Source organism: Xenopus laevis, chromosome 6L (genome assembly GCF_017654675.1).
Source record: "Xenopus laevis strain J_2021 chromosome 6L, Xenopus_laevis_v10.1, whole genome shotgun sequence".
Lineage (NCBI taxonomy): Eukaryota > Metazoa > Chordata > Amphibia > Anura > Pipidae > Xenopus > Xenopus laevis.
In genome coordinates, this window is record NC_054381.1 from 111,477,697 (window position 1) to 111,613,129 (window position 135,433).

General features: G+C 39.1%; 1 protein-coding gene across 4 annotated transcripts; it reads right to left on the bottom strand.

The window, feature by feature from the left end:
* Positions 1 to 5,309: 5,309 nt before the first annotated feature.
* mtcl1.L (microtubule crosslinking factor 1 L homeolog) lies at positions 5,310 to 108,427 on the bottom strand. Of its 4 annotated transcripts, XM_018267898.2 has the most exons (17): positions 107,112 to 108,427; positions 73,626 to 73,850; positions 70,340 to 70,498; positions 42,611 to 42,670; positions 40,545 to 41,864; positions 39,341 to 39,487; positions 36,369 to 36,488; positions 34,953 to 35,189; positions 34,414 to 34,608; positions 31,761 to 31,928; positions 27,649 to 27,900; positions 22,100 to 22,396; positions 20,058 to 20,086; positions 16,944 to 18,450; positions 16,018 to 16,055; positions 14,065 to 14,353; positions 5,310 to 6,382 (listed from the first exon to the last, which is right to left on the bottom strand). In XM_018267898.2, exons 1-17 carry the CDS (start codon positions 107,847 to 107,849, stop codon positions 6,218 to 6,220), a joined length of 5,946 nt encoding a protein of 1,981 aa, XP_018123387.1. In that variant the 5' UTR covers positions 107,850 to 108,427; the 3' UTR covers positions 5,310 to 6,217. The 4 variants fall into 4 exon arrangements, with proteins under 4 accessions (XP_018123387.1, XP_018123388.1, XP_018123389.1 ...); XM_018267899.2 differs by lacking the exon at positions 39,341 to 39,487; XM_018267901.2 differs by lacking the exons at positions 14,065 to 14,353; positions 16,018 to 16,055 and adding an exon at positions 13,062 to 13,117 and having other exon boundaries at positions 6,294 to 6,382; positions 107,112 to 108,425.
* Positions 108,428 to 135,433: the final 27,006 nt, after the last annotated feature.

Here is a 135,433-nt window from a genome sequence, read left to right on the forward strand (position 1 = left end):
GACTACACTGCAGTTGTGGCTAAAGAAAAGCGCATGCCCATCACTCACATGTCGAACACTAGAAATGGTGCCAGATAGATTCTGAAAACATCCAGGGCAACTACATCGATTGTATGTGCAATTTAATTACTTTCAGCAAATTGGTTTGGCACAGCAAGTGCAATTGCATCAGATTCAATGCCCCATTGCGCCCAAAATGACGTGAAATAAACATGGCAGTTGCATTCCTCCCAACTGTCCCGTTTTGAGCTGGACAGTCCCGCTTTTGACAGCTCGACCGGATTTGTAAAATTCGTTAGTATACATTGAAAAAAAACCCACCAAGACAAATTAAACTTTAAAAAGTCTTTAAGAAATAGCTTACTGAAACTCTGATTGCGCTCCTCTTTAGAAAAGGTGATCTGGTGATCCATCGTGCGGCACTCGATTTCTCCTACCTGCTTTTCTTATAGGAGATAGCCAGGGAGGAGAAATCAAGCAATCCAGAAATCGAGTTAATTCTTAATAAAGGCTTTGAGATTTTAAAGTTTAATTTGTCTTGGTGTTTTTTTTCAATGTATACTAACGTCTGGCGAAGCAAACAGAACAGGCCAATCACAAGCCAGCCTGCATGTCCCTCCAGCCAATCGTGATAATTCCTGAGTAGAGTGACAAAGGGAAGTATGAGCAGCATTTTCTCCATGACATCAGCAGTAATCAAGACAGAGGAATGCAAACCAACCAAGCATACAGCATACAAACTGATGCAATATACACAGACACTATGCACCTGAATTCAATGACATTTTGCAGTGCACTATAAAATAGTATATAATATTGTATAATACACAAAAGTAATGAATATCATGTAAATTATATCCTTATAAACGGTGAGTTCTGATGTCATCAGTTATAAACGGTGAGTTCTGATGTCATTTCTGTCACATGACTCATTGAAATTTGTGTATTATAATAAATAAAGTACCCCCAGTTGTAAAATATGAGGATATTAGAAGTTACCTCGGAGTTCCATGACCTGTATAAAAACACTCGGCCTTCGGCCTCGTGTTTTTATATGGTCATGAAACTCCTCGGTAACTTATAATATCCCTATATTTTACAAAAGGGGGTACTTTATTCACTATATAATTTACTGTTCTAGGAGTTGGGGACTGGCACATTACATCACACTCTCATCAGTGTCATTACTATGATGGGGTTTATATGTGTCTAACAGACACAGTGCACTTTACATGCAGGAATTTGAAAGGCTTTAGCTGTAGGATTTGCATACATAAGTACAGCATAAAAACGGATTAGGTCAGATAAGACATGCTAAATAAGATCTCAAACTCCACAGACAATATAAGTGTTTTATGCAAATCAAGAGCAGTAAAAAGTCACTTGCATTCAAAAACACCCAGAAACCTTCATTCTTACATTTGCAGGAATGGGATCCATTATCCGGAAATCATTATCCAGAAAGTTCCAAATTAGGGGAAGGCCATCTCCCATAGGCTCAATTTTAATCAAATAACTCAATTGTTACAAAAAATATTTCCTTCTTCTCTATAATAATAAAACAGTAGCTTGTACTTGATCCCAAATAAGATATAATTAATCCTTATTTAAAGCAGAACAATACTATTGGGATTAATTCATGCTGAAATCTTTTTTAGTAGACATAAGGTCTGGAGATACAAATCATGGAAGGATCCATTATACAGAAAACCCCAAGTCCCAACCATTTTAGATAACAGGCCCCAAATACCTGTAATAAAGTACAGTACAAGTCATGGCAGGCTTTGATAGAAAGTTTAATTTCATTTCGTTTACGCTTACTTCTCAAAAAAAATTTTTTTAAATGTTTTTATTTATGAAAATTTTCAGAGAAAAAGTAGCATATACAGAACATGACATTTCGTAAGGAATTACATCAATGAAAGTAAAACCGAGTTACAAAAGTAGTAATCAGTTACACAATGAAACCCCTCTTGAACCAAATACTTCGTATGAGCAGTAGTTAACAGAAAGAACAAGGGGGCTGATCCCCGTAGAATGCAAACAGATTAAAACAGAGGGGCAGACGTGCATATTCGGGTGGCCATTGAAACTGAGCCGAAACATCAAAGATGTATTGAAGGTACAACAATAAGTAACCTGGAAATATAGAAAGGAAGGTTCAATAGAGAAGAGGGGAAAGAAAAGGAAAGGGAGAAAAAGAAAAAAAAAAGGATAAAGGGACAAAGAACAGCCTTGTAATTGCAGCATCAGATACGTTAATGGTGTAGAGAGTACTATAGATACAGTAGAACCAGTTACAGAAACAGGTTTCACAATGATGCAATACTAAGAGGTATGGAGTCACCAAACCTATATGAGATCCAAGGTTGCCAAATCTTCATAACTTTAGAAAGAGACTCAGTGGCCATGCCTGAAAGTCTCTCATTTATGAAGATCCAGTCCAGTTTGCTCTTAAACATTGCAAAATTGATGGTGGGGGATTTCCATGACTTAGCGATAGTTTGCCTTGCGGCAAGGAAGATGTGGTTCAAAAGTTTGAGCTTCAGAGAGCGGACACCACGAGGGGGGACACCCAGGAGGGCTTCAGATGGTGACTTTATCAGGTTAAGCTGTATAATAGAGAAAATCATATTGTATACCCGAGTCCAAAACCTAGTCACTCTTGGACACGACCACCAAATGTGTCATGGTACCGGAGGATGAGCAACCACGGAAGCAGTGATCTAGAGTAGAATGATGTATCCTAGCCAATCTCACAGGCGTCAAGTACCATCTGAAAAGGACTTTATATCCAGCTTCAGAAAGTGTGGTATTCCTAGAACTATGTTTGAGGTTGTCCCATGCCTTCACCCAATCGCTTTCTGCTAAGGTAATCTCCAATTCTTTATGCCATGCTTTGATATAATTCAGGTCTGTGAGATTAGCTGGAGAGATCATATTACGATACAGTAGAGAGACAGCCTTAGGGGTGGTAGAAGGACTAGTGCACCATCTCTCAAAGTAGGTTTGAGTGGGTGCTTTGGGATCCCTCAGAGACCAACATTGCTGTGCCCAGTGTAGAAGTTGGGTAGCCCTAAAGGTTTCAGAGTCTGGGATATCATAGTTCTCTCTCAAATAAGACATTGAAAAGGGGCCTCTGACTGTGAGAATGTTACAAACTCTAAGTAACCGATTCGCGGACCACCAGCCAAACGAGCGGGCCTGTAACCCAGGAAGGAAAGATGGGTTGCGAACGATTGGAGCGACCGGGTTATGGAGAGAGACCAGTTTGTATAATGTAGCATTCTGGTCCCATAACCCCAGGGTATGCTGTAGGCTAGGGCTTAGTACCTGCGGTCGCTTGGAGGGGGGCGTCCAGATCAGCGCTTCGGCTGAGTAAGGGAGTACTAGGGCGTTCTCTAATTCAACCCAAAGGGGAGGTAAGTGTTGTAGGTGTAGTACAGGGATTTGAGCGAGCTGGGAGGCTAAGTAATATTTCCTTAGATTAGGGAGGCCTAATCCACCATCCTGTGGCCTTCTTTCAAGTGTTTTCCTATTCACTCTCGGGGGCTTAGCGTTCCATATAAACGAGGTGATGTGTTTCTCAAATAAGTCAAGGTCTTTCCTAGAGACATCTACAGGGAGTACCCGGAATAAGTATAACAGTTTCGGGAGTAGAGACAATTTCACGGCAGTTATTCGGCCTATCCATGATATATGGTATTTGCCCCACTCTTCCAACATTTTGAGAAGTTTCTTATACATGTAAGGATAATTAGCCCTATACAGTTGATGATATGACACAGTAAACCTAACTCCCGGGATAGTAATATATGATTTACACCAGTGAATATCAAAGTTTATGGATAAAAGTTTGATCATCTCAGGGGGTAGGTTAATGCTGAGAGCTTCCGTTTTCTCAGGATTAGTTACCAGCCCAGAGATAGAGCCAAACATTTGTAGGGCACTTCTCAAAATTTTTATCACAATATTGACAGAATAACGTTTCCTAACATTCAGAAGTCACTCCGTTCAGAGCAGTTGCCAGTTTATGATTATTTATGACTTACTGATATGACCTACAGTGTATGCCCTGAGTGCCAACTCCAGACTCCACATACAAGGACTTATCTCTAGGAATGCACTGAATCCACTAATTTGGATTTGGCTGAACCCCCAAACCCTTCGCAAAAGATTCGGCCGAATACCAAACCGAACCCTAATTTTCATATGCAAATTAGGGGTGGGAAGGGGAAAACGTTTTTTACTTCCTTGTTTTGTGACAAAAAGTCACGCAATTTCCCTTCCTGTCAGTAATTTGCATATGCAAATTAGGATTTGGATTCGGTTCAGACAGGCAGAAGGATTCGGCCGAATCTGAATCCTGCTGGAAAAGGCCGAATACCAAACCGAATCCTGGATTCGGTGCATCCCTACTTATCTCAGTAGTGAACTGATTGTGGCATAAATCATCTTGTGTGTCTCATATGGGGGAGATCGTTATTGCCTCTTTTTATTTCTCATCTTTTCTTTTATTTCTCATCTATTCAGAATCCAGCAGATCAATTTCTGCCATATGAATAGAAGTCATATTCCAGTCTTTTATTCAAATGGCAAAATGGAACTCCGGGATTTATGGTACACCCAAACCTTAAACGATCTCAGTCCTAGCATTCAGGCTAGAATAATGCAGATGTAACATACTTACAACTGTTCACAATAGAATATGAGTGAAGACAATTCCATAGATGTCATAGCATTTGCTCTTCATGAGAAATGATTGGGCTACACAAACACACGTCCAGGTATGAGAGTAGCTCGATCGGCTGTGAAGTCACATGACAGAGAGGTCAATTAGTCAGTAATATTGTTTAGAACCTTCATTTCTACAAAACCTGCTCTCTGGCAGAACAAGGAGATATCTTCCACTATGCAGGACTTCCAAACCCTTCTGGTGTATCTAGCACAGTGATCCCCAACCCTCCCAGCCCCCAACATGTTGCTCATCAACCCCTTGGATGTTGCTCCCGGTGGCCTCAAAGCAAGTGCTTATTTTTTAATTCCTGGAGCTTAATGATGTCATTTCTGTCACATGACTCACTGAAATTTTTGTATTCTAATAAAAAAAAAGTACCCCATGTTGGAAAATATGAGGATATTATTTTTTAATTCCTGCTTTGGAAGCATCTATGGTTGCATTAAAACCAAGTGTATTGCCAAACAGAACCTCCTGTAGTTTGCCAGTCCACATCTTATATTAACATTAGACCTTCCCAAACCAGTTGATTATTAGATGACAGTTAGAATAAGTTCAAGCCAAGAAGTCATCAAATGCTAAGTATTTTTATTTTTCATTCCAAGCCTTGTACATACGGTATCAGACGGTATCCGTTACATTTCATTATGCCTTGGCACGTCCATGAAACTTCACAGATAATTGTACATACATAGCTGGTGGAGAGTAAGTTAAAAGTCATTTCCATTGTAGTCAGTGCAAGAAACCTAACGATAAAATTACAGTACATAAAAACACAACAATATTACAGTAAAACTCTGCTTCATTCTGATGAACAATGGTTCATTACATTATGTACATGCACTAAAGTGCTGAGATCAGCTATCAAGTGACATTTTTTTTATTTATTTTTTTTGCATACAGCCAACTTGATAAGATTTTTTTTTTTCTTAAGTACAATTCTATCCAGCTCTCAGGATGGTTTCTCCTATAATGAAAGCTTCAGACGATATAAAGGACCTAAAAAAAATGTCTCTGTATTTTTCTAACAAAAAAAAGTAAAAAAAAAAGAAGAGAAAAAATTGCCAAAAGACTTAAACAACAGACAATAATAATAATAATAATAATAATAATAAAAAAAGGACGAACACAAGGAAAACAGTGCAAAAATAATAAAAAGGCAGTCAGCACTGAGAATTAAGAGAGCATTCATTTCGTAGGTGTTACGTTTCATATTCACTGTACATTTTGTGAAATAAGCGGCGATGGGGACATAAACACAGTTATCTCATACAGGCACAACAGATGTTCCAATTGATGACCACGGTTTGGACATTCAGTGATTGCACATTGCATTTCCTCATGTTTAAAAATACAAACATGTCTCCGCTTGCAGAGATGGAGCACTGTGAGTCTGGCATGATGCGCACTGGGTTGCATGGTTGATTTCACATGCAATGTGGTGTCAGATGTGTCTGCTTCTCATCATCCTCTTGTGTCTTAGATTCCCTGTTCGTCGCATGATGTTAGATCACCGCTAGAGGGAGCTCTGGAGGCAGATGGTGAATACGAAGCCCATCGGGAAGGCGGGCGTCGATTCGCTGGTCTCTCTGGTCTGGAAAAACTGGGCTCTAATGTTGGAGCTAACGCAGGACTTGGCAGCTCCTTTTCAACGAAGAAGGGGGGGGAATGAACGTACAGTTATTATATGTAATAGAATCCTGGCATTTGTTTTCTTAAAGAAACAGTAACATCAAAAAATTAAAGTGTTGTAAAGTAATAAAAATATAATGCAGTGTTGCCCTACACTAGTAAAACTGTTTGCTTACTATAGTTTATATAAATAAGCTGCTGTGTAGCAATGGGGCAGCCATTCAAAGCTCGTAGAACAAAATGGTGTTATCTGTTATCCACTATTTAACCTGAGCCATATAGAATTTTTTTCAATTTCCGCCATTGCTACAGAGCAGCTTCTTATATGAACTATAGTAGTGATTCTGAAGCAAACTGTTTTACCAGTGTAGGGCAACAGTGCATAGTATTTTCATTACTTTGCAACACATTTTTTTGTGTTACTGTTGCTTTCAATGTGTGTGAATAATGTTAAAATAAACAGCATCATTCAATGTATCACATGATATAATGAAATGTTAATAATGTATACACATCAACAACAATACTAAAACCATGACACACATTCCTTATCTGCTACTATGAAACATACACCCCATCATAGTAGCCGAGAGCATGCGACAGGATGATGGAACTGAGTTAGAATATATCTGAGCACACTATGAACAAATCCAGTGAACAGACAGAAGAGATCAAGAAGATGGTGTTAATATGGAGGGGTTGACAGCTTGCAGCTCTCTCTCTCTCTCTCTCTGAAAATTCCATCCAAGGAGAAAGAACAACCTGCAAACTTAATGGGAAACACTGTGCTGACAATGCATTGATCATGTTACACATCTGATCGTCATGTCATGGTTTGGAATGTCCAGCACAAGCCACATACACTGCTACATACACTGCTACACACTGCTACTGAAACAACAGGATTTTGGTTCAACATTAGGTTAATAAGCCCAGTAAGTAAACACTGAAGTGATAAGACAGAAAAGAAAAAACAATAATCATGCATATATATCCACTGGGGTGAGACATGAAGTACAACAGTCTGACTATCACATTCAGTTTCAGGGAACACAACTTAGATGAAAAACACAACCATCTGGGTGAAACCTGTGGTTAATATTGTACGTCAATACAACACGGACATTGAAATTTTTGGGTTGATAATTGTTGGGAAATTTACAAAATGTCTAGCCCCATGTCAGATTTCAAAATCTGTTTGCTCTTTTGAGAAATGGATTTCAGTGCAGAATTCTGCTGGAGTAGCACTATTAACTGATGCATTTTGAAAAAAACATGTTTTCCGATGACAGGATCCCTTTAACTAAATGTGTTAAAAGCATCATGACAAGGGAAATCTATGCATCAGAAACTGTCTTCCATAGCGTCAGCTATTTTATATTTATTTTCTCTTGGGATAACCCTTCCAAAATGTTTCTGATATCTGTCATACCTTTGTGGTCACTGTTAGTTATGTGCAGGTCAAAAAAACCTCAACCCGCACCTGCCTTCCACCCTCCATTTATAGTCCCACGCCAACCCTGCAGAGGACATCACAAAAGGGATGGGGCAGGTGTGAGTCTATAAAACAAGAAGCCGTAGTCTAATGTTGTATGCAGGGAAAGCAGACAGAAGAGCTCAACCTGAACTTGCCTACGACCTGCAAGAGGAGCACAAACCTGCCCGACTCACGGGTAAACCCACAGGTATTGGGCCGGCCCGCAAGTCACTAGTCATTGTATTTGCTTTTATGGGTGCTTACTGCTTATGTCACCACAAGAGGGCAACAGAGAGATGTATATAAAAAGATCCGTATTTAAATGTATTTGGTGCAGATCACAGTTTTTGGCACTGCAACTGGTGCAGCAATTTCCTTTTATTTATTTTTTATAGTTGTACTTAAAAGTCCTTAGGGGGACCTCTACCCGAAAGCCACTTTTGTATAGTATTAGACAATGTAATTAATTGTAAGTAACTTTCCAATAGACATTCATTACACATTTTGTTAAAATGTAAAAGCAATTGCAGCAGAAAGCGTGTTTTTTGCCAATTCCTTTGTTTTTCTCTTGGACCGTAACAGGAGTCAGATCTCTTAATTGGTTTGTAACATTGTTCCAGGAGTCAGAGCCAGCAGTGCAGAGTAAAACATCAGGCAGATGCTGCGTTCAATAACAATTCTGTTTACATTAAAATGACTGAAAAGGTGTAAGTCATGTACATTAGGGAGTCGCTCAGCATTACATTTCCTTTCTCTTCTTTGGGTGGAGAATCCCTTTCATTGACCCTCAATGCTTTAAAATGTCCCCACAATGTAAAGATAGAGATGGAAGGAAGAACATACAATAAAAGAAAAGGGTTATATGAAGAGCTGCTCACATCCAGGTGTGTTTTGCATTCAAATTGACAAGTGACACATTCAAGCAGAGCTACTGGTTGGTTATGAAATGTATGCACACCCCAACTAACCCTGAACACTCTATTGTGGAGGCAAAAATCTCAATAACGGGGTTGTTCATCTTTCAATCAATTTTTCCTATGATGTAGCAGAAGAGAATATCAATAGGAGAGGCCTGAATAGAAAGATGAGTAATACAAAGTAGTAATAATCAATGTGTAGCCTTACAGAGCATTTGTTTTGAGATGGTTCAGTGACCCCCGTTTTAAAGATGGAAAGAATCAGAAGGCGGCAAATAATTCAAAAACTACGAAAAAGAAAAAATGAAGGCCTATTAAAAACTTGCTGAAAATTAATCATTTTATAACATACTAAAATTAATTTAAAGGTGAACCACCCCTTTAATTCAGTTAATGCATGCTCAGGGTTAGAACTTGTGAGTTCTGGGTTTAATTCTGATCAGGACACAAACTATATTGATTCTGCTTGTTCTTTCAACTTTGGGCGCGCCAGTTTTGACAAAACACACGAATACTTGTACATTAATGGATTTTGGTCAAACCTTACATTTGGTGCATGGGAAATTAGATTGTAAGCCCCAAATGTAAATGATTAAGCAATAATGTTAAACAGTGCATAATATGCTAGTGCAATAAATATAAAGCATATAATAACCAACCGGTACCCAAAGAGAATGGTGCCATGAATGTGGGTCAAGTCTTTTCGACTTAAATGTATTGATAAAAGGCATATTTGGGGCAATATGTAAAGTAAAAACACAAGAACAACACAAAACACATCGACACATCTTAGACACATTGCCTCGTGGCTCAGAATCACAGCAGTATTAACAGGCAAACATTATATATAATTATAATAAGAGAGTAGGGTTTACACCTCCCTCTGGCTCCCCAAATAAAGCAGGTAACAGGTAAAGCCAAATTGTACAAATTGTCTGCTTATTGGCCAGACACAGTATAATGACTTTTAGATGAAAAGGGAACACTGCCTCAAAACCTGTTTCTGTATAGTGAAAGAAAATTTAATTCTAAGCAACTTTCCAATATACATTTATTATCCATTTCGAATGGTTTTATAAAGTTATTTGTAAATGTCTTTGCAATTGAAAGCAGCAATTGTCTCTCCCTTTCTGTTCACTGCACTTATTCCTGCTTCTGAGCAGTTGTTAGTCCTCCTCCAGGCCTAATGGTCAGCTCGGCTACATTGCTTCAGGAGTCAGAACAAGCTATGCAGAGAATATAAAAAGCCACTTGCATACCATTTTCAATTGCAATTACATTTACAAACGAATTTAAAACCAATATTTCAGTATATGTATATATTTAAAAGTCGCTTTGAATCATATTTGTTTTCCATCATCTACTAATGAAACATGTATTAGTGGTTGCAATGGCTTGCTGCACTGTTGCAAAGTTGTATAAAAGCTCATGAATATCTGCCTCACATTTCAGGGAAGCATAACAGAGAAGCAGTGGTGCAATTAGATGTTACTGGGCCCCAAAGCAAATTTAATGTAGGGTATTGTCTATATTGGTATGTTGACGTTTTGTAGCATAATATATTGAAATTGATCATTAGTGATGGCCTCAGTGGGCCTTCTACACTCCTGCCTTCCCTGCAACCGCAGGGTCTGCTTCCTTTATAGTTACACCCCTGCAGAGAAGCACCACAAAAAGCTTCTTCCTCGAGCTGCTAGACAGCAATGAAACTGCTTTAAATTTGCATTTATGAGACTACAGTATGTTATCTGCAATGTAATCCAGTGACTGAGAGCAAGGAGGCAACTTTGCAAGGAAAGAGTTACTAGAGTTAAAATCCAGTGAATGAATGCACATTGTAGACACAAAGAACAGAAATGTGATTTGTTATTAGCAAGTCTAAACGAAGCATAAACAGTGCAGAATGTTGGAGTGATTTTAGAAGTTTTCTGAAGGCAGTGGAAACTTAACTATGGACATATCAGATGTGCTGAACATTAGTAGGGGTTAGTGTGTGAACAATGGGCACAGCAAATGAAAGCTGAACTGTCACTTATAAACAATATCTATATTACACGAGCACTATACTTAGGCCAATTGTTAAGGTGACCATACACTATAAGATCCACTTGTTTGGCGAGGTTGCCAAACGCTCATATCTTGCCCTGATGTGCCCACCAAAGGCAGGACCATATCGGCCTAATACGATCGTTTGTTCCTAGGGCCAAACAATTAACCTGCCTGATTACAATGATGGCAATGAGAGCCGACAGGCTGAGGATTGCGTTAACTAGCCGATGTGGTCATCGATTGCCAGTGAAAATAAAACCTGCCTGATCGATATCTGGCCAAAAATTGGGGAGGTCCATGGGAACACCCCAAATACATAGGCAGATAAGCTGCTAAATCTGTCTAAAGGACCAATATCAACAGTTTAGATCTGCCCGTGTATGGCCAACTTTACATCCTGCCTATAGTAGTAACCAGGGGAGTTTCTGCCTTGGAGGGGGGGGGGTCAGTTCCCCACTACTTACTAGGGGTGGCAAAAAAGCAGCTCCCTGTAACTTTAAGGGGGTTATTTACTAAACTCCTAATGCAAAAATCATGAAAAATTTGTGATTTTTTTTTAAAATAAAATCGGACTTTTAAAAAATCACACATTTTTCCAAATTTGGATGGAAAAGTCAGAATCTGAAACCTGTTGAGGTTGCATATAAGTCCTGACCTGTCGAGGTTGCATATAAGTCACAATGATTTTTTGATGTGCGCTGGGTTTACTGCAATGGCCCAAAGTTTCATGTGAAAATGTGAGTTTTCAGGTGAAAAATCGTGAAAATCGGATGAAAAATCGGAAAAAACGTGAAAACCGTATTTTTTCCCGCAAAGCAAATTTTCGGAAAATGTAATAATAAATAAGCGCAAAAAACCCAAGTGGATTTGATCTGAGTTTGTAGTAAAAAACACTGAGATAAATTCGGACTTTGATAAATAACCCCCTAAGAGTCAAGTTTCTGGTTATTAAACTGGAAATTCGCCTTTTCTAGTGCTGGGAGAACAATTTGCACTCTCTGAGCTAGATTTGCGCCCCCCTAAACCCGCTACGACTATTTAAAGGTAAGTGCAGGGGCATGATCATGAAAGCCGTCTCAAGTGACTTTAGGTCTAAAATCACCCCTGGTAGGAACACTGCTGAAATGTTATAGGAAGACAGGGCTCCCATTCTGGATTAATTTGGGATTCAGCAGGGATATTTGCAGCTACCTAGGGTGGTTGTGGTTATTATTATTGTTATATTGTGAGTCAATGGTCAACACCATGATAGACAAACGTGCATTGGGGGATAAACTGTGGATGCAAATGAGTAGAGAATACTGGGTACAAGTTGCACATGAAATGAGAAAAGAGAGAACCTGGAGAAGGAACAGAGGAAATGTAATACCTGGGAAGCAACCAGGATACCGACGGACATGGATAAAAGATAGAGGGACCTCACAAACCTATTTTAAGAACCCAAGGCTTAAAGCAAAATGAACACCCAAAAGGCAAAAAGACATATAGGTATGGGATCTGTTATCTAGAAACCCATTATCCAGAAAGCTCCGAATTATGGGAAGGCCATCTCCCATAGACTACGTTTTTAAGAAAATAATTCGAATTTTCTAATAATTCTATTTATAATTTCCATTTTCTCTGTAATAGTAAAACTTGATCCTAACTAAGATATAATTAATCAAAAACAATCCTATTGGGGTTTTTTAATGTTTATATGATTTTTTTTAGACTTAAAATATGGTGATCCGAATTCTGGAAAGATCCCTTATCCGGAAAACCCCAGGTCTTGAGCATTCTGGATAACAGATCCTATACCTGTATAGTTCAAACTGAGGATCAACAACATGTCACTCCCCAGATGCTATTAAACAGCAGACTCTCAACCAAAGCAGCAAAAAGCTGAGGCTGCTGGGTATGCAATTCACCAATGGCTGGAGTATCTATTAAAAGAGTTTCGTTTTAAATCTTGGTTGGCAGGTTCCATAATCTGATTGCCATTTTTAATGTCCAGATTAGCTTCTTGCTCGCATTTGCATTTCTTAGCTGTGCCTATGTTTAGTCTGTGGATAGTTTGTGCCTATATTTAAAGTTTAGTGACTTATAAAGGAATAGCTGGAGCAAATACTGTGAGACTGTGAAAGACTTGGAGGGGGAGATTTTGTGCGAGTGGGGCCATAGTTATGTCCGCATGTCAGTGTCCTTTGGCTCTGTTTCAGAACAAACCAGTAAATATAAGAAATGGAAACAATGTAGAGAAGAGACTTACAGCAGTGTAGCAGGCAGTTAGACTCCCCAGGGAGCAGTTAGTAAGACAGTTTGGTTCTAGTCAGGATAGACAGAAAGAAAGCAAATAGATTGGAAAGGAAAAGAAAAGTACAAATAATTATTAGAGGATTTTCCAGGGCTGCTCATTTCCTGACGCTACCAGAATGGCTGCCAGCAAAGAAACACTGAGCAAAACAGAACTGTAAATCCACTTACAATATATAATGTTAAATAATAATGTTAGCTGGAAATGCCTACCAGTGGTCTGGCCAGTTATAAAACCATGTATTATAAACAGTCATAATATATAAATGTTCAAATGTTCAGGTAACACATTTTAAGCATGTAATAAAAACCAGAAGCAATGTATTGAAAGTAAAGATGGTTCCTTGCACAGAATCAGCTTTGCCCTCACTTTTGTACTCTCTACTTAAAAATGAAGTAAGCTTTACCAAAAAGATCTATATAAATTCACCAGTATACCCTCAAAGTAATGCTGCTCTGAGTCCTCTGTCAAAAGAAACACTGCATTTCTTTCCTTCTATTGTGTATACTTCTGTATCAGACTTCCTGCCTTCAGCTTAAAGCTCCAGGTCATAGACTTGAGCATGCTCAGTTTGCTCCTCGCTCCCTCTCCCCCTATGAGCTATGAACGAGCAGGGAGAGACTCGGCAGGCAGTGATGTCACACCAAGCTAATATGGCAGCTGCTATCCTAAACAAACAGAGAGCTTCTAGAGTTGTTTACTCAGGTATGGTAAAGCATTCTACAGAATAAATATAATGGCTTAAGGTATGGAGATCCAAATTACAGAAATATCCCTTACCCAGAAAAGCCCAGGTCCCAAGCATATTGGATATTAGGTTGCAAACCTGTTCTATGTTGTATTTCTAATGTCATCTCTCCATTACCTACACTATTTCACCCTTATTTTTCCCCATAACTGTCCCCCCGCACTAATGTCACATATTGCTCATTGCTTTTAACTGCCCTTTTCATCGCACCTGCTGCATGTGCAGGGAGTTGTGTGGGGCTGCTGTGTAGGGGGCAGCAGACTGATCCTCACCACACCTGACTTTCGGGACTGACTTCGGGCTGCCAGACGTTGGCGTGTTGGTAAATGTGCTGCCATGTTGTGGGTGGGCAAGGTGCTCGGTTTCTTCCTTGAAGGCATGAGCGGGCGATATACAGTCGGCTGGATGGATCAGCGGTCTAGCTGAAAATATCTTATATGTTATGCATTCTGTGTTACCACGTCTGTAGGTGGGTGGGCTAGACAACCATATTAATATCCTTGTAACACAAAATGCATAATATACAAGATTATACAAATATTTTTAGATGCATGTACACACATTACGTTTGTTAGTAAAACAACATTTTCATGGGTTATATGAAAGGGTTGTTCACCTTTAAATTAACATTTAGGGGCAGATTTACATAGGGTCGAATATCAAGGGTTAATTAACCCTCGATATTCGAATGCCGAATTTAAATCCTTCGACTTCGAATATCGAAGTCGAAGGATTTACCGCAAATAGTTGGATCGAACAAAAAAATCCTTCGATTAATCCATCGATCTAACGATTTTTATTCGACCTAAAAATTGATAGAAAGCCTATGGGGACCTTCCCCATAGGCTAACATGGCACCTCGGTAGGTTTTAGGTGGCGAAGTAGGGGGTCAAAGTTTTTTTTAAAGAGACAGTAACTCGACTATCGAATGGTCGAATAGTGGAACAATATTTAGTTCGAATCGTTCGATTCAAAGTCAAAGTAGTAGTTGAAGGTCAAAGTAGCCAATTCCATGGTCGAAGTAGCCAAAAAAAACATTTGAAATTCGAAGTATTTTTTATTCTATTCCTTCACTCGAGCTAAGTAAATGGGCCCCCAAGTATGATGTAGAGAGTAAAATTCTGAGAAAATTTCCAATTTGTTGTCATTTTTTTTTATTATTATTTGTGGTTTTCGAGTTATTTCGCTTTTAATGCAGCAGCTCTCCAAGAAGAAAGCAAATAATTCAAAAACTATAAAAAGGAAAAAATGAAGGCCAATGAAAAAGTTGGTTAGAATTAGTAATTCTATAACAAACTAAAAGTTTACTTAAAGGCGAAACACCTCTTTAATAAAAAAAAAGAGAAAATGTACCCAGTAGAGAGGTTCCAGCAAGAAAACCCCAGGTATCAGTCTTAAAGCCCCTCTATCTGTTGGGAACGACACAATATCCTGGGAGTATCAATTTAGCAGCATTTAAGGTGGAACAAGCTGAAGGGTTGTAGTATAACCTTTACTATGTTGTAGAATTGCCAAGTCTAAGCAACTTTTCAATTGGTCTTCATTATTTATTTTTAATAGTTTTTTTTTTAAAATAATTTGACTACTTCTGAATCTTTCCAGCTTTCAAATGGGGTTCACTGACCCTTCTAAAAACAAATGCTCTGTAAGGCTACACATTTATTGTTATTGTTACTTTGTATTAATCATAATTATATTTAGGCCCCCTCCAATTCATATTCCACTCTCTTATTCAAATCAATGCATGGTTGCTAGGGTAATTTGGACCCTGACAACCAGATGCTGAAATTGCAAACTGGAGAGCTACTGAATAAAAAGCGAAATAACTCAAAAACCACAAATAATAACCAACTGCAAATTTTCCCAGAATATCGCTCTACATCATACTAAAAATTAACTCAAGGGTGAACAACCCCTTTAAACTGGCAAATCCCGCTAGGCTGATCTTGCTTTAGATTGGGAGATATATCTGCAATGTGAGTACCAGATCAAATATGCAATCTCAGTTTGAGTTAGTTCGGCCTGTGCCTATCATTAACTGTAATGGAAAAAAAGAAGATTAAGCGAAATCATCGTGGTTTTATTACAGGTAAGAAAACGTTGATTGAGTCCATTTTGATTGAATTCCACCTTAACACCACCACCACCGTGTCCTATACTCACGTGGAAACACATCTGTGAGGACATGTATAGTTTTGTACCTAATAATAAATGAATATTTTAATTGCATCACAAGGACTTTGGAAGAACAAGGACTTTGTGATTGCATCACAAGGACTTTGTTTGACAATATTCTTTAAAGGAACAGTACCCTTTTCTTGGCAATAGGTTACTTGCTTTGTTTAATTAAAATGCTGGCCTAAGTGATGAACAATATTTGGTTTTGCCTCACTTCTCTGCTTCCTGCAGGTTGGCTGGAACTTTGTGAGAGCAAAAACGGCAGATATTCCGCCCAGGAGATAATCTTCCCATAGAAAGAAAGCACTGAGACTTGGCCTTAAAGCCTTTGTAACCAAGTTGCAGTGTATGTCTTTACGTTTTACAGCATTGTTAAGTATCTATGCAAACATTTACTATTCTTTAACAATGCTCTTAAGAATAAGGTAATTTTTATATGAGGGTAAACTATTTATATTGCTTTATTACAATGTGTTATTTATTGCAATGTCAGATTTTGCAATTTCCCCCAGTCTTACTGTATGTCTGAGCATGTTGGTTTTGTTTAAATTTGCAGTGATCAGCATTTATTGTAACAGATTTACTGTATAATCTGTTTTAAAACAGAAGCAAAAACACGGGCACGTAACAAAACATGTGAATGGTTGGCTTTTTCTTACATGTATTGTCCTCTTGCCAGCCTAATAATTTGTTTAAATGCGAACGTTTACTAAAGAAAATCATCATATTATGAATGCCCTTTCCCATATTGTTTCATGGATGCTGGCGACAACAAAATATTATCTGGCTTAGATCACAGAGTGGCTGTGAAACTGGATTCCAGAAATGTGAAGCTCAAGGCAGCAGAGTCATGGCTCAGTTCCCAAATGCTAAACTAGTAACAAGTAAAGTGCACCCTAGAAATGTCTTACCTCTATAGACCTTTGATCCACTTTTAGGATTTCTGCAGCTGTGTTGTCTCTGAAACTTCTAGACGGACTGTTTGGACTGTTTGGTTCTTCTAACATTTTCTTGTTAAGTATTCTTGCAGCATTTTCTGTCAATGTGTAGCCTGCTGGGGCAGACAGGTCTTGTCTACCAGGGTTGATATCGGCATTTTGTTCCCTTTGAAAGTCAAAGGCAATGCGTATAGGGCTGGGCGATCTACCCCTTACATCTGTATACACTTCTGGAGTGGTCCCAAATTCTGATCTGGGTTCTGCTGACCGAGATCTGCTACTAGGCCTAGACAATTTCTGTGCATGGTCACAATTTGCAGGACTATGGTCAATGATATTGAACAAGCTGGAAAGTCCATCATTGATTGTAGTGTGAACAGGACTCTCCCTTGTTGTGGTTGATCTGGCCCAGGCTGATTCATTGAATCCCTTCTGAGGATTAACCCCAGTGACACGATTCATTTGCTGATCTGTCTTTGGAAGAATTTTCTTCTGCAGTTTTGGAGAACCATACTTGGGTGAACAACATGAACGTTCAAACTTTGCCTGTACCTTTTCAATTGCTGGAGCCACTTGTCTGCTCCGCAAACTGCGTGAGGGTGATGAAATAGGAGTGGAACCTCCCTTTGGCGTCAGACACTTGTGTGGACTGCTGGTGATGCTACGCAAAGTTTCAGTCTGCAAGCTTACACTGATTGTTTGTGTGGTTTGTGTACCAGTACTCTTTAAACCATTGGTTTGACAGGCAATATCTCTGACCTGAGATTCAACTGAGGTGGTTAGGATTGCATGCCTAACAGAATTGGCAACTTCTTTCATGTCATCACTCATATTCCTTGACAGCTCTAAATTGTGCAAAGAAGAAGCATAGCCCACAGTAGAACAAACAGGTCGGTCGATGGGATGAAAACCACTATGTTGCTTGTTTAGATCACTAGACCACCTTCCAAACACCTCCGTTGCCCCATTTTTGGCTTCAGGGACAATTGCTTTGGGTGCAGAAAACATCAAATCTCGGTCAACCTGTTTCTTCTCTTCGTTGCTGCTTATGGAAACTTTATCAAACCTACGAACCGCAGGTGGACTTTGGAAGACTCGAACTCCCATTTTATCTGCTACTGTGTGGCTCCTAGGTGGCTGTTTCAGGCAGTGTTCAGGGTTGGTGAGTGTATTTGTTGTCATAGTAACGCTAGTCGTAAGGAACCATGATGATGACTGGAATGTTTCTGAAGATGGATCTCTTTGAATTCTGCCATTTTCCTTGTTTTCCCCACAAATACCCACTTTATCACTCTCCTGATGGCTCACATTGCTGTAATCCCAATTCTTGTTAAATTCTTCAATATACTTTAGATCATCGGGTGACAAAGGAGGGGTCAGTTCATCCTTGTCACCAGCAAAATCTGAATTCTTATCAGGAAGAAATGGAGAACTCTCCATCAGCTGGTGAAATTCAGACATGGAGGAAACAGACATTACCCTACAAAACAAGGAAGACTATTCATTGGAGATTGAAATGTAAGGAACAAAGGCATAATATCCAAAAGACATAATTCAGGATTATTAGTAGTTATGACAACAAAATACAGCATCTTGAAATGAAAATAATTTTACATTTAAAAGCAACTAAACTAATAGCCCTATAATAGTCTCTTGTTTGCAACATGATCACAACGTAGCCTTGGTACATTGCCTTTATGCACTATTTTGTCACCATGACTATACTAAACAGCATTGATACATGATACAGTGCCACACTGGTTAAATTAAGGAATATTGGCCTGGAACATAGGTTTTTGACCATGACAGAGAACTGGCTAAAAGATAGATTACAATGGGTGGTGGTAAATGGAACATTTTCTAATTGGACCAGTGTTGTTAGTGGAGTACCGCAGGGCTCTGTACTTGGTCCTTTGCTTTTTAACTTGTTTATTAATGACCTGGAGGTGGGCATTGAAAGTACTGTTTCTATTTTTGCAGGTGATACAAAATCGTGCAGAACTATAGGTTCCATGCAGGATGCTGCCACTTTGCAGAGTGATTTGACTAAACTGGAAAACTGGGCAGCAAACTGGAAAATGAGGTTCAATGTTGATAAATGCAGGTTATGCACTTTGGCAAAAATAATATAAATGCAAGTTATACACTGAATGGCAGTGTGTTGGGAGTGTCCTTAAATGAGAAAGATCTTGGGTTTTTTGTAGATAACAAGTTGTCTAATTCTGGGCAGTGTCATTCTGTGGCTACTAAAGCAAATAAAGTACTGTCTTGCATAAAAAAGGGCATTAACGCAAGGGATGAAAACATAATTATGCCTCTTTATAGGTCCCTGGTAAGGCCTCATCTGGAGTATGCAGTGCAGTTTTGGACTCCAGTCCTTAAGAGGGATATAAATGAGCTGGAGAGAGTGCAGAGACGTGCAACTAAATTGGTTAGAGGGACGGAAGACTTAAATTATGAGGGTAGACTGTCAAGGTTGGGGTTGTTTTCTCTGGAAAAAAAGGCGCTTGCGAGGGGACATGATTACACTTTACAAGTACATTAGAGGACATTATAGACAAATAGCAGGGGACCTTTTTACCTATAAAGTGGATCACCGTATCAGAGGCCACCCCTTTAGACTAGAAGAAAAGAATTTTCATTTGAAGCGATGTAGGTGGTTCTTTACAGTCAGGACAGTGAGGTTGTGGAATGCACTGCCGGGTGATGTTGTGATGGCTGATTCAGTTAATGCCTTTAAGAATGGCTTGGATGATTTCTTGGACAGACATAATATCAAAGGCTATTGTGATACTAAAATCTATAGTTAGTATAGATATGGGTATATAGAATTTATGTGAGGGTATGGATGGATGTGTGTATGGATGCTGGGTTTTCATTTGGAGGGGTTGAACTTGATGGACTTTGTCGTTTTTCCACCTATGTAACTATGTATTGTGTACCAGAACTAAAGACAGGCAGGCATGCATAGTCCCTGTCTGATAGTACTTACAATATAATAATGAAGGCAAGCATACATTTCATTCCTGCTCTATCACTAAACATTCACACAAGGAAAAATAATCCAATACAGTAAAATGAAATTACCTCTGCAGACTTCCCTTTTGCAAGTCCTCCTGCAATAACAAATAACATGGTTATATAGAAGAATAACCTTTCACAGAAGATATATAACAATTATAAAAAAAACTGCTGATTATTAATAATATAGCAAAATAAAAGGGAACACAGTTTACATACACTGCAAGCCAAATGAACTGTAAAATACATTATATCAGGCATGAATAACCTTGGTTCTCCAAGCTCAGTAAGTGACAGCAGCACAGAGCATGGGCAGTGAATCAGCAGAAGATAAGATGGGGAGCTACTGGGGCATCTTTGGAGACAGATCTTTACTGCTAAAGCGCTGTGGTTGCCTTGGGCTGATATAGGAGCCCAAAACATAATGTATAATATTTCTAGCTACTTCTTTAGTTAGGATTTAGTTCTCCTTTAAGGGGTTAAATACCCTATCCCATGCTTCTCGAATGTGACTGTCACCGGCTAGCGAACATAGCGAGATTAGCAGTACAGCTGACACCTTTCTTCTGTGCAGTCAGGAATGAAGAAAAGTGTTGACAGTCATTTCTACAAGATCTAAGATTTAGATTAATTAACCAGTTGAAAGTGGTACCCTCACTCTTTCAGCAGTCTCACTACCTGGAGTTTCATTTGGAGGCATTAAACTGAAAGCAGTATACAGTTTTATTGGCTAGTATGTCTATGTTAGTTCTGCTGTGTGATTGCTTTATTTAATGCTCATATTTATACAGGTATGGAATCCTTATCCCGTAATCCAGAAATTTCAGAATTACGGAATGGCCATAGAATCTATTTTATCCAAATTATCCAAATTTTTAAAAACGATTTCCTTTATCTCTGTGATAATAAAACAGTACCTTGTACTTGATCCAACCTAAGATATAATTAATCCTTATTGGAAGCAGAACCAGCCTATTGGGGTTATTTAATATTTAATATAATGTTTTTCTTTTAGATTTAAGGTATAAAGATTCAAATTACAGAAAGATCCATTATACGGAGAGCCTCAGGATAATAGGTCCCATATCTGTACTATCCTAGCATTTCAGCACATAAGTGGGATTTGTTTGTCCACTTCTGAAAGTCAAATTAAAATTAGCTTTTTTTCTGCACTTTGCAAATTTAAAAATGCTTTTCCTGCTGTTTACTAAAGCATGTTTCAAACTATTTATTCAGACTGTCAGGGAACTGTATATTTAGTGGCACACAGTTCAGGCTAATACAGTAGCATTATGAAAATGGTACCTTACATGCAATTTATCCCTACTGAGGATTTGTAACTCTTTAAAGGGTTGGTTCAGCTTTAAGTTAATTTTTAGCACAAATGGCCAATTCTAAAAAACTTTTCTTCATTATTTATTCTTTGTATTTTTCTTTGTTTGCCTTCTTCTTCTTCTGACTCTTTCCAGCTTTCAAATGGGGGTCACTGACCTCATCTAAAGAAAAAAATGCTCTGTAAGGCTACACATTTATAGTTATTGCTACTTTTTATTACTCTTCTTTCTATTCAGGCCTCTCCTATTCATATTCCAGTTTCTTATTCAAATCAATGTATGGTTTCTAGGGTAATTTGGACCCTAGCAACCAGATTACTGAAATTGCTGGAGACCTGCTGGACAGGGACGCCCGCAGAAATGACGCCCATAGACTTGTATGGCGAGGGACATCAAAAAAAAAAAAATCGATGTACGTCAAAAAATTTGTGACGCCCAGAGACTTTATTGGGTGTCTGCAAAATTTCACCAGCGTCTAATTTTAAGCGAACCAAAACAGGTCAAGTTTGTCCAAGCCTAGTGCTGGATAAAAAGCTAAATAACTCAAAAAACACAAATAATGAAAAATGACAACAAATTACAAATTGTCTCAGAATATCACTCTCTACATCATACTAAAAGTTAGTTCAAAGGAGAACAACCCCTTTAAGATCAATAGGAGTATCTCCCCCCTCAAATCTTGAAAGTACATTTTTAGTTTCATGTTCTGGATTCTGGATGTTCCATCAAGTATAGTGTAACTCCAGCTGTTTTTGCAAACAAAGAGTGAGTTACCTCAGCAGCAAATTTATCCCGTTCCAGTTGGTGGGGCTGAGGTATGTCAACGTCATCTGCAGAATCCAGTGACAGGGCATCGAGAAAGAGATTTTCCGATCCAGAGCAACGGTCACTGCCCTTCAGCTTGGGAACTAACTGGTCTTCAAGCTGCATGTCATCAGAATCGGAGAAGGACCTTGCCCCAAGTCGGTGTGATGCACGCAAAACTGCCTTAGGAGAAAACTGACCAGTACTGCAATCCATTTGGTCACTTAGAAAGCTTTCCATCCTCCTAGGGCTCATTTCCTTTTGAAGCTGCAATGAAAGTAAATTAAACAGTTCTGACACATAAAGCTGGAATGTTAAAATAGCCTGCAGAATGATACTCAGTGGGATAGATCTTGTCTTCTTAATGATATGAATTAATTAGACCTAAATGAACGTGACTCATTTATTTTCATCCTCTGGCAAAATAGAACTACTGTTACTGGTGTGTAGGCATCATGTCTTATTAATAAATAAGGTTAATTTCCCGTGAATGATTGTGCAGGTGTTTTGCTTCACTAAAATCTCAAACCAGTAACAAACATCCAGAATGCAGCAGTGCCATATCCAGTAGCGCCAACTGTTATTATTAAACCGATTTGTTTTTTTCTCTGTAATAATAGACAGTGGATTGAACATTATGTAATATTACCAGATCATCTGAATAATTAGGAGAAAGTGCATTACTGCACTAGTTACAATCTAGCTGCCCAGACCAACCCTTCTTCCTCTTGAGGTATCTCAGCTTTTTAATGTGATCTTGTGATATTAATGTGATTCTGTCATGATTTTCATGGTATCGTTTTTATTACTAAAGTACACTTTGTACATTGTAATTCACTCTAACAATTAAAATTGTATTTTCGAATCAATAAGAGTATTTTTTTTAGCTGTAATATTGGTGTGTAGGCAGCCACCTCAGGACATTGTGTCTGTTCCTGTGCTTTCAGAAAGAGCCAGCACTTCACAATGGAACTGCTTTCAGACAGGCTGTTGTTTCTCCTGTTCAGTGTAACTGGAGGAGTCACAGTGGTACTTGGATTTTTGTGACTGAATGCTATTCTCACATCTACCAGGGATCTTTTATCTTGTTACCTTCCCATTGGTTTTTTTGATTGTTTTTAGGCTGCTGGGGGGGGGGGAGCAAGGGAGGGGTAATATAACTTCAACGTGCACTGTAGCAGTAAAGAGTGACTGAAGTTTATCAGCGCACAAGTCACATGACTGGGGGCAGCTGGGAAACATGTCAAACCTCATGTCAAATTTAAAATTTAAATATGAAAAAATCTGTTCTGAAAAACAAAATTCAGTGCAGAATGCTTCTGGAGCAGTCCTATTAAAGGAACAGTAACATCAAAAAATGTGTTTAAAAAATTTGTTAGTATACATCAGAAAATAAACACCAAGACAAATAAAACTTTAAAATTGCAAAGCCATTATTAAGAAATAAATTACCGAAACTCCACTTCCGCTCCTGTTCAGAAAAGGTGATAGGGCGACCATCCATTGTGCGGCGCTGGATTTCTCCTCCTTGGCTATCTCTCATGTTGTACTGACAGCATGTGAAGCGGCTGCACCTCGATGTGGAACAGTTGTAGGTGCTGCATCGGAAGGGTGATCAGCTTGGACAGCACATCCTTATTCCTTAGGAAGGGGCCGACCTGCAGCAGCCAAGGAGCCAGAGGAGCCCAGCCCAGAGCAGACGGGGGAGCGGATAATCGGAGGCTTTTCACAAGTGGAGCTCCCAGCCTGCCCAATACACCACCTACTCCCCACTAACAATGGTCTCAGCTTGTTCTCAGCTTGTTTTCTTGCGCCTTTACTTTCTGCTCAATTTCCCCCAAAATATCCCTGTTGGCTTCTTCTTCCCAAATCAGCGGCTGTTACTGCTTTAAACACAGCGACAGGGATTATGCTAATTACAGACGCAGACAGAGGCCTAGTGTATGGAGGAAGCTGCGATTTCTATCGCTACTGCTCAATTAGGTGCCAATCTCTGCTAATAGCTCGTGTGAACTCACCTATGGGGGGGGTCTGTTTAATCCAACTCTGTGCACTGGCAACTCCTTAACCCTTTGGCTGCCAGGGGAAGCAAGAGCAGCATGCAAAGGTGAGAGGGCTAGAAGCTGCAGGGTGAAGGGTGGACAGGCCGCGCTAGGAACACCGAAATCCGCACAGGCAAGTCTGCAGCTTCTAGCCCTCGGGGATATTTTGGGAGAAAATTAATAGAAAGTGAAGGCGCAAGGCTGGGGAATGCGCTGCTGCTGCTGTTTGCGCTGAGAACAAGCTGAGGCCATTGTTAGCGGGGAGTAGGCAGTGTATTGGACAGGCTGGGAGCTCCGCTTGTGCAGTGAAAGCCTCAGATTATCCCCTCCCCCTTCTGCTCTGCACTGGGCTCCTCTGGCTCCTTGGCTACCGCAGGTGGGCCCTTTCCTAAGGAATAAGGATGTGATGTCCAAGCTGATCACCCTTCCGATGCAGCACCTACAACTGTTCCACATCGAGGTGCAGCCGCTTCACATGCTGTCAGTACAACATGAGAGATAGCCAAGGAGGAAAAATCCAGCCCCACACAATCGATGGTCGCCATGTCGCCTTTTCTGAACAGGAGCGGAAGTGGAGTTTCGGTAAGTTATTTCTTAATAAAGGCTTTTAAATTTTAACGTTTTATTTGTCTTGGTGTTTATTTTCTGATGTATACTAACGAATTTTTTTAAAATTTTTTTTTGATGTTACGGTTTCTTTAATTGATGTGTTTTGAAAAAAACATGTTTTCCCGTGACAGAATCAATTTAAACTAGTATAAATGCTGACCAACCCTAAAGCAATTCAGCTGGTTTTCTTTAATGTTTAAGTCAGGTGTGTTTAGTAGTGTTAAAAACGGCTATAGGAGATAGCCAGGGAGGAGAAAACAAGCACCACACGATGTATCGTCGCCCTGTTGCCGTTTGTGAAGCGGAGAATCGGTAAGTTATTTCTTAATAAAGACTTTGCGAATTTAAAGTTAAACGTGTCTTGGTGGGTTTTTTTTGTTAAGTACAAACAAATTTTTTATGTTACTGGCCCTTTAAGGCTTGATGCTCCACATTATAGAAAACCCCAGGTCCAAAACTTTCCTCAGATCCCATAAGAGTAGTTGTACATATGGAATAAGACCATGCCATTTATATAAATCATTATCATACCTTTTATTATTGAAATGAATCCTGTGCCATGGAACACTGTTTGACCCGTATTGAATCAGTAGGCTCCATATATATATATATATTCCTGGGAAAGGAATACCTTTTAAATTACTGGGAAAGGATCCTTTTTGTTTTTGGCAGAATAAAAGCTTAGTCACTATGGTATTTCTTTTAAAAGGGATGCCTGCGCTTTGAATCAGCTGTTTAGTTCGGAAGTAAGCCTGGCACAGAGTGCATGTCTGACGTGTTTTGGCACAAAACTACAGATTACTATCCATGAGTGATGTGCACTTTTATCTATTAAACCCCTTCCAGCCAAGCTGAATTGTGTCGGTATCAGTTAACAATGGACATGATTACATAAAATGCCACTGGGAAGGAAGTACTTTTTATGTGTTACATCGGATAAGGTTTTCCATCAGTTTCAGAACAGCATGGATTAAGTTTTACATGAGATCAGGATTGTACAGGTATCAGATCAATTATCCAGAATGCTCGAGACATGATGTTTTCCAGATAAGGGGTCCATAATTTGGATCTTCATTAAGTCTGCTAAAAAATTATTTAAACATGAATTGAATTCAATAAGATTGTTTTGCCTATAAGGATTAATTACAATATATCTTAGTTTGGATCAAGTACAAGGTACTGTTTTATTACAGAGAAAAACAAAATATATTTCTAAATTTTGAATTATTTGATAATAATGAAGTCTATGGGAGATGACCTTCCTGTAATTCAGAGCTTTCTTAAATACGGGTTTCCCCCAATCCATGTAGGAGATTTAAATGTAATGGACAATAGCAAACCTCCTACTAAAGCAAGACTGAAGTTTGTTTCAATTATCATTTGTTCATAATACAGGTATGGGATCTGTTATCTGGAAACCGATTACCCAGAAAGCTCTGAATTATGGAAAAGCCATCTCCCATAGACTTCATTATAAGTAATTAAAATGTAAAAAAATATTTCCTTTTTCTCTGTAATAATAAAACAGTACCTTGTACTTGATCCAAACTAAGATATAATTAATCCTTATTGGAAGCAAAACCCGCCTATTGCGTTTATTTAATGTTTTTAATGATTTTCTAGTAGATTTGCGGTATGGATATACAAATTGCGGAAAGATTCCTTATCTGGAAAACCCCAGATCTAGAGCGTTCTGGATAACAATACCTGTTCTAAGAAGAAAGGCCAGTGTTGGGATGTCTTGACCCCACCCAAGTCAAATACCTCCCATAAATGGAGACATGCAAAAAATGACTCTCTAACACATACCATACATATTCCCACAAACATTTTCAGACAATCTAAAAAAAAAACCCCACAGTGGCTTCTGTCCATAACTATTATTCTCCCCTATACCCTGCTTGTTCTGCTGCTCTCCTCAATGCCCCCTCCGTTATACCCCCATACCTATTTGGCTAAAATACCAGGGCAAGGTAGTGATGCCCAGTGGGGCCAACAAACATATCTACAGAGAATCTTATATAGGGGTATGTTTGTGGTACATGTATGGGATTCATTATCCGGAAACCTGTTATCCAGAAACCTCCTATAGGCTTTATTTTATACAATGATTAAAAATGATTTCCCTTTTCTCTGTAATAAAACAGTACCCAGTACTTGATCCAAGATATAAAGAATCCTTATTGGAAGCGCAATCAGCCTATTGGGTTTATTTAATGTTTATATGATTTTCTAGTAGACTTAAGGTATGAAGATCCAAATTATGGAAAGATCCTTTATCCAGAAACCCCCAGGTCCCAAGCATTCTGGTTAACAGGTCCCATGCTTGTATTGTAGACAGCAGAAAACTCTCCATGAGATTCTATCATTAACTCTATACCCCTAGTGGGCAACTCTGTATGCCAAATTTCTCAACTGAGTATCTGAGTATCAATTTCAGCAAACATAGGTTTGGATGGAGCACATAAGACGCAGTCTCTGCCGCAAACAATTATTTATTAAATCACATGTTTTGAATCACAAGGATCCAATGGATCCTTGTAATCCAAAACATGTTGTGATTTAATAAATAATTATTTGCGGCAGAGACTGCGTGTTATCCTAGGATCCTTGTGATCCGAAATATGTTGTGATTTAATAAATAATTATTTGCGGCAGAGACTGCGTCTAATGTGTGACATCCAAACCTATGTTTGCTGAAATTGTCTGTGGGTCTTCTGGTGTGGCCTGACTGGAGAGTGAGCACGATACACAGGTGAAGTTGACTGAACGAATTTTCTGAATATCTGAGTAACAACAGCACTTTGTAAAGCCAAACCAGACTGCTGCACAAACATATTCATTTATGGTCAAAAGAACTCCACTTACTTGTTCTAGCTTTCTCTGGAACTCCTTCCTTTGCCTCTCCCAATCCCTTCGGTCCTTGTCATATCGGTCAATTAATTCCATCCTTTCTCGACTCCATTTCTTCTCACTTTGCTTAAGCTGCCTGCTCAGATCCATGGCCATGCTGTGACTCTCAGCAAGCAGTTTCCTGTGCTCCTCTCGCTCCAGTTTAACCAAAGGCTTCAGTTCAATGGAACAGGTTTCTCCTGTTATCCACTGTTTCTTGTCATCATACTGCATAAAAAAAACAAGCTGAATTAAATATATTTATTGCATAGTAGTGAAAAAAATATATATGGATATGTTCTGCTCGACAATGAGAAGAACACTCAAATATGGAATCATGGAAGGAAGCAAATTACTCCTACTCTGTGGCCAACTATGCTTCCAGTACCACTTTTTTAGCTTAAATATTAAGTCATCAATACAAACTTTGTGGCAGCCTGTTTCGATCTTGTTGCATCTAATCAATGCAAGTTATTGTAACACAATTAGGGGTAATACTTCAAAGAGAAACCAAAGAGGTTAGGGTGAGGAGGGCTGCAATGAGACAAAAAGTCCTTCCAATTTTAGCCGACCATAAAAAGATTGAAACAGACTGACTGCAATTTTGGATATATGGTTCTGAAACAAGAGGCAATATTGTAGCTTATAGCTGCAACTAGTGAGTATCCAAATGTAAATACAGTTTGTATCTGTTATCAAAGAATCTACATATAAACAATTTCTTATAAAAAAAAAAAGTCCTGTAGTGAGCCATGACAGGCTTTTGACCCCATTTATCTTCCTGTGTAAAGAACTAAACCCATTGTTTTCTACACAGAAATCTACAACCCAAATATTGCCCTTTTACACCTTGATAATGGTCTGTGTGCTCCGTCAGAGATCACCTGAAAGGAAATAATACAGCTCTAACCGTGACTGTATGAGCCAGGAGGTGGACCTTAGTACTTAAAATGTTTATTTAGACTATTGCAATACTATTACAAAATATATTTTTATGAACCTGGTTTATTTAGATGAAGCAATGTTTTAAATACAGACTATGAAATCTTTTTATTGCCATGTTCAGGGGTATAGTTTCCCTTTGCAGCACATAGCACATAGCTTTTCTATCCAGAACTTTAAATGGCAAAGAAGAGCATCAAAGTTCCTTAAAGGAAAACCATTCCCCCAAAATGAACACTTAAGCAACAGATAGTTTACATCATATTAAGTGGCTTATTACAGAATCTTACCAAACTGGTCTATATATTTAAGTAAATCTTGCCCTTTTACATCTCTTGCCTTGAGCCACCATTTCAAGATGGTCTGTGTGTTGCCTCAGAGATCACCTGACCAGAAATACTGCAGCTCTAACTGTAACAGGAAGAAGTGTTGAAGCAAAAGTCAGAACTCTGTCTGTTAATTGGCTCATGTGACCTAACAAGTATGGTTTGTTGGTATGTTCGTGTGCACAGTGAATCGTACGATCCCAGGGGGCGGCCCTTATTTTTTAAAATAGCAATTTTCTATTTATGATTACCCAATGGCACATACTACTAAAAAAGTGTATTATTATGAAAATGGTTTATTTACATGAAGCAGGGTTTTACATATGAGCTGTTTTATGCAATATCTTTTTATAGAGACCTACAGTGTTTGGGGGGTATAGTTTTCCTTTAAGTGTGTGTATTTGTGAGGACATGTGTGTCGGTCATTTCAGGTCAACCTGATTAAAGCTATTTCACTAATATTATCCGCACACCAAACCTCTTCATTCCAATATGAGAAGTTAATTGAATATAAAGCTGTAAAGGACTAAATCCTGGAAATATGAGATCACAGTAAAAACAGAATTACACTAAGTCTTCAGGAGGAGTGAAAGATATTTAACAAGGATTAAATATCAACTCCCAGCATATAGTGTCTGCGGAAAAATGGGTCTTTGCCAGACACTGCTGTCATCAGGCTAATTTATTCTCCAGATACATTTATTAGAATTGGTAGCAAATGCTAAAAGATCTTAGGGCAGAGAGTAAAGTTTTTTTTAACTGTATTTTATAAAAGATGAAACAGTCCTAACTTGCCCTGAGGTGCAATAATGCCATACAGTGTAATAATAAGGTTATTTTAACAACATTTAGCAGTGTTGTTTTTTTATTGACTTGATATTGCCTGGAGCACCTACAAGTGTGGTTGCATGGACAGCCCATCATGTCAGCAATTGTCAATTGCTAACAAAAATCATTACTACAACAAGATTTAAATACAGACAAGAGCTGAGTGATTGTCTAACTGAAAGGTGCAGTCTTACTTTAGCCTACTATTAGGTCCTGGCAGGGATACTTAAAGGAACAGTAACATCAAAAAATGAAAGTGTTTTTATGTACTAAATAAATGTAGTATTGCCTTGCACTGGCAAAACTGGGAAGTTTGCTCCAGAAAAACTATTATAGTTTATATAAACAAGCTGCTGTGTAGCTACGGGGGCAGCCATTCAAGCACAAGACAAATAGTAGATAGATAAACTATGTAGAATTGCACTGCATGCTGCAGGGCTTATCTGTTATCAGCTGTGTAACCTGAGCCTTTTGCTCTTTGAATGGCTGCCCCAACAGCATTTTTTATATAAACTATGGTAGAGTTTCTGAAGCAAACACACCAGTTGTACCAGAGCAGCTCAACAGTACATTATATTTTCATTACTTTAAAAACTTTTGATTTTTTGGTGTTACTGTTCCTTTAATAATTTCTGTATAGGTTATGATACCATACTCTTTTCCTGCTTAAATTAATAGTTTTTTATTTTATTCTAGAAGAGGTACCTGCCTTGGGTGTAAATTTTTTGTGTCCCAGTCCTGGAGAAAGACTTGGGTGCACATTTACTTTGATCGAGTGAAGGAATAGAATAAAAAAAACTTTGAATTTTGAATGTTTTTTTTTGGCTACTTCGACCATCGAATTGGCTACTTCGACCTTCGACTACGACTTCGAACTAAAAATCGTTAGAATATTCGACCATTCGATAGTCGAAGTACTGTCTCTTTAAAAAAAAACATCGACCCCCAACTTCGCCACCTAAAACCTACCGAGGTGCAATGTTGGGGAAGGTCCCCATAGGCTTTCTAACAATTTTTGGGTCGAAGAAAAATCGTTCGATCGATGGATTAAAATCCTTCGAATCAAACTATTCGAAGGATTTAATCGTTCGATCGAACGATTTTTCATTCAATTGTTTAATCGAACTATTTGCAGTAAATCCTTCGACTTCGATATACAAAGTCGAAGGATTTACATTCGGCAGTCGAATATCGAGGGTTAATTAACCCTCGATATTCGACCATATGTAAATCTGCCCCTTGATGTAACCTTAATACATGCCAAATTTATTACTGATTCACCATATTTGTCTTCTTATTTCTGCCAACTGACTCACTGAAACTTGTTTATTATAATAAATAATGTACCCCAGGCTGTAAATTATAAGGATATTAGTAGTAAAATTGACCTTTGGCCTTATGCATTTATTTGCAGCATGTATAGTTTACAGATCCACGGGATTTTGGTTCAGCATTCAATATGGATTCTGTCTTTTTCAGCAGTATTTGGATTAAGCCAAAATTCAAGCCCCTGGCCAAACTGGATTTGATTCCTTAAAATTACTTTTCGTCACATGAACAAGAAAATTGTGTTTTCTTTTTTCTGTGCGCTGCATATGCAAATTTGGTTTCAGTTTGGGATCGTCCATGAAAGATTTGGTATCCTGAAATAGTGGATTCAGTATGTAGTGTATTTAGAAATAATGTACCAGTTTTTTATCATTAAATATTAAGTGTAGACGGAATCAATCATTTGGGCAATTGCCCATATACAGAATCCTCTTAATAGAATTGCCTGAATCCCAAACTTATTCTGAACCCTAATTTACATATGAACATTTTTGAAAATTCTAAATACAGTGTTAAATCTTGTAATAATTGTAAAAAAAACCCCCACACACATTATCCCATTTAGTTGTTTAAAGCTGGTTCAGTTGAAACCTGCAATTCTGGATTTGGTGCATCCATACTAAGTATCAGCAAACAGAGGCTTTGGGGCTACCTGATACTCACCTTCTGTAAAAGACATCTCAGCTCAGTCCCTTCCACTTGCCATGCAGCCTTGTCAGCTGTATATTGCTTTTGGATTTCATGCTTCTCTCTCACCTCTTCCGTCATCTCTGAGAGAAAATCATCTAATAAGGCCTTAAAAGCAGCAAGGAATTGACGATTTTCTGTTGCCTAAAGAATGATAAATGTTTATAGGATTAGTCTGCTTTGCATATGTCTCTTTAACAAGGAGTTCCATCAGACAGATGTATAAATTGGGGAGAATTGTAGTAATTTTAGGCTTTAGTCCAGCATAAAAAAAATACCCATTTTCATAAATATGCTGTTTTGTAATGGCTTTTTCCCACAATCACTTTTCATGAGAATGATTCACGTGTAAATACAACACTGTCGCTTTATAAATATACCATTAAGAACTAGATAAAAGCACTCTTATAGACAATTTACAAATAGGAGAAATCTCCTATGTAATAGTTAAATCACTTCACTAACTGGAAGCTTTCAGGGGACATATACATATAAACAAATACATATTTAATTGTGCATTGCAGATGTACATAAATAATGAATATAGCTTGAGTACTTCTAGCGGCAAACCCACCACACCTTTGTTTAATGTGAATTTAAGATTTATAATTTAATTGGGGCATTTTTTGGGAGTTGTAGGCAAGAAATGCTTGGTACTTAGTCCTGTAACCCATGAGTAGGTGACTTCCAATGTCAGTGTGTGCTGGTTACTGGTCCCTACACTTACCAGTTACATTAATGCCATTTCCTAGCAGGAATCTGTATTATGCTTTTATCCAGGGCAAAGTACAATATATGAATTCAGTCAAATCATTAAAAAGAGCTCCCGGTCTGTACGACAATCTTATCACTTGTGGTCCCAGTGATCTATTCTGATGTGTAAAATATTGAGTAAAGCCTAGTAGTGCACAAATCAGCACTTAGCTCCTGCTGAATCAACTCATAGTGAAATGTGATCTGTCACCAGTGAATGGCAGCTCAGGTTTTTTAATTGATCTGCCTAAAAATATCAGACAGTAATGTAATCTCCTGGGACAACATCCCATCAGCAGCAGAAGGGAATAACAAACAGATTATACTGAACTGATTTTAGTCATCGAATGAAGACTAGAACTGGTACCCAGTTACAGAGCACTGCATTCCCTAATAAATTGTTGAGGTAGTTCAACCAGGATGTATACTGTATTTAAAGGAACAGTAACATCAAACAATGAAAGTGTTTTAAAGTAATGCAAATATAATGTACTGGTGCGCTGCACTGCTTCAGAAGGACAACTATAGTTTATATAAAGAAGCTGCTATGTAGCCATGGGGGCAGCCATTCAAGTTGGAAAATGAGCAAAGGCACAGGATACACAGCAGATAACAGATAAGATCTGTAGTATACAATGGGAGTATTCAGAAAGTATCTGTTATCTACTGTATAGCATGTGCTTGAATGACTGCCTCCATGGCTACACAGCAACTTGTTTCTATAAACTATAGTAGTGTTTCTGAAGCAAACACACCAATTTTACCAATGCAGGGCAACAATACATTATATTGTCATTCCTTTAAATCATTTTAATTTTTTGGTGTTACAGTTCTTTTAATAAAATGTAATATGTGCATACAAACAACTTAGTTCTAAGGAAATATCACATAGTACATTGCTCATTTAGAACCTACATAAAGAGATAAACACAGCGCTACGCAATATGTTGGTGCTAGGGATGGGCGAATTTTTTCGCCTTGTTTCGCCGAAAAAATTACGCCGATAGACTCGTATGGCGGCATGCGTCCAAAATTTTTTTACGCGTTTCATACCTTCTGGTACTTATTCATAGGCATGCCTACTAAGTATGCCTACTTTTTTAATTCTATGCTACATAAAAGCTAATTTTTTAACTTTATTATGAGTGTTTTTGGGATATTTGTTGCTGTATAAATACATCTTAGTAATAATAACAGTGGACTTCATGAAAAAGACCTGTTGTCACAATGCATTTCCCTGAAAAACAAGTGGCTTGAGAAACAATGATTGTGTCCAACACTTTTATTAAAGGACCCTGTGTTGCAAATGCAAGAATCTTATTGGTTGTCATGAGTTACTGCTCCTGGGCAAACTTAGAGCCTTATATTACATATTGGGGGGAAGTATGGTGAACCCAAACATCCCTAGTGAAATATGGTAGGGAGGAGAGGATCCATGGTATTTAGCCTCTTGCTGTACAGGATATAAATTCTCAAAGGAAGATTTACAAGTTATTCTGAATTGAGAAAGCCAGTTGGATGACTGGTGGAAAGTCTTTAAGAAGAAAAAAAACACTGCAAATCCAGTTGATTTGACTTATTTCTATAGATATACCATGGCCTGGATGAATGAGACTCTTCACAAACATCTTGCTGTACAGGGTGTAGTTTGGGGTCTGCAATCTACAACTTTCAGCATCGTCTATTAGAAGTAATGGAGGATGCTGGGAGTTGTGGTTAGAAGTTTTCCATAATTTTTTGTACGTGTCCTTATTATTAATTATTATATTAAATTATTATTTTACAGGATAGTCTGGAGAGCAAATATAACAACATAATAAAAATGTAAATGGCGACCTCAAAAGCTCACCTACAAGCACTTTACTTGACTCCTCACCTGTTTCTGGTGCTGTATTAACTCCGCTGTTTGAAGCTGAGGGCTGCTTTCTCGGCTTTCTAATATGGAATGTTGGGAATAATCAGTGAGAGCAAAGACAGTGTCATCTTCCTCGTCTGCTTCTTCCAAGTCTGGATCACTTTCTCTGAAGTCAGGATGGATGGAAAATTCCGGGTGGGCATTTAATTGCTCAAACTAAAGAATAGGGAATAGAATTGTAAAATATTGACTACTTAACGTATTCAGCAATAATCTAAAAATGTCAAAGTGATACTATAACAGGAAAGATCATAAAATCATAAAAAAATAACCAGTCTTGGCACCCTCACCTGCAATGTCCTTGTTCAACAGCTTATAGAAGCATATAAAACCAAAATACAGGCTGGGGCACACAGGCCCATGTTTGTAGGCATGCCACCCATCCACATCTAATGCTTATGTGCCTCTCCCAGATTGCCCCTTTAAAATTTAGTGCAGCCTATCATAGGATGCACTTGATTCTAGGAGCAGTGAATGAAGACTGAAACCAGCTACTATACCTGGAGGAACTTGTTTCCCACTTCTTCATCTTCTCCACTCTTACACTGCTGCCAGTGGTTCAGTAACCTTTTTAGCTTGACATATATAACAAAGACATTCTCTTTAAAGCTCCCCAGTTCCTGCTGCAATAGGATCTTCTCTTGGCTCCATGTTTTCTCTTCCAGCTTATTCTGCAGATTAAGGCTTTGTAGCTCCAAGTCTTTCCTCCGTAACGTTTTTAGATGTTCTTCTTCCACCTGTAGAGAATATGTAATCTAATATGAATAATTACATGACATTTTGTATTCCAAGTTGTAACCTGGAAAAAGTGCACTTTTTAAAAATACAAAGTGCTGAAACTGATTATTTTATAAAGTGTCGAAAAATATTTGTGAGCAAAGATATCAGGATTTCTGAATTTATATTAGGGATGTACTGAATCCATTATTTTGGCCAAATTCCGAATCCTTTGTGAAAGATTTGGGTGAATAATGAACTGAATCCGTATCATAATTTGCATATGCAAATTAGGGGCAGGAAGGGTGAAAGAGAACCATGAGCACAGTGTACATTGAAAAATAATTTTACTTCCTTGTTTGTGTAACAAAAAGTCACGTGATTTTAAGGATTCAGTTTGGCCAGTACGTGGATTCTGCCAAATCCGAAACCAGTTGGAAAAGGCCAAATACCAAACCAAATCCTGGATTCAGTGATTATAATTCAGTTTGTGTCTAAAAGTTTTTGTATTTGTACCACAAATTCAACCAATGAAATTTTGTTCTCTGTGGCACTTTTATTTTAAAGCACTGAAACTCATATTTCCCTTTTTCAATGTGACGTCTTAAAAAACATTGTGAATCTATTCATTAAATATTGACGTGGAATGTCACTGCAGTTCAATATCTTTCCCATCTGCTAATATTTCCTGACTGTAAATCTGAACAGCTGCACTGTGCTGAACTCGAACACCCATACGGATATATCAGTAATCATCACTTCAAATGAAAGTGGGGTTAACAATTCTTAGCATCTTTTTTCCATACTTGAATGAAACGAATTGTTAGCTCTCAAACTATTATTGTTGGAACTGATTTTCATAAGCAGGGACTGCCCATCCAAGGGAAAAATGGATGGTCCAATATACAGGGTCATTTTGCAATTGAGTCTTTTTCATAACAAGCTGTGGTTACTAAACATATAAAGCAGCAACAAGTACCAGTACTGGACCAGATGGTACTATACTAACTATGACTCATTACAAAAACACATATCTTCTGCACAGATACCCACAGACATAAAATTCTACAAATTACGAGCAAGCAACGGTAAAAGAACCTTTTGGTAAATGATCTTATTCCTGTCATGAACTTTACTTCCCCAGTGAACAAACAGGAGTTTATTATTAAAGAGAAGATGGATTATGTGAGGCTGAATACCTGTATTATCCTGTCTGTCACCTTCTCATGCTCCTCCTGGTGTAGCCTCCTTTCTTGCTCTAGAACAGCCTGCAGCTCACGTATAGTTGCATTCTTTTCCGGCGAGATGTGATCACTGAGCTGATAATTAGAGAGGAAATCCAAGGATTACATGTTGTATTTTAGTACATCATGTGCATAGCCAGCCAGTTACATTTAGCAGAGGATGTAGTAACCTTCCCCATCTTTGCTGTGCATATTAACAAACCTCAGTTTAACTGGTACAAAACTGGATCGCAACTTAATCACTTGGTTATTATTATTGATATTAATAAAGGGGTGGTTCACCTTTGAGTTAACCTTGTGTATTACAGAATGTCCTATTCTTGGCAATTTTGTAACTGGTCTTCAGCATTATTTTATTTTTATAGTTTTTGAATTATTATTTGCCTTCCTCTTCTAAACCATTTCAACTTTCAAATATGGGGTCACTGACACAAGCAGCCAAAAAAACTATTGCTCTGTGAGCTTACAATTATATTATTGTTATTTCTGTTCCTTAACTTTCTATTCAGTGCCTCTCCTATACTTATTACAGTCTTTCATTCAAACCACTACTTGGTTGCTAATGAATAAAAGACCCCAGCAACCAGACAGCTGCACAAATTCCAAACTGGAGAACTGCTGAACAAAAAGCTAAATAATTAAAAAAACATAAAACACAAAATATAAACAATTAAACCAAATGCAAATTGTCTCCGAATATTAACGTCTATGTCATATGTCTAAGTCTGATGGAGCAGCACTATTATTTGATGTGTTTTGAAAAAAACATTTTTCCCACGACAGTATACCTTTGATTTAAAGGTAAACAACCCCTTTAACATTTATTCACAAAAAGTTAACATTCAACTAAAAGAGAAGAGACCAGATAAGTGGTGCCACAAACAAATTTTCCATACAGTCTGGGCAATGTGTAATAAATGACCCACACGCATATGAGTTTGCTATGTTTATGGCTATTTTTTTTAAAAAGATTGGCACACTGCTGGTGTATAAAGATGGCTTATATACCTATTTAGCATATGCCCAGATAATTGTGTTTATGCAAAAGACAAGAGTATAAATTATTTTTAACATAATAAAAAACAGGGTCAGTTTTAAAGATGGGTAGAAAGGACTTTTGTCTTATGCCCTCAGCATCATAAGGCCCCTTGGGATAAAAATAAGATACATGGTTTTAGTATACACATTAGGGATGACCATCTAGCATCCTATAGCTGAAGTTCAACTTCCAGTTGCCACTGGTGGAGTTATGTGCTGGGAATTCTTCTAAAATGACTGGAGAGTTGCTGGTTGGATATAGGTTACCCTCTTATACAAGGTCCAAGCCATAATGAATTGCCAAGGAACCTTTCTTCTCTAACTGCATCCCTCACATGAAGCATTCAAACCAGATGTATGCCAGTATGAATTGAGTTTGTAATGTAACTTGATCAGCCAACCTGGCAGCCTAAGTTTATATATAAAAAGATTCAGATTAAACAGACACTTATTTCCCAGTTTTACAATCCCCAGCAGATATTCATGCAAGTGGGCAGCCTTTAAACGCCCTTTGTGCTTTGTCTTGATTATGGTTTGAGGTCAGTTTTAACTCTAAGCATTTTTCAGTAGGGATAGGACTGCTCTTATTTTACTTGGGCAGTAGCAGCAGTGTATCAAATTTCCATAAAACAGCACATAAAGAGATCAGTATTTTAGTGAAAAAAGGATCTCTATTACCAATCTCCTGTGAAAAATTGCATTTTTGCATTTATAAAGTACTTCATCTCTCTGGAAGCCTGTGCATCGGGAGTCTGACATGCAAATCTACTAAAACAAGTGGTTTTATGGTCCTTTCAGTGCAAGATGAAAAATAGCGAAATGTGCAATTTAGGGCAAAGTGCAAGAAACCAGTAATATCTGGTATACTTCTTTATTTAACAATGCAGACTTTTTTCTGCATTTCATTGTAATTGTTGATGCTGAAGACCAGGGTTGAGCAAAATGTTTGCTGTGTGGTTACTAATTTGTATGCAAACTGCAAATGAGCCTGACTTGGCATGGCACCAGTGTCGGACTGGGACAACGGGAAAAAACACAGTGGGCCCCAGCCCTCATGGGCCACCACTGACCCAGACCCCCTCCTCTGATCTGCCCCATAAAATCAGTTTGCGCCGCGCGCCAGTGTTTTCATATGCACGTAAGGGATTTTCATTCTCCTTCCTGGCGCAACCGGCGTAAAACATGAGGGTGCACGCCTGTGCAGAGATGCATAAGTTCATTGGAGTGGTGGCACATGGGGGGAGTTGGTGGGGGCTCTGCAGCAGTGGGGGCTGGTAGTCTGGAGGGGGGTCCTGGACAGCAACCCTGGTGGGCCCCGGGCCCCCCCAGTCCGACCCTGCAGGGCACAGATCAAATATAAGGTTCTCTTGAACCTCTTTGTGCATCAATCACAAACTGTAAACATGCTCATTGGGTCTGGGCACATGAAATCTTAGGGGCAGATTTACTTACTTACTTACTATTTAGAAGGGCAAAGTGGCTAACGCTAGCGACTTTTTGCCAGTGCATTCTAGCTTGCACTATTGCAGCTAATCTATTGGCAATAAAATGTCTCCGTAGCTTTCCTTCTACTTTAATAGAAATGTATAAAATATCTCTTTGAAAGGTCATCATGAATTACAAATGAAATTTTTTCTTTACGTTGATCTATTATTTTTGCAAGTAAATTCATTTCTTTCATGCCCTCCATGCAGCCATACATCTAAAATATTCCTATTACTATAATTATTAACTTGGTAATGATGAAGGTAAGCATTGGTCATTTAGGGGTTAGTAGATATTCAACACAGTGCTTTAAATGTATTATAGTCATTTAAAGCTGAAAAGAGATTGGAGCTTCTTGATGATGCCTCTTGCTTGTTTCTGATGGGGAAGGCAATGGTTCTAACCTCTAGACTGAAACAGCCCTTGTCGCCTGGCCTGTAGTGTTTAGAGTCTCCATCAGCTCTGCGGTGTGACTCATGATTTAGATGATGATGAGTATCCTCTTCATGGTCATGGCTGAGTTGATATTCCATTTGTTCCCTCAGTTTGGACTGCGTGGTGCACGGGGACCACAGAAACGAACACACAAACGAAAATAACAGAAGACAAGGGGCGGAAAGATAAAAATAAAGTAAAATAAAGTAGGCAAGGTAAAAAAAAAAAGATGGAAAAACATTACAATACAAAGAAAAGCGTGAACAGAAAAAATAACTTAAATATGGTAGCATAAGAAAGTGAAGAAAATAAAACTAAAACAAGAATGAGCAAAATGATGGGTTGAAATATCTGAAAAGCAAAAAGAGAAAAAATAGGGAAAAAAGAATGCAAACACTGGTTATGAAACGCGCATGCAATGAAGGATGCATATGTCATACCGACAGCGAACATGCAAGGCATGAAGCAGCAGTGCACAAAGTTTCTTCCCCATTTTTTGTGCCATGTGGTTAAAACACAGCAGCATACTGGTCATGTACTGTTAAAGGTCAGCCTAAAAAAAGTAACTAGCCAACAAGATTTTGGACACAAATCCAGATTTTTGCTTTGATCAAAAATATTTTTAGAAAATGATTGTTGTTAATAAAATGTAGACTTTCATGCTATATTTTGGTAAAAATGAAGTTATACATATACAGGTATGGAATCAGTTATCCGGAAACCCATTATCCAGAAAGTTTCGAATTACGGAAAGGCCGTCTCCCAAAGACTCCATTATAATCAAATAATCCAAATTTTTTAAAATGATTTTCTTTTTATTTATAATAATAAAACAGTAGCTTGTACTTGAGCCAAACTAAGATATATTTAATCCTTATTGGAAGTAGAATGAGCCCATTGGGTTTATTTAATGTTTACATGATTTTCTAGTAGTCTTAAGGTGTGAAGAGTCAAATTACGGAAAGCCCCATTTTCCGGAAAGCCCCAGGTCCCGAGCATTCTGGATAATAGGTCCCATACCTGTGTGTGTATATATATATATATATATATATATATATATATATATATATATATATATATATATATATATATAAAATAAACTGGGGAAAAAAGTATGCATTAATAAAAGCCAATACTGAGCTGATTAAATGCAAATAAGCCACACCATCTTACCTGAACGTCAGGAATAAGTTCTTTCCCAAGATTTCCAATGGGTGAATCCCGAGACACTGAAGTCAAATTGGACAAGAAACTAGAAGATTCTGTAAGGTGAGGCATTGGGGAAAGGTCCTCTAAGCGTTCCCTTAGGCCTTCTCCTGCCCGATCGACCACTTCCATAAAATTTTGCAATTCTTTTCTGAAAACTTTCATTTTGGTATTTACATTTTCCAAGACTTCAGAAGCTGAAATATCACCTTGTTTTTCTGGATAACGCTGAAATATCTCTTCCATAGAACTGCTTGTTACTTGTAGTTTGGCCTCATAGATCAAGCTATCTGTTTCTGTGACAAGTCGATCCAATGTCCTTTCTAGACGTTCTGCCTCACGTTTTATATTTAAGAAAGTGTGTGCATCCTCTCTAATTCTCATATCAGAAGAATATAGGTCACTGCCTTCTGATGGCTTGACACTCTCAAAACCTGATGTTTTCTCATAGGCGTCTTCTGAGTCACTTTCACCCCCAATAGGTCCTTCTCTCTTTGTTTGAGTAGGGCGTCCATCATCGCTATCACTTTCTTTCTTCCCTGTGTCACTTTCTGCATCACTATCCCGCGGACTTGCTGTACGAACGCCCAGGTGAGACGCAAGATCGTAGCGTTGGACATTGGACAATAAAACACGGTTTTCATATTGAAGTTTCATGACCTTACCACTTAACTCATTGATCTGTATCCTAGCTGACTTTAGCTCCTCCTGCACTGAGCCATTGCACTTGGACGCACTGTCATCAATCCAGACAAGTTCTTGATCAGGACCAAATTTGAATCTATTTAGTTCAGTAGTTAGTTGCTTATTATGATCCTCTATCTCAGAAATTGACCTCCTTAAAAGTTCTGCCTCCTCCTCCACAAATTGGAGATGACGACGCAATTCATTGGCAGATTCCATGGAATCACCATATGGTGAGGTAGGAATGCTTGAAACATACTCCCTGCTTAGAAACTCTTTTTCTAATTGACACCTGAGGTCTTCCATTTCTGCTTTAATGCCCCTGTTTTCTACCTCCAGCTCCACTATCTTTCTACTCAAGATGTTAGCTTCTTCCTCCACCAGCTTAAGGCGTAATTTTATTTCAGCTTCTCTTGTGCTGGGTGGGCCGCCAGTTTCCCCAGTTGGGAGATGGCCATCCACATCCCCATATACTGATTTGTATTTCTCAATTTCCTGTTCTAAATCATCCTTTTCTTTCCCCAGTTTGGCCATTTTCTTCTGCATCAGTGCTGCTTCTTCTTTAGCAAATTGTAGCTGGCATTTTAAATCTGCATTGTCCTCCTAAGTAAGTGAATAGGAGATAGACAGGAAGTATGTTACAGTTTAAGAGCACTAAAGTTTTTCTGCTGAGTATATATATATATATATAATCAATACTAATGATATTATACTTTCTATACAACATCAATAATACAAATGGTCAATGTTGACATTTTATAGGCAATTAAAAAGCAATAGTGAGACTCAATAGTGAGCAATAGTAAATTGTTGGCTCTTCTTACTCCTATAGAGCGGCATATTCTTTGCACTTAAATAACCAAGCCCTCCTTTTATTATTATTAACATGTATTTATATAGCGCCAACATATTGCGTAACACTCTGCTTCTATACTATTTCTACAGATTTGATAATAGAAAGTAAACCTTTCTTATGAACAGGGCTGTATTAGCAGCGGGTGGTGCTTAGGCTGGCTGCCCCCTTCATGACCAGTGCACATGCAAAGCTTATACTGTGAATGCGCCAATCAAGAGGAAATTGAATGCAAGGGGTACCCCACCCCCTTCAGCTCTTCTTTCAGATTTAGAGACAGTTATCTGGTGGCAGCTGGGGAATTTAGTTACTTTAAAACATATTTTTTTCATATAGGCACCAGAAGGCATCTCTTTTAAAGCTGCTGCCCTAGACATGGGTCATAGGATGTGATCCTGCTTATTTATTAGGTATTTTTATCCCTTCTCTAATTATATAAAAGGTAATGAATAGCTACACACTTCACTTATACAACAAAGTACAACATTTTTTTTACCTGACTGGTTATCTTTTTTTCTTTGTGCATCTCTCTGCTTCCTTTCCTTTTTAGGGTACTCTGTAAATAAGAGACATTGGTAAGGCATAGGAAAATCACAGGAGCAAAAATTATAGTATAAGTCAAACATGGGTCACAAAGAACTGCACAAAGTGCATCAGTTCAGCAGTACTGTATATAGAGGGGCAGATATCACCTAGAATTCCCACTAGCTTGCATGTCATTCAGATATAAACCTAGATGTTTTCTGAGAAGGCAGGAGTCAAAGGAACAATAACACCAAAAACTGAAAGTGTTTAAAGTACTGAAAATATCATGTAGTGTTGCCCTGCACTGGTAAAAATGATGTGTTTGCTGCAGAAACTACTATAGTTCATATAAACAAGCTTCTGAGTAGCAATGGTGGAAATTGAAAAAAGGCTATATGACACAGGTTAAATAGTGGATAACGGATAACACCATTATGTTCTACAGAGCTTATCTGCTGTGTAACCTGTGCCTTTTCTCCTTTGAATGGCTGCCCCCATTGCTACACAGCAACTTATTTATATAAACAATAGTAGTGTTTCTGAAGCAAACATCAATTTAACCAGTGCAGGGCAGCACTTTTTATTACTTTAAAGCACTTTCATTTTTTGATGTTACTCTTCCTTTAAGTACAGGGCTCTTTTACACCTGTCAGCACTGTGCTGTTCAAATGACGCCTAATTTTTAATTTGGGGCAAGGTGCATGGCGCTGTCAGCATCCTACAACGGTAGAGGTGCAAGACCTACATGAATAGGCCCTATGCACAAAAGAGAAGCCTGTGTTTTACAGTTGTTGACAGATGTTGTAAAGTAGAAGGCTCCCTTGCACAGTGAACCTAGTGTTTTAGCTACAACGTGAAGTAATTTGGGATCTATTGCTATGCCCTCTAATAGCAAGTGAGCACTAAAATGTGAATCAGATAAACTGTTTTATCAATTTGCTGGCATTTTGTTATGCATGAGATAAAGCAATGTTTATCTGGTCCAGTACTTATGTGCCCCTGAGAGTACAAGTCTAAAGGAAGCAGAAAAGCACTGATCTGCACAGTGATAATTATTCCCCTAAGTTCATGATTAATTACCACCTTCATTTACACAAATATGCCTATTCCTTACAATATCTTCATATCCTACTCCCTAGGTGCAGTACATTTGAAGATAGTTCTAGGAAATAAAGTTGTCCACATGTGATAAAAGCTGCTGACTTGGCTCCGCTAGAGCAGGCTGGCAAATTCTCTGTGGTGCTTGGGACTCCCTGTCTAACTAATATCTGATGAAAATCGGTCAGAAATCTCTTTCTTTTCCAAAATTCTTCTTCTGTACTAATTCTGATAAGACATATCATTTACAGCACTCCAAGGACTAGACAGAATTTTTTCTTGGGCTATACATGGCCTTTGCTCTTTAGAACCCATAACATATGTATAGCACAACGACCACCCCTACAGAGGGCCAGAGAATAGAATCTATTATTTACCAGCCTATAAGTGTAAAGTGACCTGTATATGATACCAGTATATAATAGTGTATCAACATATAATGGTTCACATCCTCCAGCAAGAGTAGAGAGTCACTAGCATGATATTAAACTGAACTCTACAGAAATAATACAATTAACCCACAGAGTATAATGGAAAACAAATATAGCATGTTTTGGCTACAATGGCCACATCATATAAGGGTGACCCCCCTTCCCTAGTACATAATTGGCTAAAGTGGCAAACAACATAAATATATATGATATGATTGTGATATATACATAAGTATTACAATCATGGACTTCACCGCATTATGTAGTCCAGGAGTGTGTCCATGATTGTGATACTTCTCATATTCCAGTCTCTTATCCAAATGCATGGTTGTTAGGGTAAATTGTCTCTGAATATTACTCTCTGCATCATACTAAAAGTTAGTAAGTGTAATAAATAGTAGGAATAAATAGTAGGACTAGTAGGAATAACAATACATGTGTAGCTTTACTGAGGATTTGTTTTAGATGGAGTCAGTGACCCCTATTTGAAAGCTAAAAAGAATCAGAAGGCAAATAATTAATAAACTATAAAAAAAAATATTGAAAACCAATTGAAAAGTTACTTAGAATTGGCCATCCTTTAACATATTAAAGTTAACTTGAAGGTGAACCATCCCTTTAAGTTAAACAAGGCAAAGAGAAAATTGTAAACTTTTCAATGTTTTCAATGTTCTAACTTCATGTTTCTAACTTCATGGAGGTTAAAGCTAGTGCCACATGGGGGCTGAAATCACCCTGCTAAAAAACGCAGGCTGAAAATCAACCCCTACACAGGCATTAGCCTCTTCTCCTGCCTGCATCGGAAACCATTATGTTGACTCGGGTGAAGGCACACTCAGCTGATTCCAACATGAGAATGTTAACTCTTGCGTTTCTTTGCCAAAATCAGCTACGCACACCTAAGTTGAGACAATGGGGTATATTTATCAAAAAATGAAGTTAGAGATCACCACAGTACTCTCGAGAGAAATACCGCCTCTTCCCATTCATTTCTATGGGATTTTTAAAGGCGTATTTATCAAAGGGTGAACTTTCACCCTTTGATAAATATGTATTTAAAAATCCCATAGAAATGAATCGAGAGAGGCGGTATTTCACTCTGGCGGACTGTGGTGATCTCTAACTTCTCCACTCTTTGATAAATATACCCCAATGGCTCCTCGGGTGCAGGTGCGTGCCCATCTACTTGTTGGCAAACACTGGCCAAAAATGTCTAAGAATCTAGAACACATCATTTTCAAACTTAATGAGTCCAATCAACAAAATACTACTAACAAGGAACATACTATTTCTTGGTACGATAACCAGTCAATAAAAAATGATGAGCCACTTGCCATTCCGCGAGGTTGTAAATACTGGGCACTGTGGAGAAAGTCTCTGCCATTGTGCTATTGGGACTTGACATTGACACTGTGTATCTAATGATCACCTTTGATAATACACAACCCTTTCTAGTTCATGCTCACAGAGGGATAAATATGGTTTATCATCTGAACAGCTATGCTGCTCACTCATACTGGGATAAATACGGCCTAACATTCTCAATGGTTATGCTGCTCAGCAAAAGTAATGACACATATTTGAGTTGCAGAACATAGTCGCTTGAAATGTGAAACATGTCCTAGCTATTTCAGTACCTCTGCAGGTAAAACCAGTGGCTTCAGCTGACCTGATTACATCAACATATCATAAGGCAGAAAAATAAATAAATTAAATTAATAAGAAAAGTATTCGCTGGCACTGACTGACACTTATTAGACTTTTGTTACTCTTTCTGGTTGATCATTACTCATTCCAAGGATAGGCCCTTGTTTGTATATAACATTCTTATTTTTGCATCTAAAATTATATAACATAACTTTTATCTATACAGGTATGGGACCTTTTATCCAGAATGCTCAGGACCTGGGGTTTTTCGGATAAGGTAATTTGGACTGGCATAGTTTGTCTACGAATATATAATTTAAACATTAAGGGGCACATTTACTTAGGATCAAATATCGAGGGTTAATTAACCCTCGATAATCCACCGTCGAAGTAAAATCCTTCGACTTCGAATATCGTAGTCAAAGGATTTACTGCTATTCGTTCGTTCGAACGATCGTAGGATTCGAAGGATTTTAATCCATCGATCAAAGATTTTCCTTCGATCAAAAAAAGATAGGAAAGTCTATCGGGACCTTCCAAATAGGCTAACATTGATGCTCGGTAGGTTTTAGGTGGCAAAGTAGGTGGTCGAAGTTTTTTTAAAGAGACAGAACTTCGACAATCGAATGGTCGAATAGTCAAAGGATTTTTAGTTCGAATCGTTCGATACAAAGTCGTAGTTGAAGGTCGAAGAAGCCAATTCGATGGTCGAAGTAGCCAAAAAAAACATTCAAATTCAAAGTATTTTTTATTCTATTTCTTCATTCGAGCTAAGTAAATGTGCCCCTAATTACATCCAGCAGGAATGTTTTGCCTCCGGTAAGGATTAATTATATCTTAGTTGGGATCAAGTACAAGGTACAGTTTTATCATTACTGAGAAAATAGAAATCATTTTTTAAAATTAGAATTTTTTGCTTATAATGGAGTCTATGTGAAACAGCCTTTCCTTAATTCTGAGCATTCTGGATAACAGGTTTCTACATAATAGATCCCATTCCTGTAATGCTCAAATCTTTTGGCTCCACCATAACATTCATTACCTATATTATTGAAAATATACCATATTCATTATATACTTATATTATTATTTTAACACTTTGTTTTTAAAATATACTTCCGCATCATTTTGAAATAAGATTAAAAAACAGGACCCAGTACTGAACAATTTTGTGTAGCCCTAGCTACAACTGTACATAAACCCCCTATAAAATATTCCTTTTACGACAGCTCTTTGCACTTTGCCCTTTAAGTTATTTTTGATTACGATAAAATGTACTCACCCAACCCATTTTTATTAGGATTACGATCTCCCCTAGGAAACATCATTAAACACACTGGAATTGGGTAAGCATATTGCATTAATTTATTGCTCTATTATAAATTGCCAAATAGTTCCACTTTCTGCAGTCACTTAAATAAATTACATTATTCGGGTTTTAGCATTACTATACATTTTCCAGGCAAATACACCAATGTCTTGCAGTACATCAGCAATCTACTGTGATTCAACCTGTCCACTGATCCTCAAAGTCTCTGCTAACTCACCCAGTCCAGCAGCCTGAATACAGAAGGAAAGCAATTGTATACCTTTTTTTGCATCTGTATTGCAGTTGCTAGGAACACGTAAGGGATTCCCATGGGTAATTTAGCCACACTAAACCACCTTTAACCCTTAATACCTGCCTCATGTTAGAGGGCAGGTATTTAATCCCCTCCATCCCCAGTTTTGTGACATGGAACAGCACAAGTAAAAGTGTCTGAACAAAGCTTTTTAGCTTCCAAAAACCTGTGCTCAGCATCAGAGTATCCCAGTAAAACAGTTACTGCTTAGAAGCTTACAGATGCAGGAGAGTCATGTGAGGTCATCCAACATACGTAAACTAGAGCTTATAACATCAATCCTTCTGTGATTACTTTTCCATTAAACCTGCACAGCCTACTGTTCCGGTTAGTCAGTGCCATCTGCATGTATCTGCTACAATACAGAGAAAGCTAATTATTGCACAATACTATTTAGTGATGTTAAACTAAACATTCAATTAGGAAAACGCTGATAACATGATAGCAGGCAACATCTGCTTTGCTAAGAATCAAAAAATAAAACAATTAGGAAAACAATTACCATTTTTTTAGGAATTGCATAAATAATAAACTATGAAATAAGAGTACAAAAAGATAATTTTATCAACAGTTCCATATCTTTATCAAATGACTGAATACAAACTGTTGGGGAGGGTTTAGAATAAGATTGGTCACATTCGGCACCCTAAATCCAGAACCTTGCTTCTGCCTTTAACATCCACCTTTCACCTCGGGAGGAGCCCTCAGCTAATTTGATGCCGCCAGGTGTTATTTAGAGAGGAGCAAAGCCAAAGGTTCTAGATGAGCAAAGGGGCACGATCGTTTACCAAGGATGCTGGAATGGAAGACAACACAACTTGGAAGACAGGCCAGATAACGCAGCGGGGAACAGGAAGGCCGGGCCAGCACAAGCAGAGTTAAGAATAGTCAGACAGGCCGGGTCGGTGCAGGCAGAGTTCTAGGAATGGTCAGACAGGCTAGGATCAAGATTGGAGAGCGTAGAATAGTCAGGCAGGCAAGGGTCAGATCGGAGAGTTAAGAATACAGTCAAGCAAGGGTCAGGATACAGAGTTCAGAATAGTCAGGCAAGGCAAGCATCAAATAACCAGAGAATCAACAGGATTCGCGTAAAAATAGCACCCAGGAACTAACAAATAGGACCTAACAACAGGCAATGTGCTAAACACTGAAATCCCCTTAAATAGTTTGAATTTCACGCCATTGCGCTGTGACGTCATCTCGCCGGCGCATAAACCCGAAAGAGCGTGGGCGCCGGACAAAAAGTTAAAGTTCTACAATGCTGAAGCCTTAAACATCAATCTACCTCAACATGCAAAAAAAAACATTAGCGAGTAATTTCCCATTAAAATGGCAACCCAAAAATATAAGTATCCTTAAAGTTTTTTTTTTTAAATGAAATATGTTAAATTCTGGTAAAAGCCAAAATGATTATAGCTCAGCAAAATGAATTCCCAGAAAAAGGCAGATCTCACACATGTTTTATATTTTTGTTGGACTATGTTATGGTAGAGAATTTGCAGATGTTTTTTAAGATTTTATGGACTGGTAACTAGAGTGTCGACTGTCCTGCAGCCTCCTGACATGTTACAAAGGAGGACCAGGTATACCCAATTTAAAAAAACTTGGACAGATGTAGATTGACAGATGTTGATTGATAGAGGTGATAATTTCCCACACTCATTTAGAATCAACACTATATGCTAAAAAGCAGTTTTATTAAAAAAATTACTGTGGGTTAGCTATCCCAGGGCACATAACATAATTAAATCCATCACTTTGCACCTTAGAGATTGGAAAATGGAAAACAATAGATATAAACTGTCATTCCTCTATACAACAGTAGACAACCCTCTTTCCAACCTGTACTTTCCTACATGGATAGCCAGAGATTCCAGGAAGGAAGTGGGCGGTGGAAGCAGAAAAGTGTACTTACTCATTCTCTACTGGACATACAGATGGTGAAACTGAACTATCTTTTGATATATGGAGATATTTACAAACCATCTTTAAAACATAAGCTATACAATAAAATCTGAACTCCCTGATTGACTTACAAGAATATAACTCACTAAGGGTTTCTTTACGATGGGTAGTGCAATGTGCAATATCGGGAGCAATTGCCATGTTTTTGACGCACAATGTAGCATTTTTTAGAGTTGAATGATCGATATCGTCTGTGTCTTTCGCTAGTGAAGTTACGCCTGCACCTGCCTAAATGACGTCACGCTGACAAATTTTTGCTAGCGTTAGTCACTTCGCTCTTTAGGGAATCTGCCCCCAAGAATTTTTGTACTTTGCATACAATGTTCTGATGTTTAATTAACCCCTATAATCTTACAATTCTGCTACTGCCAAACTCTGGCAAACTCTTGGTTTTCCAGTTCCATCTGGCTGCCTTGCACATATCAAACACTTGTGCTGCAAATGCTTTAATCAATGGCATTGCTCAGGCTGCAACGAGAGATTACATGTGTGTTAAACTTTTATTCATTTTAGTTTAAGAAAAACATTGTTAAAAGAGGATTAAAGGAACAGTAACACCAAAAAAAGAAAGAGTTTTAAAGTGATGAAAATATAATTAACTGTTGTGCTGCCCTGGTAAAAATGGTGTGTTTGCTTCAGAAACTCTACAATATATTTAATAAACAAGCTGCTGTGTAGCCATCGGGACAGCTATTCGAAGCTGAAAAGGAAGAAAATGCATAGGATACACAGCAGATAACAGATAAGCTTTGTAGTATACAATGGGGCTTATCTGTTATACACTGTGCTTGAATTGCTGCCCCATGGCAACACCAGTACATTATACTGTTATCCCTTTAATACACTCTCATGTTTTGATGTTACCATTACTTTAATATATCCAAATACAGGGGTAGAACCAGTTCATGTGTTTGGCAAATCTGCAAAGTAGCAAAGGTGTATTTGTAAGTGGATAGGAAATTCTGATAGATACCTAGGGTTGCCACATTTTTTTGGTGAAAACAGGCAGGGGGCGGGCCGTTGATGTAGTGGGCGGGCCAGTGATATCAGGTTGATGTGGGAGGTGGGGCAGTTGACATGGACTTTTCACCCGGGCAGCCATTCCAAAAACCAAGCTGTGCGGGTGAAAACTGGACAGGTGGCAACCCTATAGATACGCTTTCTTATTTACTGAGATACCAGTGCTGCTGCTGTTGTTAGCTAGAGAAAATGTGTGTGTGTGTAGTTTGCTGTGAGCAACTCATTCATCAGAGAGGCCATTAGTTTATTGTGCAACACATCATTTATATTTGTTTTACCTTTTTTTTACCCCCGATAATGTCCAACATATACATAGCAATCCCCTTTAAATGTTAAGAAAGTTATTACTCTTACAAGATTGTATCAGGAATGGTTCCAAGAATATCTAGGGATGTAAGAGTTTTCACCCCCAAATCATGCTGTAGTATCTTCAAGCTGGCATTCCAGGAATACTCAGAAGTCCAAACAATCACTTCCCCCCACCATCCACTGTTTCAGGAATCTCTGTGGGAGGCCAGCCACGCAGTTTGAACATTAACTATCTTAGTAATACTATAGGAAGGAACCATTCTTACCTTATTGTACACACCATTCAGAATACAAAATTCCTCATGAACATATTTAGCATAACATTAAGGGGGTTATTTACTAAGATCTGAATTTATTTGTTCAGGCTTTTATTAAATGCTGCAAAAAGGCTGAATCTGGAAAACCACCACCCGGACCTGCCAAGGTTGTGTCAATGTCAGAGGTCCCCATAATATTTCTGTGGTCTTTGCTGGAATTACCCAAAAATCTGATCATTTCAGGCTTTTCATGCAAAAAGTAGAGCTTTTCATGGAAAATTTGCGTTTTTACCCAAACCGATTAAATTGAGCTTTTTAAATAATAAATAAGCTAAAATCGGGTATGAGAGTTTGGTCATGGTTTTTTTTATTGTAAAAATTTGATTAACTCAGATTTTAGTAAAAATAGAGACAGTGTATCCAGCCCTAACCCACAACCATTGCACAAGAATGTCAAAAATATTTACATGTTACAAATTAGTGTATAATCTTAAACTATTGGTTTTCAAACTGTGGGACTGGGCTGCAAAAAAAAAGTAAAAGATAGAAAACAAACTGAAGGCCAATAATCTGAACATGAATGCATATTAAAGGGGTAATGAACAAGTCTAATAATCCATAGCTAACAATTAGTAGGTACATTTTCTTGTCATCTGTTTGAAAGCGCTATGCACTATACTGGCTACTATGGGTTGCTACACCTGGTGGCAGTGTCGGACTGGGACACCAGGGGCCCACCAAAAAACTAGGGGTCCACTCTCAGTACTATTTCTTCCTCTCCTCACTCTATTCTCCTAGTCTCTTTTGTTTACATACTGTAATCTATTATTCCATCTATTAAGCGCTTTTCTCTCATAGAAATAAGGAATGACCATGAAATAGTCCAAATGTTTAGCAGCATGAGGGCCCACTGACACCTGGGCCCACCCGGAGTTTTCCTGGTATCCCTGTGGGCCAGTCTTACTGCCTGGTGAAAGTATTGCCAAATGTTTTATATATCTGTGACTTTTTGAGCTAAGGCTAATGTTCCAAATGTTGCACTGCAAAGGAGTGCCACAATCCAAAAAGTCTCTTCTTAAACCCTGTGTAAACCTGGTATCAGTCTGCTGATACTATGCACATGAAATATGGATGCAGGTGTCTCCTTCCTCTGATTTACCTACAAAAGTAGGGGGATTCATCCAGCACCCATCAGTACCCTCCTTGCAATCATAACTCGATGCTAATTTAAATCTATAGGTTGAAGATTCCAGACAGTGCATAGCATTTGTAGGTTGAGCAATTGTACTGGGACGCCATAAAATACATTCATAAATAAATTAAAGTAAAATGCATATTGTGTTCTTTTTTCAAATTAGCAACCCTACATACAGAGATTTTTTTTTTAAAAAGCATTCTACAAATGATACATTACTTGTAACAGCCCAAATGGATTAGATGGCTTGCTTGAACAGCCCTAGAGACATGTTAAATTACATGTAGTGATATCCTGCAATGTGATTCGATTAGAGAATGAAATTCCCAGAAATACTGACTAGAGGAAAGAAGAGAGGAAGACCAAGGGCAATGATGGTAATAAGGTTACTTACAGCAGAAGGGAAGAAGTAATTCTCAGTACGAACATGTAAAGATCAAAGTTAATCCTAAACAATAGCTAAAATAATTTACATTTAAAAAAAAAAAAAAAGAATGAATCAAACAGCATACTTGCTTAGGACAAAAAGGATTAGACTGGTTGGCACACCAGCCATGAATGTCTGGAACTGTCGAGAAATATTATCCTTTACAACTATACTATCACCATATTGACTATATACTAGCAACTTTTACTTTTTTAGCTAAACTGATTAAAAATGTTCCTTGGATACACACAGGTGCTAAATACCATTTCCAACCAACAATATGTGTATGGTCAGCTTAAGATCGGGTTGCATTATAATTTATATAATATTTAGCTAACATTTTTAATAAGTATTAGAACAGGTATAGGAACCCTGTTTACTGGGAAGGTCATCTCCCACAGACTGTATTTTAATCAAATAATTCAAACTGTAAAAATAGAATTTGCTTTTTCTCTGTAATAATAAACCAGTACCTTGTACTTGATCCCAACTAAGGAATAATTTTCTGGAACCAAAACAATCCTGTTGGGTTTAAACATTGTATACATTATTTTTTTAGTAGACTTAAGGTATGGAGATCCAAATTATGGAAAGACCCCTTATCAGGAAAACCCCTTGTCCCAAGTTTCTGGATAACAGGTTCCAAAACTCTACAAATAATGGATTAGTAGAAAACAAAGGGCAATACGTTGCACTCTAGCTAGCATTGCTGCCTAGTGGTACTGGATTTGATTCTACCCAGGATATTATTTGCATGGAAAGAAAGTAAGACATTCAGGTCTCAGTATTGGCAGTAGCAATGTACCACCAACTTACTAATAAGTTTGACTGTTGGGGGAGATTTCTCTGTCACCTCATCCTGTGAGACATGGTTCCATTTAATGCTGAAGGTCACAGTGACATTTAGTTCTGGGGTACTGATATGCCTTTAAATAGTGGTAGTCACAGTCCCATGATGTGAGAATAGTGTTTTAAAAAGTGTGTACAAAAGTGGGTACACAACTCAAAAAAATGTGGAAGAAACGTTGCCTGGAGTCACTGTGCCATTTGGTGCGTAAATTTAATGATGAGAGTCACTGTGCCAATTTATACTTGGGGTCAATGTATTATCATTTGTGCAGACAAAACAGAGCATGCATAAAATAATATATAGCAAGCTAGGTTTAAGCTGCAAAAGTCAGTAGACATTTGTAAATGGATGTGGTATTCTGTAAATTGTCAACTGTGCAAAATAAACGTAGAAAAATGTGGGTCCATGTACCAGTTCTTTTAGAACCCAGCAATTACCCCATTTAAGATTTGCTTCTCTTATGAGCTGTGGACCACTGGCAGCAGAGCCACTTCTACAATGTTTGGCAGTTCAAAGATTTGTGCCATGCCAACGAGTTTATAGATACTCCTCCAGCTGTTACAGATATACTCTCTAGCTAGAGATAATGACAACGCTACTGTATTTCAACAGTTCGAGGACAAGGGGTGGAGTATTATGCTACAGAAAATTTATTTTAGAGGTTGTTATGAATAAAGGGATTACAAATCAATAAATCAATCAGCTGATTCTGTAGGGCTGAATTACACTAGTAACATGGACTTCAACAGCAGCCATATTTTATTGCATACCATCATGAATATAGACTCATTTTCCTTTTCTTCAAGGACTTAAATCAGACATACTAAGCATGCGGTCTGTAAATGAATACAGTTTTCCCTTGGTGACTGAGATAGTACTGCCTTCGCAGGCCACTTCAGCAGCTGATAGCTATGCAGTACTATTAATGGAAGAGATGTGTAATAGCTTGAGGTATCATGTGCTAAAAGCATTTGCAGGCATCTCAAATTCAACTAGCCTGGATGCTAAACATCTCATAAAAATACCTTCAGACAAAATCAATAAATGTGGAATAAGAATAGGGTCACGGTTGGTTCTACACTGATCTTACACAACCCACCAAAGATTAAATATGGTTCACTGAAAGGAGAAAACCTGAAACTTGAAGGACATGCATTGAAAAATTACCTCTAACATTACTATGCAACCCCCTACATGAGAATGCAACATCAGAAACATCTACATCTTCTATGAAAAATGAACACTTCCAACCATCTTCTTTCCCCAGGCATTAGATTTTAATGCAAGGAGAAGCTGCTCTTTCAGTAACTTCCCAGAAACACCAGCTGGATTGTAGTCACTTCCAGTGACCCAGGCCGGCATAGAAAACTACAGTCTAGTTCTTATACTAGCTTGATGTGACCTTATCTTCCTCTTCTTCATCTTTCAAAATTAGTCTGCACATTTTTGCAAAGCACTGCACAAAATATATAACCCTATATAAAAGTAAAAATAAATACAAAATACAGCTAAAAATACAGCTGCCTGCGTTTTGAGTCAAATTGCAGGCCCCATGCTGCTAGTGGTGAAACCTGTTCAACAGGCCTTGATCTCTAATAGTTTGGGTGTTTTGTTGTGCAAATGTTTCATGGAGAAATTACATTAATCAAGATTAATCAAATGCTATCAGCCTGATTGTCTAAACATAGTGGGCAGGGGATCCAGAGGAAGAACTAATGACTTGGAGATAATGCGCATATTATTGTCGTACTTGGAAAATAAACAGAAAATCTATTGTTATATATATATTTTCTCACTGAAAAAAATATAGCCAGAGCATTGACAGCATTTGCCATGCAATGTTTGTCAAGATTTGACTCTAGGCAGTATCTTTATGTGCTACCTATTATAGTGAAATATATATTTTGTTCTCATGGTACAAACCTTTGTGTCGTGCACACTGGTGCTGAATAGCCATTAACATGAATGTTTAATAGCTAGTGCATTTAACCTATAAAACGCATCTCTGGCATTGTGCTGAGCAGACAATGAGAAATAAATTGTCTGTTCTAAACATAAGACATTAATATTTAAAAAAAATAGCTAATATGCTTGTGGCCTACATATTATGGGTGCACAGCAGGGCACTCAGTCCTATTACTGAATTCAATTTATAATGAACCGTATTTGGCAGCTTTATACAAATGACGCAGCAAGCAGAGCCAACGTTAAAATTATTCTAATTGTAAGACTCTATGGGGAAAATTCCCTAAGCGGCTAAAATTCAACACAGGATTAGACAGGACACCGCTAATTCCGCTAATTCCCTAAAATGCGAAGTTGTGTCCAGGGCGCCCAACACTGGCGAAGATGCGCTAGCGTTACTTTGGCATTCAAAGCAAAGTTGCGTTAGCATATGGGGGAAGTGAAAGTTTAATGGACGTATATGTTGCAGCAAATACATTACATTACACAAGCCCGGGAACCTTAATAAAATAAAATAGAGTTGTTATAATACCCTACACATGATCCCAGTGTTTATGTGCCATATGTTAGGAAAGTTAGGGGGGAACCCGGTTACCCAAAAAGAATTTTACAGTCTTTTGCAGGCTATTTTTTTCAACAAAAAATTGAGGAAGTCCTATACACTCCATTGCACTTTGCCTGGTCTGAGGTGGAGAAGGCAAGTCTGGCGCAAAAGGTAACATTCAGTAAAATCTGCATCTTATTGAATTTGCGGAGTTACGTCCCTTCGCCAGAGCTAAAATTTGTCTGGCGATAGAATGCGAATGATCGCTAGTGTGTGTCTCTTTCGCTAGTAAAGTTACGCCTGCGCACGTTAGGGAATTGGTGAAGTACCGAAATGACGTCACGCTGGCGAATTTTCACTAGCGTTTGTCACTTCGCCCTTTAGCGAATCTGCCCCAAAGTTGGAGAGAAACAGGAGATATTAATTTGTCGTTTCTGCACAGCAGTCCAATAGAATTGATTTTAAACCTGACAAAATACTTCCAATCAGTTCTTTTAAGTGTGACAGCCAGTGGCGTAACTAGATGTTACTGGGCCCCCACCGCAATCGCAGGGTCTGCTTCCTCTGTAGTTACTCCGCTGATGACAGCCAAAAAGGGCCTAAAAGTAGACAGAATTAAGTGTGTATCAGCGATAAATCTGTGTGTAACTTGAATGTGGCTAGTTCAGATTAGGGAATCACTGAAACATTCTAATGCAGCAGTGGAAATTAGAGTAAAGAGTGAAAGGTGTGTTAGGGTGCTTAAAGGGCTTAAAGTAAAGTGAATGTAAAATTGATGAGGGTGCTATTCTAAGCACTTTCATATTTTAAATTCATTAAATGATTTTTTCCATTCCAAGCGATTAAGGCATACACGTACTGTTAATATAAATTAACTTTGTAATAACATCGCCACCTGCTGTTCAGTTTCCAACCAGTCTGACCACCAAGTAGTCAAGGAAGTTGTCAGGAGAAAGAAAGAGGCTGCTCTGATGTTTTTCTGCTTAGGAAATATTTGAGAAAGTACTGCTGTTGTTACAAAATGAATTTATAGTAACATTACATGTATACTTTAATATATTGGAATGAAAAAAACAATATTGAATGTAAATTACAAAAGTCTCAACAAAATTATGCAACTATTCGAATTGTATGAGTTTGACGCCCGGATCGTTAAATTTTTTCTAGTTGTCATCCAAAAAACCCGGACTTTTTCGAGTGATCATATAAAAACCAGTGCCAATTATGATGTCAAGAAACAACTTCAGGGACATCTGCTATTGACTTCTACATGACCTTGACAGGTTTTAGCTGGTGTATTTTTGGATTCAGATTTTTAGCAGCTTTGGGGTATAATAAATCTCTAAAAATGTGAGGTTTTTTTCCCTCTAAAAATTGGAGTTTTTCCCTTTAAAAACTCGATCACAAAAAAATAGAGATTTAATAAATAGGCCCCTTATTGATGTATAGATTTTAATTTAGAATAAAGCATATTTCTATCCAGTCAACACATAACAGATTGCCTTTAATGAAGTGGGCCTAGACTGTAAGCTTTTAAGGCTACTGGCCTCTTTAGCAAACATTCAGAACATTCCACTTTTTTCCTGTATTTAAAAGAAAAAAAAAAAATCAATTCTATTAAAAGAGGAATACTCCATAGTTATAATGCTACAAACTTCCAATTAGATGCGTTCCTTCTATGTCAGGATAACTGCAGCACTCAATCTAATCATTCCACCGCACACAATGAAAGAGTTTCACATCTGGAAAAAATTAAGACACAGTCTCTGCTATATTGGATTTTCAGGAAACCATTTAAGGAAATGTAAAAGTTTGGAAAAGAAATTAGCAGCAGAATAATAGCCTTTTTTAACATAAAAGTCAGATGTAGCATATCCTATGAAAACTATTCTGAAGGTTGTTCTAATTGGTGCCCCTGGAGTTATTGTGGAATCTCAGCATAAGTTAAGTCAAAGCTGTTATTTAAAGTTCTCTTTTAAACACCCTTCAATTGACATTGCTATATTTTTTTTTTAACATTTTATGATATTAGCATTTTTTAGCATATTTTTAAACAATCCTTGTACACTATGAAAGTGCCTCTTGCAATAAACATCCAAGCTTTTGGATATATAAAATGTAAAACTGTATACATATTTGTGAGTGTGGTTTTTAGATGATGAGGTCATGATTTCTCTCTGTACTGCTAAATTTTAGTGGTGTCTTCTGATTTCTTACATTGTGTTAATTTAATAGAAATAGCACATGTACAACAATATTTTATCTAAGTTAATAAAATATACAAATCACAACACATGTTTTATATTAGCCAAGGCTTAATTAGAAGGGCTACTATTTATGCAGGGTGGTGTGATTCTTCTTTGTGGATGATTGAGGTCACTTGTCTTTGTAGCTGTGCCCAGGATATTAGTAAGAAAGAGTGTATTGCATCCATTTCCATTTAAGGACAGCCGCAAAAGTCAGCCTGCATTCTTCCTTATTCCTTGTCAGACTGCCTGACTCTGATTCAAGTGTCTGTGTACTCCTTTTACTGGTTTCTTAATCTTAAAAAAGGCTTTTCTTGTACAGGAAAAAAATGCAAATCAAATGAGAGAAAAAAGGTTTCCCAAAGCAAATAAAATGGACAGTATCACAAGTCCCTGTAAATATAAAGGGGGTTATGTACTAAAATCCAAATGTATCTCATATATTATTTTTAAAAAAACATGACCAAACTCCTATGCCCAATTAATCGGATCTCGGAAAAACTCAATAAAATTGAATGAAAACCCAAATCGCTCAAATTTTTCGACCTTTTTCCAAAATTGCTCCAATTTTCCGGGATTTGTTCCTGAATGTCTCAAATTTTTTGAGTTTTTCCAAAAACCCAGAAAAAGTTGGATTTTCAGGCTAAACCCATCGCAGACCACGAATAATCAAATTGAGGTAGGTGCCTCTCCCATTGATTTATACAGGACCATTAAGGTCTGAGATGGTGGATTTCGGATTCTGGCTTTTTGCAGCATCGGGGTATAATAAAGCTAGAAAAATTTGAGGTTTTTTTCCACTAAAAATTCAAGTGAAAAAATGAACAGTCGGATTTATCCCCAAAACATCACGGTTGCAACAATTGATCTAATGGAAGTTTTATGGAGCTTTTACTGAAAACACAAACCTTTAACATGCGCTCATACGGCAGAAGCCATAAATATTCTTTCATTTTGAAGCAGCCATGTAATTCTGTGGTCTCCATACTCCCTCCATAAAAAAAGGTTAACCTTCAGTGATCTTTGAGAGAGAAACTATAAGAAACTAACATTGTTATTTAGTACCAGAATGTCCTTTTGAGTCTTAAGTTTTAATTTTCTATGGCCTCATATGCTGAGGTATAATATCCCTACACCCTTCCAAGCCCATCTTATCAAAAGGACCTCCTACTCATCTCTGAAGTCAATTTCAAAAAGTATGTAACAGAATATGTCCTAAAAGAACTAAAACCAACTGCAGAGATCAACAATAACAATATAGATTAGAATGTATCAAATCACGGAACTGATTCAAATGACATCTAGCTTTATTGCATATTATATTTATTAAATGTCCCATTGATTCTGTACATGAAGGATTAACACAAGGTAACAGAACAGCAAAACATATCCTCAGGCACAGTGCTGAGTTTGCAGCTTTAGCCTATATATTTTATTGGCATGTCAGAAAAAAGGCAATATTTTTAAATTATACTGCTGGCACATGCCTTTTGATTATGTTTGTGTAAATAACACAAAGTGACCTTTAGCTGGTTTAGCAGGTTTTCCGGTAGCACCCATCTCACTTAGTCTGACACTACCCTACACTACAATGAAGGTGAATGGGAGCTACTCAACTGCCATATACGAAGATTATTTTGTGATTCACCCATCGACATGTTGGGTAAACTCAGTCTGATTCTTAATATTGACCCTCATGAGGGACATGTGCATTGTGCCCATCAATAGATTGCATGCAACAATGCTGCCCTTGGCTTGACTGATATCTGAACAGGTCAAAACATGCAATCATTTAGTTGCATGGTCAAAGAACTGGCAGTTTAATCAAGAGAGGCAATGTCATTCAGCAATATAGGCAATATAATATCCCCTGCAATGACACTCAATAACACGTGTAATTGCCCCTAAAGTAAATTTCTGCCAGTTGGAAAACAGTTTGTACAAGTCAGACATACAGGTATGGGATTTGTTATCCAGAAACCCATTATTCAAAAAGCTGCAAATTATGGAAAGGCTGTCTCCTATAGACTCCATTTTATCCAAATAATCTTTTTTTTTTTTTTTGTTATTTCCTTTTTCGCTATAATAATACCTTGTACTTGATCCAAACGAAGATATAATTAATCCATATTTGAAGCAAACCCAGCCCATTGGGTTTATTTAATGTTTAAATGATTTTCTATTACACTTAAGGTATAAAGATCCAAATTACAGAAAGATCCATTATCTGGAAAACCCCAGGTCCCTAGCATTCTGGATAACAGGTCCTATACCTGTATACTATTATGGTTTCCTTTCAATCTGTGGAATCAAGTCTGTGTAAAACAATTAATTTATTTTTGGAAGTTGGGATAGTGTTTATGCACCTTTTCTACATAAGTACAACTGAATAAGCTGAAGTCTCATTCAGTTGTACTTATGTAAAAAAGGTGCATAAACACTATCTCGTTTATATAAATACCATTTCAAATAACTCATTTTCATTCCTGTTGTTTTAACCCAAGGAGAAATAAATAGTACTACACAATTCCATTCTGTTCTAGTGAGGATTTAAGCTCTAAAACAGTTAATTCTCCCACTGAAAAAAAAATCTACTGTATGTGCTAGACTACAGGCAATAAAAGTCCTTTATGAAGGAAAAAAACCTCACCACGATTATTTTATGTCAATAATTCCATCAGGAATGTCAGCCATGTGTAAATTAGCCAGAAGGGTAACAACAGTTTACTATTAGAATGGTGGCAGCTTTCAGCTTCTGCTGTAGTAAAATATTGATCATCAGTTAATTAAAGATGAACTCAGATTTTTTTTTAATGATGATATCTTTGAGCCAGAATGCAAGTTATCTCCCAGTGTCATAAGGCTACTATTTATCTCCAACTGGGCACATTACTAATTACCATCAATGGTTTGGCTTGCTGCTTCCTTTCAACCTGGGTATTTGCTGCAAATTTTACTAAAGGACTAAACTCCCTCTAAGCTCAGAAACATGCATCAATTGTTTATTAATATAAGTGTTCTTGTGGTGATTTAGAAGTCTGTTACTGTTTAGCGAGGGGGTAATTCATGACACAGCAAGGTGACACTATGGCCACACATGCCATTAACAAATGAAGAGTATCTGTTCTTCCCATTCTGTTCTCTAGTTCTGACTCTTGAAACAAACAATGCAGAAGTCTCTTCTCCTCCATTCTGTTAATGAGTTGGCTTCCACCACATTTTTTAAGTCAGAACCAGAAGTGCAAAGAATGAGAACATGGTATTCAATTACTATACTGTAAATATACTGTTTTGTTGATTGCAAATCAGTTTCCAGTACAGTGTATTTATAAGTAGATTAGCAGTAGGTGGGGATGACAGAGCAACCTGACCTTTCTGGGATTATTTGGGGAAGTCTGGATCATTGTTGCCTAATCCATGGGATTAGACAGGCTATAGCCATTTGTAATATTCAGTAACCATACAAACACACACATAGGTATTCTCCAGTATGACCTGTCTAACTAGCCGAGAGAGCTTTTTAAAGAGATTTGTTGTTTTACTATGATAGTAGAGTATATATAAAGTAGAGCAACTATGACCCAACAACAAACAGAATGAATGTATTTAGTGGTGCGTAACATGTTATGAAAGTGCTTACTATTATGTTCCTTCCAGCTTTTATCAACCATTTTCTTTCTATTAAGGACAATGTGCACGTTACAAGCTTGCAAGTAATTAGCAAAATAGAGTAACAAGTAATATGAATATATTATAGTTAGGCATATGCAAATGTTGTCCCTGTGCAACACATGGGGGATGTGAAAGATGTAGAATTCCATCCCACCATCTCTGTCCTAGTTCCAAAGACACTGATTCATACTTCCTCAATATCTCTGCTTCTGACCTTTACCTCTTTTTCCCCTCTTGTAACTAAAGGTGGCCACACATAGGCTGATAAAAGCTGCCAACAGACCAAGTTGGCAATTTATTGGTGCATGTGCGGGGCCCTCCAACAGGCATAATCTACTGATATCTGGCCTAAAATCAGACAGATGTTGATAGGGCAGGTTTAAAAATCCCATCAGGGCAAGGGCTACTTCAGCTCGTTGATGCAGTCATTGCGTCAAGGACCTGTATCCCCATTTCCGTCCATACAATCAGATCAACCCAATTTTGGCCAACTCATATTGGGAAAACTTGGAATAGATCCGCCAGTTTGGTGAGCTCACTAAATAATCAGCGTCATTATTTCTATTAAAGCGCTTGTTTACCTTTAAATTAATTTGAGTCAATTTGAAATTGGTTTTCATTTTTTATTTGTGGTTTTTGAGTTATTTCGTTTTTTATTCAGCAGCTCTCCAGTTTGCAGTTTCAGCAGTCTGGTTGCTAGGGTCCAAACGACCCTTGCAACCATGCATTGATTTGAATAAGAGACTGGAATATAAATAGGAGAGGCCTGAATAGAACGATGAGTAATAAAAAGTAGCAAAAACTTGTAAAAATTGTAGCCTTACAGAGCATTTTTTTTCTTAGTTGAGGTCAGTGACCCCCATTTAAAAGTTGGCATAGAAGAAGGCAAACAATTTGAAAATTATAAAAAAAATAATGAAGACCAATTGAAAAGTTGCTTAGAATTGGCCATTCCATAATAATTAAATTAAAAAAATTAAAGCCCACCCCTTTAAGTTTCCTCCTGATTCTGGAACTCCTGTCTTATGATAAAAACTCTTTTACACACTTGCTGCTTCCCTTATACCAACAAAGTATTGGACAAGTGCACATGCTTTGGTTCAAGTCATGCATCCCAACAACGAATGCCAGATAAGCAATTTCTTGACGTATAAGTGAAGCGTAAAACAAGTATTTTACGTAAGCTTGAATGAATAAAAGCTGTATTAAATTGATTCTGCCTACATCCTACCATTGCAAGGGATCATATTAAAGGAACAGTAACACCAAAAAACGAAAGTATTTTAAAGGAATGACAATATAATGTACTGTTGTGCTGCACTGGTGAAACTGGTGTGTTTGCTTCAGAAACTCTGCTATAGTTTATATAAACAAGCTGCTGTGTAGCCACAGGGGCAGCCATTTCAAGCACAGGATACACAGTAGATAACAGATAAATTCTGAAGAATCCCATTGTATACAAAAGAGTTTATCTGTTATCTGCTGTGACTTTTCTCCTTTTTCAGCTTTGAATGGCTGCCCCCATGGCTAGACAACAGCTTTTTACATAAACTATAGTAGTGTTCCTGAAGCTACGCAGGGTAATCGGGGGCATGAGGGTCTCTGCATTCCAATTTGGAGCACATGTATTTTCTAGGTGCAAGAGGGCGCACATCAAACTGAATTGTAGCTTCCAATCAGTCACACACATAAAAAAAAAAAATAGTGTGTAATTTGACGATAGATAGTTTGGAATATCACGTAGCACAGACTATATACTAAGGTAAAAACTACATCATTAAATTGTATTGTTGCAAAAAACCATTGTATTTCACCATGCTCTGCATCTTTTATGCTCATAAGTCACTTCAAAAAATATAAATAGTAGGGGGAAATGTTTTCTATGCTCAGCTCTATAGTGGATGATAATTATTATTGCCTGAAAGCAGCGAAGCTGCCAGAGATACGGTGATTATCTTAATTATACTGGAGTTCTGGAGAGTGAAACTTACTTAGTGACTTAATAAAACCCATGGGCAGTAACAGTGATGTCATCCACAAAGAACTGAATTACCACGGCCGTCACACCCATCTTAATAGATGTAACTCTAGCAAAGCTATTGAGGCCAAAAGCAACCATTATCTATAACTGTAAATTATTGCCTTCGCTAAGATAAAGCCTCTGTCCACTTTTACACTGCATGGCTTCCCAATGCTTTCAGGAGCCTATTCAATCGCTATACAATACATGAATGGCTGCTGAAGTTGCTTGTGCCAGGGAACCAATGTGGAATTCCACTGTACATCCTACACAATTCATTCCTGGCACATGAAACAATGCACTGTAAATCTGATTTGACAAAAGCTTCCCATTGTAAGTGTAAAAGAAAGGGCTCACCAGTATAAGTGGTCACATCAGGCGTTAGATCTTAAATGTCTTTTACACTTAAAGGAACTAAAATAAATATGCAAAATCATTTTGCCAGAGAAAGATGACTTGTAACTGCTTAAAAAACCTAACACCCTCTTGAACAAGAACTGATTGCAAAGACATGCTGCTAACCTTCTTGCAGCTACACAGAATTGGTAGGTTAGAGCAAGTGGTAGTTACAGGACTGTCTAAGGCAGTGATCCCCAACCAGTAGCTCGCGAGCAACATGTTGCTCTCCAACCCCTTGGATGTTGCTCCCAGTGGCCTCAAAGCAGGTGCTTATTTTTGAATTCCAGGCTTGGGGGCAAGTTTTGGTTGGATAAAAACCAGGTGTACTGCCAAATCAAGCCTCAATGTAGATTGACAATCCACATAGGGGCCACCAAATGGCCAATCACAGCCCTTATTTGGCACCCCAGGAACATTTTTCATGCTAGTGCTGCTCCCCAACTCCTTCTACTTCTGAATGTTGCTCACGGGTTCTAAAGGTTGGGGATCCCTGGTCTAAGGGCTCTTACACATGAGCGTTTTTACCTGCGCTCCCCTGCGTTCCGTTTTTCGGCGTTCAGCCGCAGGGGAGCGCAGGAATAGAAGCATTTCATTATTTCAAATGGGGCTGTACTCACACAGGCGCATGTAGGCGCCAAACGCAGGTTGAGACGCAACATGCTGCATTTTTCCTGCGTTCGGCGCCTACATGCGCCTGTGTGAGTACAGCCCCATTTGAAATAATGAAATGTGTCTATTCCTGCGCTCCCCTGCGGCTGAACGCCGAAAAACGGAACGCAGGGGAGCGCAGGTAAAAACGCTCATGTGTAAGAGCCCTTAGGAGTTGTGGGCATTGTACTAAATTATTGCTGCTCTGGCTTGGTATTTAAAGGGGTTGTTAACAATTAAAGGGGTTGTACACCTTCCAAACTTTTTTTCAGTTCAGTTGGTTTCAGATACATCACCAGAAATAAAGACTTTTACCAATTACTTTCTATTTTCACTGCATGTTTTTCTAATATTGAAGTGTAACGTGTCATTTTTCACCTTCTAAAGCAGCTCTGGGGGGAGGGGTCGCCGACCCTGTAAACTGTTTTAAATTGATACATTAAAAAATGGAAATTAACTGAAAAAAGTCTTTATTTCTGAAATGTCTGGAAGGTGAACAGCCCCTTTAAATTAACTTTGAGTATGATATAGAGAATGATATTCTGAGACAATTTAAAGTTGAAAGCTCATGTGGCAGCTAGGAAAGAAGAGCTACAGCACAGGCAAGTGAGCAGAGTTGGAAGGGTATCAGTGCCAAGTAGTTAAAGCAGCTGTGTATATGCCTTGCAAATGTTGCCTATTTTATTAAAACTGCACAGTGTTCAGTGCTGGAATCTTCTGAAACAACATTTATGTCTATGTAGCAAATATTTCTGATTGTAAGCCAAGCGTGAAAGGCCACTTTATACCCACTTTATGCCTCTGCTCTACTTGTGTTCATTGTATTTGTTTTCCAGTCTAGTGCTGAGTTCTCAGTATTTGGCTGCACCTGGTTGGCTGGAATACACTGTCTGAACTGAATTTAAAATGCTGCCATTTGCCTATAGAAAACATAAATTAATTTAATAATTCAGGTTTAACATACCAATCTGGGTTATTTGCAAAAATCTGAATATACTCTTAAAATGTAGTTTACCAACCAAATTAACACTTTTTATTATGCTCTGTTACCCCAGTTAATTGCTTTGTTCGTCGTTACGGAGGACTTCTCTTTTATAACGCTTCTATGAAAAAGGAATGTGTTAATAAATGCACAATTGCTGTATAACTCAGTACAGATGTCACATGAATGGACAAAAGTGGGTGCATAATCAGGGGTAAAAATCCCTAAGGGATAAGGCCATCCAAAAAGACCAGCAATTTATACACAGTTAGGATTGGATTTGGTATAATTCCCATTAAATGGAAGCACTTGAGATTCTGCTTTTGTGTCGCGCAAGAGGTAATAAGTCCATTTACCTGTGATGCACCTCACAAGTGATTAGGGTAAATTGGTAAATGGATTGAGAAAGTGCTTAGACTAATGCACTAAAGCCAAGCTGCCAGGAAGCACCTAAAGCTAAAGAGACAGTCTGTTTCCATTATTAATAACGAAGGGCTGTCAGCTGTGCAGTGGGACTGCTTGACATATAACATCCCCCACCCTTTCTCTTTCTGCTAGTCTTGCTCCATTCATTCTTCTAACAAAACCATTTATACCATTCACCACAAATCCCCCTGCAGCTGCTGCCCCAATATTTAATCCTCCCTGGGCTTTGAGCACTTCAGCAGGGTAGCCCCCAATTGTATTTGAAGCTCGGCAAGGCAACTGTCTGAACATTTTCTTGGCAAATCCAATAGCATTACAGAACGCAGAAGCAAAACAACTTTAAGCAGCTGCAGATTAGATAGAGATAAGCCTCTTTTTTTCCAAGGTTGTATTTAAAATGGGGTTATCTGTCTGCATATCTACTGCCTCATAGCGCTCATTCACTTTGGTACATTAACCCTTGGATTTAAGGGATGAGAAAGATAAAATGATCTTTCTCTTTTTAAATTATTTACCATTCTGCTTGCTGTGCCCACCCACTGACGTCTCCCTAGTGCACTGGCTCCTCCTCCCTGCCATATAATTAGAACACTAACGATCCTTGCCAAGTAAATCCATAGAAAGCTGCTGCAGATTTCAAGATGTTGTTAAACCTTAGGTATTACCAGCCGCAAGCAAAGTTTTTAATGCAGCACCACCTAAACAGAGTTGATAAGGGTAAACACAACCTTCCAAAATCCACGATTCATACATCCGAGGACTTCGGGTCTCGTTATATCATTTTAATTTTTTCACCTGTGTACCTATATATCACTTGTCACTTACTATGGATTTTTTTCTTCTGGCTGTCACTGCACACAAAACATCCCTGGCAGAGCAAACAGCAGATATGTCATTTTACTCTCTCAAGCTCTGACACTGACATACATAGAAGCTACTGTGCCATAAAGCAAAACCTGTTTAGGCCAATCCAAAACCTGGCAAACACGATACATCACAGAGCATCAGTTGCTGCCCCCCCCAAGATACAGCATGTGCATCAGGGCTGCTGTTCAATCCCCAAAGCAGTCAGACCTGATGTATATCCTTGTATTAATAGGGTCCTTCCTGTTGCTAACTGAAGGACTATGCCTAACCTATAAAGTAGTGTAATCATTCCCAATTATGTGGCAGCTACCTGGTACATAGCATAGGAGATTCCTTGATTGAATCCATTAGACTAGCTTCACGCTTATAAATGCTCCACTGCTAGTCATCGCTCCAAGGAAAGGTATTAGGCTACTGCTAGGTCAGTCAGATTCTCTGGCTGCAGATAAAAGCAGGGTGAGAATCAGTCCCTATGCTCCTATGAGAGTTCTGATGTACCTGCACCCAGAGCCAATGCTTCAGCCCGGGTGCAGGCACATAGAGCCAATTTTGCCACCAAAATGCATACTTATGTACTTCAGTGCAGAAAAAGGGGGCACCTGCACACTGAGTGATGCATTGGCTCTGGGTGTAGGCACATCAGAAAGCTGATTCTTGGCCCGCATTCATTGCAGGTCGAGAATTTGCCTGGTGTGGTAGTTGCCTAACTGTCTTAGCATGCCAGTAGGTTTATTCTTCCTAACAACTTTCCCTGCACCACAAGTTTGTCTGCTGTAAAGCTGGTGTCAAATAGAGACAATGCATCATTCACTGTAACCTAGGACTATGCCATAAAATCATCATAATTTATGTATATAGTGCAAGTAAGTAACAAAGAGCTCTAAATTAATTTATTACTAACAGGGTTCCTATAATAATTTAATTAATAAGGATAACAGAGTAAAAAAAAATAGGGCAAGAGAACTCTTCTAACAGGACCCTTAATGTGAAAGAATTAGGGAACATCTGAAACATAAGAAAGAGATAACCAGTAGGTGATTTGTATGACATGATTTGATGTCTGTTCAATAAAGATGCATTGAATATGCTTCTCCAAACAAGTTGTTCATTAGGACACATATACAGGTTTGGAAAGAAGGGGGAGTTCCAGGGGCAGCAGAAGCCAGAGAGAAGTATAGAAGTCAGGAATGGGGTGAAGGGATGGGAGGAGTGTTTTAGCGTGAGTGTTAGCAATTTGAATTTGATTCGAGAGAAGATTGAGAGCTAGGGGATATGTATAGGGATCAGCTGATGTCAAGCGATGAGATGTATGAGATGAATGAGTTTAGCAGAAGCATTTTGAAAAGACTGGAGTTGTGAAAGGCATTGGAATGCCTGCATGGAGAAAAAGTGTCTTAGTGGTATCTCTGCTGATGTAAGGGTGTACTTGGCCAATTCAAATATATTTGGTGCTGGTTTGAGCCACAGCAAGTGGAATTAAGTTCCAATTGTGTATACAGGTACTGAAAGTTGTTAAAATTAATTATAATCATATTTCGCAACAGAATTTGGCAAGTGTTTGCATGTGAAGTGTAAAAGATAGATGGGAGTCCACAATAATTCCTAGGCAGCATGCCTGTGTGGTTGATTGAAAGATGATGTTATTCACTGTGAGTGAAACCTGAGGGTCAGGGAAAGATGTAGGTGGAAATATAATTAATCCTGTTTTAGAGAGACTCCGTTTCATGTGGCACTATCACGTCCAGGAGGAGACAGCAGAAAGTCTGTAGACAAGTAGATTTGAATGTCATCATAAACCCAACAAAGAGGAGTAATGAGGTTGAGGTGGAGCTGGAGAAGGGGCACAGCCTTGCAGAACTCCAACAAAGAGAAGTAACAAGGTGGAGCTGAAGAAGGCAACTTTAAAGGAACAGTCAGAAAGGTAAGATTTGAACCAAAAAGAGCAGTGTCACGACAGCCAGAGTACAGAATATCTAGAAGGTGTGGGTGGTCAACTGTGTCAAAGGCTACGGAGAGATCTAGAAGGATGAATATGGAATAGGGACCATTAGACTTTGCTAGGAGAAGATCATTAGTTACTTTGGTGAGCATAGTTTCTACCTACTTGTACATCTGTTTTCCAGCCCCAGGGATACATATTATTTTCTCTCTAAGGAAAGCTACCTGCACATGTGAGAACAGTATTATATTTATTAAAAAGGCACATATTCATTTATTGCTGCAAGCTTATCTGAACCTGTCACTGCATGTTATGCCTTAAATTGGAATTAGCTGTCACAATAGGAACATCTGCTGATCACTACAATCTTTCTATTACAGGGCAGATGCTCTGCGAATGTTGGGCTTTAGAATCCAATGCTCTTCTTTTCTATTACAGGGCAGATGCTCTGCGAATGTTGGGCTTTAGAATCCAATGCTCTTCTTTGGCACTTTCAATTATAACTAAAACATTGTTACTGAGTGCTATTTGGAAACAGTGTATTCTTGACTCATAGGGAACCAAAACCCTGCAGATTTTTCAAAAACAGTTATAGAGAAACTTTGGAGAAGATTATATATGTGGAACGAAAGCCTCTATGTTGAAGTGGATTGCACATACAGAAATGAAGCATTTCAATTCAAGCGAGAATGATGAAAAATGTTCTTTTTTGGTGGAACAACATGATGTCTGAAGGATAAGAACTCAGGCAGCCCATCTTTCTTTGATTAATGGGAGGAGTCAGCATAGGATCTGAAGAAACGCTAGGCAATTCAGCCAAAATATGCGGAACCACCAGATCATATAACTCTTCATACAGTCAGTTCAAGAAAGTCAGGAGAAAGGAATGAAAGATTAACCCAAATTATAAAAAGCATTATTTCCAGATAAAACTAAACTGCCCTCAAATGCCAACATGGTCAATAATTTTTGAACACGGTTGTATTTTCCCTGTAAAAATAGTTCCTACTTGCCTTTTTTTAATCTCAGCTCAGTTACATTCCTGGCAAAGACACATACCAAGGCCTTTATTTATATATATATATATATATATATATATATATATATATATATATATATATATATATATATATATATATATATATACACACTAAACAAAAGGGCTACTTACCTCTTTTGTCCTGTCTAATTCATTGTGTAGAGCTTGCCTGGTTATTTCCATCTCAATGATTTGCTGTCGCAGTACTTCATTCTCATCTTCGGTTTTGATTCGTTTCTCCTCCACACTTTCCAGCTCATGGTGCAGACGGACAGAAACATCTTTGGCTACCTTTTAGTAAACAGGAAAATGATACACTGCTTCATTTGAATAGATCATTAAATTGTATAGGCCACGCTGCCTTTTACATTAGGGGTCCCCAACCTTTTGAAGCCGTAAGCCACATTCAAGTGTAAAGAAATGTGGAGAACACCACACCAAGCATACAAAAAGCTCCTGGGGTACAAAGCTTAAGCTGTGATTGGCTATTAGTAGCTCCTATGTGAACTGGCAGTACACATGGATTTTATGCAACAAAAGCTTGCCTTCAAGCCAGTAATTCAAAAATAAGCACCTGTTTTGAGGCCACTGGCAGCAACATCCAGTGGTTTGGTGAGCGACATCCAAGGGGTTGGTAAGCAACATGTTGCTCATGAGCCACTGGTTGGGGGACCACTGACTTAGAGAAACATGTGCACTGTAATACCAAGTGCAAGCATTTTTTAACCTATGGGTTGAATACAAAAACTGTGTCCCCTTTTTTGTTGCTCTTGAATAGAAGTTATTGAAATTAAAGGGGAATAGATGTGTCCTCACCTTCAATCAGTTGCAATATTTCCTTACCGAACCACAATTTATGAGAAACAGTATAATGTATGCTTTAAATGGACACCACCGAACAATACATTCCTTGGTGGGATTCTCCTTCAACATTTAATTACACAATCTGATTTAATGATCTGACTTGAGCGAAGACTAACTGAGTAAGAGGAACATCTGGCTGTAAAATACTGGATGATGGATTCCAACCTTCATTAATCTTTCCTTAGACAACAGTTCGTACAACCGAATACTGTAAATTCCCAAAAGTTGAAACCAGTCAGAAACATAGTCTCCCTGATAACAGCTTAGTTCTGAAATATGTGTAAAGACTGGTTAATTCTACAGTGGCAAGCAATAATTTGCACTTGAGTTTCAGTCTGTAGCTGCTGAAATACCCCCTGTAACTTGGGCACCAACAGTTTTTATTAGATTATTCTGTACATTGTCCTAACTGGTGATATCACAGTTTTAAAGCACAACACATCATATAAATGACGTCACCCCTTTTTACAAATGAAATGGGTGTTTTGCTTTGAGAATCAGGAGCAGCAATATCATTAAAAAGTCAAATACTATTAATATCATTATGAAAGCTAAAACACACATTTTGATTCGGTCATCCCCTAAAATACACAAATGGAGTTGGATAAGGGTCAGTTACTTTACTAGAAAACAGTTTAAGATTAGAGCAAGAGCAAGGCCTTGTGAAATTTTGTTTTGTTCTTATAAGTTTAGCCCAGCTAATAGACATTTTGTTTATCTGTGATAATTGGTCTGGGGAACTTGTTAATTAACTGTAGAAATGAATGGGGAATCTAAAGAAAGATTTCCCAAATTAATCCCTTTATATCCATCAAGTTGTTCTCTGTCAATTAGAAACATTCCAATTAAGTTAGAATAGGCTTTTGTTTAACTCTATCTGAGAATGCGTGGAAATAAATGCATTTTTTACATGTTCAGCTTTAAGTAACCACTTAGGCCTTGTTTAAGTCTCTTTTTGTCTAAATGTTTTTATACTGGTGTGCAAGACAAGTCATAATAGAAAAGCCTAAACTGTGGTGTCTGCAAATATTTCTAGCTAAAACTCTGTCTATATGAATCCCAGCTTAGAGTAAACTGGACTTTTAGCTTGTTTAGAAATACTTTAGGAAGTTAATTGCTTTAAGTTATGCTCCAGCTCATTTCTGAGTGTGACTGCCGCACGGCTCATGTAAATGTACTCAGATGGCAGTGCATGAAAAAAATAAAAACCATTGCTGCCTATGTCTGTGCTTTCAGAGAAAAGGCTGAAACTGAACACATTAATAAGATATCAAGAATAGAAGCTCACAGCAACCATCCAATTCCAAGCAGAGAAGAAAGAAACCAAATACTTCAGTAACTAGTTGGAGATAGGGTTTAATTGGATACTGTCATGGGAAAAAGTTTTTTTTTTTTTTTTAAAAAAACACATCAGTTAATAGTGTTGCTCCAGCAGAATTCTGCACTGAAGTCCATTTCTCAAAAGAGCAAAAAGATTTTTTTAGATTTAACTTTGAAATCTGACATGGGGCTAGATATATTGGCAGTTTCCCAGCTGCCCCAGTCATGTGACTTGTGCTCTGATAAACTTCAGTCACTCTTTACTGCTGTACTGCAAGGAGTGATATCATCACCCCCCAGAAGCTTGTAAGGGCTATTCCACACGGGGAGATAGCCACGCGTTTGCGGTCGCGGCGACAAAGCGTCGCGCCAGTCGCCGCGACCGGCGCAGGCGACAGTTTTGTATGGGCGCCTATGTAAAAACGCCTGTGCTAACCACACGAGGCGATGCGCTTTTCAACAGTCGCCTGAAAAAGCCTGGCGAGGCATTTTCAGGCGACTGTTGAAAAGCGCATCGCCTCGCGTGGTTAGCACAGGCGTTTTTACATAGGCGCCCATACAAAACTGTCGCCTGCGCCGGTCGCGGCGACTGGCGCGGCGCTTTGTCGCCGCGACCGCAAACGCGTGGCTATCTCCCCGTGTGGACTAGCCCTAACAGTAGAACAATGGGAAGGTAACTAAATAACAGCTCCCTTGCACAAGATAACAGCTCCCTGGCACAAGATAACAGCTCCCTGGTATATCTAAGAACATAACTCAATAGTAAAATTCAGGTCCCACTGAGACACCTTAAGTTCCATTTAGTAGGTGAAACAACAGCCTGGCAGAAAGCAGTTCCATCCTAAAGTGCTGGCTCTTTCTGAAAGCACATGACCAAGCAAAAAGACCAGAGATAACTGCCTAGACACCAATATTACACATTAAAAAATACACTTGCTGGTTCAGGAATGGCATTTTATATTGAAGAGTGAATTATTTGCAGTGTAAACAGTGTAATTTAGAAATAAAAACGACATCTTTACCCTTTAAAGTGCCCGTACACAGACAGTTCGGTATTCCTGCATTTTCCATATAGCCCTATGGGAAGTGGTGACAGATGGATAGAGTATTTTGACCACTGCTGTTTTCTGCCTGATTACTACACTCAGGTGGAGGCTCAGCCTTCCTGGATTGACAGTGGCCCTGTGCCCAGATAAGGAATTGGTGTTATTTCAAACATGGATGATTTTCTGACCTTTAAGTCTTGCTCCAGGCTTCTGATAAGCTCCCCATCAACTTGGCCTGTCTGTGCAACTTTTAGGCTTTTTTGCTCTGCTTTCTTGAGGCGATACTGCAAAATGCGGCAGTTCTTATTGGCTCGGTCCAGCTCCCTTCTGAGCTCCTGCAACTGGTAAACATCTTCCTCTAGATAGCTGTCACGCATCTCCTCCATTTCAGCTCGCAGCTCATCGAGTTCATCCTATTAAAAAGAACAGCAAATGAAACAACAATGAGACAAACATCTAGCATCAGTTTAACCAACTATCTCTCTGTTGCTTTGATGGTATGTTGCAGGCAGAGTTAGAAGCAATTAGCACATTAAGAGATTGTTGCTTTTTATTCTTTTTTTTAAATTTTTTTTACTTATATTTTATCACTGCCTTGTTGCTAAGGTAGATTGGACTCCAGCAACCAGATAGATGTTAAATTCACAACTGGAGAGCTGCTGAACAAAAAGCTAAATAATTCAAACACTACAAATAAAGAAAAAAAGAAGACCAATTGCAAATTGTCTCTGATTACCTTTTTAAGGCTATTTGAACAGTTCAACTGCACATGTAGCTATGATATGTATGCTGTATGTAACTTTGTATCATAAAAAAATTTATTTTACCCTGGATTTTGTTAGAGGACCACTATACCTTAATTTATTTCTTTGTCTTTGGGGAAATATTAAAAGAATCAATTACAAATGTCTTACAGTGTTTACAGTCTTTTTAGGGATGGCTACAGATTATACTAAATCATTTAGATGGCTTAAATGAACAGTAACACAACAAAATAAAAGTGCTTTAAAGTAAATAAAATATCATGTACTGTTTCCCTGCATTGGTAAAAGTTATGTGTTTGATTTAGAAACACTACTATAGTTTATATAAATAGGCTGCTGTGTAACCATGGGTGCAGCCATTCAAGCTAAGAAAAAGGAGAAAAGGCACAGGTTACTTAGCAGATAACAGATAAACTGTGTAATACAGAGTACATCTGTATTCTGCTATGTAACCTATACTTTGAATGCCTGCCCCCATGGCTACAAAGCAGCTTGTTTATATAAACTATAGTAGTGTTTCTAAAACAAACACAACATTTGTATTACAGCAGGCAAACAGTACATTATATTGTCATTACTTTAGAACACTTATTTGTTGGTTTTACTGTTCCTTGTACTGCCATAGAAAGCACTGCTTATCTTGTCGGTGCTATATAAATAAATGATGATGATGATGATAGACCCTAGAACCAAAAGCACCATTTATTGTCGAGAACAGGCACTGAAAAGACAGGTAAAGGCCCCACTTTGCTTATAACTTATAGAGAAACAGAACAGAACTATCTATGAGCTAATTAGCATAAAACACTAAGGTCTAGCATAATACCTTTTATTAGACATACATTACATAAGCAAATAGGTTTTTGCTATTAAAGTGCGTTTTTGTGTTTAAAAAAATCTTACAAATGTTAAAATTTAAACATATACAGAATTTTCCCATTTCTTTCTAGTATCCTTCCCTACACCTGTCAGTACACTACTCCCTCAGCTACTCCCACCCTTCTTTATGATTGATTTGGTGGCTTTTTTTGTAAGACACAAATTGCTACACTTACTTCTGTTAAATATTTGCATACAAGCCTGGCTGCAAGTACATCTGCATGTAAATATGCGTGTCACTGTGATGTTCAGAGGGACAGAGTCCCACGGAGAGCCTTTGTATTCTCACATAAAGGAAGGGTTAGAGGCTAGTGTCAGAAATAGAAACGTGAAAGGCACAAAAAAGAAAATATAATCCCTTAAGGGAAAAGTCTGTATGCCAAGCACCCTCTTGAGCGCAGTTATTGGGTGACAACCTCATCTGCTCTCAGCAAACAGAGAAGTGCATTACACTCTGTCAGTGTCAGACCATTCAAGAAGAACTGGCTAACATATGTGTGGCTTCACAACTGTATTCTAGTCTCCCTGAAATAACTGCATATTTACAATTGTATTGCATCTCTATAACATGCTCTCACCGCAGCTATATAATTCCTTACTGTAATTCCGAATGTAGAATTGTACACATATATGCACACACACATAAAACCTCAAGCCCTCAAATACACCACCCTTCCGAGTGTGACGGTGGTGTAAAACCACATACATACCTGTATAAATATGCCATTTATTTTACACAGCTTTATACACCTGGCACATATCATTATAATGTTTATTTTATTACTTCAGTCAAGAAAACCTGGTAAACTGAAAAACCAATGTAATATACAACAAAAATAATAATATAATGCATTAAAACAGTATCCCTGTTTCTTCTCACTCCCATACCAGCTCTGCTGCCCCAGGGACAGAAACGGACTATTATTAGGTCTAGACTAAGCCAGCAAGTAGATACTGTTTGCTAAAGCAAAGAGAGAGGAGAAGACATACCTTCCAGCATAACCCTCCTTCCAAGGATTAATATAGCTGCTGTATCCCATTAACCAAACAAAACACAAAATAAATACAGGCTCATATAAGCACGGCAGATACTACACTGAATCATTCAGTACAAAACTGCAAATATATATATATATATATATATATATATATATATATATATATATATATATATATATACCTAATATACTGAGCTGCTTTCACTAATTGTGGGGAAAATACTAATTATTTTTTCAAATTACAGAAGTGTATTTAAAAAATATTATAATTTGCGACATGAAGACATTATACACATATAAAGTTGAGTAGAGCTACTGAAACATGTCTATATACAACATATCAGACATAGCTGTGTGAAGTAATACCATTCTCCTTGCTTCTTCTGCATATAAAAGTGTTGTATAAGATGTTATGCACCTGTATGGCAAATTCTGCTGACTTGCTATTTTGTATCTGTCCTACTGTAACTATGTCTGCATTAGCACAATGTAATTATTGCACCAGGTACCTATTCTTGTGCCCCATATATATTTGTCAGAGTCTCATTGAAAAGATGAGATCTTTTTAATTTATATTTGTATTTTGCAAAAGGTCATGTTGTTCTGTTTGTCTGTTTGTGTTTGATCTGCAAATCAGCACATTGTCCATACATTTTGCTAGAGACAAAACAGTGAAAATTAACAGGTCTGGACTGAGATTTAAAATAAGCCCTGGCATTGCTAGTACACAGGCCCAAATAGTCCCCCACCATCCATATTAGCAGCAAGAAACTGAATTAAGAGCTATATTTAGCAGAAACTGACCCCAGTGCCCCTACTAGGCAGGGTACGATATTTCTGCTTAAAGTATGATGATCCCATGTTTTCTAAAACTTCATTGAACCCCTTTTTTAATGCACAGCAAGATTTTATTTGCCTTTGTAGTAGCTCAGTGGCTGCTAAGATACTTTTATTTTTGAACTTTTCTACATTTCTGAAAGGATGGCATTTATTCAGTTTTATTTATAATTAAAGGGGTGGTTCACCTTAATGTTACATTTTTAATTTGTTATAGAATGGCTAATTCTAAGCAACTTTTCAATTGGTCTTCATTAGTTTTTTTTATAGTTTTTGAATTTGTCTTCTTCTTACTCTTTTCAGCTTACAAATGGGGGTCAATGTAAGGCTAATTTGAAATAATTTCAAATTTATTGTTATTGCTACTTTATGTTCCTCATCTGTCTATTCAGGCCCTCTCTTATTCATAGTACAATCTATTATTCAAACCAATGTATGATTGCTAGGGCAATATGGACCCTAGCAACTACACTGCTGAAATTGCAAACTTAAGAGCTGTTGAATAAAATGCTTAATAATAAAAAATTAAAAACCATTGCAAATTGTCTCAGTATCAAGGTAACTTGAGCTGGGAAGGACATACTGATCAGCCACAGCAGGTTGTTCCTGGCAAGGAAAAAATTCCTTATAGCAAAGAGGCTCACAGGAATACAGCTTGCAAAAAAGTGCCAGAAATCTTATTAAAGGGGTAGTTCACGACCCCGGCACTGAAAAAAACTATTGTTATTGTTATCTATTTATTCAGGCCATCTTCTATTTATATTCGAGTCTCTCATATAAACCTCTGCCTGTTTGCTTAGACAATTTAGATCCTAGCAACCAGATAGCTGCTAAAATTCCAAACTGGAGAGTTGAACATTGAGCTAAATAATTCAGAAACCACAAATAATAAATGAAGACCAATTGTAAATTATCTCAGAGCATCACTCTACATCATACTAAAAGTTGATTTTAAGATGATCAACCACTTTAACTTGATGTTGTTCTAATATCCTGTATGTACATACAGTATGGTATACAGAAGTCTATTTCACGTTTGCCTTTGCATTCTACCAACCAAATTTCCATAAAAAGAAAATATTTTAGTTACACGGTTACACCCTAAAACTTTACATAATTTAGCGGCATCTGTAAATATGTATGCCTTACATTTTATGGTATGCATTTGCACGCATTACCCTTGCACAGATTCAGCTTTTACCTAACATTTCTAAATATAACAATTATGACTTTTTCAACTTCACCCAGCCATGCACTCTAATAGGTCCTAACCTGCCTCTTTAGGCTGGCCATACCCGCTTGCAGACATGAAAATAATAGAATATAGCATATATTTATACATTTTAGAAAGTGTGCACCTATAAAAAGAAATATGTGCATGGAAATTCAAGCTTATCTGTGTCATTCTGGAAAAAATCCCACATAGTAAGCAAAATTTTTATTTGTAGAGACTGTTTTCTGAATCATGCATACAGAAAACAAGGTGATCTTGGGCAGAGGACACCATTAGATCAAAGCATACAACTACAGGAGCGTCTTCAACATGATTCTGGCGGATCCGACACCGTGCGCCAAAACGCAGGCGTCAAGTCGGATGCGATGGAAATTAGGTAATCTATAGCAATGTCAGATAGTGTTGCAGCGTTCATCCTGCGTGACACGACTGTCGGATGCAGAAGCAGCATGCAACAGTCGTCGTATCCGACTTGACGCCTGCGTTTTGGAGCACCGTGCCGGATACGCTGGAATCGTGTTAAAGACGCTCGTGTAGTTGTACCCTAAAACTTTACAGCAGATTTGGATCAGATTTTGTGGGTCACATTTTATCTGATCTTGCCATGCAACTGTACACAACACCATGCAACACCACCAACCACATGCAACACTTCACAACAACAACACAAGATTTGTAGGATCCTACATATCTGATCCCCCTATAGTTAGAATATAAATTAATAGGGGGCGCTCGTGAGCAGCCAACCAAGATGGCTGCATCTTGACGGAGCTGCGCTTCTCTACGCAGTAATTCCCGCTGATCACCTCGCAGAAGCACCCAGAGGAGGGATTATTTGCTATTCCCTGATAGCTGAGACGGCTCGTTTCAACATATGGCCTACAAAAACCGTAGGAGAGCGAAGAAAAAGCCGGCATCTGAACCAGAGCGCACCACGAGGAGTGTCGCAGCTTTCCTAACCAGGCCGCAAGCCTCTCCTCCGCCCACAGTGACTTCCCAAGAGGACTCGTGGCTGGGCCCTGACTCCCAACCTCTGCTCTCGGCCTCTCCGGTCATTGTTCCGGCGGCTGAACCTGCTCTCCTAGACAAGTTTAAGACCATGCTACAAACGGAGCTGGCATCAACTGCATCGACGATCACGTCGGACATATCCAAGCAGATCCAGGAACTGGGCCACAGGACGGACCTTCTCGAGCACAAGGTAGATGACATCACTACTGTACTTGATGCTCATGAGCAAGATATTGTTCGCCTGGAAGGCCAACTGCTGGAAGCCCTAGACAAAATAGAAGATGCAGACAATCGTTCCCGCCGCAATAATCTGCGTATTAGGGGCCTCCCGGAATCCATTACGGACTTGCAGGAAGCGCTCCATACTATATTTACTACGCAAGTACCCAACCTAGCGTCTGAGCGCCTAGAATGCGATCGGGTACACCGCGCCCTGAGGCCTTTGAAGGACGGCGACCCCCCACGGGACATCATCTTACGCCTCCATTACCATCAATCTCAGGTGTGCATTCTACGTGCTGCTCGTCAGGCGGAGCAACTGGAGTATCAAGGCCACAGATACCAGATCTATACGGATCTGGCACCAGCCACTCTCCAGAAACGAAAGGCCCTTGCTCCACTCACGAAAGCCCTACAAACGCACCATATCCGATATCGTTGGCTGTTTCCTGTCAAGCTGGCCTTCACAATGGAAGGTCGCCAATACTCCACTAATACCCTTCGAGCCGGAACAGACCTTCTTCACCATTTGGGGCTAATGGAAAAGCCAGCGGAGGCCACCCAAAGATCTTCACAACCTTCACCGCCACGCAGAGTCTCTCCTATATGGGAAAAAGCGGGTGCTTCTCATCGCAGACGGGCAAGTTTCCCTAACCAACCCTGATGCCTTCGGATTGTCTTGCCTAAGGCTATTCCCGTAGCCGTGCTTCGTCTCCTTGGCGACCCACTTCTTCACGTAAGGTAACATGGTGTCCCACCTTACTCCCCCTCTGGATATATTTCCACCACCTACCTCAGATTGGGTAAGGAAGGGTTTCCCTTGTTTCCCATACGTACTTTTCATTTGACTGTTATATTGCCCACAGTTGGGCTTCCCCTCCAGGGGCTTTCCTGTTATGCCCCTACACTATTTTGTGGTTTCAACCTGCGGGACAAGCGTAGAGAAGAAACCTCGAATGACCCCCAAAAGTCAGTCACCTCGTCCTTCCCCCATGTATGGTTCGGAAGGCAAATGGACACTGACTACCACACCAGGTTTAGTTCCGTCTACCTTCATGTTCTTTCAATTGGTGTTGTTCTTTTTTTATTTTCTTGACTTTTACACAATTACTTGTTATACCAGGGGATTTTCCTACTGCAGCTCTACTTTTTTATTTTTCTTTGGATTCCTTTTTTTTTATTTTTCCTTTTTTGGTCAAACGACAATGGACCTCTTCGTATGTAATTCCTGTCAGTATCATTTTCTGTACAAATGCTGGTTTAAGCCAGAGGTTATTTTGGGAATGTTTCTATTTGCAATGCCACCTCCGCTGCTAACATGGGTTTGTTGATTATTTCACATAATGTTCAAGGCTTAAACTCCCCGCTTAAGAGGAAAAAGGCTTTCTCTTATTACGCCTCAGTTCACGCAGATATACTCTGCCTTCAGGAAACTCACTTTTCCCAAGGGTCCCACCCTAAATTCCTACACAAAAAATTTCCACTGGTATATATGGCCAATAATGTAACTAAAACGAAAGGGGTTGCTATATGCATCAGGGCGGGCCTACCCATTCAATTCCTCGACAAATTTGAGGATCCTGAAGGCAGATTTCTAGCCCTTAAGTTTATGTATAATGATGAGAAAATTACATTGATGTCATATTATGCACCTAATTCTGGTCAATACAGCTTCTTTGGAAAAGTGTCTGCCTTCCTATCTAACTGGGCGGAAGGGAAAATAATCTTAGAAGGGGACTCTAACGTTACCTTGGATAGATTCTGGGATAGGCAGTTGATTGCTCAATCACCTCCTGTACTCCGGTCTCCCATCGGTGCGGAAGGCAACAAGGTTCTATTGTTACTATCACAAATGGGATTAGTAGACATCTGGAGGGAACTGCACCCGCGGACTAGACACTACACCCACTACTCTGCCCCTCATAAACTACACACCAGAATCGACCACATTTGGGTTTCCCAATCTTTGGTTTCTCTTCCGCAGTCCTCAAAAATTTTGAATGTTCCCTGGTCCGACCACTCTCCCCTGATGTACAAAATCACTCTCTACCAAGCTAAGAAAAATTTCTCGAGGTGGAGACTTAACGATCTCTTACTAAAGTCTGCAGAAACCTTTACTCAATTGGAGACATTCCTTAAGGAATATTTCGAGAACAACACGGGGTCAACCCCGTCATACACCAATATTTGGGAAGCCCATAAGGCAGTAATGAGAGGGCACTTAATTCAGTTAGGAGCCCGCAAAAAGTCACAGTTCAACGCAGACCAACTGAACTTGTCCAAGCAGTTGGACGACCTAGTCTCAACTCAAGCTGCTGACCCCAGTGTAGATCTTTCCAAACAAATCCAAAAAGTCAAAACAGAGCTCGATTTCTTGCTCTCCTCTAAAGCCCAACATTCTCTGCAATGGACTCAGCAACGCTTTTATGCCCACTCTAATAAACCAAACCGACTATTTGCTCGCAAATTAAGACATAGCCTGGATTATACACCCATCTCCACGGTTAAAACTGCCTCAGGGCATACTTCTAATGCATTACCAAAAATTTTACAAGAATTTACCAACTTCTACAGACACCTATATGCTACCTCGGCAACTGTTTCCCAGTCTCAGCTCTCTCAATTTTTTCACAAATTGACCCTTCCTTCGTGACAGATCCCCAGAGGGCTTCCATGGAAAAAGCAATAACGGGCGAGGAAGTTACCCTGGCAATTCGGCACCTCCAAACCTCTAAATCCCCTGGCCCAGACGGCTTTTCGGCACATTATTATAAAAAATTCTCCCATATCCTCATCCCTCATCTTACCAAATTCTTTAATCAGATACTCTTAGGTGATAACTTCCCTCAGCAGACATTAACGGCTAATGTCACCCCCATCCCCAAGCCCAATACCGATCCCACAGACTGTAAAAATTACCGCACCATTTCGGTCCTCAATATAGATATTAAGCTCTTAGCGAAAGTCCTGGCCATGCGCTTAAACTTGATTTTGCCTTCGCTGATACACAGGGACCAAGTGGGCTTCGTAAGAGGTCGTCAGTAGGGATGTAGCGAACGGCGGAAAAAATGTTCGCGAACATATTCGCGAACTTGCGACAAAACATGCGAATAGTTCGCGAACGTCGCGAACCCCATAGACTTCAATGGGAAGGCGAATTTTAAAAGCTAGAAAAGACATTTCTGGCCAGAAAAATTATTTTAAAGTTGTTTAAAGGGTGCAACGACCTGGACAGTGGCATGCCAGAGGGGGATCAAGGGCAAAAATGTATCTGAAAAATCCATTGTTGACACAGCGCTGCGTTTTGTGCTGTAAAGGGCAGAAATCACACTACGTCACTCAGGTGATGTTTCTGGACACGGAATGTGAAAAAGCTCACACAGCTAGGTGGCACTTGGTTAAAGACTGGGCAAATAATGCCTGCAAGGGCAACGTATACACTACAGCCGTTGGATACGGAATATATTATTGCTGCTTGAAAAACGTCACTCGGGTGGTGTTTCTGGAGACGGTATTATTATTGATATTTAGACAGCTAGGTGGCAGTTGTTTGAAGAACAGATGCAGATGAGAGATCAGCAGCAGGACAGACAGCTGCCCACAGCAGCTACATACAGAGCACTGCAGTAGAAGGTAGATTACTAGCCAGCAAAGCTACCTAACCTAAAATGTCCCTCAAATCCCTGCAGAGTTCTGTCCCTACAATACAGAGCAGTATCAAGTAGATTACTAGCCAGCAAAGTTACTATCAACTGTCCCTCAAATCACTAACAGCTCTCTCCCTACACTAGCTCTTCCAAGCACACACAGGCAGAATGAAAAAACGCTGCAGGGCTTCAGTTTATATATGGAAGGGGAGTGGTCCAGGGGGTGTGGGGGTGGTCCAGGAGGGAGAGCTTCCTGATTGGCTGCCATGTATCTGCTGGTCTGGGGTGAGAGGGCAAAAATAAGCGCCAGCTAAGGCGAACCCAAATTGGCGAACGTCGCGCGACGTTCGCGAACATTCGCCGAACGCGAATAGTCGATGTTCGCGCGAATTAGTTCGCGGGCGAACAGTCCGCGACATCCCTAGTCGTCAGGCCACTGACCTAATAAGAAGACTCTCTATCCTCACTGATCAGGCTCACAAACTAAAAATTCCCTCTATGCTACTCAAACTAGACATCAGAAAGGCATTCGATTCCGTAGAGTGGCCCTATCTCTACCACACTATCTCTGAATGGGGCTTTGGTCCTAATTTCACGTCCTGGATTAAGGCCTTATATCATAATCCCCTCGGCAGGGTGACGATTGGACCCCATTCCTCTCCAACTTTCCCAATACAAAGGGGGACAAGACAGGGGTGCCCTCTGTCCCCCCTTTTATTTGACATGATTCTGGAACCCTTGGCTATTATGATCAGAGATCACTCTGCAATACATGGTTTAAAGGTTGGGACCCAAGAACATACCCTACATCTATTTGCTGATGATATCACCCTGCTTCTTACCAGACCACTAACATCCCTTCCCCATGTATTTGAGACCCTGCTAAATTTTGGACAACTATCGGGTTTGGCCGTCAACCCCACCAAAACTGAAACGTTAAATATCAACTTGCCCCCCGAGATGCTCAAACTTTTGACGATTAATTTTGACATTCACTGGTGCCAATCGCACATGTCTATTTTGGGAGTACGATTTACAATCCTATATCAACACCTTTACAGGGCGAACTACCCCTATATGTTTGGGAAGCTTAGGAAGTTATTGGAAGATTGGGGCAAGTATCACATCTCCTGGCTAGGCCGTATAACGGCGGTGAAAATGACGCTCCTTCCAAAACTGTTATACTTGTTCAGGGTCCTCCCAGTTGATATTGTGAAGAAAGATCTTACAGCTTTTGAGAAGCATGTCCTCTCTTTTATCTGGCAGTCTAAACCCCCAAGGGTTAATAGGGCGACATTGGAACGGAGACCTCAGGATGGGGGTCTGGGTCTTCCTAATTTGAGAAAATATTTTATAGCGGCCCAGCTAGCTCAGATACCATTATTACATCTTCACAGTTCTCCCCCATTGTGGGTGGAACTCGAGAACACTCTTTCTCTCCCATATTCCGCTGAAGGGTTAATATGGTCAGCCCCGACACTCCGACCTCGGAACTTGAGCCCTAGCCTGGGCTTTTTGCTTTCATTATGGGACCAAAATGCCAAATTATACCGCCTAACCTCGCCACATTCTCCAGTGGCTCCAATTGCAGGCAACCCAACATTCTCTCCAGGCCTCCACGTTCACTCCTTTGCCTGGTGGTTCTCTAACAACTTGACGAGGTTGGGACATTTGCTTACGGTTAGGGGTCCCCTGACTCTTTCCAGCCTGAATGAACATCACAACCTTCCTGACGGGGAACATTTTAGGGCAACCCAACTACTACACTGGGCTCGGGATGCTTGCACCCTGAGGGTTCCCGATGCAGCTAGCCAGACTTATTTTGAGCGTTGGTGCACCAACAATACCATAACCCCACGCACTATTTCACTGTTATACCGGAATATGGTGTCCCCGGTTAATCTGCTTGACCTGTCATATATTAAAGCATGGCAAACGTAACTAAGTGTCACCATACCAGAAGATGATTGGCTGAAAGCCTGGGATAATTTGAATCATAGTTCCCTTAATACTATTACGAAGGAGGCCAGATACAAGGTGCTTTTCAGATGGTACTTGACCCCTGCTAGACTGGCTAGAATCCATCATAACTCTAACAACCAATGTTTCCGGGGCTGTTCATCCCCGGGGACTATGACCCACATCTGGTGGACCTGCCCGAAAGTCATCAGGTTTTGGGTTAGGGTCTATCACCTTATCTTCTCGGTTTTACACTTGAACTTGCCAAAGGCCCCTCAGGAGGCCCTGCTCGGAATACCTCCTAAGGGGACCCCAAAGCTTAAACTGAAACTACTAAATCACATATTCTTGGCTGCTAGACAATCTATTGCCAAAGCCTGGAAATCTCCTGCTGTTAACTTCTCTCAGTTTAAGAACAAAATCGATTGGATTTACATGAATGAAAGGCTAACTGGTCTAGCTTCCGAGAATTCCCAAAAGACCTTGAAAATTTGGCAACCATGGCTATTATATAGATTTAGTGGGTCCCTCCCACCTAACCCGCCGTAGATATAATTCCTCAGGTCCCTCCTCTACCCCTCACCAGAATGAGATGTCTTCCCGGGTCAAGTACCAGCTGTGGCACCCTCTGTCAGTACCTCACATATGTTTGACCACTCTTTATTCTTTGTTTTTTATTTTCCTTTTCTTTTTATTTGTATTGTTATTTCCCTGCTTAGTTTAACACTTGACTATTGATTTTTGAGTTGTTGTTTATGTAAACAAACCTAATCTGTCTAACGGCATTTGGGGGACTGCTTATATGATGGTTGTTACAAGATTTGCATTTATAGTCTCCAAGGGTACGGACTCGCTGTTAGCTCCCCTAGTTCTTGCTGTACCTTGGCGCTTACTTTGGCAAGCTAAGGGGTACCCCTGGCTCTCAAAGAGCACCTATTTGTATGATAGCCCTATTGGCGTTATGGAACTACTTTCTCTTTACAACTGGGACACTCCCAGTCTTGAGATATGGTTCTGATTGTTGATTATATTGACCTCACGACTGTGATATATCTTTTGAGCTATGTATACTGTAACGTTTCTATGCTTGTTTACACTCTGCACTTATTTTGCTGTATGACAAAATTTCATAAATAAAAATATTTAAAAAAAAAGAATATAAATTAATATCAGATAAAGTCTGATCGTGCAGTTTGTTCAGGCGTCTTCATCTGACAGTCAGTGTATTTCATTATAAAAAAAGTCAGACAGACACCATCAGATTTTATCTCGTCGGATGAAGACACACATTGTATCAGTCCCATTATATTTTGACCCAACACCATCATACCAGATCTCTCATGGAAGTCACCCAAAATTGTTTTGTATACTGCCAATGTACATAACTATTCACTTTAAATCATTAAAAGTGCCTTTTATACAAGTATGGATGACTGCTGACAAACTGGAAGGAAGCCTTGAATATACAGTAAATGCTTACTTTTTACTATGCATATTGCAAAAAGCAACAACATATATCTGTGTGGATTATTCTTCAGTATGCAGATATTTTATGCATTTCCTAGTTTACCAGAGTAGTGATATTGATGTACTTTCTTTCATGCAGCAATCTGCTTTTAAATAGGAAACGTTACAAATGTGTGAATTCTCTCCTCTGATCCACAAACTTTAAACGGGATTTTATTGAGAAATGAATGAATAGCTCCTGACTATTAATGTCTAATACTGAAGTGTTGCCTAAAATGTCTATGTTACAAACAGGTTGAAAAAGGTTGTTTTTCACTTACAAATTTTCTAATATTGACTTATTTTACCTTGAAAAGACAATAGCTCAGTAATGTACATAAACCTGAAAGTAATCATCGTTCTAATGCATAGAAAATGCGTTAAAATGATGAATAACTGACAGGAGAATATAAATCAGGTGCAGGTGGGGGACAGATGGTAGATCACAGATGGGCTCTTACAAAAGGAAATGGATTTAAGGAAATGTCTCTGAGAAAAGACTGGAGTGTCTTGCTCCAGCTATTGTTATGGTAAGTTAAGCAGCCTGCATCATTATTTGCTGCTGCACTGATAAAATGCCTCATTGAGGTATGAAACGCATAAGGTTTTCTTCTTCTGATTTGTTTGAGATGCTTTTTCCCCTAAAAAAATACTGAACTTTTTCAACTGTTGTGGTGCAGTTCCTAGTGCCAGCCAACAACTACAATTTTCTCCAAGAAGGGAAATTAAATTTGGGACTGATGTTCATATACTTATTACGCTAAGGCACACAGGGCTGATGTTTGGCTTTTCTCCACTGTCGTTTTTTAAGCAGGCAGAGAAAAGTCAATACACTCCAAAACAAGACATCAACCTGGGAGTGCACACACACACACACAGTGGATACTTTTGCTGAGAAAAATCAATCATCAGCCCTGAGTGCCTTAAATGTATATGTAATCTTGAGGAAGGAAGAGGAGTTTGAGAGTATACAATATAGTATTAAGTAAAGTAAAACAAGAATAAGTTATTAAGGGGGGGGGGCTCTACTGAAACAATTGTGCAGAGGCAATTATTTACTAGCTGTGAGTGACGGTTTACTGAAGCTAGAGGCTATAAGGGTTAAAAAGATTGTGACTTAGTGTGGTCAGTAGAAACCAGAAAAAAAGAGACACAGATTTCAAGTAGATTTCACCCTTATACCCTCTCTTAATAAAGTGGGGGAAATTAATGCAAAATGGTATTTTGCCACATGGAAAATAAAGCAAATAAAGTTATCAAAGGATTGGATTAGAGACCAGAGAGCATAACAGGTGCAAGTAACCCATAGCAAAAAATACCCACATTTACTGGACTACCATTTGAAAACTAACACCTGCTTGATAGTTATACAGTAGAGATGGAACAATTGTTTTGCCTCCTATTACACTGCCCCTATCAGGAACAAGGTTGGGTTTTGGGTGGGTATACCCTTTAATAAAGAATAACTTAATCTGCATATCTCCCTGCTATGTGGAATTAAAATAGGGAGACTAATGTTGCTAGGCCTTTATTTAAATCTATTTGTTGCATCTCCAGGTTGCAATGCTGTATATTAGTGGCCCCCAACCTGTTTTGGCCCGGGACTGGATACATTTTTTTTGCAAGTAACAGGGGGGGGGATCAGGTGGGTTGGGAGGGGGTCGGCGTCCAATTCTGGCACGCCACGTTAATTGGGCACTAGGCTTGGCGGCCCAGTTCAGGACTGGCCCGGTGGTTGGGAAACCCCTGCTGTATATCTGAATCAAAATCCTACATCTTTTAGTGAGAGAGTAATATATATGAGTTCTCTGCAACTTCTTCTCTTATTCCTATACCATAGCAGGGATCCTAGCAATAAGGCATAGTAGAGGTGGTCTCATGTATATTATTAACATGTATTTATATAGCACCAACATATGTAGCAGTACTGTCAGGAAATAAACTCCTCCACACAAGTACATAAAATGTACCCAATTTTATTCTTATAAGATACAGTTATTAAGCCAAGTCTTGCATCATCTCAGAATCTTGTTTGTGCACCAGAATGGGGGACCTGATGGGCCATAAATATAAAGTATCCTTAAATTCTGCTTGCGACTTTGTATATTCTATGGTATACTATAATCAGATGCAAGTAGAGTAACTTGTGCACAATGAATGCTACATTGCTTAGTGAGACGTTCCATTTGGCTTTCCCCAGTTAAACCCTGTCACACTCTTTATACATCCATGCAGAGAGAGGGCTGCAGGCAGCTGGAGAGAGATGCAAATACACATTGACATCAGTATCACACTATACACTCTGAATGGAACCTCCCTGAAATGAATGCATCCCAAGTGTGTATGAGAGAAAACAAATCAGACACACATAACACACTCTCTGGATACAGAACTGATGCCTGTAAGGAAATGAATTACATACTGTGCAGTATCATTTTCCAGAAGACAGGTCCTCACATTCTTTTGTATACTGGATATGAATAAATACATACTGATACATACAGGTATCTGATCTGAATTACAGGAAGGCCATCTTCCACACTCCATTTTAATGAAATAATTTAAAACATTTAAAAATATTACCTTTTTCTCTATAATAATAAGACAGTACCTTGTCCTTGATCCGAACTAAGATATAATTATAGGGGTTTTTCACCTTTAAATTAATAGTATTATAGTATGATGTAGAGAGTGATATTCTGCGTCAATTTGAAATTGGTTTCTATTATTTATTATTTGTGGGTTTTGAGTTATTTAGCTTTTTATTTAGCAGCTCTCCAGTTTGCTACCAGTTGCCCTAGCAACCATGCAGTGATTTGAATGAGAGACTGGAATATGAATAGTAGAGGGCCTGAATAGAAAGAGGGGTAATAAAAAGCAGCAATAACAATAAAGTTGTAGCCTAAGGGTGGTGGCGTACGTGGCTATTAGAAGAGATTTGTCGCCCAGCGACAAATAACCCCGAGTTAGTAGGGGTTAGTAGGGGTATGTAGAGATTGATGGGCTTACAGCACAAGTGAGCATTTATATATTTTTTTCAGGTTGTGGTTTATACTATGTTGGTGATCACTATACCAATAATGGGTTCTTTATGTTCCCAGTATAATTGTCTTTCAGTAAACACGTGTATTTCTGCCCTTATGAGAACCGTGTCCCATAGTGCACATTATTTAAATAGTTCTGTTAGTATAATACAACTCAGAAGCACGCTCTATATTGACCAATACCATCTTCTGCCAGGTGCACAATAAAAGGATTCTGGAAAGAAGTGAGCAAGGCAGAAACAACACTAGCCATTGACATGGATTTATATGCAATGCACTGTTGTTTTCCAGTTCTTTCTGGAAAACAGGAATCCATATAAACTATTCCATACCTAAATTAATGTTGTATAAAACAAGGACGTTGGACCAAAACCCCAAACTCCATCTCCATAATGCACCTACAGTATATGATCTTTATAATGTATTTATTATGTGAATTGTTTTCCAGAATCCTCAGGACCTTGGGTTTTCTGGATAAGGGCTCTTTCCATAATTTGGGCTTCTTACCTTAAAGGATTTTCTAGTAGACTTAAGGTATGAAGATCCAAATTACGGAAAGATCCCTTATCCAGAAGACCACAGGTTCCGAGCATTATGGATAACAGGTCCTATACCTGTATACATCATCATCTGCATCATCTTCATTTACTTATATAGTGCCGACAGGTTACGGAGTGCTTTACTTTCGTTTATAACAAACGGGGAATAAATGGTGAATAACAAACAAGGGTTTACAGAGTACAATAGGATTAGAGGGCCCTACACATGAGAGTTTACAAACTAAAGGTTAAGGTACAATTGAGACATTAGGATTTTAGAAACAATTTTGGCATTTATGATACAGTAATGATTGGTTGATTAATTAAGGTACATTGAATAAACTTCTTTAAACAGGTGGGTCTCTAAGAAGCGTTTGAAAGTTTGGAAAGAAGGAGAAAGTCTGACAGCTTGAGGCAGAGAGTTACAGAGAAAATCAGAGGCCAGAGAGAAGTCTTGTAGACTACAATGGGCAGTGATGAGAGGAGAAGTGAGGCGAAGGTCAGAAGCAGAGCGAATGTTGCGTGAAGGACAGTATTTGGAGATGAGATGAAATATAGGGGGCTTCACTGTTAAGGACCTTGAATGTAAGGGGCAGATCTATTAAGGGTCAAATATCGAGGGTTAATCGAGTTTTTTTTCCTCTATTCCTTCACTCAAACTTAGTGAATGGGCCCCTGAGTGTAGAGTAGTTTGAATTTGATTCTAGAGGAGATTGGGAGCCAGTAAAGGGATATGCATATGGGAGCAGCTCATGTTGAGCGGTGAGATAGATGAATGAGTGTAACAGCCGCATTTCAAACAGATTGGAGTTGTGAAAGAAGACTTGTTGGAATACCTGCGATGAGTAGGTTGCTATAATCAAGGCTGGACATAAAAGGGAAATATGTTTTGAATTATTTATTTAAAATGGAGTCTATGGGAGTCAATTTTCCCTTCATTTGGAGCTTTCTGGATAATGGATGCTATACCTGTACTTTGTGTCAGATACTTATGACAGCCATACACAGTCTGCATTTCTGTTAATCTGACTAATAAACTATAGTATCTAGAGTGTAGTGCAGTGGTCCCCAACCAGTAGCTCGCAAGCCAACCCCTTGGCATCAAAGCAGGTGCTTATTATTGAATTCCTGGCTTGGAGACAAGTTTTGGTTGTATAAAAAACAGGTATACTGCCAAACAAAGCCTCCTGTATGCTACCAGTCCACAAAGACAACCAATAACAGCCCTTATTTGACATCCCGATGGGTTTTTCCATGCTTGTGTCCAACTCTTTTTTTCACACTTAAATGTGGCTCAGAGGGTTGTTACACCACACAGAGATACTGCACCAATGTTTCTAGGAGATACTTTTATTCCCACTGCTCTATTTCTTCCTGGAATTTGTAACATCAGCTAGAGGGTCACAGGTTTCTAATCCCTGGCATAGATGGGGGGTTATAGGGGATAGTGTGTTTCATTTTACTTGAAATCTCACTGAGATATTTAGAAAGGGAATTCTCTCTGTACATGATAAGCCATGGCCTCATCCATCATGGACTCTGTAATGGAACATTAAGGGAAGATAAACCTAATCTACAGCTAAGCAGATTTTCCCTTGGGCAAACCTTTTACACACAGAATTTTGGAAGTTATGGAATAACTCTAAAATCTACTTCTTGGAAATGACTATTGTTAAATGACTTCAATACACACACTGCAGCTCAAAGACACAAAAACATGGCAGTTAATCATAGCTCTCACTAACCACAGGAGTGCCTGCAAATACTACCCAAGCAAATGGTAAGCCTTAATATCAGGCTCATAAAAGCTAAACAATGACAGTGTGGAAATTAATCTTGTACTAAAACAAGCCAGTACATTCCAATGTTAATTAAAATTAGTTCTGCTTTTTTATAAAAAAATAATTTACTTTTAATTGCCTCAAGCACACTTAATGATATAGAAGAATTCTGTGGAAATTAAGACAGATGTACATGGTAAAATTTGTGTAATTTTATTTTTTTTCAACCTCTGCTAAACTCACATTTTAAAGAACCATGAATGTCTACTTATTTATGATAAAATCAGAATATAAAAAGCATAAACGAATAAAAATGTGGAACGAATCCAAATTATTTAGTTAATTTACAAGTGAAAAAAACTAGTAGGTCCAAGTTGACGCATAAAATGTTGAAATGAGTCAGTATAACATACCTCCCAACATTTGAAAAAAGAAATAGGGACAAAAAGATTTTATCAAAATGCTCAGAATTACACCCCATTCATTTATCCAGGTACAACAATAGGGCAAGCCATAGCAATAGAGTAGATAGGGATTGTTTAAAAAAAAGTCAAAATTTTTTCTAAGTCCCAAAAAACGCTGGCGTGTTTTCTACATTATGGGTGATAGGCTGAAAAAGACCAAAAAATTTTTTGGGGCTTCCCCCCTACATTTTCTGACTCATGGCAACTTACATAGACAGTGGGCACATGTGTAGGGCAAAATAAAATTTTTATTTGATGATTTGAAGGTTTTCTAGCCATTTGTAGTGCTGATACGTATTCCTCCATTGAAATTTGAATTTCGCGCCGTATGCAAATTAGCCTTCGCTAGCGTAACTTCGCTTTATATAGCGAATCAACGCTAGCGCAACTTCGCAACCTTACGCTACCCCTGTGCGCAACTTCGGATTTTAGTGAATTTGCGGAGCGCTGGCGAAACTACGCCTGGCGAAGTGCGGCGAAGTTGCGCCTGGCGCAACTTCGCATCTTAGTGAATTTGCCCCACAGTGAGGCAGACTAATGCAACTTATAAGTTATCTATACATTATATTGTTGGTGGGGTTTTTATTATTATTATTATTATTATTGTTATTATCATTATTGATTGAACTAAAACGCTTTCATTCTAAACTCTCCATTCCCATATAAAAAATTAATTCTTATATAAACCTGTATTATTACAAGCAAAAAACTTTGAAATCATTTTCAGCAATGATGCCAAGGAAGGGTACACAGTGGTGTGAAGGCAGGCAAATATGTGTCAGCAGACTCACACAATTATGCATCGTGCATGTTACTTTGAATCACTATGCTGTTCTATTGTTAGCCTTGGTTTGGGCTCATTTCAAAAGGGCTGTGCTTATGATGCTTGTGATTTTTTTTAAAACATTCTGATGAATGTCTGCTTATTTTTGGTTGGTTGCTAGAGGGACTGTTACTTTAAAATGAACTTTCTGTATGATGCTTTGTAGATATTATTATTCTAAGGCCATCTATAACTAGGGTTACACCCAGGGCCGGATTTATCTTTCTTGCCCCCCCCTTCTGTTGCACTTTATATTCTAAAAATTCTCCTTATCTGATCTGACATAGGCAGAGAAATAGTGTATTCAGTCATGTGATTACGTCACATTACGGCGGACAAATACACTGTTTCTCTGCCTGTGTTGGATTAGATAAGGAGTTTTTTAGTGCGATTTAATGGGGATGGTGTGGGCAAGGCATCTATGCAGGGTTGCCTTTATGAAATTAATATCCTATACACACAAATTCACATAGTGCTGTGGGCCTGCTTTGTACTCCTAACAGCTAGCAGCTCTAGGCCCTGGCCTTTTTGGCCTTTCCACAAATCTGGGCCTGGTTACCCCATAGGCGGTGGGGTGGACTTACATACCTCCCAACTGCCAATGGGACAGTCCCGCTTTTGACAGCTCAACCAGCAGTCCCGTGTTTGTACTGAAAAATCTTGACTTTCTTTGCACTGAACAGCCAGAAAAAGAAACCAAGTTTCTAACTTAATTGGCTTTTGACACAGAGCCAAGAACAGCCACCAGGTGCAGCTTAGATATTTTGTAACAATTTTGAGATAAGCTAATAAGTATTTGTAACAATTTAGATATGGAGGTCCCTTGGGAAAAGTTAGACACAGTACTTCGCCTTCATTAGCAAAACTGTAATAACTGAAAACACAGAAATATGTACAAACTTTAATAACCTGCCAAATTTTGTAATATGAACATGGTAGTTAGGGGGGATGGCCACAACAATGGGCGTGGTCAAAATATTTTTGTCCCTCTTTTTATTTCCATAATGTTGGAAGGTATGGAATCAATTAATTATTAAAGGAGAAGATGACAGTTATAGGAATTCTTTGCACTTTTTAGGAGTGTATTTACTGTAGCAACCAAAGATTGATATAAAGATTATATGAAAGGAAAAATCTAGCCAATTACTTGTCATTGTGCATAGCAGGCAGGCAGGCAGGCAGTTTCTAACAATGGCTATTTTCGTGATTTGCCATGTTTTGTCAAAAAAAACAATGCCACCGACAAACAACCATGATGTAATTTCTGCAATTTTAAGACACTCATGGTTGGTTGTTTGTGTTTTATTTTTCCCCGTGACTTAAAGTGATTGCGATGAACCCATTCAAGGTTTGTTATACGTTTTGATTGTAGAAAAATACTTGACTGAATTTAGTTGCGGTTGTGTTCATTTTTTTTCTCTTGATAGCAGTAATTTGTTTTTTAATGTTAAACAGTATACATTTAGCTTCTCAGTACTGGAAGGTAAATGAATATACAGTTCCCCATTGTACAGAGGAGGAGAGCGTGGGAATAAATAACCTGTGGCCGCTCCCACTGTCAGCCTCCAGAGTGTTGGAGAAGTAAAACTAGCATTACACAGATACGTAGCATCAGAGCATTGGGATATGTGAGGTTAAGTGCTTACTGTGCAAATAACTGGCCCTAACATGCAGTACTCTGAACATTAATGAGTCATTTGTGTCAATTTGTTTGCAACCTTGACAGGAATCATGCACAATATGTGTTCCTTGAAACAGAATTATGAATTTAGCTACTTCGTTTGTTTCTAGTATTTTTACCAAGACAGGAGGTTCACAGCACACACCTACAAAAACAGTTCTTTGCATGAAACATAGTTTTCTATGTCTCTGAATTACAGATCAATTAATTATTAATAATAAATTATTAATTAATTATGTATCCCATGAACTCCATCTTATCCAAATAATTCAATTCTAAAAAATGATTAACTTTTCTATGTAATTATAAAATAGAGGCTTGTACTTGATCCAAACTAAGATATGATTAATCCTTATTGAAGGCAAAACAATCCTACTGGGTTTAATTCATGTTAGAATTTTATTTTGTAGATTTAAGACACGGAGATCCAAATTATGGAAAAATGTTTTATTCGGAAAACCCCAGCCTTTCCACAAATCCGGGCCTGGGTTTCCATGACTAGCTGGAGGTCAGACTTCTCTGCTGCTAGCATGCTCAGTATAGCATTATGGATCAGCGTGCTCCACTGTCCCTGATTACAGACAAAACACAAGACTGTTGCTCACAACACAATCACTACTTTGAACCAGATCACACTGCAACCAATATATGTGCAAGATACTAAAATTCCGGCTACCCTACAGCCGAACAGAGCGACACACTAACATAACCTTTCTCTGCTTAAAATGTATAATGGGGGCCCAGGCCACCAATCTGTTACTAGTGGGCCCAGAATGCGTTTGGCTATGGAATGCCCAAAAATTCACCGCAGACTGCATGCAGGATTCGATATCTCTGCAACATTAAATCTGGTAAGGTACATAAGTGGAGGTATAATGAAGTGGGGCTGTATTGTACCAATGCTAAATAATGAATACAGTGCTTAAAACAATTCACCATGTCTCTGTGTAGATTTTTTTAATACAACTAGTGTCGATTGGGATGTCCAGACCACAAGGGCTGCCACCTAGAGGGCCCACTACCCCAGCCATGTGGCCCCCACATTGGAGGGAACTCCAGAGCCCCACCATGTACTTCCTCTTGCTTGCCACTGTCTGCCTGCGCCCACCTAAGGGCAAGCAGCGGGACTGGTGCCCACTGGGTTCTCTCTAGGTGCCCCGCCAGCTTAGTCTGATGCTGTATACAACTATGCCCCTAAAAATCCCAAGTGAGCAGTGAACAGCGAGCTGTGCTATAGCTATAACGTACCTTAATAATATACCCTTTGGCATACATTTCCATACCTACCAAAATTTCAGAAATGGAAAGAGGGACAAAAAGATCTGCAAACATTTTTGACTATGCCCATTTTATGGCCACACCCACCTAAATACCATGTCCATTTTACAAAATTTGGCAGGTTATGGAAATTTTGAACACATTTCTGGGAGTTTTAGGGCAATGTTTTATGTGCTGTAACAGTTTTCCTAGTGAAGGTGAAATGCACTTTTTCAGTTCTCCCAAGAGACTTGCTTATCTTAAATAGTTACAAATGTATCAAAGTGCAGGCACTGCATGTTCTGGTCTCTCTGCCAAGAGCCTCTTATTTAATTAAATTTCAAAAACGTTGAATCTTTTTTCTGGTCGGGACATTTCACTAATAATTCGGGACTGTGGGCTGGGCTGTCAAAATAGGGCCTATGCTGTGAAAAACGGAACAGTTGGGAGGTATGCATTAGTTATAAAGAAAAAAAGCTCAAAATTAATTAAATACAAGCCCACTCTGCATAAGCAATATATTTTAAACAAAAATGATGTCTAATGCTTACTCCATCTACATAGGCCTTTCGGAATCTTTCATTTAGTCACCAACTGCACTAGAAGTAGAAAAGTATCCCACTATTTCTATGCGCTGGCCTTGAAATTGTATTATACAAATCTGCACTAGTCAATGGTCAAGAAATTTCTTCCCAAGAATCTACTGCCAGACAGCAAAGTGTTAGCCTATGAAAAACATAACCAGAGGCTAGCACCACCATATGGGATTTGCTTTGACATGGGTATGGTGGGGCTTAGCAATTTTGTCATGGTGACCTTGTGATTTTTAAAATTAAAGTGCTTGTAGTAATTTAATTACCAGGAAACATGATCAATTGACAAATATCCTATTCAAGGTTAAGCACTTAATGTTCATGTCAAGGTCTCAAAGTATCAGACTGAAGAAACAAGAAACGCATCTCCATCAGAAAAAAAAAATCAATCACAACTGAGTTTTTCAATACTAAGCTGTAGTATTCTAACCTGCACCTTATCTGACCCTTAAGAGACTACTGTAAGAGACTACCTCTGTGGTCACTAGTCCACTGTGTATTGTATTTCCAAATGGTTCCCATTACAGAATGATCTCTAAATTAACAAAAAAATAAAAACCCAAATTTAGCACTTTATGAAAATCTTTTTTGAACACTTTTCAATGTCTTGCTTCTTACAGGGCCACTTTAAAAAGTAATGGAAGAGGTTTCTGTTTTGAGCAGCCTCCAGGGGAAAGTGTGCTGCACAGTACTAAGGGAGACTTCACGGTTTGCAAACTACACTTTGCCCTATTGAGACGGAATAGAAACCTGATTCTGACCCGAAAGAGAAGACTGAAATCTTCTATTCTATACTCTTCTTATCACCCTGGAATGTCAGTAAGCCATTCAAGATTGCATCAGTGGCCTGCTCTTTCAAATCCTTCTGCACCACTGTATAAGAGAAAACTGGTACAGGTATGGGACCTGTTATCCAGAATGCTCGGGACCTGGGGTTTTCCAGATAACAGATCTTTCCACAATTGAGTCTACTAGAAAATCATGTAAACATTAAATAAACCCAATAGGCTGGTTTTGCTTCCAATAATAATTAACTATATCTTAGTTTGGATCAAGCACAAGCTACTGTTTTAATAGTTAAGAGAAAAAGGAAATCATTGTTAAACATTTGGATTATGTGGATAAAATGGAGTTTACCGGAGATGGCCTTTCTGTAATTCTGAGATTTCTGGATAATGGGTTTCTGGATAACGGATCATATACCTGTACAACTGTAATGTAAATATCTAATAACTTACAAAATACAATATTTCCTTTTGAACCTTTAACTACTTTGTTATAATGCAATGGTCCCTGTCTGTAGCTGGCAGCCCAGGTCGAGAACCTTCCACCAAAACCAACCCTGTATGTTATAATTACGGTATATGATTGCCATGACCTAGAACACAGAAAATGCATAACGTACATACATTATTTAGTTATCTACTAGTAAGCTACTAGAGCTAAATTCTGAAACAATGAAACTTGTTATAAACTTATAACAATTTATCTGGGGTGTTACATTTACAAAAAGATCTCACCTATGGTTACATTATTTGATTTCGCCTGTAACACTACAATTCATTTGTGGATCACATGCAACATTTTTCTTTCACGCAAAAGATATAGTTCTATTTTTTACACAGAAAACCTACAGCATGACCTAGTAAGTGTACCTACCCCCCTCCCTCCTCCAGTTCCCAAGCACTTCCTCAGCACTTGATAAGAAATGGATATTCTCACTGGAGGGACTTAAACTATGGGGATTTATCCCACCAATAGTCAATTTATCTCTGACACTGTGCCCATTATACTATAAGCTTCCTTCGCTCTAATGGGGATTATAAACCAGCCCACTGCAAATATGAAACCGCAAAATATTGCAAAACAGGGAAGAAAAGATGCTTTCTGTAGGAATTGTTTCCATATTTGAAGTTTTGAGAATGAAATAAGAGAAACAGAGCTATAAGCAAATATCTTCATTGCCAGGGGACATCCATCATAAAGGGTTGGTTGATTAACTTTTGTATAGAGTTATAGGGGCAAATTCACTAAAATTCGTAGTTGCGCCAGCGTCCGCTTTGCCGCACTTCGCCAGGCGTATTTTCGCCAGCGCTACGCAAATTCACTAAAATCTGAAGTTGCGCTCAGGGGAAGCATAAGGTTGCAAAGTTGCACTAGCGTTAATTCGCCAAGCAAAGCGAAGTTACGCTAGCGATGCTTAATTTGCATACGGCACCAAATTGAAGTTACTACACGAGCCTGGGAAACCTTCAAAACAGCAAATAAAATTTTTATTTTGCCCTACACATGTGCCCACTGTATAGTTAACGTGCCATGAGTTAGGAAATGTAGGGGGGAAGGAGGGGAGCCCGAAAAAAAATGTACAATCTTTTTCAGCCTATCACCCATAAAAAAAGAAAAAATGCCAGTGTTTTTTGGGACTTAGAAAAATGTTTAACTTTTTTTGAAGCAATCCTTATCTACTCTATTGCACTTCGCCTAGTCTGAGGTGGCGAAGGAAGTCTGGCGTAAAAGGTAGCGTTCATAAAAATGCACGCGTCAGTGAATTTGCGTAGTTACGTCCTTTGCGCAAATTCGCCAGGCGTAAGGGTGCAAAGTAACACTAGTGAATTTACTCCAGTGTCCGTTAGTGAATCGGTGAATTAACGAAAATGCGCTACGCTAGCGAATTAACGCTAGCGTTAGGCGCTTCGTCCTTTAGTGAATTTGCCCCATAGAGTGGCTAATTCTAAGCAAGTTTTCAATCAAAACAATCATGTTTTATTTTTCATAGTTTCTAAATGAGGTGCCTTTTTCTTCCGACTCTTTTCAGCTTCAGACCCCATCTAAAAACAAATGCTCTTTAAGTCTACAAATGTATTATGTTATATTCAGACCCTCTCCTATTCATATACTTGTCTCTATATTCAAATCAATGCATGGTTGCTAGGTTAATTTGGACCCTAGCAACCAGATTGCTTAAATTACAAATTGGAGAGCAGCTGAATAAAAAGCTAAATAACTTAATAAGCTAAATATACTACAAGTAATAAAAAATGAAAACCAATTGCAAATTGACTCATAATATCCCTCTTTATTGAAAGGTGAACAACCCCTTTAGGTATATCAAGGTGCTGTCATGTTTTGAGGACTGTGAGTGGCAATCCCAGCAAGTGCACTTGTAATACATTAGTTAAAAAGGGAAAGAGTGTGGTTTGTTTGTATTACCTGATACCATATATGTCATACTAAAAGTTAAATTTAAGGTGAACAACCTCTTTAATACTTGCTGCAATGAACAAAGGGCTCCTCCATTGCTAGGGCAGCTATATCTATTAATCACTCCCTAAGGATGGCTTGGATAGTATAATAGTAATATAAAACAATTTGCAGCTTCTAAATATAGAGAAAGGAGAATTTAGTAGGAACATAAAACAAATAGCCGCTCCTAAATATGGAGACAGAATTGCTATGATTTCTCCATCTGCATCTGAAGGGAAAATAAAATAAAACCCAAGTGAAAATGTAATTAGCACAATGTTGACAGTAGAGTTTTGACTTCTTGGGTTGTGATACATGGTGCTCCAATCATGCAGCCAAGGGGGCGTTGAGTATGTGGGTTTGGTGCTTACAACTTTTACTTAGAACTTACTTAAATCATTCCTCTCCAACCAAACTACTATATATAAATATATAGAGGAAAACCGATGGTAGATAACCCCACCTATAAAAGTAGAGAGTAAACAAATCTATAACACACAAATGATTACATAGAAATGTAAAGACACTCCAGGCAACTGATCTTTAAATTGTCCTAATGGTCTGCAAACAGTGTCTTTGGCTAGCTTGGTGAGTGCCCATTAAATGCATGGCTTTCATTGTGAGAATCAGTGTCTGATTAAAATCCCAGACATAGTGCTGATTAATAGGACTAATATGCTAATCCCCCTGCCTCCAGCCTTTCAACTGCCTCCTCTTCAGCTCAGTAGCAGGTGGTAGGTGAATACAGAGGCCAGTGGCTTAATGAAGGCATACAGAGGGCAGCAGGAGATAGAGATATTTGCAAATGGTAAGAGCATACAGATCTCTGATCACCTGTAGAGAGGCACTGACTGAATATAAAGGAGAAAAGGGGTCAAACCATCCCCTCGGCAGGGCTCTCCCCCTCCTTCCTTTACTATGTTCCGAGTACAGCCATCCTCAGTGCAACAATGGGGTAATTACTGAATCAGTTTTTTAAAAGACAACAGTTCTCCAAAGCCTTTGTTCATACATGAATAAAAGCACAACAGATCTAGTATGTGAAAAAGATGTTAGCTGCAGCATCATGCGTAATATAGACAGTAAGAGGTAAACTAGGGACAGCTGTAAGAAAACACAAGCATTACCGGGAAGGATTATATAAGCATCTAAAGGGGGGGGGGTCATGTCCTTCCCTCTGCTGATCAACCCCCCCCCCCACACTATATGATCACAACAGACATCATCAATGCACAAAGGGGTAATCTCTGAATCAGCTTGTTGAAAGATTTCCAAAGCCTCTGCTTGCCAATGAATAAAAACACAAGAGATCTACGCAGTGGCACAAGCATACTGAAAAACACGTAAGCAGCACAAACATGCATAATACAGGTGGCACATACTAAACTGGGGAAACACTGGCTTTTGCAGGATAATACAACTTGCATGCAACTAAGCATCCAATCAAATGTTGGTGTAAAATTCCCATCTTACATGGAAAAAAAATATTGATTTTCCTGTCTATATTATCTTTTATTCAGGACAACCAGGAAATAATATTACATTTTCATTAAAATAATAATTTTAATAAAAAGACCCTATCAAATAGAAGATAAAAGATGGCGAATCTCAGTGATTTGTGATTTTTATTTCTTGGGTCCTGTTACAAGAAGTTTTCTTAGGGATCACTAAACAACACAATACTGGACATCTGTGTTTTTTTAAGTAGAGCGGAAGTCTATTTATATATCTCACATCCCTTGCAGAGCCCCCCCTCCAACTACAACACACAAGACCCCCAATAATGTCTGCCTGTACCTTAAAAAATGCAGAGGTGGGCACCATCTCTGGCTATTCAGTCTCTCTTGTATTGAGTTGTGGCTGGCTCAAATAATCTTGCGCCAGCTCTCTCTTCCCATCTATGCCATCACCAAGGGGCAAGCAAGTAGGTGCACAACTATAAATACAGTCTGTTGGAGGGGGAAGTGGGGAATATAAATGTTTTGGGCATGGTGGGCAAAGGTTTATAAAACCCACTTGGATGGGAGCAGGTTAGGGTGGGGTTAGGGTTGGTACCTTTCCTCTATGTGGCATCCAGACAGGGCACGTGACATTGTGGATGCGTGACATTGTGGGCGAGGAATGTGATGTCATGGGTGGGACTATGATGTGGTGATCAGTGATTGATCGATCGCCCCATCAATCAGTGAGAATCCTGCCCAAGAAAGCCCTTCTGAAAACCGTGCTGTCCGGGTCAAAACCGGACAGATGGCAAGGGTCAAAACCAGACAGGTGGCAACCCTCGGTAGGGTGCAAGTTGACTTTTTGTCGACCCACATATCTCTACTCCCTTTGCTAGCTCTCTGGATTGCCAACCATAAGCAAGCGTGACTGATGTCAGAACCAGAAAGACTTAAACTCCACATGCTACTGGCCATTCTCCTTTAAACTTTTACTCAAGTTCCCTTATTAAGTCAGGGGGTCAGCTATAGTATGTGACCCAATAAGCAATTTTGCTACTTATTTATGATCAAGATGTTTTGTGTAGGACGAATTTTCACAATATTTAGAGGAATCATAGTGACCCACTCTAGAGAGCATGGAGACTCATTTCTGTGTCCTAAGATAAGGATAAGAAACCCTGATGTACATATATGTTATGTGAATACAGAGGAACTTGTTTATTCTAAGGGCTCATTCAAGCATCTCAATCCATTCAGCAGAAATGGTACAGAATGAATAATGGTGAGAGGGGGCAGGGACACTTTAGGAGAGAACACCAGAGCAGCAATGCATCAAATCCATAATGTTATGCATAATTCCTGTGTACCTGGTTGAGCCAAATCTGAACTCTCACAGTCATACAACACTCAGCAACTGAAGGCAACCATTTTTAAAAAAAATAATGCTAATAATATTTTTGTAATTTTGCTCACATGTGAATATGCAAATTAGGGTTTGGATGTGGCTCTTTATGTAACAAATCCTCCGCAAAAAATTAAACATGGGGAGAAAAGGCTACCCATAACAATTCTGCAAAAAACACAAAATATGTTTAGGACTTTAGGATAATACAGGATTAATACAGGTTTTTAGAACCTAGTTTTACGAACAGGGCCTGATTAATTGACTTGGAGGCTGCATTAGTGCCATGTTCCTCAGTTTGGGTACTCCTGTTCTAGGAACTCATCTATAAATGAAATTGTTACAGAAGGGCAACCTGCTATGTTCCTGCTTGATTCCAGTGAATGGGATTCAATTGACAGCATTGCTACACAGCAGCATCTTTATATGAACTATAGTAGTGTTTATGAAGCAAACACACCAGTTTTACCGGTGCAGGGCAACAGTACATACTATTTTCATTACATTAGATCAATTTCTTTCTTTGGTGTTACTGTTCCTATAATCAGTTGCACACATGAGCTATTTATTAATTTACTGCTGGGTTCTGTGGACTCCTTATATGAAAGTATATGCGCTCACACAAATGCTTTAGCTCAGGAGATAAAAATCTCTAAAGGGCAAAAGATGGCAAGAAGTGCAAGTTGCTATTTAAGATTTATGCTAGAGAGTGCACATGCAGGGTATTCAAGAGCAACTGATACCACTTCCATTATTCAAAACAGTTTTAATTTTCCCTTTAATGTCTTTTTCTTGTTTTACTTTCTGCACTAGAACGTACTCCTGACCTTTAATCACCATACAGGTCTTCTCGTTTAGGTAATATTTCTATCCATTTTCTATCCATTTTGCCTTCTTATGCTTAGCTGGGTAGATGATAGATAGATAGATGATATATGATAGATAGATAGATAGATAGATAGATAGATAGATAGATAGATAGACAGACAGACAGGCAGGCAAGCATGTTGGCAGACAGAGAGATAGATAGATAGATAGATAGATAGATAGATAGATAGATAGATAGATAGATAGATAGATAGATAGATAGATAGATAGATAGATAGATAAGTAGATTGATAGTTGATAGACAGCTGATAGATAGGTAATAGATAGATAGATAGATAGATAGATAGATAGATAGATAGATAGATAGATAGATAGATAGATAGATAGATAGATGATAGATAGATAGATAGATAGATAGATAGATAGATAGATAGATAGATAGATAGACAGATAGACAGATAGAAAAAACCATTGGGCACTGGCTCTTCTGCCCCAGGCCCCCAGTCCAACCCTGGACAGACAGAAAGATAGATAGATAGATAGATAGATAGATAGATAGATAGAGAGAGAGAGAGAGAGAGAGAGAGAGAGAGAGAGAGAGAGATAGACTTAGTTGTTAAGGAGCAGTCTAATGAAGTAGTAATTAAAGTTTCCATTAAACTTTTGACATAGTAAGAGTAACAAAATGTGACAATGTGTATTGTGTAGCAATTCACACAGCAGATATCTTCTACTTGCTTCTGTCTCTAAACAAAACTTCTTCTGTCACTAATATATCCAGCCAATAAGCCTAAGGATTTTCAAACAACCATGTCACATCAGGCAATTAGTTGCTAGGAGTGCAAGAGGGCTAAACGTAACCTCCCAACACGTGAGTTGTTATCCACAAGAAATGTGTGTTCTGGTCTGCCTTTGACATCCCAAAATCATGATTCCCATCATAGCTCTTAGGTCTGTAACAGATCCTGCCTCACCAGTAAAAGACCAATATGAATCACTTTTGTGCAGTCTCTTCTATTTGAGTTAATCTCTGTATAGTTGTCCTGCAATAGGGATTGAGTGCATTTACTCAGAATGAGGCCATGTACAAAATCAGTGGCAAAAGGACTTTCCTTTCAGACAGTGTGTGTAGTGAGTCTAATAAATCAATGCACTAATTTCAGGTCACTGGTCCTACTCCCTGTCTTGCTCCAGTATCAGGCATTTTTAAAACAAGGATTGACTGGTTCAACACTACCATTATTTTACAAATGTTGCCATGGCAAAATGAAACTTGTTCTGTACATAAACAGTACCTGAAGCTTAAATAATTGTACTATATACTCTTGTTAGAAAAGATGCAGTGAAGCAGAACATATAGAGATGCCACGGCGTGAAGGTCTGGGTGGGGGTGGGGATGATGATGTTCGGGGGGACAGGCTGATGACATCAGCGGTAGGTCAGGTGACATCTCAAGGTTGGCCTTTGGCTCAGGGACAGGGTTATGTGGAGATCAATGTTTGGTCTGATTTCTGTGAATTGAAAGCCGTATCCTGATTTACCCTTCCGAAAATTCCGTTGTCCAGGTGAAAACAGAACAGGTGGCAACCCGAAGTACATGATACATTAAAGTAGTACATGGCATTAGGGTGTAGTCTGTGACTGCAATTATGTGGGGATCAATGTTTGGTCGGATTTCTGTGAATTGAAAGCCGTGTCCTGATTTACCCTTCCGAAAATTCCGTTGTCCAGGTGAAAACAGAACAGGTGGCAACCCAAAGTACATGATACATTAAAGTAGTACATGACATTAGGGTGTAGTCTGTGACTGCAATATGTGACATCTAGTTCCTAAATGATTGGTGTAATCAATTCAATCAATCAACATTGGGTGCTGTGTCTAGAGAACCTCACAAAATGCTGTGATTACTTTAGGGATACACTGAATCCTGGATTTGGTTCGGGATTCGCCAAAATTCTGCCTTTTCTAGCAGGATTTGGATTCGAACCCGAATCCGAAAAATCATTTTCGTCACACAAACAAGGAAGTCAAACATTTTTTAACCGTGCTCGTCACTTGCTCTTCTGTTTCCTCCTTCTATCCCTAATTTACATATGCAAATGAGGGTTTAGATTCGGTTCTCTATCCAGCCGAATCTTTCACAAAGGATTCGGCCGAATTCTAAAATAGTGGATTTGGTGCATCCCTATATTCCCTGCTGTTTCATGAATCCTAGATATGTTGTGCACGCTAAGGCCTCATATTTTTGTTCCTGGTCTCTCTAGTAAGCATTAGTTGGGGCCTGAACGTAACCACTGGGAATTTTAGCCACTCAACCATGAGCTAGTGGTGCTCAGCAGCTAGACCCAATGGATGACACTGCTGGGGGGGGGCAACCTATTAAAAACCCCTCTGCATACAACTACTGATGGACTGGTACGCTCAGTGCGATTTTTGCTCCAAATTATTTTGAGAAGGACATCATCATAATGCAGGTTTTGGCCACAAATGCACGTTTCCTAGCCAAATCTGCCCATGTGCACGGTGACAGGTTGATCACAACCATCACACAGGGAGGATAAGCATTATATTGAATAAAGTATAAATAAAGAGATTTGGTGCCATGTGGTAAGAGAGAGTAGAAAAGAGACCCTGCACTGTAGAGCTTATAATCTAAGTACAGTACAATTGTGTGACATTAGCCTTATTCATTTTGACTAGTTTGAAACAATATCAATTAGTAGCTCACGGAAGGATACACAACCCATTCACTTGTATGGCAATTGCCTGCATTCCTTGGTGCACTTGCTTGTCAGGCAACTGCCACTCAGAAGACAGCAGTAGCCATTTTTAAGTGCCAAGTGCCTAAAAACCAAGTGCACCCAAACTTTAATCTATCTATCCAGTGCACAGGGGGCTATTGGTCTACAAGCCAAACTGCTTATACATCCGGAGGGTAGGGACAGGGGCAGGTCCAGACTGAGAATTAAATTAGGACCTGGCAATTCAGGTACACAGAGGCCCACTCAGCACACATAGAGGCCCAAACAGCCCCACCAGCCCACTAATTATTGACTTTCAATGGGACCTTATAGCAGCCCCTCTGGCATTTGGCAAAACTCACAGATTGCCAGTCCGGGCCTGGACAGGGGCGTAACTACAGAAGAAGCAGACCCTGTGGCTGCAGGGGGCCCAGGAGATATAGGAGCCCCATGAGGCCCTAATCAATATACAATTTCAATAAATATTGGTAAAACAAGTCAACCTCCAGACATTTTATGGGCCTTACAAATAACTTGCTGTGGGGCCCAGTAATATGTAGTTATACCGTTGGGTAGTTCTGGTGCCTGATATAAGGAAAGCCTTTATGCTAAGAGGATTCTGTAGTCACCAATGAATGCTGTGGTCTGTGCATTTTCGAGTGCCATGTAATACAGTGCAATAGGCCTTAGATATTAAAAACTCACCAAAAATGTATTTTTCTGTTTTGTAAGTATTTCTTTGCCGGGTGAGGGAGTGGTTTCGTGACCCAGCGGTTCTTACCTTGAGATAGTCATTCTCTGAGCGCAGCTCCTCCAGTTCCCTGAGCAAATCCTCGTCCTGCACTCGGCTCGGTGTTGGTGGCCGCTTATTGGGGACCCCCGTGCTCCCCGTTTCCCGAGGTTCGTCACTAGGGGTCGCTGCAAGTTGCTTCCTGTGAGTCTCCACATTGTGCGCCCTCTCCGCTCGGGCTGCTGCCCGCTCGCTGCTTCCAGACTCGTTATCGCTGCTTTGCGCCGGTTGCTGCCGGTGTTCATCTGAGGGACAATCTGACAGGTCGGAGCTACTGTCAGTGTGACTGACCCTTCCACCTGCCACTAGCGTGTTGTCCAGCCCCTGCAGCCTCCTCCTGGTGGGAGCAACCACTGGCTGAGGGGAGCAAGGTGCGGGCAGCAGCAGTTCTCTTCTAGCGCTCCCCTTACAGCTGGGATCGGCGGCTCCATGACCGGCTCTGGATGCCCTTTTGCTGGTGAGCGAGGCTTTAGCGCTACAGGGCTTGGCCGGGCTCGGCTTCTCCTTGGCTAACGGGGCGCTGCGCCTGGACAGGCGGTTGTGAGTGGCCGGGGCTGCCGGGGACTGGTGCCTAATGCTGCTGCTGGGGGATTTGGGGGGCAGCACGGAGGGCTTGGAGGGGGGCGCCCTGGCATGGGGTTCCCTTAGGAATGGTCTGGCCGGGGACGGTACCCGGTTTAGCCTCTTCTTGTCGGTATGCAGCTTGTGCTCTGCGCTGAAAGTCTCCATGTGAGGGGCAGCGGGTAGGGACCCCTCCAGCCCGAGGGCTATCCGGGCTGTGTCGCAACAGCGCTACCGCATCCAGGCAAAGTCCCGGCACCGCTTCTCATCACTTCTCCTGCAGCCACTGGCCACCCGCCACCATTCTAACAAGCCGGGGAACGATCAGCCGATGTCTGGCCCCAGCGAGCCCTGGCACTGCGGATCCACGACTCACCGACTCATCGACACAACAGCAGGACTGGCCAGATGGGCACGGGATCTGTTCAGCCCAACAAACAGTTCGACTCCTGCAGATAATTCACTCACTGCTTATCCCACAGCTAATCGATCCCTGCTCTCCACTCTGTACCTGTGATACCTTCTCGTCTCCTCTGCTCCTTTCTCTTCACTCCCATTCACCTACTTACAGCCACCAGCTTCCACATAACCAATATCCATCAGCTGACAGTTTTCCCCCCGTGCCGGCTTCTCCTCGCCCTGATGCTGCTTTTCAGATCTGCAAGCGCTGCCGTCTCTCTCTCTCTCTCTCTCTCTCTCTCTCTCTCTCACTCTCGGAGCCTGACAGTCGCCAGATTGCTGCGCATGCGCTGTACTGTCTCTTTCCCAGCGTGTGAGTGTGTGTGAGAGAGAGAGAGAGAGAGAGAGAGTGTGTGTGTGTGTGTGTCACATCGCTAAAGGGGACGGCCGACCTGCTCATACTCTGGCTCATACTCTGGTTCATAGCTGGCTGCTGAAACTCAATGAAGAATGCTCAGAAGAATACATATTTTTTTACATACTGTTGTCCTATTAGTGAAGCCTTACCCTTAGTACATTTCTGGGCACCTGTGAAATAACGTTTGTCGGCAGCAGGTACTTTATTAAATACATGATGTTCAAAACAAGAAACGTAAAAAAAATTAGGGATACACTGACCAACATCAATCTTTTCCTATGTGGCTGAATAACTAATCCTTCCCAAGGGATTTGCCAGAATACTGAATCTTTCCCATGTGATTTGCCAGAATACTGAATCCTTCTAAAGAGATTTGCCAGAATACTGAATCTTTCCCATGGGATTTTCCAGAATACTTAATTCTTTCCAAGAGATTTGCCAGAATACTGAATCCTTCCCAAGGGATTTGCCAGAATACTGAATCTTTCCCATGTGATTTGCCAAAATACTGAATCCTTCTAAAGAGATTTGCCAGAATACTGAATCTTTCCCATGGGATTTGCCAGAATACTTAATTCTTTCCAAGAGATTTGCCAGAATACTGAATCCTTCCCAAGGGATTTGCCAGAATACTGAATCGTTCCCATATGATTTGCCAGAATACTGACTCCTTCTAAAGAGATTTGCCAGAATACCGAATCTTTCCCATGGGATTTGCCAGAATACTTAAAGGGATACTGTCATGGGAAAAATTTTTTTTTCAAAATGAATCAGTTAATAGTGCTGCTCCAGCAGAATTCTGCACTGAAATCCATTTCTCAAAAGAGCAAACAGATTTTTTTATATTAAATTTTGAAATCTGACATGGGGCTAGACATTTTGTCAATTTCCCAGCTGCCCCAGGTCATGTGACTTGTGCCTTCACTTTAGGAGAGAAATGCTTTCTGGCAGGCTGCTGTTTTTCCTTCTCAATGTATTGAATGTGTCTCAGTGAGACATGGGTTTTTACTATTGAGTGTTGTTCTTAGATCTACCAGGCAGCTGTTATCTTGTGTTAGGGAGCTGTTATCTCGTTACCTTCCCATTGTTCTTTTGTTTGGCTGCTGAGGGGGGGAAAGGGAGGGGGTGCTATCATTCCAACTTGCAGTACAGCAGTAAAGAGTAAAAGTTTATCAGAGCACAAGTCACATGACTTGGGGCAGCTTGGAAATTGACAATATGTCTAGCCCCATGTCAGATTTCAAAATTGAATATAAAAAAATCTGTTTGCTCTTTTGAGAAATGAATTTCAGTGCAGAATTCTGCTGGAGCAGCACTATTAACTGATTCATTTTGAAAAATGTTTTTTTCCCCATGACAGTATCCCTTTAATTCTTTCCAAGAGCTTTGTCAGAATACCAATTCCTTCCCAAGGGATTTGCCAGAATACTGAATCTTTGCCATGTGATTTGCCAGAATACTGACTCCTTCTAAAGAGATTTGCCAGAATACTGAATCCTTCCCAAGGGATTTGCCAGAATACTGAATCTTTCCCAAGGGATTTGCCAGAATACTGAATCTTTCCCAAGGGATTTGCCAGAATACTGAATCTTTCCCATGGGATTTGCCAGAATACTTAACATACAGTAACTCTTGTTTACTTTTGCAAATGAGACAAAAAATAAAAACAAATAGTGAACAGAGAATCATGGAGTTCAGTTGTTCAGAGCTTTAATGTCACATGATGAGCCACAGGTTTGGATTCGGTTCTGCTGAACATTTCAGGATATTCCAGGGTGTCCATGGAGCTTTGCCCCCTCCCAGAATTTCCCCCTATGAGCGAGGGTGTGCAGGGAAAAGAGGAAAGTGGGAAAAGTTTCTTCTTATAGTGGTGAAACCACCCAAAGTCATCTTCTGTGTTGCCTGCAATTCATATTAGGGCTTTCTAATTGCCACCATAGGCCTATATGATGCATATACGATTTATCAGCATTTGCATCTAATTGGAGAGTGCACCTTCAATATCAAGTTTTGTCTAGTGGACCCTTTGTGGCCCAGTCGAGCACTATAATGCTTATACAGGTATGGGACCTATTATCAGATTATTATATTCAGAATGCTCGGGACCTGCGGTTTTCCAGATAAGGAGTCTTCCCATAATTTGGATCTCCTTACATTTAATGAAATGGAGTCTATGGGAGATGACCTTCCTGTAATTTGGAGCATTCAGGATAACTCGTTTCAGGATAATGGATCCCATACCAGTACCTGATTACTGTGTCTTAAAAGCTGCAATTCAGCAGTGGGGGAGGATTTAGCCCTCCAGAAACCAAGGTTCAGCAGACATTTACTTTTTACTTTACTAATGCTATTATGCAGAGAGACACAGGATCCTCAATACTATGACTGGTAGGTAAACAAGTTAGGGACCGCCATATGGGGTTTACCTTGACGTGGTATGGTGGCTTTTCAACTTTATGATCATAACTTTGCAACTAAAAACCCCTGTCTTTGTTAACACATGCATTTGCATATCTACTGAATTACTTAGACAGGGGCCCAGGGAATGTGCACTGACCCATTTGGATATGCCAGTAGCACTTTCCCTTATACTTATATATATTTTTACTTAGCAATGCTCCCACAACCCCCCTTGTGTATTTACTGTGTCTTGTACTCAAAAACTACTTGTCCTCTATCTGATATATATGGCCAGAGTGCTGGCTAAAATGTTATTACTGTACTTCCATGGCCACAAACTATGCAATAAATATTGAGCCATCAATGTTCTTGTTTCATACATTTTCCTGGGATACCCTGTGAGTTGAAACTTAATGGGATTTAAAGGGGTGGTTCATCTCTTAAAGGGATACTTTAAAAATTAATCAGTTAATAGTGCTGCTCCATCAGAATTCTGCCCTGAAATCCATTTCTCAAAATAGCAAACAGTTTTTTTTATATTCAATTTTGAAATCTGACATGGGGCTAGACATTTAGTCAATTTCCCAGCTGCCCCTGGTCATGTGACTTGTGCCTGCACTTTAGGAGAGAAATGCTTTCTGGCAGGCTGCTGTTTTTCCTTCTCAATGTAACTGAATGTGTCTCAGTGGGACATGGGTTTTTACTATTGAGTGTTGTTCTTAGATCTACCAGGCAGCTGTTATCTTGTTAGGGAGCTGTTATCTGGTTACCTTCCCATTGTTCTTTTGTTTGGCTGCTGGGGGGGGGGGAAGGGAGGGGGGTGATATCACTCCAACTGTCAGTACAGCAGTAAAGAGTGATTGAAGTTTATCAGAGCACAATTCACATGACTTGGGGCAGCTGGGAAATTGACAATATGTCTAGCCCCATGTCAGATTTCAAAATTGAATATAAAAAAATCTGTTTGCTCTTTTGAGAAATGGATTCAGTGCAGAATTCTGCTGGAGCAGCACTATTAACTGATTCATTTTGAAAAAACATTTTTTTCCCATGACAGTATCCCTTTAAGTTAACTTTTAATACTCTATAGAATGGCCAATTCTAAGAAACTTTAGTTTTTTTTTTAATTATTTGTTTTATTTTTCTGACTCTTTACAGCTTTCAAAAACAAATGCTCTGTAAGGCTTCAACTGTATTGTTATTGCTACTTTTTATTAGCCATCTTTCTATTCAGACCCACTCCTATTCATATTTCAGTCTCTTTATCAAATCAGTGCATGGTTGCTAGGGTAATTTGTACCCTAATAACCAGAAATTGCAAACGACAGCTGCTGAATAAAAAAGCTAAATAGATAAAAACAAACAACAAATAATAAAAAAGAAAACCAATTGCAATTGTCTAGGAATATCACTCTCTACATCATACTAAAAGTTAACTCAAAGGTAAACAACCCCTTTAAAGTACAGCCAAGTAGGAGCTGATGGGATCCGATTACTGACCCCTTTTTCACTTTAAGGGACTCATGAAACTCATAACCAGCATATTTAACATATTTAAAAAGCTCCAACATATTCCATAGGGTTGTAAAAAAGAAGGGTGTTTACCTCTAACACTGAAAATACAACTGCTAGCTAATACAAGAAGTAAAGAGGGTCCTGCTCAACAGAGCATAGGCCTGATGTTTTGGGTGATTTATTCTCTTTCTTAATGGTATGCATATATCATTTATTTTTACCCACTATCATGTTCATGAGTATTAATAACCCAAGCCCTCAATGTATACGCTGGTAAATTACCGGCACATCTATCTCTAAGTAAAGTAAGTGAATTAACACCCTTTTCCCATCCTTTACTTATGTTAAAAAAGAGACATATGTTTAGATACTTTTGCGTTTGTGTTATTATAATAATAATGATAAGGCATTTAATGTGCTGTAAGGTAGGATCTGATGAGAAATGTTTAAATGAGACTAGGAGGTTGCCATCAAGTGGATATAGTTTGTACTGCAAGCGTCAGGCAGGAACAGTGTCTAGGGGCCATTGGAAATTAATTGATTTCAGTTAATCAAAATAATTGATTAAACAGTGTGATGTCATTGAGCACAATCTGTGATCTTTGTGCTGCCATTGTAGTAAGCACAGTATTAGGAGATGCTGCACTGTTGAATGTCTCCGGGTAGTTTTTGATGTGAATAACAGTTAATAGTGACATCACAGATTCAGTAAGTGGATATTACTTAATTATGTGGACTAATAAATCAGCACTCTTGGTTTTTAGGCCTACTGCTGTTTAATTATACATGCATTTTGTTTGCCTCTTCTGTCGCCTTTAAGTTTATTTTTAGTATGATGTAGAGAGACAATTCAGTTGGTTTTCATTTTTTATTATTCGTGGTTTTTGAGTTATTTAGCTTTTTATTTAGCAGCTCTCCAGTTTGCAATTTCAGCAGTCTGGTTGATAGGGTCCAAATTACCCTAGCAACCGTGCACTGATTTGAATAAGAGTCTGGAATATGAATAGGAGAGGACCTGAATAGAAAGATGAGTAATAAAAAGTAGCAATAACAATAAAGGCAAAGGCAAACAATTTAAAAAAGCTAAAAAATAAATTATGAAGACCAACTGAATAGTTGCTTAGATTTGGCCATTCTATAACATACTAAATGTTAACGGTAAGGTGAACCACCCCTTTAATACTTGTACTGTGTGTAATCTGTATGCTGGTTGTATACACCTATCTACTGCAGAATACTGCAGAATATATTGGCACTTTACAAATATTTGTTAAAATTCATACTGTGTGAGGCACTACAGCCCAGTGTATAGATGTACAGTGTGCATCAATTCAGCACTACATAAAGGCAACACATTGGTCCATTCAGGTCCGGACTGAGAATTAAAATAGGCCCTGGCATTTCAGGTACACAGAGGCCCAATCAGCCCACATAGAGGCCCAAACAGCCCCCACCAGCCCACTAAATACTGACTTTCTATGGCACCTTATAGCAGCCCTTCTGGCATTTGCCAGAACCCACAGATTGCCAGTCAGGGCCTGGGTCCATTACACTGCAATATGTGAGCTCATGCATTTCAGCCTGTATATGGATTTTGACAAACAGACTGAGATGACAAATGGATTTGAGATGAATCTGTAATCAGTACTTGACCATAATCTCATTTGTCTGTTGTATTTATAGTTGGACGCACTTTTAGTTGGTTGGTCTACTATACGCCTGCATTTACATGATAGGTGTACAAAGCTAAATCCTTCCCCGCCAGCAAGGTTTTTTAAGAGAGAGAGAGAGAGAGAGGGGAGGATTTAGCTTTCAGATTGAAACCAATGCACAACACACATTGTGTACAGGTAATGCTATTATGCAGAGAAGTATCTTTTTATATTGTGACCTGAGTTAAGTAAGTTAGGGACCGCCATATGGGGTTTACCTTGACGTGGTATGGTGGCTTTTCAACTTTATGATCATAACTTTGTAACTAAAAACCCCTGTTTTGTAAACATATGCATTTGCATTTATATTGAATTACTTATGAGACAGGGGCCCAGGGAAGTGCATTGTAAGTAGCACTTCCCTTATACTTAAATATATTTTGTATTAGCCTTAAGAGTGCTTCCACCACCCCCCCTAGATTTTTGTTCTTCAAATATACAGGCAGGGGGTCCATTATTAATAATAACAATAATAATAATAATAATAAAACTATACGTACTAGAGTTTTGAACAGACAGTCCTATTATAAACAAATGTGTGTTTTAAATAGGGTTAATGCGCCTTAGAGTGGCCCTGAGAAACAGCTTCTCCACTGCTTCAGTATCCAAGTCCATCAGCTTTATACTGGTGAAATAAATAAATAATGAAAATGTGTTTGGTTGTCATGGAAACATTCTGAGTTTTATATGAATTGAGACTTCTTCTGCTGATTACAAGCCACAGATTCATGCTGCATTAATCAGCATAACATTTCGCATCCTGTACGGGTTACTTTGCTTTTAACTGCATATAGAAATTATAAAGGACCACTCTACCTTCTTGTTTTTACCATTTGTATTTGTATAATGGAAATATGAGTTGCATGTATAATTATTTATTCTTGTTTTGATTTCCTAGCTGCTAAAAACGTGTTACAATTTCAGTTGTGCATAAGATGTCATTTTGATGCCTCTATGGGGCATAATCAACCAAGAAGACTAACATTGGAATAATCTGGGCATTTTCTAGCAGGAACAATCCACTAGGTTTATGGAAAAATGGGGTGTTTTGACTACTGTTGTAGTCAAAACACCCCATGGAGAACTGCAAGTGTCAAGTGGCCTTTCACTGCTTTCAATGGTGAGAGTGGGAAACCTTTACCTATGCCAAACTCAGGGTGAGGAACCCCAAAGCAAACATTTCAGAGAGATGTATATATCTCATTGCCTGTATCTGACGTATGCTGAGAAATAGCCATGATAGGTGATTACAGTTATCAGCACCATGGCGTTTGCTCATAGATTGCAGAGAGGCACAACAAAGATATTTTTCAGCATGTCTATCCAGCCCAAGCATTTGTCCAGGAAAATCCTACCCAACTTCAACTTGATCCATAGTTAGACAACAATGCCCATCTGAAAAGCTGTTGGATTTTAGCAGGGTGTTTATTACTTTTACCCATCAGGTTATTACCTGTTACCACCAGCAGCTTTATATTTTTCTCACTTGCAAAAAAGGCATCCAACTCTTTCTTGAAACTGTCTAACATATCTGCTAGCACAATTGCTTCAGGGAGAGATTGCCACAACTTTATAGCTCTTACCACAAAGAACCGATTTTCATAGTTTCATAAAATGAACCCTCCTTTTAATGAATCAGCATGGATCAATGTCAAGCCAAGTAGAGAGTGTGCCTAAGGCTAGTCCCTGCACTCAATCGGCCAGCCTTACACTGCATTTGCATCGCTTCCTTCACCCTCAGTCATCACTTCCTGCTCCACTTAACTGTAAAACACTTTACATGCAACAATCTGGCTAAATAGCAGGGAAAATGTCTTCTTTGACAATTTCCTGCATTTAAGCTGGATCCCAGTTTGTGGCAATGCACATTAAAGCATATTTTGTTTTTCAAAGTCCCCTCTAGCCAAAATATTTCCTTTTAAACTTGTATCTTTTTATTGATATACTGAAAAGTGTTTTTGGATTGGTCTTTGCAACTGAATGAATCAACAGCTCATTTTCTATTTTTGTCTCCTTGACTGTTGCTTTAGATCACTTGTAAAATATAAATGATTTTAGTGATGGTAATTAAATCTTCCACTATTAAGACTTTCCCCAAACTTATGGCCTTTTCTGTGTGAAGCAATAGCTGAGCTTCTTCTTCATTTGCATTAGGTGATCTGTAACATACTCCTACAATCATACATCGATTTTACCTTATCACTTTAGTGTGATGTCTTCATTTATGTTTTACATCATGCAATGCATTAGCAGTGCCAGACCTAGGAGTATTTGCACCAAAGGAAATGCTACTTGGCCCAGCACCCTACCTGATCATGTAGGACCTGATCCCTCAACCTCTGCCCCCCTGCAGCAGCTCAGCCACAGGCTACCATCACCTGATTCACACTGCCTTATTGATCATGGCTTGCTCCTCCTGCAGCTCTCTGCTTTCTTTGGAATAAAATGTACAAACCTAGACTAATACTATCATGGGAATGCTGTTCCAAGGCATGCCTTATTGATTGATTAAAGAAGGTTTAGGTGAATGTGTACCCCCTGAAAACTTAAATGTGACATCATTTGATAATATAATACATAAAAGATAGAAAATATAAGAAAGCTGAATAAAGGCAATGTGGATGACTAGTACCTGCTCGCTAGCTTCATAGAATGGAACACACATAGGATTACAAGAGCATAAATGGATAAGTTAAAGCAGTAGGAACAATCCAAGGAACTAAACAGTGTTTCTTATATTATATATAAGAAAGGCCAGTAAGAGTTCTGGCTCCATAGAAACAAGGCTGTGATCTAAGCTTTCACCATCACTAACAGCATAGAAATGCATTATTGTGTCATGTTGCAGAAGTTATCTCATTTATTTCTCGTGTGGCTAAATGCCGGGATAGTTTAAAATAAGGCCGAACTTGCTGGAATGTTATGGATAAACTTGACCGGGGGGGGGGGGGGGTTAGAACAGCTGTTGTATTGTCACTTGTACAGCAGTCTGCCAATAAGTGGGTTACTCAAAGGACATAAGGGGGGAGAACAAATCTTATCATGCACACAAATATGATTTTTAACTGTGCTGCAACTGCCACCAAGTGATGAGATGAAAATAACCATTAGATGGTTTCTTTTTAAAGGGATACTGTCATGGGAAAAAAAACATTTTCAAAATGAATCAGTTAATAGTGCTGCTCCAGCAGAATTTTGCACTGAAATTGATTTCTCAAAAGAGCAAACATATTTTTTTAAATTCAATTTTGAAATCTGACATGGGGCTAGAAATATTGCCAGTTTCCCAGCTGCCCCAAGTCATGTGACTTGTGCTCTGATAAACTTCAATTACTCTTTACTGCTGTACTGCAAGTTAGAGTGATATCACCCCCTCCCTTTTTCCCCCCAGCAGCCAAACAAAAGAACAATGGGAAGGTAACAGATAGCAGCTCCTTAACACAAGATAACAGCTGCCCAGCACTCAATAGTAAAAACCCATGTCCCACTGAGACACATTCAGTTACATTGAGAAGAAAAAACAGCAGCCTGCCAGAAAGCGTTTCTCTCCTAAAGTGCAGGCACAAGTCACATGACCAGGGGCAGCTGGGAAATTAACAAAATGTCTAGCCCCATGTCAGATTTCAAAATTGAATATAAAAAAATCTGTTTGATCTTTTGAGAAATGGATTTCAGTGCAGAAGTCTGCTGGAGTAGCACTATTAATTGATGCATTTTGAAATGATCCGATGACAGGATCCCTTTAAGTAAATAGGGAAAAAAAATGTTATGTATTTTATTAACAACACTGTCAAAACTTGTCACTTTTACGATCTTTCCTGGAAAAGTTATTTCGAAGAAAGATTGATCGTTTTAATACACACGTGAGAGCTGACTCATCAGATACAGTATACAGGTAGAAATAATAGAATTCTAGCGGCAGCTGACGACTCAGCACTAACAGCAGCCAATGTTCGAGTGCCTTCAAAAAGCCCGATCAAAAGTTTTTGGCCAGCCCAATCAACGAGCCGACCGATATCCAAGTCTTCTGCCAATATCAGTCGGTTCGTCTCCCACCACACACACACCAAATATCGTAAGAAAGTTTGTTTTGTACAATATTATCGGTGCGTCTATGGTCACCTGTACTGCCATCTCTCCCTTCTACAGTCTGTATTAAACACTGCTGCCAGAATTCTTCTACTCTTATCCAAAAGGGTACAAGCCCCTGCCCTACTGAAGTCCCTATTATGGCTTCCCATAAAACAGAGAATAACGTACAAACTGCTCCTTATGACTGTGAAAGCCCTGTACTCCTCTGCACCTAACTAGATCTCATCTCTTGTCTCTGTTTATGTTCCTGTCCGAATTCTCTTCTGCTGTTCCCCGCGTCAAACCCTTCTGTCTTGCTGTTCCTTATATTTGGAATGGTATTCCTGAATTTCTCTGGAGAGAATCCTCCCTCAATGCCTCCAGATCTTAACTCAAATACTACCTCTTGGAGCACTTGCATAACACCTGAACTGGGTGACTGGCACTTATATGGCAGTCACCCACTGTAACCTGCAACACTTACTATACTCTCAATTTGAGTCTGTACATTACCCTCCCATTTATATTGTAAGCTCTATGGGACAGGGATCTCCATAATTTTGTCTCTTGACAAGCACTTAAAATGTATTGTAACTATACGTTTTATTTATGTGATTGTATTTTTATACTTATTTGTACTTATTTTAATGACTCCCTGCTTCTTCACCTGATTCACTGGAATGTGCCAGTATATTGGCTCTCTCCCAAACCACTTACTGTACATAGATTCCAGGGCCTAGAATCTAACATCTGCTCAAAACCTCCCAAGAAATATACTATATCAAATCTTAGGGGCAAACAGCTTGCCCCTCCTTCCATCACAGGCAGGCTATCTTGACCCCCACCATGGCCTGCGAGACTGCCTTTAAAAGTAAAGGAACAAGGAGACATTGTGTTATATTTGGTCATTTGGAACCTTACCAGGCAAATCTAGGCTCTGCAGTGGGCTGTCTAAAGCTGCTGCCCTTTTGGAGGCTTGTCTTGGATCTGTCTGCACTTGACCTTGGTACATTTCTTAAAGGGCATGTAAAGGCAAAAAAAAATAAAATCCCATATTTATTTTAATGAAAAAGAAACCTACCTACCATTTTTATAAGAAACGTGACTGTATTCAGTGAAATTCTCCCTTCATTTACTGCTGTGGATAGAATTGACTGTCCCTAAATGCTCTGCAGGGAAACAATCATACTTATGAACAGCAAGGGGAGCCCTCACCTTTCATCACAGCCGTGCAGAACTCCAGCAGCTTTGTTGGTTTCCCTGTAGAGCAGTCGGCGACTGTGTAGAGATTTGTATTGGATTTTATTTTTGCCTTTACATCCCCTTTACTGTTTCCAATTTCAACTACAGGGGCAAAGATCATGGAGCCAGATTTAAACAGATAAACTGGAATTCTATTTGGAGGATTATTTTGCTGCAGCCACTGGCTCTGCAGAGTTGGAGAAAGTTTGTATTAAACAATACAAAAACTATAAAATCCACAGTAGATTACATGACAACACAGGACCCAGTGCAGTCTGCATATTCAGATTATTAATCTGTCTTGCTGTATCGGCTTCTGGCAGATATTTTTTGACTTGTGCTGTTTTGATAATTTATGATGATCCATAAGCAGCCCAGACCACACTGAGCATATGCACAGTCTTCGTCTTGCAAGGATGTTTAACAAAGTTACAAGATGGTGACCCCCTGTGGCTAACTTTGAAAGCATAAATCATTTATTTGATTAAGCTTCTGGTGCAGTAAGTTCATGTTTATATTTGGTATACAAAATACAGCATTTCTAGCCCTATTCTATTTTAGACTTTACTTCCCCTTTAATGAGTACAGCGTTTTGTACAAAGGGTGAAAAAAAACCATGGAGCCTATACCTGCCTGTTGAGGTTGCTGATGACCACAACAACCAAATGTTCCCACGTACCTTGGCAGGAGGTGCCTGCGAGCCATCTTCTACCTAACAGAGTCAATATGCTGCCTGGGTACCCAAGTAGCCTTTGTGATGGTTGGCTTGGCAATCCCAGCAACTGACCTAAGGTCAGACAGCTTGCCCCTCCTTCCATCACAGGCAGGCTACCTTCACCCCTACCTTTGTCGGGTCATCAGTGCCATGTTCGTCATGCTGCATTCAAGATCGACTTCAACTTTTGATTGGGCAAAATCGATCCCCCATGTCCCAAGATGGCCTGTCTTCCCTTTGGAGTATGTGGCAAATTGCTTGTTTCCTGCCCTTAGTTCCAGGCCTGTTTAGTTCAGTTGAACACAAAGCCATCAGTTGCAGTTTCCTCAGGCTACATTAACAAGTAACCAATACTTAGGGTTCGGTAAAGCACCAAAGCAGCATTTTCCTCAGGCTACAGTACATTAACGAGTAACTGACCTTTGCTAATCAGCTTCTCGAATACTTTTTTTATAAAAGCAATTTTGCAATGTCAACTGCAGGCTGATGCTAGGCAAACCCAAAAAGGGTTCTCTATGGGGAAAAAAAACCCAAGTTCATGCAAAGGCAAGGTAAGGGCAAGCTATGGGCAAGGTATGGGCAAGGTAAGGGCAATGTATGGTCAAGGTATGAGTTGATGGTAAGGTAAGGGCAAGGTGCTAGATGGGGAACCCTTGGCCTGAAGTAGATAACTGGGTAGCTTACAAGGACAACCCCTGTAAGAAAAAGGGACAGCCAAATAAAAAATGAGGCACAACGGCCAATGATATTTTGGAGCTGAAGTTTCAGCTGAGATTTGAACAAACAACCTTGTGGACCAGGTTTTACACCAACACCTCACACGCCAACGTCTCAGCTATTGAGGAAGGCTTTTGTTGAGTTGGACCTCAGGTTGGTATTGACTTTATTAGGCAGAAGATGGACTTCCAACACTGCTAGTCAATGCAGAGGCACAAGGGGACAATCAGTTATTACAGGCATCTGGAACTGCTCCACAGGCATGGTAGTTTCACCCCCACCTTGCCGGTTCATCTGTGCCATGTTCTGAATGCTGCATTCAAGCACGACCTTTACTTTTGATTCGGCAGAATAGCTCCATGCATGCCCCAAGATGACCTGTCTGCTGTTTGAAGCCTGTGGCAAATCGCCTGATTAGTACCTGTCTGTTGAACACAAAGGCATAACTTGCATTATCCTCAGGCTACATTAACGAGTATCCGACCTTTGCTAATCAGCTTTTTAAGCTTGGTACAGAACACCTCATTAACCAATTTGCCAACTTCAGGCTGATGCTAGGCAAACCACAAAAAGGGTTCTGTATGGGTAAAAAAAGACCCAAGTTGATGGTAAGGTAAGGGCAAGGTGCTAGATGGGGAACCCCTGGCATGAAGTAGATACCTGGGTGGCTTAGAAAGAAACCCCAGTAAGAAAAAGGTTTTGAACCATAGGCATGTATACTAATGACTCAGCTATTCAGGAAGCCTCCTTTAGGGATGGACCTCAGGTTGGTATTGACTTTATTAGGCAGAAGATGGACTTTCAGCACTGCAAGTCAATGCAGAGTCCTCTGGAAGTGCTCCCATCAACTGACCTAGGGGCAAACAGCTTGTCCCTCCTTCCAACACAGGCAGGCTATCTTCACTCCCACCTTGGGCTACTGACACTACCATTTCAATGTAAAATACAATGGTACATCAGGTTGTTATGGTCATCTGGAAGCTCACCAGGCAAGTCTAGGCTTTGTTCTTTTTGGGGCTTGTCTTGCATCCGCCCGCATGTTCTGTAAAATCGGTGATAAACGCCACTAATCCTATAACTGCCCGGTGAGGTTCCTGACGACCACAACAACCAAATGTCCTGTGTACCTTTACATTGTCAGGAAGTGCCTGCATGCCATCTTCCACCTAACAGAGTCAATACGCTGCCTGGGTACCCAAGTATGGGAGGCCTTTGGGACAGATGGCTTGGAAATCTCAGCGACCGACCTAAGGGTAGACAGCTTGCCCCTCCTTCCATCACAGGCAGACTACCTTCATCCCACTTTGCAGGGTCATCTGTGCCATGTTCTTCATGCTGCATTCAAGAGCAACTTCTACTTTCAATTGGTCAAAATCGCTCCCCCATGCCCCAAGATGACCTGTCTGCTCTTTGGAGCATGTGGCAAATCACCTGTTTCCTGTCCCTAGTTCCAGGCCTGTTTGGTACCTGTCTGTGTCTGTTGTATACAAAGGCATCGGTTGCGCTTTCCTCAGGCTACATTAATTAGTAACTGATACTTGGGGTTTGGTAAAGTGCCAAAGCAGCATTTTCCTAAGGCTACATTAAGGAGTAACCGTTCTTCGCTAATCAGCTTCTCAAATATTTTTTTATAAAAACAATTTGCCAATGTCATCTGCAGGCTGATGCTAGGCACACCCAAAAAGGGTTCTGTATATGGAAATAAGTCCCAAGTTGATGGAAAGGCAAGGTAAGGGCAGGCTATGGGCAAGGTATGGGCAAGGTAAAGGCAAGGTTTAGGCAAGGTATGGGCAAGGTACGGACAAGGTGATAGATGGGGAACCCCTGGCCTGAAGTAGATACCTGGGTAGCTTAGAAGGACAACCCCTGTAAGAAAAAGGGGATCTCAAAATTTATGTCTACTAAATAAATTATGTAAACATTAACCCTTTAAGTGCCACAGAACGTAGAATCTACGTTCTGTGGAAAAGTAACTTGAAATGCCACAGAACGTAGATTCTACGTTCTGCAGCACTTCCGGGTTGTGGAGCGGAGGAGCGGCTGTTAGAGCCGCTCGCTCCGTTCCGCTTCGATCCCCTGCCCCTAGGCAACGAGCAGAGCAGGGGATCGAGTGGCCCCTGGGGCGCGATCGCCCAGGGGCCCAAAAGCAGCAGCAGGCATGTGTTACTTACGTGTCCTGCTGCTGCAGCCTGCACTGCGCCGTTGATCTCCGCCCCCACAGCACAGGAACACGAGGATCGTCGCAGATGTCTTCCTGGGACCCCTCCACATCGTGTGCAACAGTCTTCAGCGACTTTTTCAGGTTAGTGCAACAATTACACACACAAACACACCAACACACACTTATTACAGTAATACACACTTAGATTCACACACTTACACATACATTTTTGGGGATTGGGGGGTCACTTACACTCACTGCACTTACACACATGTGCACACGCACACACGCGCACATAACATGTAATTTACCATTTGTATACACGCACACGCACATACATGGCATTGTGGCTTTTTTTTTTTTTTTCTTATCGCATCGTCTCTTTTTTTGGCTGAAAAAAATGTTTTATTGCCATTACGAATAGCGTATTCGCTAACCGTACTGTGCAATATCTTTTGTATGTTATTTCGGTGATTATATTGCAATTTTGGGTATTTTGGTGCATTTTTAGCCATTTTATTGAATTTTTAGCCATTTTATTGCATTTTCAGCTCTGCATATGTTGTGTTCACTTGTTTCTAGCTGTATAACCTGTTTGGCCCAGCTAAAATATTCAAACTGTGATTCTGATGGCCGATAACACTATTCTGGAAAAAAAACATTGATTTTTGTGGTTTTATTGGATTTTTTTTCATTTCACTCTTTACTGCCTTATTTTGTTTTGCCTTGTAAATTTTATCTACTATATATCCATTTGGGGGTCTCTGTGCGCCACATAGTTTGGTATATCTATGCATATTGGGCATCAAAGTGTTCCGTAGACCCCTGGCGTTCATATTTAGGATGTTTTATGCTGATACGTTACGAAATGTGGGGCATATAATGGGGTAAAATTCAAGCTTTGTGACGATTTTCAGAAATTTGATAAAAACCGTTATGTTCAGCATTGCTTTGCAGTTTGGCAGTTTGTAGTAGAAACACTTATTTACCCATATTGGATTCGTCAGAATGTGTACTTTCTGAAAATATATGGTTTTCTGGGGTCTCTGTACTGTTAGGGGGGTCTAATGTCGCATAATACACACACCAGGTGCTTATATTGCAGCAGCCAGAGCGTCAGCTGTGAAAATGTATATACACTATTGTCATTTGGTGGTCTCTGTGCGCCACATAGTTTGGTATATCTATGCATATTGAGCATCAAAGTGTTCAGTAGACCCCTGGCGTTCATATTTAGGATGTTTTATGCTGATACGTTACGAAATGTGGGGCATATAATGGGGTAAAATTCAAGCTTTCTGACGATTTTCAGAAATTTGATAAAAAACCGTTATGTTCAGCATTGCTTTGCAGTTTGGCAGTTTGTAGTAGAAACACTTATTTACCCATATTGGATTCGTCAGAATGTGTACTTTCTGAAAATATATGGTTTTCTGGGGTCTCTGTACTGTTAGGGGGGTCTAATGTTGCATAATACACACACCAGGCGCTTATATTGCAGCAGCCAGCGCGTCAGCTGTGAAAATGTATATACACTATTGTCATTTGGTGGTCTCTGTGCGCTACATAGTTTGGTATATCTATGCATATTGAGCATCAAAGTGTTCAGTAGACCTCTGGCGTTCATATTTAGGATGTTTTATGCTGATACGTTACAAAACGTGGAGCATATAATGGGGTAAAATTCAAGCTTTGTGACGATTTTCAGAAATTTGATAAAAACCGTTATGTTCAGCATTGCTTTGCAGTTTGGCAGTTTGTAGTAGAAACACTTATTTACCCATATTGGATTCGTCAGAATGTGTAATTTCTGAAAATATATGGTTTTCTGGGGTCTCTGTACTGTTAGGGGGGTCTAATATCGCATAATACACACACCAGGTGCTTATATTGCAGCAGCCAGCGCGTCAGCCGTGAAAATGTATATACACTATTGTCATTTGGGGGTCTCTGTGCGCCACATAGTTTGGTATATCTATGCATATTGGGCATCAAAGTGTTCAGTAGACCCCATGCGTTCATATTTAGGATGTTTTATGCTGATACGTTACGAAACGTGGAGCATATAATGGGGTAAAATTCAAGCTTTGTGACGATTTTCAGAAATCTGATAAAAACCGTTATGTTCAGCATTGCTTTGCAGTTTGGCAGTTTGTAGTAGAAACACTTATTTACCCATATTGGATTCGTCAGAATGTGTACTTTCTGAAAATATATGGTTTTCTGGGGTCTCTGTACTGTTAGGGGGGTCTAATGTCGCATAATACACACACCAGGTGCTTATATTGCAGCAGCCAGCGCGTCAGCCGTGAAAATGTATATACACTATTGTCATTTGGGGGTCTCTGTGCGCCACATAGTTTGGTATATCTATGCATATTGGGCATCAAAGTGTTCAGTAGACCCCTGGCGTTCATATTTAGGATGTTTTATGCTGATACGTTACGAAACGTGGAGCATATAATGGGGTAAAATTCAAGCTTTGTGACGATTTTCAGAAATTTGATAAAAACCGTTATGTTCAGCATTGCTTTGCAGTTTGGCAGTTTGCAGTAGAAACACTTATTTACCCATATTGGATTCGTCAGAATGTGTACTTTCTGAAAATATATGGTTTTCTGGGGTCTCTGTACTGTTAGGGGGGTCTAATGTCGCATAATACACACACCAGGTGCTTATATTGCAGCAGCCAGCGCGTCAGCCGTGAAAATGTATATACACTATTGTCATTTGGGGGTCTCTGTGCACCACATAGTTTGGTATATCTATGCATATTGGGCATCAAAGTGTTCAGTAGACCCCTGGCGTTCATATTTAGGATGTTTTATGCTGATACGTTACGAAACGTGGAGCATATAATGGGGTAAAATTCAAGCTTTGTGATGATTTTCAGAAATTTGATAAAAACCGTTATGTTCAGCATTGCTTTGCAGTTTGGCAGTTTGTAGTAGAAACACTTATTTACCCATATTGGATTCGTCAGAATGTGTACTTTCTGAAAATATATGGTTTTCTGGGGTCTCTGTACTGTTAGGGGGGTCTAATGTCGCATAATACACACACCAGGTGCTTATATTGCAGCAGCCAGCGCGTCAGCCGTGAAAATGTATATACAGTATTGTCATTTGGGGGTCTCTGTGCGCCACATAGTTTGGTATATCTATGCATATTGGGCATCAAAGTGTTCAGTAGACCGCTGGCGTTCATATTTAGGATGTTTTATGCTGATAAGTTACGAAATGTGGGGCATATAATGGGGTAAAATTCAAGCTTTGTGACGATTTTCAGAAATTTGATAAAAAACGTTATGTTCAGCATTGCTTTGCAGTTTGGCAGTTTGTAGTAGAAACACTTATTTACCCATATTGGATTCGTCAGAATGTGTACTTTCTGAAAATATATGGTTTTCTGGGGTCTCTGTACTGTTAGGTGGTCTAATGTCGCATAATACACACACCGGGTGGTTATGTTGCAGCAGCCAGCGCGTCAGCCGTGAAAATGTCTATACATATTGTCATTTGGGGGTCTCTGTGCGCCACATAGTTTGGTATATCTATGCACATTGGGCATCAAACTATTTAGTAGACCCCTATGTTTATATTTAGGATGCTTTATGCTGGTAATGATACATGGACAATACGTTGCTGGAAAGTTGAAGCTTTGAGGCAATTTTCAGATATTTCACCAAAACCGCCAAATTTGGCAAAGCCTTGCGACTCAGTAGTTTGGAGCAGAAAGGCATGGGTACCCATTTTAGATTCTGTAGAATGTGTACTTTCCAAAAATGTATGGGTTTGGGGGGTAAACATATATTTCTGTGTTTTTACCCCACAAAAATGCAGACAATGTGCTGATTTTTCATTAGCTGACGTTACCCACAGGACAATTTGTATGTGCTAACTTCATTTTGGGGCCTCTAAATGCCATATACTTTGGTAAACCTATGCACAGTGGGCACCAAACTGTTTGGAGGACCCCTGGCAATCACAATTTGGGTGCTTTTTTGTGATACGTAATGATACATGGGTGATATGATGCTGGATAGTTGAAGCATTGAGGCAATTTTCAGATATTTCACCAAAACCGACAACTTTGGGAAAGCCTTGCGACTCAGTAGTTTGGAGCAATAAGGCATGGGTACCCATTTTAGATTCTGTAGAATGTGTACTTTCCAAAAATGTATGGGTTTGGGGGGTAAACATATATTTCTGTGTTTTTACCCCACAAAAAATGCAGTTAATGTGTTGATCTTTCATTAGCTGAAGTTACCCACAGGACTATTTGTATGCACTAACTTCATTTTGAGGCCTCTAAATGCCAGATACTTTGGTAAACTTCTGAACAATGGCCACCAAACTGTTCGGAGGAACCCTGGCAATCATATTTAGGGTGCTTTTTCTTGGTGCATAACGATACATGGGTGATATGGTGCTGAGAAGTTGAAGCTTTGAGGCAATTTTCAGATATTTCACCAAAACCGACAATTGTGGGAAAGCCTTGCGACTCAGTAGTTTGGAGCAGAAAGGCATGGGTACCCATTTTAGATTCGGTAGAATGTGTACTTTCCAAAACTATATGGGTTTTGGGGGGCAAACATATATTTCTGTGTTTTTACCCCGCAAAAATGCAGTCAATGTGTTGATTTTTCATTAGCTGAAGTTACCCACAGAACTGTTTGTATGCGCTAACTTCATTTTGGGGCCTCTAAATGCCAGATACTTTGGTAAACTTATGAACAATGGCCACCAAAATGTTCAGAGGAACCCTGGCAATCATATTTAGGGTGCTTTTTCTTAGTACGTAATGATACATGGGTGATATGGTGCTGGGAAGTTGAAGCTTTGAGGCAATTTTCAGATATTTCACCAAAACCGACAACTTTGGGAAAGCCTTGCGACTCAGTAGTTTGGAGCAGAAAGGCATGGGGACCCATTTTAGATTCGGTAGAATGTGTACTTTCCAAAAATATATGGGTTTTGGGGGTAAACATATATTTCTGTGTTTTTACCCCACAAAAATGCAGTCAATGTGTTGATTTTTCATTAGCTGAAGTTACCCACGGGACTGTTTGTATGCGCTAACTTCATTTTGGGGCCTCTAAATGCCAGATACTTTGGTAAACCTATGAACAATGGCCACCAAACTGTTTGGAGGAACCCTGGCAATCATATTTAGGGTGCTTTTTCTTGGTGCGTAACGATACATGGGTGATATGGTGCTGAGAAGTTGAAGCTTTGAGGCAATTTTCAGATATTTCACCAAAACCGACAATTGTGGGAAAGCCTTGCGACTCAGTAGTTTGGAGCAGAAAGGCATGGGTACCCATTTTAGATTCGGTAGAATGTGTACTTTCCAAAAATATATGGGCTTTGGGGGTAAACATATATTTCTGTGTTTTTACCCCACAAAAATGCAGTCAATGTGTTGATTTTTCATTAGCTGAAGTTACCCACGGGACTGTTTGTATGCGCTAACTTCATTTTGGGGCCTCTAAATGCCAGATACTTTGGTAAACCTATGAACAATGGCCACCAAACTGTTTGGAGGAACCCTGGCAATCATATTTAGGGTGCTTTTTCTTGGTGCGTAACGATACATGGGTGATATGGTGCTGAGAAGTTGAAGTTTTGAGGCAATTTTCAGATATTTCACCAAAACCGACAATTGTGGGAAAGCCTTGCGACTCAGTAGTTTGGAGCAGAAAGGCATGGGTACCCATTTTAGATTCGGTAGAATGTGTACTTTCCAAAAATATATGGGTTTTGGGGGTAAACATATATTTCTGTGTTTTTACCCCACAAAAAATGCAGTCAATGTGTTGATTTCTCAGTAGCTGAAGTAAAGTCCTGATCAATTTGGATGTGCTAACTTCATATTGGTGTCTCTAAATGCCAGATACTTTGGTAAACCTATGCATAATGGGTGTCAAACTGTTCAGTGGACCCCATGCAATCATATTTCAGGTGCTTTTTCTTGGTACCTAATATAGTTTGGGATATGCGGAGCAGCAAAATAAAACCTTTGCAATGATTTTTCAGAATTTTGAATTTTTTTTTGAAAAACCGCTATGTTCAGACAAGCTTTTATGTTTGGTAGTTGGGATTAGAGAGACATAGTTACCCATTTTGTAATCGGCAGAATGTGTACTTTTCAAAAATTTATGGTTTTCTGGGGTAAACCTACGGTTTCAGGAGTTTTTGCCTTGGAATCTAAAGCATGCCGTTTTCTGCCTTAGTGCTTTCAAAATTCGGCAATATACTGCCGGGAGTTTTTGAGGTACAGAAGTCCTAAATCTCCCTAAAACTATACATATCTGGTATTGGCACGTTCGAGAGACATAAGGCTTTCCAAATCAGTTGGATTTTCATCCGTAAAATGAAATATTTTTCTGGTATAAATTGATATACGATGAAAAATGGTAATTTTTCATTTTTTTTTGGTATTTAGCACTATAAATTTTTTTGCACAGGTGGAAATACATGAAAACTCAGGCAGATTTAGAAAGCTCAGTTTCTACCGAAAAAAACAATGTATAGTTTTCCTAGGTAAACTATAGGTTTCCCCTCAGAAAATGCCCCTAAAGTGAGAGAGCACAAAATGTTTCAAAAACGGCTGGCATTTCGCGTAACCAAAATGTGAAATTCTGCTGGCACTTAAAGGGTTAAGGGGATTACAGTATTTATTATGGTTATGAGTTGTGTTTTCCAAAAAAATTTCGAGCTTTTAAGTTGATTTTTTTGGTCAAAACTCAGGTTAAAATTTAATTTTTTCGAGATTTATTATACCCTGACCCTGGAAATATCTTGAATCCAAAAATACACCATCTAAAACCTGTCGAGGTCATGTAGGAGTCAATGGCAGAGGTCCCTTAAACCATTTGATGATGTTAATAGCCTTCGTGGTGTTCGAGTTTCGAGGGTTTTGCCCGAAAACTGAAATAATTCGATTCAAGTTTTTTCCTCTGGAAAAAGTAATTAATCATAGCGTTCGGGGTTTGCAACTCGAACTCGCATAATCGAGTTTTTTCCATTCGAGTTTTTTCTTAAACCATTTGAGTTGTGAGTTCATTTGAGGTATTTAAATCTCTAACATTTGACCTTTGATAAATAACCCCATAAATAAACGCAATAGTTATGTTTTGCTTCCAATAAGGATTACCAACAGTATATCTTTGTTGGGTTCAAGTACAATTTACTGTTTTATTATTACAGAGAATCAGAAAATCGTCTTTAAAAATTTGAATAATTTAAAAAACTACAGGAGATGTCCTTCATGTAATTTGTTGCTCTCTGAATAATGGGTTTCTGGATAATGGATCCTACACCTGTGCTAAGAAAACTACAATGTAATAATATACGTGTACTTTCAACAATAGCATTTACTGCAAAGGGACCTGTTCAGTTTAGGTACCCAGGACAAAAAACGGTCTTCCAATAAGAAACATTTGGATTGTTTCTGGTTTTTACCAGGCCTTTGGGAAGGGCAATGTATTGACACCATTATTATGGAATAAGCAGCCTAAAGTTTTTTCCCATTCATGTAGATGGGATACACACTGGCTATGGCTAGGGATGGGCGAATTTGACCCATTTCGTTTCGCCATAAAATTCACCGCCTGTGAAATTCAAAAACTTTTTGCCGCGCGTCTTTCTTTTTTTGTCACACAACACCTTACAAGTCTATGGGCGTCATTTTCGGGGCGAAACAAGCCGAAAAAAATCGCCCATCCCTAGCTATGGCAACTGATGGGAACCTCCCTAGTGTCTGCCATGAGCAGTATGTTACCCAGTCTAATGATAGAGAAGCAGCTTCAGGCTGGGAATGGCAATGTGACTTGCTGTTCTATCTGAAAGCATGGTCTTCATCATATATATACATCACTTTTCACTTATTATTTTCTCTCTGTATAATTGGTTCTATGAATGATTAGGTGCTAGTGAGAAATCTGATAAAATGAAATCTATTTGTAGAGCAGAGACTGCAGTGTTTCCAGGACTGTGCCCGAGGGAATAGGCAGGTACATCTATGATATATTGCTTTTTCCTGCATAACGACATCAGTGCCTTCAGTGACTCACCAGCACATGTACTGCCCCCCTCTTGAACTGACTGGAACTCACACCCAGGATCCACAGGGAAAAAGAAATGTTATTTTTACGAAGGGACACTTTATAAAAATAATTTTTTTTAACCATTTGCAGGCCATGATCTGAATCAGTAAACAGCGCTATGAAATAAAAGCATATAATATAAAGGTTTATTGAAAGTGTAAGGTTACATTTAAACAAACCATAGGCGCCAAAGCCCTAGACTGTAAGCTCTATGATATCAACGTTCCATTTGTGCCAATGTTTGTTATTGTGTTTTCTTTTCATTCTGCCACACTGTGCTCTCCTAGTCCCTTGTACAACACTGTGGAATATGTTGTTGCTAAACTATACAAATCGTATATTTTGTAACGCAACAAAAATAACCTCCATGTTATATGCTCTACTTTTAATTCACAGCTCCACCTGCTGATTAATCATGAGAAGGCACAACAATGGAAATTGAACATTTATGGGCTTATCGAAAATCGAATTTGCGAGGGTTTTAGAGGGTTTTTTTCTACTCTGAATAAACTCACAATTTAAAAAACCTGAATGTTTATTTATTGATTAACAAAAATCCGAACAGAAAACAATCATGGAAAAAAAAACTTTTGTGAGTTGATCAGCTCTAAAAACTTGAATTTGTGAGTTCATAGGCTCAAAAAAACCTTGAAAATCTCAAATTAAAGATTGAATTTTGCATTGAATTGACAACTCCCACTGACTTCCACATGAACTCGCACGCTTTTAAGTGCTAAAGTTTTGCATTCAAGTTTTTCGTGCTTGCAACTTTTTTGTGCAAAATAAATTTGAATTCTGGCAAACTTTCAATTTCAAACGTTGATAAATGCCTTAGGGTGGGACTGTTTCAATAGTTGGTGCTGCCTGTAGAGAAAGTGGAGTTTATGGGTAATCTAGATCCCCAGACAATTCTTTATTGCTCTGAGCTAACACAGTACAACTCTCTACTACAAGCACTCTGCTCAAACATTTTATAATATGAAGTTTAATTAAAACTAATGCATGGCCATTGAGGCCGCCCATAAGTATGCCATCAGTGTCTGTGACACAGGCTGCCGTGCACAAGTGAATTGATTCCATTTTTTTGATCTGTATTTGAAATTATTCCAATTTAATAAGCCTAGCTGTGCCCATGAGCATTCAGATCAATGTTTTAACACAACTCAATTTCACTGCATTCTTATGTGTTCAGAATATATTAAAGAAGAGAAATGCAAGTTTCAGTAGAGGCAAATTCAGACGCCACTGTGTAATAGAAAAAAAATGCTGTTTCTAGATGTCTACAATTTACAGCTACTTTCATAGTGATATAAGATTAACACTTGAGGATTTAAACTATGAGGGTAGACTGTCAAGTTGGGGTTGTTTTTTCTAGAGAATATATTCTTGCAAAGGGACATGATTACTCTTTACAAGTACATTAGAGGGCAATACAGAAAACTGTAGATGGCACCACTTTAGACTGAATTGAATTTTCATATGAAGCAGCTTTGGTGGTTCATCAAGGTAAGTTCAGTGAGGTTGTGGAATGCACTGCCAGGTGATCCGATTGTTCTGTTAATGCTTTTAAGAGTGACTTGGATGATCTTGAACAAGCATTATATCCAAGACTTTTGTGATCTATTTAAGATCTATAGTCAGTATCGATATTTCAGTGTATAGATAGGCATGTATAAGTATGTGTATATATGCGCTCTGGGGTTGAACTAGATGGACTTTATGCAATAGAGATGCATTTGGAACAAAATGAGAGAATACCTGTGAAGTCCTATAATGAAACAGCCACCTATTCTAATCTCCTTCATTTTAAAGAGATACGGACACCAGAATTAAACCATTTTGACAGCAACTGTATCAAAATATTGGATTTGTTTGCTACTTATAATTTTGACAAAGTATTTGCTCAAAGCTCTTACATTACCTATGTCACTCACTGTGTTTATCTATGAGGGGGCTGCCATATTTGTGCAGAAGGGGTCCGTTAGCATTAGAAACTCTAATGGACAGGTTAAAAAGGGACAGTCAGGTTGGCAAAACAGTCAGGTTTAGGAACTTCAACTAACAAATACTTACAAAAACAGACCTCTCAGCAAAAAATTGTCAACATGGCCTATAGGTTACTTTTAATGTACATTCATATTTCAAAAAGTAGTTTTTTACCGGCAGTATCACTTTAATTTAATTTTGTAGTTTGTTTAATTTTAGTTTTATTTAAATTTGGAGCTTCTACAAGGGGCAGTAGTTTTCCAGCTCTTAATGATCTCTAATCACTAGATTGCATGCGAGTTTGCATTAAAACACCGAAATCTGGTGTGTGCCTGCAACTGGGCCAATGCAATGGTAGGAATGAAGAAAGCAGATGCCACTATAGGGGCTGATTATCAAGCTGCTAATTTTACACAGGCCAAAATCAGCCATCATGTGGTATAAGTCCAAAAGAAACAGGGAGTTACAGAACTCTGTCTTTTCCAGATAATTCCACACCATATAGAGTGATTGATAAGTAACATTTGAAATCTCCCAGCTGAAATAAAATTGCTCTGAAACACCATTCATAAATAAAAAAGTTTATTTTCATTTCATTGGTTAGAAAGACTATAAGAATCCAAATCCACAAGAGACACATTTAGCCAAATGTATACCTACCACTGTTTTACCCTTCACGGATCATACAGTGATTTCTAATTATAATAAGAGATATATCAAAGATGCCATTCACAAATCCACCATTGTTACAGAACGGTAGGTTCCCTATCCCTATTGTTTTCCAAACCCCACATCTAAAAAGGACATGCCATAAAATGTGGCACAGTTAAAAGCATACATTAGTAAGTGAAAAGAGAGACAACACATTCTTTTGCGTTCTCTTGGAACAGCACTGGGTTGTTGTTTTTTTTAGTTACCTCTGAGAAATATATCTATTATACATGACATGTTATCAAGTTAATAGGTCACTTTCCTTCATATCTTTGTGCATTGAGCTTGAACCACTTGAAAGCCAGATAGGCTGATTATTGCAGTGAATTCTGAGGTATGCTCTTCTGGAGTCCAGTGGAGCAAAACTGATGTTAAAAGAGCAAAACTATAGCCTATTTAGTTTCAACTTATTACCTTAAAGGAGAGATAAAGGATTGGAGAAAACGCACCTAATATTGTAGGCATACTTGATGTTGGTTGTACTTCCGGCATAAAATAAATATGGCCCCTTTATTGGAGCTCCCTATACATCTGCTACAGCCACTTTCAAAATGCTTCAGTTATCTATCAAGAACAATCTAATAGCGTAAACAAGGAAAAACCTGGGAGGCAGAAGGTATCTGCTCAAGTGATTTTATTGGTATTTAACACTACATGTTTCGAGCCTCCTGGCTCTTTGTCAAGTGTAATTCAAATTAGTGTAGGTGAGGCAAATAAAGGACTTTATTTGCCTCACCTACACTAATTTGAATTACACTTGACAAAGAGCCAGGAGGCTCGAAACATGTAGTGTTAAATACCAATAAAATCACTTGAGCAGATACCTTCTGCCTCCCAGGTTTTTCCTTGTTTACGCTATTAGATTGTTCCAGATTGAACTGTACCTTGGTGGAGGTACACAACAAGGAAGAAACCGACTACTGCACGCACCAGGGTCAAGGTCAACAGTCACCTGTGTTTATGAGTTATCTATCAAGTCAGCCTAGCTGCCGATTGGTTCCTATCCTACAGCGCAGTGTGCTGAGTGCAGCCGGCGCCACTGAGGAGCCTGGGAAAGGAGGCAGTAGGAAGTGGAACAGATAGGTGGGACTAGATGGGTTTTTGGGGACCTTTTCAACAATTAAGCTTGAAAAAAATTTTAAACACATAACTTCTATATTTAATAAAATGTAATGTACTGGCACATTCTTGTTTTACAGAACATGTCCCCTTTAAGTAGATATAGTGACATACAAGGGTCTAGCATATTGGGTGCACAGAATATCCCTTTCAATATTTAATTTTCGAATACAAGTAAACGCTCCTATGATGCTTACCTTAGCTAAAATAGATGGCATTAACAGTCCATCTCAAGACACGATTGACACTAGGGTGACTGCAGCAGCAGCAAAGGCTATTTCTCACTCATATGCCAATACCTTGAGAATAACTGACCTGCACACTGTAGGCTAAGCTCATTTCTCAGTCTATGTAAAAGAATTTAAAGAGAACATAAGCAATGCTCAAACTGGGTACAGAATATTTCCCTCTTTAAGGAAACCCCCCCCCAAAAAACAACAGCTTATAAATATGTATATAACAGTTTCAGTAACTTG

Excerpts from the sequence above, each read along its gene's own strand:
- mtcl1.L (XM_018267898.2), bottom strand. The coding sequence starts at position 107,849 with ATGGAGACTTTCAGCGCAGAGCACAAGCTGCATACCGACAAGAAGAGG. Across the intron at positions 73,851-107,111 it reads CAGAGAATGACTATCTCAAG|GATGAACTCGATGAGCTGCG; the intron begins GTAAGAACCGCT and ends TCTTTTTAATAG. Across the intron at positions 34,609-34,952 it reads TGGGAAACAAGTTCCTCCAG|TTTGAGCAATTAAATGCCCA; the intron begins GTATAGTAGCTG and ends CCTATTCTTTAG.